Consider the following 109,032-nt stretch of genomic DNA (forward strand, 5'->3'; position numbering starts at 1 on the left):
TAAGCTGTGTTAGCCTGGAAGTATTTATTCTGACCTTGCCAATTAATGTAATTTGACCATTCCAGAAGCATTGTAGTTAACCCTCTAGTCCCTGCACCGCCCGAGTTTCTGAAAACCAATTTTTCAAGATTCTTGCAGTAAATAACTGGAATCGTAGTTCAATTTTTAAAAGATAGCTTAATATTTATGCACAATTTTTTACCCTTTCGGTAATGTTTGTATAAAAGTACAAGCTCCCATTGGGAACAATAATCGGCTCTCGAATATTTTTTGTAAGGATAAAATGGACACAATAGCTTTTCAAGGCTTAAATCTGACTCAATGCTCAAACTAATTAAATGCGAAGGCGTTAGTTTTCGACAATATCAATATTAATGATGAATAAATACAGTTTCCTTTGTGTTTACTAATTGGTATGAGCTAAATTATTTCATCATCATTAGCTTCGATGAAATAATTTAGCTCATACTAATTAGTAAGCACAAAGGAAACTGTATTTATTCATCATTAATGATTGATGATATTGTCGAAAACTAACGCCTTCGCATTTAATTAGTTTGAGCATTGAGCCAGATAAAAGCCTTGAAAAGCTATTGTGTCCATTTTATCCTTACAAAAAAATATTCGAGAGCTGATTATTGTTCCCAATGGGAGCTTGTACTTTTATACAAACATTACCAAAAGGGTAAAAAATTGTGCATAAATATTAAGCTATCTGTTAAAAATTGAACTACGATTCCAGTTGTTTACTGCAAGAATCTTGAAAAATTGGTTTTCAGAAACTCGGGTGGTGCAGTGAAAGTTCTTGCACAAAATGTTTGCAAATACGTATCAAAATCATAAGAGATGTGATAGTTGTGATAGTTTGGATTTATGGAACAACCTTACAGTTTAAATAGGAACTCAAAGGTCAAATTCAAATTTGTATTCAATACCCTTCCAGTTTTTGTCAAATTTGTCAAAATGTCAAATTCAACACCGTTTTGATTGCTTAGCGACAATGAGGATAAACCAATAATTCCCCATACAAATTGTTCAAACCCAAAATTGAATTTGACCTTGGAGTTCTTCTTTAAGCTGTGTTAGCCTGGAAGTATTTATTCTGACCTTGCCAATTAATGTAATTTGACCATTCCAGAAGCATTGTAGTTAAAGAAGTTCTTGCACAAATTGTTTGCAATAAAGTATCAAAATCATAAGAGATGTGATAGTTGTGATAGTTTTGATTTATGGAACAACCTTACAGTTTAAACTGTGTTAGCCTGGAAGTATTTATTCTGACCTTGCCAATTAGGTAGATTTTTTGTAATTTTTTAAATTCACTGAAATTGTTGACTGATTATGAAACATACAGAAAACCCCATTTTGCACATGTGATGTTTTGGATTGTTAATATTATTACCATTAAATTTTTATTAAAAAGTTGTTATCTTGAAATTCATGTTGTAGTCGCCAAGTCTCAGTATTTATGATGTGTCCATTTATTACAGCCCTAAACTCCATGAAATAACACTTTGCTAGTATTCAACACAAGCATTGTGTATATTATTACCAGTTTTAAAGGCACACAGTTTACATTAAAAATCGGTAAAATCTATACTTCAAATTGAGTAATTATTTTACATGAGTGGATTTATACCCAGCAATTCAGTAAAAAAAAATACCCAATATTGATGTAAAGTTTTACACAACTATTTACATTGTAAAGCGGTAAAGTCTTACGTCACAATTAAGTAATATTTTACATGAGTGGGTTTACCCAACAATTCAGTAAAGAAAACTACCCAATATTTATGTAAACTTTTACACAGCTATTAAGCAAGATATTACCCAACGCCTGTTGGGTAAAGTTTTACCTAATAGTTATGGTGTTCGCCCACTACATCTAAAACAGGTAATATTTTACACAAGTTGTGTAATCTTTCCTCTGTGTGTATACGTTCCACAGATTGTCTTTTTTTTGGGGGTTTTTCTCTGCCCTGGGTGGATATTATTTCCTCCGGATTTTCTAAAAAACGAGACCACCTTTTGAAATATGATTACAATAGACAAACTGTTCCAAAAACCAAAAGTAAACTTGCCTTTAAAAACGATCATAATGAATATTCTTTGTTCCGGAACTAAATGGATTCTACAACATTGGTTTGATAAGGTTTATTCCAAGAATATGGTTACAAGCACGTTAAACGATGTTGGTGTATTTGCTAACAATTTACTTATGGATGAGCCGTGAACCATTAGTTCCATATTACGCCGAGCATAAATCATTATTGGGTACGGGGAAATCGTACGAACCAACCATTATTGTTATATACCGGTTAATTTATTATTAATGAGTGGTTTATGATGAATAATACATATACATGTATATGGTAGTCTTACTAATGACACTTATATAGCCATAAGACGCACACTCTAAATTACATTATGCCGAACTTAGAGAATCATTTTGGGTGCGAGGAAATCGTACAAGCCAACCCAATAGACCTTTATCCCGGTGTGGCCATCTTGATTTTACTCCATTCCAGACGAAATAATAGTCTGGTTCCTACTTTGTCAAATGATCATAGCATCCACTATTGTTATTCGATACGAGGAACATGACCAAGATGGAGGAAGCATGATAAAGGTTTAATAGAAAGAAGGAAAGAAAGAAAGAAGAAAACACAACCATACAGCCATGGTACTTACCAATAAGCTGGTGATTACCATCATTGCAACTGCACGTGTACCTCTTGAAATCATCGAATCTCAGACCATACCTGCAATGAAATGAAGAGGGGGAAAATTGAAGTTAAACTCTCTGTAGGATATTAGATCGGTGTGGGCAACAGTTTGGAAAGGGATGGATTGATCAAAGAACACTAATAGTTTAACGTCCTCCAGCATACATATAAATGTATATTGGAGACAGGTTGTTGTAATGACTGCTGCGATGGGAAACTTTCGTCCGCACACTGCTTCCATAAAACAAATACACACATCGGTTCCGATAATCATCTTTTAATTTTCTATGGCACTGTTTTGAAAAGAAGAAATCAGATGATCAGCTGAAAAGTTGCATGTCTGATACTTCCTTCACCAGGTTAACTTAAAAAGTCAGATTTAGAAAAAAAGTATGAAACTTCTCATTCCTGAATAATCATGCTAATTGCTATATACAGCTATTAATTATTGACGGTCAACTCGACCTTTCCGAAAATGACTATAAAACCAGTACTCGGATCTGGAGCAAGATAACGCCTCTCTGTACAAAAAATAACCTAAATCATAAAAAGCATTTGGGTTCAATCTAGTTTAATTAATGGTGTCCATGGCGGCAAACGCTATTTGACAAGGCTCCACTTATTAATTGTTCCGGTTGGACAATGAGTCAGTCTCAATTAGGCAACCATTAACAGCAGCAATTAATTAAAGCAGACATGCGGGAAGGTGGCGTACCATGGAGACGACGACGCCAAAAGAGTACATACACCAACCAGGAATTACATAAAATAGTTTTTTAAAAACATACATTAGTTTAAAGGCACTGATGGACATTATTGGTTATAGGCAATCAAAACATTTTTAGCCAAAAAACCTACTTGGTAAAGAGCAATGGAGAGCTGTTGATAAAATAAAACATTGCGAGAAACAACTCCCTCTGAAGTGTCGTATAGCTTTTGAGAAAGAGGTATAATTCTCACTCAATAATAAAAGACTTCAGCTGTGAGCTTTTTATTATGCATCTTTAAGAACGTGCAACGAGGGTGTTTTTCTGTCATTATTCTCTTGCAACTTCGATGACCAATATTGAGCCCAACTTCTCACAGGTTTGTATACTCTATGCATATGTTGGGATACACCAAGTGAAAATATTGTTCAAAGATGTCCAGTGCCTTTAAGGGCGAGCAGCAGAGCGAATTAATGGTTACCGTTACTCCACGTACTTTGGCAACTCCAAACTGTACTATATTCAACGTGGGTCAATATTGAATGTTTGAAGTCAATTTACTAAGTAAGCATAGCAAATTATGCGCGTGTTTTGTATATACCAAGTATTAAATTAACGTGTATAATGCGAAAACCAGTTTAACTACATTTGTAAAGAAGTGTAATATGTAAGCAAACATCTTGTCCAATAGAAATTTTAAAAGGAATGACTAACTTATATGCATACGTGTTAATATTTCTTAAAATTAGTGGCAATACAAACTATTGGTTAGAAGCATACAACAGGTCTCTGAAGTATAATCATTTTGAGAAACATTTTACTTCAAAGTAATATTTAAAAAAAAAATAGAATCTGAGAAGCGTTGCTATCAGTTACGTTTCTCAGATTCGAACGGTTCCACAAACCGAAGGTTTACTTTGTCTTTAAAGGGAATTGGTACACGTTTGGTAATTACTCAAAACCAATATAAACTTAAAAACTGACTTGGTAACTAGCATTAAAACATTGTGGGAAACGAATCCCTCTGAAGTAACGTAGTTTTTGAGAAAGAGGTAATTTCTCACTAAGTTATTATAAGACTTCTGGCTAGAAGTCTTTTATTCTGAAAGCACAAAAACTCGTCCATTGAGGTTTTTTGTCTTTCCACATTTTTTCGCAACTTCGATGACCGATTGCCCGAAAATTTTCACAGGCTTGTTTTTTATGCTTATGATGGGATACACCAAGTGAGAACACTGGTCTTTGACAATTACCAAACGTGTATAGTGTCTTTAAGACAAATTTGGTGTCTTAATGGGTGTGGACTGGGGCTGATTTACGGAAGTTTCTTAACAAAAGTAAAAGTTTAATTAAAATTATACCAAAGTAATTATTTCCAGACAAGGTACGTCCGGTTAATCACACCGTATACTTTACCAGCCAATACAACCAGTGAGAATATTTATACGATCGACTATAGCCTGCCACATCGATGAACTCGCCCGGTCAATTTGTTATCCATTTTATTTAGTCTTTGCGGCCGCTACAAATCAAACACGATCACCCTAAAGTGCGAAACAAGCGTGTATATAAAATATTCACTTCCCCTGAGAAGAAACGGCCATGAATATGAACACTTGATTACGCTCAAGAAACTCAATGTGTGTTTAAACGATTAGCTTCTTATTAAAAAACGAATGTTAACAGACTTTCAGGGTATTCTAGGGATTTGCTTCTTTCTTTTTTTATTCCCTGGCAGATTTGTTTCAGTAGACTTGTTCTTCGAGAGACCAACCAAGCGTAGATTCTCTCTCCGCGTGGTTGAAAAAGAGATAGTGTTACATGTAAGATCGCGGTGAGTGTAAAAAAAGAAAAAGAAAACAACCTTTTTGTGGGTGTAGGCGTTTGTAGGAGGGACTCTAACCTTTTAAGTTAGCGATGTTCTTTTTCACGGCAACACAGCTAAAATCAACACATTATGAATTGATTCTATAAATAAATACTAGATAAATACAAGTTGGTTTGAACCTTTGCCTCAAGTTGTGTATCTACTTTCATCTGTACATCAATGTCAATTTAATGCAAATCCACATAATGCAACACCATAATCATACCGCAGCCTTTTCAACGTCGAATTTCACCTAGACATTGTTTCAATGGTCATATTACACAGGAAAGGCCTGTATTCAAAAAAACGCATGCCACTCCAATTATACTTAACAAAATAATAAGGTCGGGGAACCCCCCCCCCTACGCATATAAAATAAATATGAATAATTAATTATCCTCTCCCACACATGGTTTATATTTTGGAAAAAAGGTTTCATGTCCAATGCAAACTCTAAACTGCACACCCGGGTGTAAGATTGGACGAATGGGAACAATTCTAAGCAGATATAAGCAGGATACCAGTCACAACTTTATGTGACGGGATAGTTTGGCCAGTAACCTCATTCTGGTAAGCATAATGTGGTTATGCTTTGCTAGTTTTTATGCTGAACAAGGGTTAGTATCTCTATGAAATTGGGCCCTGATGGGCTAAAGAGCTGCCCCATGCAGTCCCATGACAAAGTTACTTCAGAAATGATTTCATGTTAAATTGAACAAAAATCTCGATATAACTTTGTTGCCGTTTGAATGCTCTTGCCAAACATTACGGAAGAAAAGTTCAAGCCAACTCAATTAAGTAGTCCCGAGGAAGAAGGGGAAGAAAACCTTAAAACCAGCTTGTGTTGATAATTTCTTCTCTGCTTTCACCACAAGAACATTCCGGTATATCAACCCAAACATTGAACTTTCCCGATGCCGTAAATATTGATAGGAAACCCCAACGCATCACTGGACCCGTCCACTACGATGCGAGTTGCCGACCCAGTCCAATTGTACGCGTATTATTATGAAAAACAAACAGACACGATGTGACGGGTATATATTGAGGGATACTATCTGTCATTGAACTGTGGAATACAATTAATTCCATCCAGGGTTTTCAAAACAAAAAAAAACAAACTGAAATTTTACAAAAAATATCCGGATATTATCAAATAAAAATTGAACAACCGTTCGCGTCGTGTCCGTGCAAAACGTCGTATGATCACACAGTCATCGTTTCTAAGCTGTTTATACTAGCAAAAAGTAGATAATATTAATTTGATTGGACGATTGTTGGTCACGGTGCGTTCTAAATTCAAATTCGTTAACTGGCCTAATTTAGAAACTGTGCATTGTTGGTACTATTCACTGTTCGTTTTGGGATTATTCACTCTGTACTTTTGGGTGCCTAATACATTAAACGTGCATTTTGGTACTATAACATGCACCCTGCATTTTCGCTACTCGCGCGTGCAAGCGCTAATCACAGCAGTCGAGATGGATGCCATAACAAAATATTTCACAATTTCTCAATTATTCTTTGCCAAATGACACAGATACTTAGATGTTATGCCAATGAATGCTTTCCATTCTGATCTTGCAATTGAAATAATTATTTCCATTTGTTGAAAGATTGATTGTAGTATCCAGCTCGGCTTTGCCTTTTTGAAGGGAGCATTCCATCTTGAACCTGATTACACTCATAAACATTCATTATTTTTATAATATTTATCACGTTGCTTTAACACAGCGTCACCTTGGAGCAGTACATAACACTCCGTATTTCATTTCAGTTCTCCCTCTATCCTCATCTTAACTTCTGGTGATTCTATAATTTGTTTTCTTTTATTAGAAGACGGCCGAACTCGGTGGAGTGTGAGGTAGCCCGCGGGAAGGGCCTTTAGACGGTCGATATAAGCAGAGACAATTTACGGTGGCTCGCCTTGTTAGTACTGTGTTAGTACTGTGTCTATTGTTTTTACTTCTTCCTTCTCTTTTTTTCTACACTCATTTTGCAGTTAGTTTTTTTCTTCATATATACACTTTTTAGTTAGACCTTCACTTTGAACTCATTTGATATGTGAGTAAGCTGCGGTTTTTAGGCTTTTAATAAAAACCGAAATTCGCGAAACGGAATAGATTTGGTCACTATTAAACGGCAGTAAATTAATTTTAGGGTGAATGAAACCTCGCAAGTTTCTAACAACTTCAAAACCTTACGCGAAAGATGGTTCAATTGAAAAAAAAATAAAAAAAATAAAAAATCAGCTAAACTATACTGATGCCCCAGATTGATGGATGGTTATTATCCATGAGGTGCTTATTTGGGTCTTTATATATACTTTAGTTGTTATCACAGCATTGTATACAATGCTTGCTACTGTGGGGTATTTTCGGTCTGTTATGTATGTTTGGTGTAACTTTTACTGACTGTTATTTGATGTAACTTATGGATTTTTGCTGTAATTTACGCATTCGATTGCTTTCAGATGGATTAATTTTCATTATTTTAATTTTCTTACTGGAGTGTTTTTGTCATGCGCTCTCGAACAGGCTGGTCCAGGAGAGAGCACAATATAAGTTCAATAAATTAACAATTAATTAATTAAAGAAAAGGTGTGTTCAATTTATAGAGTCTTTTTTTTAATCAACAGCGACTTCAAGTAGCCACAACAACATGTCAATCACATTTTATTTAAGAGTGTATTTGTCTCCAATAGTAATAGTCAAACGTTGATAACAACAATGTTGTACTTATCTTTATTCACTGTAGCTATTTTGTGTCATGCTTAACTAAAAATTGCTGACAACGGTTGGGTACGGTACTTATATTTAGAGGCTGCACTTCTGCCTGATAAAGCATCATATTGTATGCTTCATTTGGTTCGTTGAGATAGCACCAAACCCGCCCACTGTGGATCGTAAACCCTGCAAGTGGGTGGGATACACCATGCTGCCGGGACTGTATCAAGGTAAACCACAATTTATTAAATAGATTTTAAAGTTACGATTTATTATTTACTATTAATTATTTGTATATTTACCGTGTTTTTTTGTTTTGTTGGCCGGATACTTCACGGGGCAACGGAGGCGATTGACTCGATGCCCCCTGGTCATTGCCTTGGTGCCCTTAAAATGCTCCATTAGAAATTTACAATTTCCTCATGGGTGCCCTTTATACCAATGAGAAAATACCATGGTGCCCTTTGCCCTTTCAAACACAAAGCATACAACCATGTAGAATGATTTCCCCGCCAAGGGAACTCGGCAAACTTAAACAAGGGGATATAAATGCCAAGCTATAATAGCAACAGAATATCTGACAAACAGTTTTTGGTTGTTTTCTCAACAAGATCAACTATAGGTCCCTGTTATTGTATATTTCTTTGTAATGTTGCCTACTACGTCAGTATTACAGTGACACAAAACAACATATCACCCAAATTGTAATTCACAGTTACAGTTCCCATGGACAAGGCTTAAAGGCAGTGGACACTATTGGTAATTACTCCCAAAAAAATCATCATAAAACCGTTCTTGATTACAAGTAATGGGGAGAGGTTAGTAGTATAAAACATTGTGAGAAACAGCTCCCTCTGAAGTGACGTAGTTTTCAATAAAAAAATAATTTTCCATGAATTTGATTTCGAGACCTCATGTTTAGAATTTGAGGTCTCGAAATCAAGCATCAGAAAGCACACAACTTCGTGTGACAAGGGTATTTTTTCTTTCATTATTATCTCGCAACTTCGACGACCAATTGAGCTCAAATTTTCACAGGTTTGTTATTTTATGCATATGTTGAGATACACCAACTGTTAAGACTAATCTTTGACAATTACCAGTAGTGTCCACTGTCTTTAAGTATACCGAAGTTAATGTATATCTAACAATTACGGTTATTTTTCTGCAGTCCGGTACAGTCGCGTGAAAAGGAAATTGCTGGATACGGCAAGTTAATCAATGACATTAAACAAGTTTACTTTATAAGCAAACATTGATAAATTACATTTTGATACTTGATTGCACTCCGTCCTGGCCAGAAAGTACGCATCGATCAACCATGACGCTTATCCGCATGCACAGAATGTTTATTCTTTTAAAATTAGGGATTTGCTTATTTGTTTTTCTGTTATGAAAGCTTTACTAAATATGAAGTACAGAACAACTTTTCACACAGCCTCATTACTTCATAGTAAAAACGTTCTCAAGAGCGGTTGTACTTCTTACTGAGTAAGGTTGCTTTGTTATTATTCTTATGAGTGATAACCAAACAATAACATAGAAAATGAAACTAAAATATACAAACAACTATCACAAAACATAGGATTCGAACTGCCTCTAGCTGCCGGGCAACCTCGGTAGTCTAGTTGGTAAGACACTGCTCTAGAATTGCAAGGGTCGTGGGTTCGAATCCCACCCGCGTAACATGCCTGTGATATTTTTTTCACAGGACTCGGGAAAGTACTGAGTACACAGTGCTAACACACATCGGTGTATGGGTAAAACCAAAATTAATATAACTATCATAAGACTATCACCCAGAAACACATTTCACGAAGTGTGTTTCAAAAGTATCTCTTGGCCAATAGATGTTGCCATGAGAAAATTCCTCCTCGATTTTGTCACGGACTAAAATGGTTAGCATTGCATCTAGTTGCATTCTGAAATGCCAGTGCATTCTTGTTTTACATGCCGGGTAGCTCTGCTTAGCTTCAAAATATTTGCATTTCTTTCCTATTGATTGTTCAGGGTCAGCTTTAAAAGGCTTAATGCTGAGCTAAACATGAGTAATATACGTCCAAAGTCTGATCCATTGGTCTATATTCTCTTTGCCATTTTAAAAAAAAACTCTTAAAACTTAACCTGATATTTGTTTTAATAATCGCTCTGTGGGTTTCGTTGGCGTGCCAAAGTGAGTCTGTTTTGGTTGTTTTCTTATATGTTTATAATAACGTTTTTAACTTTTCTATTTATACATTTATTCATAGTTTTATCTTTTTTTTATTATGATACCTCTAAGTGGCGGCTATCCGCTGTTGGTTATCAATAATAAATAAATGAAATGAATTTATCAGATGTAGTATGGTGTAGCTTAGTTCCATTTGTTTTATATTTTCAGCGCTTTGATCTTGATGAAAACGTTGCTTTACAAATGCTCTCTTGTGTATGTATTGTATGAATATAATTATTGCAAATCTTTTTCGGTTAGTATCTGGTATTTCCGTTTGACGGAAATCTCAGGGTCATACATAAGTCGTTTGCTTTATCCGTAACAGTCTACTACACGAAGCAACATTGAGCTACGCGGGGATCATTTTCAGTTTCATTAAAAGAAAACATAGGGACATCATAAAACGTTCAAATGAAGATTCAAGATCTGAAAAGGTTTTTAAGGTTGAAAAGGTTTTTAAGGTTAAAAATGTGTAACATCTCTTGTATTTTTATCATTTTCTTTTAACTCAAATACGTATTTCCCTTCTCTAGTGGTATGGTCTATTCGGTAAGTCATAATTATTATTTGAGACAACATAACGTATGGGTCTCAAATAACAATATCACAAAATATGTATTCTGATTCGTATTGTGCGATACAAATGTCCATGATCAAGACCCCCGTTTAAAGATTATGCATACAGGCCAAAGTTTCCCGAAATGTAGATGAAAATAATTCACCCAGGTATATTAATATATGGATTATATCATCGCTTACTTTAAGCAGCTTAAAACATGTTTCCAAAAACACTCTTGTGGTCAGATTTGACCTGGATCAGGGTCCCGTGGAGACCGGAATCTGTGTCAAAATGACACAGAAATGGGTCAAACTGAAGCAGACCCAAGCTAAAATCTAATTTATCACATATGATCACATGTGAAAAAGGCTGCCGTAGACGGTGCGTACTATTTTCAGAAATTGAGATGAAAATACATTTCCTTGGCAACATTATCTGTTTTTTTTCCCCCCCATCTTAGTTATTAGCAGCTTAAAGGCAGTGGACACTATTGGTAAAAACTCAATATAGTTTATATAAAATACAACCTTTCTTGGTAACATGGGGAGAGATTTACCGAGTATAAAACATTGTGAGAAAGGACTCCCGGAAGTAATGTAGTTTTTGAGAAAGAAGTAATTTCCACGAATTTGATTTCGAGACCTCCGAATTAGATGTTGCGGTCTCGAAATCAAGCATATGAAAGGACACAACTTCGCGTAACGAAGTTTTTTTTCTTCCATTATTATCTCGCAACTTCGATGACCAATTGAGTTTAAATTTTCAAAGGTTATTTTGTGTTGAGATACACCAAGTGAGAAGACTGGTCTTTGACAATTACTAAAGGTGTCCAGTGTCTTTAACCATTTTGCTATCATTCATTCTATATAGGCCTATGCATTTAGGTATCTCTTCCTTATGTCTCTCCCCAAAATCAATTAAATATGACACAAACTATTAAACCCAATTGAATTACAATACTGAGTCTCAAACTAAATCCCGCATCCCGCGGCCTTGCTTTTTGTTGTATGCGACCTAAATGTATAATTTTCAAAGGGTAATATTGCGGCCGTTCTGAATAGAAATTTACTAAGAATTCATTCGCTTTTAAAAGGAGAAAAATCCATAATGGTGTCTTGTGAAGATGTAGATTGGATTCCGAAACTAGTAATATCATAAATAATAATAATAATGAAAACTTATAAGGCGCCGGTATCCGTCATGACTGACGCTCATGGCGCACTAACAAAAATAAAATAAAAGAACAACCAATTAATAACAAAAACGTGAGGAAAACAGGTGGGTTTTTAAGCAGGATTTAAATACAGTCAATGAAGAAGACTGACGAATTTAATTTTTGCATCGCATTCGATTTTGTGTCTTTTGGGTCTAAAAACCGATCGCGAACAAAAATGAAAGACCTATAAACACAGATAGACCTATAAACAACCAAAGATAACTGTGCCTTTAAAAGTGTCTAGTCGTATGGATAAATATCTAAAAACGAAAATTACACGAATCACAACACGCGACAGGTCGCGTGTTCACCTTGCTAACCAATTACTAGCCTCCACACTGTAGATGTGAAGAGCTGATTGGGTCAAATTGTCTTTGACAATCAATTAGCCTGATTAGGGTCACTGAACCCTGTGATTGTTTAATTAGCGGGCTGTGTTTAATTAAAGGCCCTTCTTTAGAAGCCGTCAGTGGTAATGTGTAGGCAATTAGTATTAACTATGAATGAAACAGTGTTTGCAAAATCCACCAGCATATCATCAGCGTTCCAGAGTGAGTGTGAAACAAAGAAATTAACACAAAAACAATTAGATGACAACACTACATAGTTGATTGTTGGAGTTTGGCTTAAGTTGTTGAGCAGTGTGTGCAGTGTGTGCTGCCTTGATCAATGGTTGATCAGGAAATGGCAGCACAAAGAGACAATGTGAAAGCAAATTTAATTAGAGCAAGCGTGATAATTGGTCCTTGGAATATTTCATCAAGTACAAGGGCTCACCTACTATATGCACATGGTGATAGATAGATAGATAGATAGATAGATGGATAGAGTGACGCTTAGAGTGTCATGGCCGAGTGGTTAAGAGCATCATATTCAAGTTCTGGTGCAGTCACCGGAGTATGGGTTCGAATCCCGGTCGTGACACTTGTGTCCTTGAGCAAGATACTTTACTATAATTGCCTCTCTTCACCCAGGGGAATAAATGGGTACCTGCGAGGGAAGAGGTGATATTGTGAATGAAAAAGCCTTTGGAGCGATATAAACTGTTGCCCAGGTTGTATACTCCCAAGGGAGCTGAGAAACATTAAAAGGGATGTTATTGGCCCTATGACCAGGGCACTAATGTAAAGCGCATTGATACGGTTATTGTGAAATGCGCTATATAAGAATTGGTTATTATTATTAGATAGATAGATAGATAGATATATAGATAGATAGATAAAATGGTTTATTAAACAACTGTCCCGCAGCACAAAGGCTGAATCACGACAATTTTACATTCGTTAAAAAATTTAAGTTAAATAGGAGGCAAATTGGTAATAGTTAAGCCACTCCCCTAAATTGACACATTGAAAATTGCACATTGATGAAATTGAATTAATATACACGGTTTGTATTCTACAACTTTCCACACAGCGCAACACAGAACATATCAACCACAGGACTAATTGTAACATCCAATATATTCGGATATTTTGGAGCTACACTTTCAGGGGTTATGATCGAGCAAGGGACAAAATGGCGCGGCGAGATCGATCACCCCTGGGAACGAGGTTGCTTTAGCTCACCTTCTATACGCCAATTTAACTAATTTCTGGGTAATGGTTGATACATATCCGGCCATCAAGTTCACCAAACTAATTTAGGATTAATCTTAGGATTTAGGACAGGTGTTGTTTCGTATCCATATAGGTAAGGACGCATTGAACCCATCCAAAGTTAGGACGAGTTTAATACTCGTCCCAACTCGGCTGCGAAATCGGCTGCTGTGGTCAATTTCACAAAGATTTAGGATTCGTCTTATCTTGAGATAGGACGAATAACTCGTCCTAACTTAGGACTAGCATTAAGTTTTCAATATATCCTAGGACTCGTCCTAAGTTAGGACTAGTCTTGAGGTCTTTGTGAAATTGACCCCAGGTCACACTGACCCAGGCACGGGTCAGGGTACATGTAATTTCTGACATGGGAGTTTTTACGATGGAAAGGGGCAGCTTACATTGTTCAAGTGACTTGTAAAGCAAAGGGATAAGTTTACAACATCATGAATTCATGAAAATACAAAATCTTGTGAACACATCACAGGCTTCCCGCCTTAGCACAAGGGCTTTTCTTGTCTATCAACCTTTCCAACGAAGATTAAATCTAACATTACGCAGAGTGCATTGGGCCACATTTTTGCAGTAATGACCTACAATATCCTGAAAAAATGAAGGCAATAACCAGAAATGTGTAATTAAGAAAGCAATTAATTGAATCATCCTGACCTAAAAAAAAAAACACCTTCGTGCATGAAAGTGAAATGACACGACCTACGGGCATCTGCTGACCAATGGAAGCGAAAGCCTGCAGAGCGTATATTCAAATTAAATTACACAATCTCTGTCACTTCTGATCGATTATCAATAATTTTTCTTAGAAAGCAGCAAGGGTGCTTGAAAAATGGCAACTGTTTGGTTTCCTGTCAAGTACCGTCAGTGTTTCCCTGGCCGTGTCATCGAACTACCAATCGGTGGGGCTGCGCTTTCGAACCCGTCATGCCCGCGGACAATCACGCGCTCATAACAGCACCCCAGGCCGTGCATTTGTCACTCACTACACACTGAATTGAGATGCTTTTTTATTGGAACGACAGATCACTTGCAGCCCGCATGTTCGTTTAGGGTTTGATTGCCTGGGCAATAATTGCCCCCGATTTATATACCATACCCTTCCAATTTCTAAGAATGGTATAAAGAGAATATAGATTGAGCAAAAGGGAATCTGTTGTAGTTGTATCTTAATTGGCTACAGCCTCGTTTTTCAATACACCTCGGTGAAAAGTTTGCTCGGACCAGTTTTCTGAAAACCTTACGCGCCTATTTTAAATTATAGGCCTATTAAACTTTCATAAACGGGTTCATATATTTAAAACTTTTCTAGACGGAAGTGCAAAGGGATGTCAATGCTTTCGACCCAGGCTATGTTTTCAACAAAACACATTCCATGCGATTCGCAAAAACATCTCGGATAGAAACGGCATATTCAGTGGACACAGGGATGAGAAATTTCAGATATTTTAAGTAAGCTGCTGGTCAACAAAATCAGCTGTTGTTTTTTCCAAAAGTTTGGCCTATTATAAAGAAATCATGTTCTTTGAACTACTTCTCTATGAGGCTACTATTACTAGAAGCTCCTTGAACTTATAAACCACGCACGAGGGTTATACAAAAGGTGGAGATGCTATTATTCCAACATACCAAAATTGGATCTTAGTTTCGGACTTTTTTTGTCAGCAATGACTCTCACCCCTGATGAAGAAATAAGATTTGTTTTCCTATCAAGTAAGTAGACAGATGTCATGTACTTATTCAATGAAATTGATTTACAGTACATTCAGTATGTTTATTGGGAAACAACAACAAATATCGGTCTTATACTCGTTATATGTAAAGAGTGAAAAACACCACTCTTTACATTTCGAGCTGTCCCTCATATATGGCTCTTCAAAAAGAGTGGCGGTTATTTCACTCTTTTAGAGTGGTTTCACTAAAATAACTCAAAAAGATGCAAACTTCAATCTAAAGGAGTGGAAGACCACTCGAAAAAGAGTTGTCCTCCCATATGGCTCTTCAAAGAGTGCCTTTTCACTCTTTTACATTAAGAGAGTACTTAGACGAATGCATATTAGACCCAAAAATGTTTCCCAATCATAAATTTGAAGTAGGTGAATAGGTTGTCTTCAATAGAAGCAAAACAAAAATGTCATCAAATAGTTTTCAAAATTTTTGCCGAAGTGTGACCAAACAAGTCAGAAATTGTTTTTACTGCCACAAGATAGGAGGGAGCAAATACACAAATCTCATCAAATGAACGTTGTTTTCGGTATAGTGTTGTGTACTTTTACTGAAATATGACCAAAGAAGACTTCGGATAACATTTTATCTGTCAAAAACCTCGTGCCTTTTAAATGGGTGTAGAACACGGCAGAGCAAATCTGAGGCAGCGAGTACGAGTAAATGACCCGGGGTGAAAACCAACGAACTGGGACGAAGATTACGAGACCACCGGCGCCGAGCATAAGCGCTGCTTCATCTTATATAGGGTGGGACTCGGGGAAGAGTCCCCCTAGGCGGCAGGGTTGTTCGTGCACCCACGAGGGTACCTTCTCATCGCTTGTTGTTGGTCTACTAGGATAGTACGAGATTCAAGGATGGTTATTCATCATAGCCATCAAGCAGAAGGAAAAAAACCTATTATATGTGAAAGGAGCGCCACTACATGTTTACAAGGGTTGGGGCGTCATTAGTGATATCGAGGAAGTGGGGGCGGAAGACGAGAAAAACAAGTGAGGCATGGGACCGGACTTTAAGGGAAGATGCCTCGTTGGTTTCGGATACCAGAACATGTCATTAAATAAGGGAATCAATGTGTGGTAAAGAGGTTTTCAACTAGTGGTTTAATCCCAACGAGGCCTGGTTCTTGATAATTTTACCGAGACGAAGTCGAGGTAAATTATAAAGAACCAGGCCTCGGCGGGTTTAAACCACTAGTTGAAAACCGATTCAACACACTTTGATTCCCATTCATAAATACCTTTTCGGTCAAAAACATCATCACTTTTTGGTCAAAAAGTAAAATAAATGCAAACATTATAATTGTTAAATGATTTCTTTCAACATAACACCCCTCCAGCTATGAAATGGTAAAGCCCTCCGCCGCCCTCGGGTAAACAACTCCTTATAAGGGAATGCTGTTTCAGCCGTTGCTCTCGACCAATAGGAATGAAGAAATTGTCTTAAAAGAACAGGTGCAAGGTCGGGTGTCACGCCCATGAATTAACACTCTTTACCGGTCATCAACAAAGGTTTATACACACCCACGTGACGAGCTCTCCACCAATAGGAATAGCGAGACTGTCTGAGGTATTTATGAATAAGATTTTATGTTTATAACAAATATTGGATAAAACCAGAAAACCTGGTTTATTTGGTAGGAATTTGTACATCAGTATCCTTATTTCAACCGCTGCCATTTAAACAACCCACAGTGTCCTAAAAAACTATTTTCATCCAACAGGATGGTTACAATTTGTGTGGTTTAGTTTTCAAATGAAGGAAAGCAAATACTAATTGAAGAGTTTATTTACTCACACATTTCAGTTAAAGCCTTAAACAGAACTGGGAAATTTTGATTGTACTCCTACATGTTAATAATTAAAAAAACAAATGTTATTGTGCTTTTGCATTTTGCATATCTTGTATGTTTATAATTGAAACAAGTTCCCCCAATTCTGGGTGAAAAAGTTTTGCCCAAGACCTTATAAAGCATAGCTCGTAAATTTCCAATTTGGTTTTAAATCTGCCCAGTTCCATGAAACGTTTCTGGTTTAAGGAAATAAACTACCACCGGCCATCAGCTTGTAGTAATGAAAATGTCCCACTTAACAAATCCAACAAAATCCAAAGTAGAATACAACCAAGCGGAAATTTAAGTGAAAGTAAATCAAAGAGAATCTGTTCCTTTCAAAGGATCAGAGAACAATAAATTACAAGCCAATGAAATTAATGGATATGCAAAGATGCATGATTTCCACATAATAATGCAGGCTGTATGTCTCACGTGAAACGACTCTTTGTATAATTGCGACAGATAAATGCCTATATAAGATATAGCGGGCGAGTCATAAAAAAACGCAATAATTGGAGGGGAACTATTACTTTAAAGACACTGGACACTATTTGGCAATCGTCAAAGACCAGTCTTCTCACTTGGGGTATCTCAACATTATGCACAAAATAATAAACCTGTGAAAATTTGAGCTCAATTGGTCGTCGAAGTTGCGAGATAACAATGAAAAAACACCCTTGCCACACGAAGTTGTCTGCTTTATATGCTTGACTTCGAGACCTAAATATCCAAATCTGAGTACTTGAAATCGAATTCGTGGAAAATTACTTCTTTCTCAAAAACTATGTTACTTCAGAGGGAGCCGTTTCTCACAATGTTTTGTAATCAACAGCTCTCCATTACTCGTTACCAGCAAGTAAGTTTTCATGCTAACAATTACTTTCAGTATTTACTGACATGGGAGTTTTTACGATGGAAAGGGGCAGCTTACATTGTTTAAGTGACTTGTAAAGCAAAGGGATAAGTTTACAACATCATGAATTCATGAAAATACAAAATCTTGTGAACACATCACAGGCTTCCCGCCTTAGCACAAGGGCTTTTCTTGTCTATCAACCTTTCAGTATTTTCAGTATTTACCAATAGTGTCCGGTGCCTTTAAGAACAAGCACAATCTTGAAATAAATAATGTCAATTTCTAAGTAGGCCATGGATTTATCTTTACAATGGTGAAAGAATGGGGATACTTGATGAAGGCGTTCCAGATATATGTTTATTTCAATTGGATGACATACAATAATTTTTGTCCAACTAAATTTGAAAACAAGAGCTCAGTGGTGCGCTAATCTTCAAGGAGGCCAGGTAGATGGAGGAGCTGGACTTCAGTGGGTTTAAGATTGTATCTTACATGATTTGCCCAACAAAACCACACGGCTCTTTTCAGGGCCAACAACAACCCATAGGCTCTTTTAAGAGCCAAAGAAACCCGTCGGCCTCAGGGCAACTTTTAAAAAAAAAATAGAAAAAAATAAAGACATTGTCCTCTTTAAATGAAACACATCATCAAAATTTAGTATAGCATCACCCAAAAAACTCCCATGTAAAAATTGTCCAACTTGACCCATTTCCAGGTCAGGCTGACACAGATTGTGGTTAGAGAATTAGATATTTAACTCGCATTAAACGTTATTTTGAAACATTTCTGTGTCAATTTCACACAAATTTCCGGATGACATAGGGATCCAGGTCAATTCTATGTTTGTTACATGGGCTTGTACATAAATTATTGAAGACCAGAACGCGTCTATGGTTAGCGCATGGTGGGAAGCGAGTTTCTCAAATGGCCTGTCTTGGTTGAAGACAGGCATACAGTTTTCTAACAACCTTATGGATCATTCATTAAATATTGCATGGATTAGAGCATTTAACGATAATTCAGTGTTTTTAACTTTGGAAGAAAGTGTCGAGATTAAAACTTGCTCATCTTTAAAGGCACAGGGGTCGATTTCACAAAGAGTTTTAGGACTAGTCTTATCTCGAGTTAGGACGAGTTACTCGTTCTAACTTGAGGACCACCCATACATTTTGTATATCACCTATGACTAGTCCTAAGTTAGGACTAGTCCTAATTCTTTGTGAAATCGACCCCTGGACACCTTTGGTAATTGTCAAAGACCAGTCTTCTCACTTGGTGTACCTCGTCGAAGTTGCGAGATAATAATGAAAGAAAAAACACCCTTGTCACACGAAGTTGTGTGTTTTCAGATGCTTGATTTCGAGACCTCAAATTCTAAGTCTCGGATTCTCGAAATCAAATTCGTGGAAAATTACATCTTTCTCAATACTACGTCACTTCAGAGGGAGCCGTTTCTCACAACGTTTATTACTATCAACCTCGCCCCGTTACTCGTCACCAAGTAAGGTGTTATGCTAATAAAAAATTGTGAGCAATTACCAATATTGTTCACTGCCTTAGATGTTATCTGTTTTATATCGTATAATTCCGTAAGTGCATGCCGTATACGATACAGTGGTTGTAATATTTGTTTTAAATGGCAAGTGAAATTGTAGTAGAAAGGCCTGCAGTTTTCAATTACAGTTTCTTGAAATCAAAACATTGTCAACTGACCGTACAAAAACACCGCTATGAAATCTTAATCTTTCGCGTCTGGATACTTGGGTGCAATTCCATTGAAACCGTTACCAGGGCAATACTATTAATTTATAGTGAGCGAAAAATTGAAAAAATTCATCCGCCCTACATTTTCTTTTTTCTCTCTGGACATGCATCAAATGTAATCTTGCAAGCCCGAGTGTCGGTCTCCGATTGCAAATTTGTCTTAAGTTGTCACGGAGGGGAGACGGAAATAAGACCCTCGGACCAATTAACCGTAACGGAGAGGGATCAGGATTTGCCGGGGGCCAGGCTGAGTTCGAATAAATTGGGCCAAAATCTTCATCATCTGTCTCCTGGTGCCCAGGAGCTTTTTTATATATACAAGAAAAAAGATGAATCATGCCCGCTGAAGCTTGAAGCTCATTTATTTGCTTTTTTTTGTTGCTTCTTCATTGAAAGAGTGGATGGGCAGTTTTCATTTTGGGATGCGCACGACTCTTATAATCTTTGGTGTTTGACCGATGAATCTGTATTATTGGAGAGTCTTACTGGGCCAGATTTCTCAACTAAGCGTAAATAACGTAAACAGTTTTCCAATCTGAAAGTGTAACTACCTTATTGTTACAGTGGAAGTGGGTCAAGTTGTTGGGTTCATTTTGGCTCATTGTGTGAGCTCATCCTTTTCGCGCGCACTACTTCTGCTCACACTCTGCACTATTTTGTTTGTTTTCTCGCGCGCAATATCAATCATGAATGATGCTCAATTCAGGAAAACCTAGGTCGGGGTATTTTCACCTTTAGCCGAAGTTTGTTTAGTACTTGGAAAAACAAGATGGGCTTAAAGGCACTGGACACTATTGGTAATTACTCAAAATAACTATATGCATACAAATTTACTTGGTAACGAGCATTAGAGCTGTTGATACAACAATATGAACGGCTACTTTGAAAGTAACGTAGTTTTTGAGAAAGAGGTAACTTTTCACTCAACTAATAAAATTTACTTCAGCTGAACCCTTTTATAAAGCATCTCAAAGCACACATACAGTAATGCATCAGTGTTTTTTTCTTTCTTTCTATCTCTTGCAACTTCTATCTCTCGATGACCAATTGAGCCCAAATGTTTACAGGTTTGTTATTTTTTGGCATATGTTGGGATACACCAAGGGTGAATACTGGTCTTTGACATTTACCAAAGGTGTTCAGTGCCTTTAACTGTGTGGCCAAGAAAAAATTGTACACTTCTTTGAAAGTGACGCCTACTGCACCGCCAATGTGACGGTCATTGTCGGGTAAGATAAGGTACCGGACCCTTTGCAGCATACTTTCATCGTTCTGTTTGCACTGTGGTGAATTTGATACCCGAAACGGATACAATGGGTTTTTGGGGAAAACAACTTTGACGAGTTATCTATCCATATAGGTATTCACTCCAATCTTAGACAGATTGTAAGCGCAGTAAAGTCAGTACGTTGATTGTAAAAATTAAAAATTTAAAAATTAAAAATGAAATCGGTTTAAGATTTAAATTTAGGTTTTGAAATATTAACCTTTGATGTATTGTTATCCAGCACCCAACGGTTAACGGTTATATGCACATGTGGAATAAATAATAAAACAAAGAATGACTTCGTATCCGTCACTAAGTGGCGCTAGAGGCGCTTTACTAACAGTATTTCCATGCAAGGTATGTGGGACTACCTTTGCATTATGAGATATCACAATGTAAAGGCTAAAACAAGGTTCTGTAGCAATATGCTGTCAATCAAACCATGAACACTCTATAGGGCGAACCCCTTCTCTTTTCGATAAATGCACTGTGTTATTTTACGTGCGTGTCACATCACACGGAACCAACGGCTTAACGTCCCATCCGAAGGACGAAGCATCATGGTCAATCGTCTAGCTTAATGACACAGGTGTCACGACTGGGACTTGCATCCACACTCTACTGCTTAGAAACACCAGAGCTTGAATCCGGTGCTTTTAACTGCTAGGTCATGACATGCCACAAGTAAAAGTACAAAATGTTCATCGTGAAAAGTGTCACGTCTGATGAACTTCTCTTGCTTAGAATCTTCACTGAGAAGAAAACAAACTTAGACGATTCGTGTTCGGGTGGTTCTCGAATACCTCAAGTTAATTGTTGACACCGATTGAATGTAATATTAATTTTTGGTTTTACCCATACACCGATGTGTGTAAGCATTGTATACTCAGTGCTTTCCCGAGTCCTGCAAAACAAAATCACAGGCATATAACTCGGGTGGGATTCGAACCAACGACCCATGCAATTCTAGAGCAGTGTCTTTACCAACTAGACTACCGAGATTGCCCGGTAGCTAGAGGCAGTTCGAATCCTATGCTTATGTAATGTTAATGCATATGTACTTACACAAGGGGAAACTGTTTACAGCAATGTTACCTTATATAGACCCTATATACAATGTGAATAATATTAAACATGCCCTCAGGACCTTTAGCCCAGGAGATTTCTCATATCCGGTCTCCCAAACAATGTAAAGAAGGTGCATGCTGTATACAGACAGAAGGAAAGATTCTTATAGCTGATAACTGGGGTCACTTCAGTGGAATTTCATTTAAACTTCCACGGGCGTGATCGCGAAGAAACACGGCGCAGGTGTTTGCTGCAAGAATTGCGGGGCATTCAAAATACACATCAAGAACACGCTGGAAAATACTTCGAAAGGGGTTTCCGCACGTACGATCTCCCTTATTTTACACAATTTTTGTTCAGCGGTGATAGAAACTTGGGAATGGTCGATACAAACTATTTTCAGAAGTCCCACAAGATCACGAATACGATACGTACGTTTTAAATAGATTTACGGTTGGGCCTTTACACAGATCGCTTCGTTATTGTATTGAAACCAAGCAAGTGTTTTTGGAAAAATACATTCATTCAAGATGATGATTTTCCCGGAAAGACAAGGGTAACCCAACCGACGTTTTAGAGAAACGTCGCAAAGTGTTTTCTTGCTTTTGTTGTTTTTGTTTTCTTATAAACACACATGTTGTCCCTTTTCACAGAAAAGCTCATTTCAAATATCAGTGTGGAAAATAATACAAAGTTGACTTGTACAATTTTGAAAGCCTAACAAATATCTCTCTTTGCGGATACAAAGTTGTCAGAATTCAAAGCCTATAACTTAATTGTTGTCGTTGGTGTTTTGTTTAACACTAAAACACTTTATTGATTATCAGGTAAAAGAAAAACAAATATCTCTCTGTGTGGAAAACAATACAAAGTTGTCTTTGCACAGTTTTGTATTGAGAATCCAAAGTCTAAAGTTTCATATTGTTTTGAACAGTAAAACACTCTCCACAGATTATGATGTAAAATAAAAATAAATCTATCTCTCTCTAATTAAGTCTTTGACAGGCTTGGACTATAGGTTTCTAAAGCTAAAACGAAATACAGCCGGCGGGAAGCCCACGGACATTAGCTTTTTATTTACTGTCAACGAGAGAGCGGGTGGGAAACGTCCCGTACAATGCAGAGAATAAGTAAAATACTTTTAAAGGCACTGGACATATTTGGAAATTGTCAAAGCCAGTATTCTCACTTGGTGTATCCCAAAATATGCATCAATCAAATAACAAATCTGTCAAAATTTGAACTCAAGTTGTCGTCGAAGTTGCAAGAGAATACCATTTGTGTGCTTACAGATGCCTAAATAAAAGGCCTCAGGCCTGTAGTCATTTATTATTTGAGTGAGAAATTACCTCTTTCTCAAAATCTACCTTACTTCAGAGGGAGCCGTTTCTCACAATATCAACAGCTCTCCACTGCTCGTTACCAAGTAAGAGTTTATGCTTACAATTATTTTAAGTATTTAACTAAAGTGTCCAGTGCCTTTAAGTCGGTCATCGTTCTCGCTCGACCGTCGTAATACAGCGGGCCCGATTTTCCCCTTCTTTATTTCATCCAATAATTGCTTGATAATGGTCCAATAATAAATCAGAAGTTGACCGGTAGCCTTCTACCGCGTCTGATTTTTCTCCCGGGGATGTAACATTATCTACGGCGACCTGCTGGGCAGACTGTAGATGCAGTCCCTTCCTATTATACACTACCTCTATGATTTAACTAACTGAAAGTAAAAAAAGAAAAAATATCCAGAAAACAACCTAGAACCCTATTTCGTTTGAAGGCCGATACACGCGCCAATTTCTTTGTATAGCTCTTGTTATTGTAAATTGTCGGTACACCGTATTACTCGTTGAGTATCCTATTGTTTAAGAACGCAAACCTAGACTCATTTGCCAAATTATAACAAATCAGCTATCATGGAAAACATCTTCGACGATTTCTCGATGTTTTCGAGAGGTCCATCACAAGGGTTTATACTAATTAATTTGTTTATTCATTCTTTATTCACACTGGGTGAAATTCAGCTCAGAAAGAAAGCTGCTTTCAACTGATGTCCAGTCGAACCACTAAACACATAGGCCTGTATAGCATACTTTACAATTATTTCCAGAGTACAACCAAACAATCAAATCAACAATAGGTGGAAAACAATGGACTTGGGGGTTTGCACATAATTAAAAGGGAGACAAATCTAATTACAAAAACGCCAGGTAGAGTCAATATTATCTTGACGGTATTTACGCTATTATTGGTACTTTTTATTCAGTAATTGAATTATTTTATGAATCATCTAAAAGCTTCAAACGCTGCTTCAAATGGGTCAGTAAATCTTTAGTTTGGCTGTGCTACAGCAAGAAGAAAAAATAGACATTGCAGGTGATGTTTAGGTAGGACCTACAACTGTACTTGTGGAGTGTTTTGATATTGTGGGGTGTTAACAGGAAAGCTAAAAGGAGATGGATCATGGACAACACTTGGGGAAACCCACAATGTTGCTCTACAATAATAATAATAATACAGTCTTATATAGCGCACGTATCTACCCAACAAAGTACTCAAGGCGCTGAGTATATACAAACTCTCAGAAAGATAGGTTATTGTAGTGATGAACTCTAAAACCCAACATCACCCACAGCCATGAACACCTGGGCGAACCCCTTCTCTTTTCGATAAGTGCACTGGATTATTTTACATGCGTTACACAACACATGGGACCAACGGCTTTACGTCCCATCCGAAGGACGAAGCAATGGTTAAGTGTCTTGCTCAATGACACATGTGTCACGGCGGTTAACACCCCCCCCCCCCCAACGACTCGGGCTTGGATTGGGGACTCGGGTTTGGATTGGGGAAGCGCGTTATCAGGGATTGGCAAATCAATGCAGACTCAATCTTCCAATGGGTTATTAGTACGGATTTGAACTGGTCACCGCTACACACACAGGAAATGCAAGTGCAATCACCCGATATGGAAATTATACCTTAGTATTTAAAAGCATGACAAGTGAGGTCACTTTACTCATGCTTGATGAAGGGTACGCATGCATGAAGTGATATAACTGATATGACAAATGGACGGACACAGATTTTATAATTAATGTATACATCAGCTTCAGTTCTAAGAGGGTTGGGGGGGGGGGGCTCTTTTACCACAAGTTATGAAAGTACGTTCATGTTGGAAGTTCTGGGCACTCAGCCTTGTATAAATCTACCATGGCACAATTTATGCAATATTTATTAAACAGCTGTCAATTTCCGAAATTAACAGTCAACATTTATAGTCGCTCTACGCACATGGTTCAGTTTGAGGAGTATATACAAAACTCCGAATGCCAGGAACTGTTTTCAACGGTTGGCGTGTTTCGGCTGGGGCAGATCATCGGGGTGGACGCGCTCGGAAGCGGCCTGTTCCAATCCCGATCGATCTGGAACCCGCTCCTCCGTGAAGGAAAGGAACGTTTAGAAAGCAAATAGCAGACATCAGGCGGTGTGGGTGTTATCAAAGAGGGGAAGAGCATTGGTGGATAAATACGAGATGACGGGGTCATCTCGTGGGTACAAGGAAATGTCAAGAAAACAATCAACGGTATTCAAAACAAATAAATGCACCGTTTAAGATACACAGGATGATGTGGCAAAGATTCAAGCTCTTTATGGGAAGGGGTTGATCCACAGAACAAAGATTCAACAATCTAAAGAGAAAGGAGATCCACAGAATGAAGATTCAAATTTCTTTAGGGAAGGGGTTGATGCACAGCAAGAGGATTCCAACTCATATGGAAAAAAAAGAGATCCACAGAATGAATCCACAGAAGGGGTTGATCCACAGAATGCTGTAGCGAATATTCAAATATCTTGGAGGTTGATCCACAGAATAAAGAAACAAGTATCTTATGAGAAGGAGGTTGATCCACAGAAAGATCCGAACTCTTCTGAGAAAGGGAATCCACATAATGTATAATTTCAACATCTTGTAAGAAAGGGGATCCACATAACGTATAATCATTCAACATCTTATGAGAAGGGGTTGATCCACGTAATGCTGTTGCGAAGATTCAAATATCCTATGAGGAGGTTGATCCGCAGAATAAAGAAACAAAAATCTTATGAAAAGGAGGTTGATCCACAGAATAAAGAATCAAGGAAGTATCTTATGAGAAAAAGGTTGATACACAGAAAGATTCAAACTTTTCTGAGAAAGGGGATCCACAGAATGTAAGACTCAAATATCTAATGAGTAGGGGGTTGATCCACAGAATTTATATTCAAATATCTTACGAGTAGGGGTTGATCCACATAATGTAAGATTCAAATATCTAATGAGTAGGGGTTGATCCACAGAATGCTGTGGCTAGACTCAAAGTCTAATAAGAAGGGGTTACACAAAATGTGGAGAGGTTGATCCACGGAATAAAAATTCAAATACGTTTATAAGAAGGGGTTGAAATAGGGCTTTTAATGAATAACAAGTTCCTAACAAGGACGATATTGAGTAATATCGTCTTTGATTGGGAAGGTGGATGATACCCATGCCTACATCCTTATGGACTGTGATGGGGATAACTGTTTCAGACCCAGGAGTCTTAGGTGGCTATGTGCCCCCTGGTGACAGCCTCTCCAAGGTGAGGGCTACAGTAAACTAATTCTGGTGGTTAACCTAACTAGTTGGTAGGGTTGACCGCCAAAATCAGTTTAGAACTCTTCTTGGAGCGGCTGAACAATTATAATTGATGTTGGTGTATCTCTAAACTCTCTTCACAAAGTTCTTAATTAAAAGGCTTGTCATTTAAAACAAAGAATCAAAGTTCTTCCCATGAAAGAACACAGGAAGGCTAATCTAAACGATGTACAGTTAATACTAATAAACGTAAATAACCTACAGTACATTAAAAACAGAGCTTTGATTTACAATACTTACGCATGCCACTAGACATTTAATTTCTACATTTTTACGCGCGCTGTTTTTCGAAGCGCAAACAGTTGGAGCCCATTATGTTTACATTGGAGGTTTAAGAAAATTGCCAATAAATTTAATGTCATCACGGTTGAGTCCAAGAGTATATGTTGGTTCAGTTAACGAGCACAGAACAGGCCGATGGTTTACGAGCACTTGTTTACCACTACGCATACTCACAACATAAGGGTATCGTGCATGCAGAACACGAAACAGTCGGTATCAAAATTAACCACGTACAATGTGTATAAACATTTTCATGATTATTAAAGGGAGGTATAGCTTTGGTAATTTCCCAAAGAAAAGAATCACCATAAAAACTTACTTGTAAGAAGCATACAGCTGCTGAGAATGTATAACATTTTGAGAAAGGGTTCCCTAATGAACAATGTGGTTTAGAGAATAGGTTGAGGGGATTCAAAAGTTTATCAATCTGAGAAACGCTTCATGCATGAAAGTTCTCTCAGATGTGTTCCAATTACGGTTTTCTTCCTGCGTGGACAAAAACTCCCCAGATTTTCGGCGATTTCTCAAAAAGACTATACCACCTTTTTGAAATGAAATTTGTACAGGTTACTTTTGTTGTCTATATTTGCATAGGAGTGAAACAATCGAACGGTTCCTGACACAAGAGTATGCTTTGCCTTTAACTTTAATTATGCTATTGCTAGACTAGTCAACAGCACTTAACACCGTGGTAGTTGCATTTGACTGATTTTAGTAAATGAAGCATTTAACAGGTTGTCACCTGCACCAGACTGGAATGATTCGGAAAATCTAAACACAACATTCATATCTAGTAGACGGATGATGGTGTTAATGGATATTTTTCGGGTAATTATTGTTGGGGCGCTGCAGCACCATAGCCTGTATGCACTTACTCTCAGTGAGCAGTCAACCATTGACACTGTTTAAAGGGCAAGGAACTCTAATGAGTATTAAAGGCACTGGACACTATTGGTAATTACTCAAAATAAGTGTTAGCATTGAGTAAAGGAGAGCTGTTGATAGTAATAAACATGGTGAGAAACGGCTCCCTCTTAAGTTTTTGAGAAAGATGTAATTTCTCACCCAAATATTCAAAGGGTACAGGCCTGAGGCCTTTTTTTGGCATCTGAAAGTACCAATTTGTGCAACAAGGGTGTTTTTTTATTTCAGTATTCTCTTGTAACTTTGATGACCAAAATGAGTCAAATTTTTCACAGTTTGTTATTTTATGCATATGTTGGGATACGATACACCAAGTGAGAATCCTGGTCTATGACAGTTAACAAATGTGTCCAGTGTCTTTAGATCAAAATACATTTTTTTTCCAACTCAGTTTCACATCATGGGGCAAGACCCAATGACTTTGTTTGTTTATTGCTAAGATGGTGTGATTTGTTACAATGACAATGTATTCCAAAATAATACATCAAACTAAATCAGATAAATAAATGAAACTTAAAACACAATCCATCAAATTAAAACAAACAAATAAATAAATGAAACTTATTACACAAGACACAAACTTAATGAAATATAAAGTAAGTAAGATGATAAAATAAATGAAAACAACAACATAACAAAATAATACATTGTATAACACTTTATGAAATTAATGAGAACATGCACAAAGATTGAGCAGTATACACTTACATACATTATCTTCAAGTTCTTGATTCAAATCTTCTCCCTTAGAAAATGAATAGTGAGTGAAATTGGTTAAGGACAAATAAAGACTACAGCTACAAAATTGACTTGCATGAAGACAACATTTATGCACTGTACAAACTTAGGCCCGACCCAATTGGGGGTCAGACTTGTCACAGAAACTGGTCAAAAATTGGGTTTTGCAGAACTGCCAATAGACCTTTTGCACATGACGTCATTTCAGTAGGGCGCCCTCACCTAGAGGTCAAAAGGAGGTTGTTAATTGGCCAATACTGTAAGCTGCTCGTACAAATCTATGCGTCTCGACTGTTTCGTCACCGTTTTTCCACTAAGATGGCGGCTGTATGACGTCAATGCACAAGGCCTATATGTGCAATCAGAGAGATATTGCACATCAATCAGGGAGGTAATTACAATAGACCCTTCCCATGAAATATGTAAATTGCACATAGCGCATGCGCACTAACGTTTTGGTTGGCAAAATGAGGGAACATCACGCTGTTTTGTACACGGCTAATGGGTGCGTGACGCAGACGCGATTGCGCGTCTGCTTAGTGCACAACTGTATGGCGTTTGCCAACCAACAGGGTCTGTACGCATGCGTAAATGTAATTAGCATATTTCATGGGAAGGGTCCATTACATTCAAAATAATAGGGACACAGGCTCTTTAATCAGGGAGAGTGTCAAATTTGGTCATCAGAACATAGAAAGATTGGATTATTCTCAAGGAACTTCCTGCAGGATCAGAGAGATGGCCGAGATTCTACTTCAGTTTGACCCATTTCTGTGTCATTCTACTTCAGTTTGACCCATTTCTGTGTCATTTTGACACTGATTCCCGATCATACTGACCCGGAAAAGAGTCAGGCCCCCACGGTACCAGGATCCTGGTCAATTCAGAACCAGACCTTTTTAGAGTGTATAAGTTAAAATAAATATACAATATTACTTGGTTGTTGAAGTTTCTTCATGACATAATATTTGGTCCTTGGTAAGCAAAGGTAGGACATTTTAAGACAAGGGCTGACCATGTGTACAAATGTACATAAAGGTCACAACCTTATTGTGTAGGCTAGAAAGGACTTTTCAGGGTTTTTAATCACAATTTTTGTTTGTATTAGCAAAGGCCAACAAAAAAAACTTGAAAATCTGGCTAGAGTAGGAAGAATAGCATGTCTGCTTCTGATCGGTGGTCAATTATAACTACAAATATTTTTTTCAAAGAGAGAACAATTACACAAAAAGATGACTCTGCGATTTTCAAAGATTATACATTCCTTCTGCCTATAATCAGCATTTGTGCATACTTCTGTAATCAGCAGAATCCTTTTCCATACAACGTATGTGTAGATGTTCTAGAAAGACCATAATCAACAGTCAAATTTACTAAATTTCTCTTGAGACCAAGCTTGATCACCGCCACTCAAACACTGGACTGGAAGATTAATTGAATTCTCCAACAAATTGCTCGTCTCTCTGACCGATATTAAAGATGAATGGAATTTTCGTGGGTATTTAGGCAGAGTTGCTAATCTTAAACTCCATACAAAGGTACAGCATTTAAGGTATTGCTGTAATAATACTTAAAACAAATCATTGCACTCCCGAGTCGCTTTGAATAAAAAATAAATAAAAACATTGACTAATAATTAATTAATAAGTTTTGCCGCTTCTTATCATTTGAGTGACAGTGGTACAGCATTTAGTACTAGTAATGTTGGATTAAACTTCAAATAATTTGCTTCGAATCTAAAATTACAAAACGGCTTTTCTTAAAATAATGCATTTAACTGAAATTACATTTCAGAATTGTTACCGAAAAACAAGGATATACAAAAGTAACTGAAACAATAACATATGGCCATCACACACACACAAATAAACAAATTAAAAACAACAAACAAACATAATTAAAAGCTCAAATAAACTTAAATACAATACTCTGGCTCAAGCAACTCATAGTTGTTATGGAATACAGACTTTGCAACCAAAAGGTTGCTTTAGCTTGAGTTGTTATGCAGCAACTATACATGTAGGCCTACACTGCAAACACTGGATGTCAAAAGTTACACCAGGGGTGTTGTCAAATTAATGTAGATAGCATGGAGAGAATTTAAAACTCGGTGTTAAAATATCTCCAATGTAATTGTCTTTGCAGAAATTTGTGTTTTTTTAACACCCCTTGGTGTAATATTTGATTCTTTTCTTGTATCTATACATGTATGTGACAACACGGTGCCACCCATGGTGTCAATTATTACATGTAGGATATTTTGATAGTGGACAGTGTAAGGTTATCAAGTGATGTGGTCTTTAATTATGATAGGATCAAATAATATTGGCCGATTTCATTTTGTATTTTAAATAGCAGCTTCTTATTCCAAAGGTTGTGGGTTCAAATCCCACCGAAATTTTTCTCAGAACTTGGGGAATACACGTATTTTGTGCATTTGTCCGTGGCACAATGCAAAAGTAGCTGGATGTTTTTTTATTTTGAAACAGCTTCATTTGTCAAGGCTTATTTTGACGAAAAGTTCAGGCAACTTGTGTTAAATCACTTTTTAATGACTTAAATAGTTCCGAAATCCGAGGTTACGAAATACATTTCCTGCTGTTTTTCTGAACATTTTATGCTCAATACAAATTTAAATGAGGCTGCACTTGAATGTCGTACTGTGAACAGAACAACAACCATTATCACTAACATGTGTGCAAAATGGCATTCACAGTAATATAGGAGGGGTAATGCCATTGAAATGTGGTAATCTATCAACATAGTTATGTCGTGTTCAATCAAGGTTGTCTTACAGCATTTAGCTAATCAAACATTGAAGTTATAAATGGATGAATGTGTGAGTTTTACAGTAAGGTAGCGTGTAGCGTGCTGGATACTAGGAAGTCAGTGACTTGAAAGGTGTCAGATGTCTCTGTTTACATATGTAGGTCAGGAAAATCCAACGGTGTTCCATATTTCCCGCGTCTTGATGCATTAAGCGTGGTGGGAATTACTTTAAAAAGGCAGTGGACACTATTGGTAATTGTCAAAGACTAGTCTTCACAGTTGGTGTATCTCAACATATGCATAAAGTAACAAACCTGTGAAAATTTGAGCTCAATCGGTCGTCGAAGTTAAGAGATAATAATGACAGAAAAAACACCCTTGTCACACAAGGTTGTGTGCTTTCTGATGCTTGATTTCGAGACCTCAAATTCTAAACTTGAGGTCTCAAAATCAAATTTGTAGAAAATTACATCTTTCTCGAAAACTACGTCACTTCAGAGGGAGCCGTTTCTCACAGTGGTTTATACTATCAACCTCTCCCCTACTCGTAATCGTGAAATGTTTTATGACAATAATTATTTTAGTAATTACCAATAGTGTCCACTGCCTTTAGGGAACACAGTCTGATAACACAACTTACTGTGTGGTTTATATTAACACAGGCCTGAAAATGCACAAAGGCCTCGGAGGCCATGGCGTTTGTTGCCCCTTGTCTTGGCCTTGGTGCCCCTTCATAAGTTCCCTACAGACTTGTAGTTCATAAACACGAGCCTGAAAATGCACAAAGGCCACGGAGGCCATGGTCTTGGTTGCCCCATGTCTTGGCCTTTGTTGCCCCTTGTCTTGGCATTGGTGCCCCTTCATAAGTTCCCTACAGACTTGTAGTTCATAAACACGAGCCTGAAAATGCACAAAGGCCACGGAGGCCATGGTCTTGGTTGCCCCATGTCTTGGCCTTTGTTGCCCCTTGTCTTGGCCTTGTTTCCCCTTCAAAAGTCCCCACAGACTTTAAGATAATCAATGAAAGTTTCCACTGAAAGGGACCTTTGCAAAATAAAAAATGGCCTTGCCCCATCCAAGATGAAACTCCAGGCTTGAATCCCAGCTTTGTGTTCTGCTAGGACCAATAGTCTCAAGTGAGAAGTAATTTACAAATAATGTTTAAGACATGTTATGAATAATGAAGTTTAACAGCGACTTGTTTACAATGCATTTACTTTGAATTTACCAGGAATAATTCTTGATCTTGCTGGTAATGGCTGCTCACTGAGAAGACTCCATGTTGCTCTTCAGTCTCAGGTACTGTCAAGAATCAACCAAAACAAAAACTGGTCAAATTGATTTCAAATTTATAATTTTCTTAACAGAGCAAAACAAAAATTGCCTTTTTGTTGATGGCAAAAGACAATCCTACATTCAAGGTAAAAGTATCAAATATAATAAACCACATGGGAAAATGACTGTTAAAATTTAAATGATTTGGGGTTAAACAAAGAAAACAATTACATTTTATTTGTTAAACCCCAATTCATGTGAAACTACAATGTACATATGTAAGTGCAAACTTCCAATTAACAAGTTCGGATTGAAATATTGTACAGTATGCAATGACTAACACCAGAATCAAGGGAACCTTTTGCAGACTAAAGCTGACAATTTCAAGGTACAATGCAATAGGTTTGGCCTGATACTTCAGAGGCAACGGACCCATGGTCAATGCCTTGGTGCCCCTTAAAAATGATCCAATAGAAACTAACAATTTCCTCATTAGAGGTGCATTTTACCAAATGAAGCATCGGGCCTGGTTAATTCTGCGAAAGTTACATGTACATTAGTTTGACTTTTATATTAATTATTAACCCTATTGTATGTCAGAAGTCTTCATAGATACTCACAATGGTTTGGTCTGATTTTTGAGGATGTGGTCTCTCATCACCAAACTACCAAATCTTTACCTGGGACCAGACCAAACAACTATCAGACACCAAGCATTTGGATGTTGATTTTCATAAAGTGGATTATAATTAAGGGAATAAAAGGGTAGCGATGAGTTCTTAAACTGCCGTATAAAACTGGCAGGGTCGTGGCCATGCGATAAAGGCCCGAGCCGAAGGCGCCAGGGCCTTTATCGCACGGCCACGACCCTGCAAAGTTTTAAACAGCAGTTTAAGAACGAGTCACTACTCTTTTACTCCCATTCATAAATGCCTTTTGGGTTAGGAGGCGTAATAAAGAAACTCTGACGTCCCTGAGCTCCATACGTGTGTTGCATTTTTAAGACGGAGACAGTTTTCGGATATGCATTCGTGCGCGTAGTATGCAACTAAACGTATTCGAAAACAACCGGTTATAAACAGCTCCAGCTGGTCATTATCAACTGTTTAAACACCCCCACATGATGCGCTCTCCACCAAAAGGAATAGCAAAACTGTCAGAGGTATTTATGAATGAGGGTTAAAGGTCTGTATCAAGAGATACTAAAATGGTTTGGAAGATGGACATAGTACGATTTAGTAGTTCGGGCTTGAACAAAGAACACTTGTCTATAACGGGGTTTGAACCAACGAACTTCTGTGCCAGTGCTGTACCAAACATGACCAACTGAGCTACACAATGTAATTAGCCCTTTGTTGACAGTCTCCCTATTTTGTCAATATCTTTGTTCAGGGGTCTATTTGATATGATACTGTTAAAACAGAAAGACCCAGGCCAGAAAGACCTAGGCCGTTTCAGGATGGCGCCGCTGCATTGCGACATGGCTTTGCGTGCTCTCATTTTAGACACGCAAAACCAAAATGCATTTCACTGTATACATTTTACATGTGACAATAAACTTTAATAATAATATAATAAATGATATGAACTTCTGGTCCAACTTGTTTATCTTCAGCAGAGAGTCATTTGCTGGGGGAAAAAGACATCTGGTTTATGAACTAAAAGCAAGAAGTGAATCCAACCAGTATTAGTGGATCAATATCTTCATCCCACTGTGTTTATAAATGAATGGAAATGCCATTAGCTTCAGATGCTTCAATTGAGTAACTTGATTTGTTTTCGTTTTCTCATTTTGACGGTTTGATGTCACTTGGTATCTACATGTAGGTCTCTTTTAAGTATGAAAAAGCAATCAAAGGCTGTATAAGACTATATTACTAACATACAGTGTAATTTCACAATGTACAATGTACAATGTACATGTATAATGATTAGTAGGCCTACGGTGCAAGAAATTCTTTTGCACAGAGTATACATTGTGTTTTTAAAATGCTTATGTGTTCTAATAAGGGAATCAATGTGTGCTGAAGAGGTTTTCAACTTGTGGCTTAAACCCGCCGAGGCCTCGTTCTTGATAATTCACCTTGACTTGGTCTTGGTAAAATTATCAAGAACCAGGCCTCAACGGGTTTAAACCACTAGTTGAAAAACTCTTCACCACACATTGATTCCCTTAATCAAAGGCTGTATAAAGCCCGGTTCATACTTCATGAGAATGCAAATGCAAAGCGAATTTGACGTCACAACCCTCCTTTCGCAGCGATATTCGCAAGTGAGTTGAGCAGAGTGGAACTGCTTGAAATTCGTTGTGAATTTGTGACGTCAACATTCGTATCGCATTCGCAGGAAGTACAATAACAACATGTGTATACAGTGTTTTTTTTTTAATGCTTGTATGTTCTAATGTCCATTTTTTATACAGGATTGCTCTTTTGGATGGTGATTTACATTGTAGTTCGCTTTTGGGCAATCCCTATGCTGCTGTTTGTTTTTGCATTTTTCCTATTTTTCTATTTATAAGAATAAATGGTCGAACTGTATAATGTATGTAAAGTTTGTCTAAAAACTCCAGAGTCAGAACCGACCCAATACAGGCCCCGCCCCCAACCCATGTCTGGGTCATGGTGATCCACATTCTGTGTCAAAATTACCCAGAAATTGGTCAAACTAATGCAGAATCAGTGCTAAAATTCCATTATCAACCATTTGCTTGGTCAGGTGACCCAGATATAATTCGGGCCCAGGAGTTTTTAAAGTACATGCAGGCACATTTCCTTTCAGAGGTAAATCACAACCTCTACAATTCTAATTTCCTTTTAATCAAAACCTCCAACACTTTCAAACTATGCCCCAGATACCTGTTTCTCAAATGAAGCAGACAGAACATAAAAACTAATATCTGCTAGGCATTGAAAGCACAAAACAGCAACTACATTTTAAAAGGTGGAAAATTCCACGCAAACTACAGTGTCTGTGATTAGCAAGATTTTATCAATTGATTTGATATGACAGTTATCTCCCCCGAGCTTTCTTCTGCAAGTGACATCACCGGATCCTTTTCAAGATTGATAGTATCAGTGTGCGCACAGCTAGCATGCGTATCAGATCTTACACTAAACTATAGTATGACTATCAGGGTTTCAGGCACTGACGTGATATTACATTTCAAAAGCAGCTTCTAAGTAAACGTATCTTAGGCGGTTTTGCTATACCATACCTCGGATTTCCCTAGGCTAGCATGCTACATGTTATGAGGGAAATGGAACAATGTCTATGACCACAAACAGTGTCACTCAGACCTTCTTAGCATTTAGTACATAAACTGCATTCCTACATTCATGTTCATGTTTGAACTGTTCATAATTAGACCTAATTGTTCTATGATTAGACATATCATACTTCCACATGAAAAAGGGGAACTTAAAATTTCTAGGAAACACATAAAATTTTAGGAAATTAATTTACATGTATTTTTGTTTTCTTTTTTTCAAACAAAGAAGGAGGGAAACTGGCTGGGTAATTGAGCTACCTAGCCCTATATTGGTGGTCTCCCTATTTTTTTAATATCGTTGTTTTGGGTGCCAGTCAGAAGCCATACCACCTGAACCACTGCCTGCCATCTAGCCAGTAACCACACCCAATTGAGGAAGCCAAGGAATCACCTTAAGGGGTTGCAACTTTTTTGTTTTAAATGTAAAGTAATAAACCACAAGGGAAACTGACTGCGTAAATTTGTTTTTGGCTATACTACCACCAATAAATGTTCTGCTTAATGAAACCTAAAATAATTACCTGACAACCCTGTCAACAAGCGGTTATTGGGTTATCCATTAGGGCACCAGGCCTGTTTGCTTTAACAGAGGCAGCGAGGGCAATAACCTCCATGCCCAGGTCATTGCCTTCGTTCCCCTTGAAATGTTCCAGTACTAAATTACCTAAAGGTGCCCTTCACCAAGGAAATCAAATGTCTTGCCTCCACAAGACCGAAGAATCAGACCATACTTCTTATCACTCTAAACAACTTTTGAGTCAGAATATACCCGGATCCGGGTCATGTGGGGTCACGACCCATTTCTGGGTCAGTATGACCCGTACTCTGTGTCGAAATGGCCCAGACATGATTCAAACCAATGCAGAATCCAAGATCAAATTCCTAATTTTTAACCACTTTCCTGGTCAGCCTGATAAAATGATATGAAAACTGATTTTGTTTAACTACACCGGATGCATCAACTGTTTATATTGAACATCTGAACAAAATAGGGCAAAATTTCACGGGTTGATAGACTTCATTACATTGATTAGAGTTTGATTTACTATTGTACAAGTGTTGATTGACGCTTAACCACGTTAAAGTTTAGCCAGGTGTAAAATGAAAGTGACATCTGTGTGATGGACACTGTGGATGGTAGAGGACAGTCCCTGGTATTTCACTTGAATTCCCTGACAATATTTTTAAAGTTCAACACAGAGCTGCCAACATTACATGTAGCACCCTACAATATAAGGGAGATTTTGTACAACAGTCAGGGTGATATTTGAAATAAGGGAATAAAAGGGTAGTGACGAGTTCTTTAACGGCCGTTTAAAACCGACAGGGTCGTTGCCATGTGATAAAGGCCCGAGCCGAAGGCGAGGCCCTTTATCGCACGGCAACAATCCTGCAAAGTTTTAAAAGGATGTTTACGAACAAGTCACTACTATTTTATTCCCATTCATAAATGCCCTTTTGTTAAAAAACTTTTTAAAAATACAATTAGAGACACTTTGACAATTGAAAATTCAAGGTTTAGAGTATTTTTTTCAAAAACTTTGTGAAGGATCTGTTTGATGCGCGGTGGTTGTGTGTACGCACGCACGCTTAGAAATAGATAACGCGCATGCGCTTAGAAATAGATTACGCGCTGTTACTAATAGCTATGAAGTGCGCGTTGCGCATGATAATTGGCGTTCGCCAGCCAACACGAGGAAGCCAGCCGGTTATAAACAACTCCAGCTAATCAATATCAATCGTTTAAACACCCCCACGTGGCACGCTCTCCACCAATAGGAGTAGCAAAACTGTCTGGGGTATTTATGAATTACATTTAGTTGAAAAAAAACCATAATGTCTGGGAAAAGGTTCCCTCGACTCAATCAGGGAATGTGTTCATCAGAGGTAATTTCTAACTAAAATATTTTATTCTAAGAAAAACTTTGAGCCAGAAGCAAATTTGTGCAGTAAGCTTTTTTCTTGCAATTGAGCCAACATTTGTACATATTTGTTATTCTGTTGGGACACACCAAGTGAGAATACTGGTCTTTGACAATTACCAAATATGTCCAGTGCCTTTAAGCACAGTTCTCTGCTTATGCAGCTCTGTAAAATTGGGCCCTAAATTGTGTCTTGAACAGCAAATGACAGCAAGGTAAATGTCCGTGCGAAATGATCACTCCCATATCAAATTCTCAGTCCCTCTAAATGTGATAGTGATATCACAAATCCTGTCAGTGATACTGGAATCAGCATCTCACTCAGCAATAGTGATCCTGATATCTGAAGATCAATTTTAATTGCATTCTTGTCAAACAAAAAGCTGATATGAAATGCTGTCTTAAAGGAAGGTATCAGGAACAATGTTCAGCAAACTTTAGGGATAACCTCTTGATAAATTTACCTTACGCCTGTGACGGTTAAACGTTTCAACGGTTAAGAGTTTACACAATCACTCTTCGTTAAACCATTATACACTTTTGGTAAACAGTATTGTCCATGTCCCACACTTCGTGTATCACAACTTATAATATATAAAATAACAAACCTGTGAAAATTTAGGCTCAATCGGTCATCAGAGTCCGGAGAAAATAACAGGAAAACCCACTCTTGTTTCCGCACGTTTCGCCGTGTCATGACATGTGTTTAAAATAAATCTGTAATTCTCGCTATCAAGAGTTTATATTGTTTTAATGTTTTCTCAAAAAGTAAAGCATTTCATGGAATAATATTTCAGGAGAAGTCTTTCACCATTACCTTCTGTAAACCCTGTAAATTATTTGTAAATCTGTGAACCTTTTTTTTTTCTGTACCGAAAGTGTATTTGGCTTTAAGTACTTTACTAACCCTTTAAACGAAAAGATTTTGTTTGTGTGGCTTTCTAACTTCATTTCTTTGTGTAATACAATCAGCACTTCATACAACTGTATGAAATTTGAAAGGCCTAAACATGACAAATAATCATCTGTGCCATGTTTAATTAAGATCCAACCAGGGAGACTCTGCTACAGTCAAACCCAAATGTGAGGCCATTAACTATTTTTGCCATTCAGGGAACGATTTCATCAGGCAATTTTGCTTAGCAAAGTATTTCAACTCAACATATTTTGTGCACAGTGAACGCCAATATCGAGTAGCAAATGATATATTTTGAGTAGCAGCTGACACATTTTGCGTAGTATTTTGCTCTGCTATGTGTTGTATACAAGGGAAATGTTTCACGGCCATTTAAACTATATGGTTCTTTTAATAAAATTGCAAGCAGTTTGCATTAGCTACATGTTCGGGTATACTCTAGAGGAGGTTTCTTCACAGTATAGGAAGATGATGATGTTATTCTATTTTCTCCATATCGTAAGTACTCAACAGAACTCTATGTCTCTAGACAACACTCAAGGGACTTACATTTTTCCTACTGCTGATGGCTTGTTGAACCCATAGGAGCTCCAGGGCTGTGGTGTTTCTCATCTGCTTTAGCTCTTCCAGATCACTTGGGTAATCAGTCAAATCTGAACAATTCAACAAAGAATGAAAACCTTATCAAAGAACAGCCATTCAACGTGTGTACAGATGTTAAACTTGTATCAAGGATGGTAAAGGATATTCAGGCCATGAACTTTGCTCTTGAAGGGGTACAGTGATTCCCCTGATGCAAGGGGCACTTTTAAGAGGAAAATGTAAATTTGCATTGAAACCTTGCAGAGGGCACCACAGCAAAAGCACAGCACAGAGTAATTGCTGTGGGTGCCGTGGGTTAATTTGAGGCATGGATATTAAATGGTTTCACCCACACACCCGTATGTAAGCACTTGTGTTAAAGCACATTATAAATGCATTTAAGTTAAGTTAAGTTAAGTACTTGGTACTTTTCCCCAAAATCCACAGGCATGTTACTTGGGTGAGATTGTGTGTACGACTTTCTTCAACAGACTGACAGATGTACATATGAAGTAAGAGACATGTCGTCACGTCAGTACAACCAAAGAGTAAGGAAGAGCAATATGGTTGTAACTTGGGTCTCATATTTCAAAATGTAGCCTCTGCATACCTTACAATGAAATTACTGAATGCTGAAGCGACATGAGCATTACCGGTGTGGCGGTTTCAGTCTTCCGCCATGTTCAGTTTTCCGGGTGAAGTAGCCGGACATTTCAGCCTGTTGTTCGAACGGTTTTAGCTTTCCGGCGTGTTCAGTTTTCCGGGTGACGTAGCGAGACAAAAATACCGCCGTGAGTACACTGGCGAGTACTGTAGTTCTCTCAGTGACCCCAAATTATTTCTATTTCGATTCTTTTCTGTTTAGTCATATTCTCTTGCGCCCCATCTTTACACGTATTCCCCCCGTACAACTTAAAGCAGGTCACACTCTTGTGCCACAAATACAGGGAGGATAATTTGCTCGGTCTTCACACCTAAATCTCTCATACGATCCATCCACGTGTTCGCCGATCGTTGTACTCGTGGACGCCGCCATGACAGCTACCGGAGAGTAACACGGATGACTCAATACGGCACTAAAAATTGACTACTTTTGCTTGCTGTGCGCAGGCATCGCATGACGTATTGTTACCGTATTTGGTCATTCGGAAATTTGAACACAGCGGAAAGTTGAAACCGCCACACCGGGTGACGGATTTGAGCTATTATAAGAAGCCACTATAATTGTTACAAAATTGATGGAACTGGGGCAATACTCTGCTGCATCATCCACCAAGTAAAACAACACCTCAAAGCTTTTTCAGTGCCAAACTTAGACAACATCAAGTTTCACGTGTTGTCATGTGACAACAAGGCTCTCTCTAAGGTAAACCTCAACTAAAATTTGTTAAGCCCATACGTGTAAATGTAGCCAAATCAAAACAACCATCATTCATCTTCACTGACGTGTGACGACAAACCTTACTTACAGGAGTTATGTCAACCGTTTGTAACAAGCACGCATGCACAGACAGGATCTTGGTTTAACATCCTGCAAGTTTGTTAGAAACTTGCGTCCTACATCTATGTTGTGAGTGCTGGAGTCATCGTCACACCACACAAAATTTTGCCAATCACTTTATTCCTGTGGCCAATCACATGCAAAACAGGATAACAGTATTTGAGGACACAACCTTGATTGAAACATAACCCTCTCGATCCTCCTGCCAAGTACCAGTCACATGTTCATCAGCACCCTCCGACAACCACACCAATCCTAAATGTCTTATTTGATTCAATATGAACCAGGCACTTCAGTTTCAGAACCTCATGTTGCTACTGGTACCTAATTGCCGGGTGTCATGATAGAGTCTTCCTCGCATCATGCTTGCATGAAGCAAGAAGCCACCCCTCTTGCTGTGCTCCCTGTTAAATGCGTACCACTAAGGCATTCGTCTTGTCTGCACCCACATCGGTGGTGCCCTGCGCTTTTGCTGTGGTGCATTTTGCTCATGAAGAAGTGCCCCTTATTAGAGGGAAATTGCTGTGCCCCTTGAAATTCAAAGCCGGATGGAGCACATCTACCGGTAGAACAAAAGTTAATTTTGTTAAGCTCTTGTTTTGATTTGATCATCCTTGAGCACTGGTCTGACATTAGGGAATGCTGAAAATACAACATAAAGATTCCCACACAATTGTCACACTTGCTTTGTTTTCATCCTTATTTTCAGGAGCTGAGAATCTGAATAACCAAGTACGCAGCTACAATGGACCCTTCCCATGAAATATGCTAATTACATTCACGCATGCGTACAGACCCTGTTGGTTGGCAAACACCATAGAGTTGTGCACTAAGCAGACGCGCAATCGCGTGTGCGTCAAGCACCCATTAGCCGTGTACAAAACAGCGCGATTTTCCCTCATTTTGCCAACAAAACGTTAGTGCGCACGCGCTATGTGCAATTTACATATTTCATGGGAAGGGTCTATTAAGACAACTTGTTCGAGCCACAGGCATGCAAGGGCACCTTTGGCAACCAGCCACATGGACCTGGATGACCATGGAGCACAGCCTGATCCAAAGTGTTTGATGCTTAAGGAGGGAGCAAAACCAGAGGGTCCAAACAAGAGAAAAACCTGTGTGGCATACGATAGCCCCACAAACACAAACCTACTCTACAAATGTATGGCCTTAGACGGGAATTGAACCAGAGCCACAGTGGTGGTGAGAGGTGAGCGCTTTAGGCACAAGCCAATCATGCCTCCCTTCATCATGATCATTACATTAGTAAAGAATAACAAATAAATCTACAAACCAACTCAAAGTAATTCCAAACTGCACTCATGCCTGTCACAAATGTATCAGACTTCCTTTTGAGGTAATGAGAAATAAAATGAACACGACACAGTGAACTTTTAATCAAACTTACGCCAAAATACACTTGAGCGTACGTGGTCGCACTACACGTAATGTACACTTCATCCATGTGTAAACAAATGTGATATAGAGTGGCAGAACTGTACATTTGTAGTGTAGAACATGATCAGTTGATCAATCAATATTTTATCAACGATAATTGGCTGTATGGGATAGCCACAGACAGTGTAGCCACATGGACAGTGTTAAAAGCAATCAGCATTAGGCATTAGGGGCCTAATGCTTTTTCCCAGACCGCTTGAAGTTCATAATGTAGTAGGTAACACCTCCCCGGAGGCTGTTTGCAGTAATCAATGAATAAATCATGTTGCACAAGAGAACATTAGTTAGACAGGGCCTAAAACTGGTTTGTCTGATCACAAGTCCTTGCTTTATGGTTCACCAGTGTGTAGTGTATCTAAGTTAAATTTGGTTCCATTCTTGGTTTGTGTTTGTTGAAGTGTTTTTATTGTTCATTCTACAATATGTACACAACATATCGTCATGTCAGTGCCAAAACGTCATTCCTAAGTAGCACTTATAACGCTATGCACGAGTTTCAAATTGGTAAATCACAAAAAAGTAATACACGCAAAACAAGTACGCGCCAATAGACAATGTTTTTGGAAGGATCATTTTCGTGCGACATCCAATGTTTTTGCAAAGTTAGGATAGAACGTTTTGAGCCACAGGCCCTGTTGTCTTGTGGATCCCCCTCCCCTGATTGGAGCCCTGCCAAAAGGCTTAAACATGCTCAAAAATGTGCCGAAAATATATTTAGGTTTAAAGGGAAGGTACACAACTGGTAATTGTCAAAGACCAGTCTTCTCACTTGGTGTATCCCAACATATAAGCATAAAATAACAAGCCTGTGAAAATTTGAGTTAAATTGGTCATCGAAGTTGCGAGAAAATGATAAGAGAAAAAAACACCATGTTGGACGAATTTGTGGGTTTTAGATAGGAATAAAAGACTTCTGGCTAGAAGTCTTTTATTATATTTGTGAGAAACTACCTCTTTCTCAAAATCTATGCTACATGTACTTCAGAGAGAGCCGTTTCTCACAATGTTTTATACTATCAACAGCTCTCCAATGCTCGTTACCAAGTCAGTTTTTAAGTTCATATTTGTTTTAAGTAATAACCTAACGTGTACCTTCCCTTTAACTTTTCACTTGTTTGCATTGAGTTAAAGCAGAAGAGGAGAAACAGATGAGGGAAAAAATGATTAATTGGCCAGATGAGAGACTATAATCTTTAATTATAAGACGAACATGTGCGCATGCTTTCTTAAAGGGCTGGCTCATTGGTTTGTTCAAGTTTTTATGCATTTACCACCAACAGTATGTAACGTCAGCATCCAATAATGAGTTTACTGCTCCGACACCTACATGTAAATGTGTACCAAAACTACTGTGCAGTGTTAAGTTCAAGCCCAGATATAAACATCAATGTTTGTACCTAATTTTAACATTCAAAGTACAGTACATACATCATGTACACTGCATGTATTTGTGTACACACCCTGTACCAGGCCTGATACTTCACGGAGGCAACAAAGGCAATTGCCTCCATGTCTTCTGGTCATAGCCTTGGTGCCCGTGAAATGCTCCATAATAGAGATTTACAACTTCCTCATAGGGTGCCTTCTACCAAGGAGAACATGCCTTGGTGCCCTTTCCTTTTCAAAAACGAAGCATACAGGCCTGCTGTACAGTTTCTTGCACATGAAGATTGGGTTTGTTGTGGTTACGATTGGAATGTTGCTTTAAGAGTAAGATTTAGTGCCACTGCTAGGGAGAACAGCTGGTCTGCTCGTAATAAGATGATGAACAAACGAATATGAAAAGTAAATTTATAAAATAGAGGTGAGGAGATGTTGACAAGACTTTGAATGTCTTGATGTACAGTATGAAAGTGAAGGAAACAAAATTCCAACTTGAATTTTGAACGCTGGCCTATTCCAATTTGATCAGGCCAAAGACTTCACAAACTGAACAAGTCTGGTAACCTTTTTGTGATCGAACAAACAGAAGCATTTTTCTGACAGGTTTTTAAAATTTTATGTAGGGCTCACCTTACAAGAGTTTACAAAGTGCTGGGTGCATTCAGCAGCCACTGCAAAAACATTGGGGCAAACCTTTCTTTTAGGTCTGGGTTCTTTTACATTGCATACCACAACACACAGGACCTACAAATGTACAGCTAACGTTATTGGTACACTGTACATGTACATTTTCCATCCAAAGAACAGAGCAACTATGGTAAACAGGTAAAGAGAGTATCTTGCTCAAGGGGGACTGGGGACTTGAACCCACAATATGCTGATCAGAAATTCTAGGAGCTCGAGTCCAGTGTTCTTAGACAAGGGTATCATCCACTAGGATGCCTGTGGTAGAGCAGAATGCACTACCTTCCCAACTTTTCACGAACCATTGTTACTTTATCAGTACTTTGTAAAACAAGACAAAACTTTTAAACTTGGAGGTACATATTTCTAGCATACTGTAATTAATACAGTTTTTTATGTACAGAAGTTCTTTAAACAGTGTTTCATTTTTGTATGTGCAGTGACTTAAAAATGCACCGTTTCGATTAAATGTAACACAGGTGACAAACTTGGCCTGTCAAAATTTCCAGATTGGGTCCCTTTAAAACCTCTGGCTGAAACCAGCTGCCAAGAACAGAGAGTTGACATGCTCAAAGACACGCTTAGAAAACATTCTGAGCGTGTGTGTGTCTGCATGGTTGAAAAGACAAATGATACAAATAGTTTGTCCCCAAACACAGACGGTTTTGAAAACAAACCAACTGTCTTTTAGAAATGTGTGAAGCCAATGTAGTCGTAGGTGGCCATTCTGGGGGAAAGATTTACTGTGGGGAATTGAGATGCGGTAAAACACAAAGGAAGATCAGATTGAATGGTGAAGTGTATTCTGACATGCATGACAGTAAAACATCCTGATTATCTGTCTAACTGATAGTAAAAAAACACCACCAAATTATATGGTACACTGTACAAACTATGTAACGGTTTACACTACATGTATGGATGTACATGCAGTCCCTACATGTACATTGTACATAACAAACTTAGCCATTTGTTTTATTCATTATGTTGAGCATCCTGTCAAGGGACCTGGGATAACTCACACAAGGGAATATAAACACAAATCTGGCAACATCCAATCTCTCTCATATACAAGCATTGGTTTAACAGCTTCAATTATGAATGGCACAAATCAAGAAATCTTTTGCAGGAACTTAGATGACAATACTTAAATTCTATAGTCACTGTGAAATCAGTGGTTAACTTGGGGGATTCGATCCCACAATCTTAAAATTGTAAGTCCCACAGTCTAACCACTGAAAGATGGTTATGGGCTTGGACATTTCAGAAAACCACATTTCTTTAACTTAGTTTCGCCAATCAATTCTTTAACCTCCTGGCACAGACTGTGTTGAATCTGTTTAAAGGTATTGGGAAATTTTAAATACAATCCCACTTTATATGTATGCAGGTTCAAACATGGTTTAATGGCAAAATTATCAAGAAAGATACAATACAAGTCACATACATGTATGTAGGGGTGAATGTTTCAGCAGAATACAGTGTCTAACAACTGTCATGGTATTTTCACAAGGGCTCGGGAAAGTACCGAGTATATAGTGCTAACACACATCACTCGATGGGTGGGGACCAACATTTATTTAACATCAAACTCATTCACGTTTAGCGAGGTGATAGCGTGACAGCATCTCTGAAATCTGACAAACATTTCATAAATTGTGTCTCAACATCAAGTGTTTTTCTTGATTTCTAAACAATAGGGGCATTTTGGACAAAATAATTGTTTTTAAAAGATACTAATTACTAACAAGGGGTCATTACCAACACATGACCCTAATTTTAAAACAAAGGAAAACAATGATCACCTCCCACATTTATTTGCACTACAAATTTGTTTACACATTAGTGTGTGTAGGTGACAAAGATACCCCAACCAATTTACAAACAATTGACGGAAGTACATCCATGTACCTTGAAAATGTTCTGCAAAATATTATAACTGCTCTGCACTTATAAATGAAAGTGAACATTCCTTATTGTTTTTCATCATAGCCTGGCACCTAATTCATAAATCTGTTTTTCCCCTGGTGGAGGGTGAGGAAATGGTGCTTTTAACCTCTGATCAAAGACCCAGTATTCACTTGACTCCAGACCAGACCAATCTTTTTGACAGCGTGTGTTAAAGACCTAAATAAGTGTGAAAAGGAATGTCACTTCACTTTTATGGCCAACTGTCATAATGTGCCAACAGATGCCAGAATGTCTTTGGCAAAATGGCCCGTCTTGTACAAACGTAAACGCGGATGGTGATAAATTCTCCTGACATCAACAATGAAATTACTGTATTTCCATGTCTTAAATGTCAAACATAGACCAAACTGTGGTTAACTTCAGATGGACTGGATTAGCTTCAAAGGACTTTCTTCATGAATCTGGTCATAAAGATTTATTTTTGTCATCTGATTTTGAATGTTTATTTTCCAAATGTTACTGGTCGCCGTGATACCAACACGGCAGCAGTTGTTGCATATTTCTCATGACTTGTTTATTTTAAGAAAGTGTTTGATGAGCATGAAAGTTATTTTTAATCTTTCAATTAACTTTTTCTAGGGAGGGAAGTTGAACCAACAGTCCAACGAGGCAAAAACATTTCAGGATGACCGAAATAAAAATACTTGTTAATGTACATTGCACATTTCCAGCTTACAAAGTAAAGGTCAAACTTACTGGAAGTTTTTGAAGCTATTTTGACTCTATTTTTTTATATTGTTTTTTTTGTTTGAAATGCTCACATGAGCAAAACTTAATATTAGTGCTACAATAGCTACATGTTTGTTTTTTTAGGTTATAAAAGTTACAATTCATTGAAAGTGATTAAAGAATGTTAAATTGCCAATGTAGTGTTGTAATCATGAAAGGTACATGTATTGAGGAGAACTCAATTTAAAATATTTGTGTATTTTTTTATTGATGCTCACTGGGCGAAAATTTTCATGTTATAACGTGATGTTTATAATAAGTTGAATTGAATTGGATTGTAAAACACACACTTTGAAAATGGGGAACGGGGTAACAACAGCACCCCCAAGGTCTAGATAAATGTAGCTCAGTTAGTAGAGCACCCGCACATAAATTCGGAGGTTGCAGGTTAAGTCCGACTATGTAAATTTTCCCTTGTTCAACTCAAAATTAATACAAATTACTGTCCCACTTTTCCCCCTAATTTGACAATTTGGGGAAAGGTGCAACAATAGAAAGTCAGTTTCCCGTGTGGTTTATTACTTGATAATGAAAAATATTGTTACACCCTTTCCCCATTTCCAAAGTGAATACAGACTGACTTCACCATAAAACATGATCACTATAACATGGGGCAAATTTCATAGAGCTGCTTGAGCACAAAGAGTAGCTTAGCACAACAAAAATATGCTTACCAGAATAGGGCTAACAGCCAAACTACCTTGTCATATGTTCAATTTGTGGCTGGTATCCTGCTCATTTCTGTTTAGCAGACAATTGTTAAGCAATATTCTCTGCTTAAGCAGCTCTATGAAATTGGGCCATGGTCATAGCCAGCCCTATAAGCGTTAGATACCATGACAGGTAATGTACAAATTTACCTCCTACACATGAACCTACCTGTAAATGAATTTTCATTACTCCAAACTGATGTCATATCGGCAACAATGGACGACTCCAGCTCTCCTCCCGTTCTCCCTGAGATGACTGACTTGCACTTTTCTCCGCCCTCCTCCTCCCCAAGGGATAAGCCATTTCCCACATCCTCCCTCTCATCTCCATCCTTGTCCTGCATCTTTACATCCCTCTGGTTGTTATCAGTAACATGTGAAAGATGAGACAGACTTAGCGTGGTATCAGTTACAGATTCTCTGTCGGACAGATCAGTTAATTTCTCCCCAGCGGTGGCCCCATTTGGAACCCTACTATGGACGTCTCCTGTTACATCATTCCTTATTGAATCTTTAGTGCCATTATCAGTTTTTAATGCTTGTGAATCGAGTGGTGCATGGAGGACTTCAGTACCAAATCCAGTTTTAAATCTTTCAGAATCTGTGAGAGAACCTGTGGAATTTGATTCTAACTCACTTCCAGGTCTGATTGTGTCTTCAGCACCTCCGGCTTTTGAATCAGTCAGTGATACATCATCTACGGACTTTCTAATCAGAATGTGATTTACTGTTCTAAGGTCACCTTCTGTAATGTCTGTCTCAGAAGCTACGGGAATTTTTTGATCTATTAAACATGTTTGCTTTAGATGTACATTTTCTGTCACCTCCGTAATAGTAGACACGGTTTCCTCTATGGAAGATTGGGCAGTTGGTGATGTCCCATTATCGGCTATCAACCCCTCACTGTCTGATTTCTCAGCAATGGAATCAGAGGCTTGCGAAGCTGTTGTGGTTGTGTAGGATTCAAAATCTGAAGTGTAATTGTCAATGGGACTTGGGAAGCCAGTTTCCATTCTTCCAACGTCTCCAGCAAGTTGGAGATCTTCTTGGTCGCAGGGCAAGGTTTCCAATACCAATTCGCGACTGTCTGGATTTGCTTTTTGGTTCTCATTTTGATGATTTTGCATGGAACTTGCCTGTTGATCCTCGGCATTGTGCGCCAAATCTCTGTCATTGAAATCTTTCAGATTTGAGTCATTGTCATGTTCCTGTTGGGGCGTTCCATCTTGACCTTTGACACCAGCATTCGTGTGAGACTCGATGTCAATAGTTTGGTTACCAGTTCCATGTACCTGGTAATCGGTATCCTGGGATGGCGTGGAGTCCGGTCGAGGCTGCTGATGACTTTCGTTTGGGCTTCCTGATCTGACTTCTTTAACAGCAACAGCATGTGTCTTATAGGACTGTAAATCACACAAAATTTAGGTTTGTTAATGAATGGACAAAACATCCTGAACACAAACTTGTACTTTAAATTTAAAAACTTAGGGGCCCAATTTCAAGGCTCTGCCTACCACATAAATATGTGCTTGCTGCCCAACATGTGCTTTTTAGAGGTTGACATAAGCCGTGAGTTCAGACTTCCCGTTAAGCAGCGCCATGAAATCGGGCCCTTGTGCATTGACTTGATTGATCATGTGAATTACTGACTAAGTCATTGTATCATACAATGTACACACAACAGAGTGAGTGATTTGGTGTTTAAATCACAGTTACAGTTACAGGCTCAAAACTGAAAGGCATCTGCTGTACATGTATAGCCGCATAAAACATAAAATTTGTACATGTAGCATCATGATATTCATGTGTTTTCTTGGACCAGCTATTGTTAGTTATTATAATATTACCAAGACTAATCAAATTTCAGAAATTTCAAAATATATAAAAGGTTTAGTTTTCTTTGCTGCAGATTGTGGCAAGCAAAGATTACAGAGCACGAGATGGGCAACTCAGGCTGAAATGTGAAATGTGCACTGGCTATTTCGGCAATAGATCAGTGCAGACAATGAGCCATTGCTATCATTGATATAACAAAACATTTGCTTGCTGAAATGGCCCCCATGCATATTTCAGGGTTCAACAATAGAGCTCTACATGTAGTTCTAAACCTTGCACCTTTGGCACTCCATAATCTTCGGTGGCAAGTTTCGACAAGATCGAGGCTGTTATTAAAAGTCACAATAAGCTGCCTGTGTGCTCAGTCGAACTGGCAACACACCTGGAAAGATAACCAAAACAGCGCACTGGATTTTCCAGCTCACTTAAGCTGACCTGGTGTATTTTCCCTGGGCAAAATTTGGTTGGTTAGCCATGTGCATCTTGGGTAAGTTAAGCGAGATGAAACTTTCCTTGAAACTTGGTTTATCAGCTCTCAGAAAGTTTTAACCCCCAAAATCCATTGTGTGCACTGCTCATTATGTTCATTTCAAGTGTTTATTACTGATGAATTTCTACATCATCAACATAAATATTTCAAGTTCCTGGAATTTGAATTTTCATCAAAAGAAATGTTAAGTCAAAACATACAGTCATGGCATGCACTATACTCAATCTCGTACTTTGTGTAAAAACATGCTGTGAGAGACTCAAAGCAAAATTCCAAGAAAATTTGCATGATGCTCAGGTGGGATTCAAACCCACAACCTTTGCCACTCTAGAGCAGATGTCTTAATAATAATATAATAATAATATCAAAGTCTTATATAGCGCACGTATCTACCAAACAAGGTACTCAAGGGGCTCAGTATATATACAAACTTTCAGAAAGATAGGTTATTGCAGTGATGAATTCTGAGACCCAATTATTATGCACCTTATAAGGGTTTACAAGGTGCTACGGCGCATTAAGCAGCCACAACCAGGAACACCGGGGTGAACCCCTTCTCTTTTCGATAAGTGCACTGGGTTCTTTTACATGCGTTACACAACACATGGGACCAACGGCTTTACGTCCCATCCGAAGGACGAAGCAATGGTTAAGTGTCTTGCTCAAGGACACAGTGTCACGGCTGGGGATTCGAACCCACACTCTGCTGATCAGAAACACCAGAGTTTGAATTCGGTGCTCTTAACCGCTCGGCCACGCCACGACACTTACCAAATAGATCACTAAGATTGCCCAGTAAATAGAGCCAGTTCGAATCCTAGACATCTGCTTTAGGATGGCAAAGGTCATGGGTTCAAATCGCACCCGAGTAATAGGCATATGCAGGTTGATTTTTTGGGCAAGTTGTACACAGTGCTTTCACACATCAGTGTATGTGAAAACCAAATAGATTTATAACAAATTGAAACTAACTTTTGGAAGGACACATGGCTTGCTCATTGCAGGTTCTCTCCACTGGATTGAGCATGTTTTACCATCAGGGCAGACGTCCGTCTCAATGTCACTGAAAATGTCCTCATACTGTTTCCTCACTTGTTTGAGTTTTTTGCGGATGATGAAAGCTCTTATGATTGCCTGAAAATGCACACAAAAACAGTTCATTAAAAGTTTATTTTAACTGATGTTTTTATTTGGGGCTAAACCAAGGACCTCCGGTTTAACAGGCGGGCGCTCTACCAACTGAGCTACACGCATTGCATAGTATAGCTCTATGTTGGCGGTCTCCCAAATTTTTTCTATATTTTTGTTTGGGTACATGCCATACAACAGTTAACTGCTGTGTCGCCAGGGATCACCTGATGGGATGCGACTTTATATTTACGAATATGCTTTTTAATAGCTTTTTTTCGCGTTTAAATTTCAAGTTCGAATTTTAATGGTGAAATTTTAAATATGAAAGTCAGCAAATTTATTTATGTTTTGCAATGCATTACAACTGGAAACAAAAAGTCAAGTCTTCATTCTCAGCTGGTTTTCTTGTAAATTTATTTTACATTCATATGCATGTACTTCATGGCTAAATTTCAGATTATATCATTTTTTGAGAGCCATAAACTACATGAAGTCTGAACTAAGTGAACTTAAAAGTTAAAGTATTATAAATTATTTAAAAACAGGATTGTGCCCAAGGAAAGTTTACTCAAAAAGTTGGCATGGTCGAATGGTTAAGCGCACTGCACTGACTAGCCTACCGCACCCACATGTATATTTACCGGGGCTAAAGACAGAGTGTTAGTTTGAGTCCCGGGAATCATCCTAAAAAGTGTCCACTGCTAAATAGTTGCCGCTCATTGGCATATTGCGATCTGATTGGTCATGCGTCTACATGACGTCATATTGTTTGCTAAATAGTATCTGCGGTAAGCATGCAACAGCATTGCATGTCTTGCTTCTCACCTGACAAGGCATCGTACAGATAAGATAATTTTTTTCCCTCTGACTTTGCCTTATATAATTTTGTTTGAACGCTTTCTTTGTTGTATTTGATAACAAATCAAACAACATTGTTAATAGGCAATTAAATTCAGATGAAAAAATAATCCTATAAATCCATCCCGCGGAGCTCGCAAAATAATGTCCATTCCCCACCAAGACGAACTGTCGACTGAACAGACTTAAAAAAACTGGCCGCAATTTTTGCCAAATACTTTCTGTTATCTGCCAAATACTGTCTGCGTGGGCATGCATACATGATACCGTCGCACCTATATTCCGACACCACCATGTTCCGACTAGAAATTTGTAATTTGTTGTATAATAGGTCTAAGCAAGATGTAGCCATGGTACAAAAATGGAGACTTGATAGACTTTAAAGGCAGTGGCCACTATTGGTAATTGTCAAAGACTAGCCTTCACAGTTGGTGTATCTCAACAAATGCATAAAACAACTAACCTGTGAAAATTTCAGCTCAATCGGTCATCGAGGTTGCGAGATAATAATGAAAGAAAAAAACACCCTTGTCACACAAAGTTGTGTGCGTTTAGATGGTTGATTTCGAGACCTCAAGTTCTAAACCTGAGGTCTCGAAATCAAATTCGTGGAAAATTATTTCTTTTTTGAAAACTATGGCACTTCAGAGGAAGCCGTTTCTCACAATGTTTTATACCATCAACCTCTCCCCATTACTCGTCACCAAGAAAGGTTTTATGCCGATAATTATTTTGAGCAATTACCAATAGTGTCCACTGCCTTTAATGTTATTAATATTGGAGACCACACACAGAGCTGTGATAAGCAGCTAAAAGTGTAACAAAACTAACCATGGAATTGCCCATCTACTTGTTATTGCTTGGTCCTTCGAGTGGCACACGAAACTTACTTCCTGACACTGACAGAGGATTACGATTTTGCAACTATTCAAACTGGGACAAGACAAGACAAACTCACACCAACTTGGTTGCAGTCTAGGCCTACCTACATGTATTTGCCACATTTCATTGACATTGTTTCTATTTTATTTTTTGATTTTTGATTTTATTCCTTCCACAATTGACATTTCTTTCTTGATTTGGATCACTTTCCGTATGGCGCCACCACTTTTTCACAAATTTTTACAAAAAGGGATATCTCATTGAGGTAAATTATTAGAATTAGATACATTATTTCATATCGAATGAAAAAGTGGTGGCGCCATGCCCATATGGAAACTTTTCCCTTGATTCTTCTGTCACTGTTTTAATTTATTTAGTTCAGAAGTTTCAAAAATTTCAGTAGGCTGATATCACTTTCATTTCAACTTACAACTTGGTGTATGGTGGAGCAAACTTCCTCCTCCATGAGCAAGTACAATATAAGCAGACCTTTGCTAAGAAAATTAAAGTTTGTGCCGCAAAATTAACAATTTGCGCAACATGGTACAAAGAGTGCTCAAATAAAGAAATTGCGCATCATGTGTACAGTTATAATTAAAATGCGCGCACAATTTAAAAATAGTTTCACGTTTCCTTCATTTTGCGCAAGCTCAAAATAATTGTGATTCTCGTCTGCCAAAACTAGTTTCAGAATTGTAAGACATAAAGCATGAAACAAATACATTTTATACCTATAAAGTCTATAATGATGTATTGGAGTCACGGCGGATATTTCTAATTACCTGTAAACGGCAAATAACTTTTTCATCCAAAGAATTTCCATCATTGTCGTCTGCGCTGAAACAGACAGCTCCGTTTGTGTAGGCCGCCATCTTTAATGGTTCTTAAACTCGCGCTCTGATTGGTCAATATATTCTCGGCCACAAAATTGGCAAAAACTATCGTCATTTACATGATTTTATGGTTGGAAAAAAAGAACAACAAAAGCAATGAGTCAAAATTTGTTGAGCAAATTTTAATGATACAAATTTTGAACGCAACATTTTCGGAATACAATAGTGCTAAGTGCCAAAAAAGGTAATAACTACATTAAAATTATTTATCTGCAATTTTTCAACATCCCAACTCTTGAGGGCGGTATGCACGATAAACAGTAAAGCTGCTGCACACGGGAAAACAGACGACAAGAAACGAACTGCTCTGTAAAAGTAGTCTGTATTTCTAAAATTCTACCTCCATGGTCAGAATAATTAACTTTTTGTGAAATTGTGAACCGTGCAGTATTACTTAGGACTGAGCATCGCAATCTCCAAGCGGCAGACATGGCAGAGATCTCAATCTACACACAGACAGTGAATTAGTTATTTCTTCTTATTATGTGTTGACTATTTATTATGACATAACACTAAACAACAGGTTGTTGCTTTGTTGAAACTTTGTAATTGTTTTACGATATATGACTAAGGCATTAGTAAGTACAGCAGCTGACAGCTGTTCGTTATCCACCACTGCACACCAGACTGTAATGATGATGATGATGTTGCTTTTAAAGTTTTGGTAACTCATCATGCTCATATTAAATATTAATAGGATTTTTAAGACGTAGATGAGTTTGCAGAGTACGAGTCAGTGACTATTTACATGTACATCATTGTTGTACACCGAACATGCCTTACAAATTGTGTGGTAAAGAAGGTACCATTAAATAATGGCAATGCACTGCATGAAACAGTGAGTGGACAAACATCTATCCATGGTTTGGATACGTTCAACAAATTAGAAATGGAGGAGTCATCAACTATTATTTCTCATCAAACAAAAAAAGGAGACGATGTCAATGGTCGACCTCTGCATCAACCAGGAAAAAACTGTATTACATCACCACGTGATGTTTCCATCAGTAACAAGGGAGGACACAAAAACATCAAGCCGGAGGAGGTCTCGCAAGCTGTATGCATTATGGAGGAGATCATGAACCCATGTCAAAGTTCATGTGTCAAAACTGAGACCTTACCATTGGTTGAACATTCAACCAATCAGGAGACAAGGATAACAGAGGTCAGCCCGTTGCCATGGTTTACAAACTACGACAAAGTGGAGGAGGCGGTACAAGATTACGAGATTGAAACAACTTCTAAGTTTTTGATTGGAAATCCAGACAGAGACTTTGGGAAGTCTTTTGGTACGAATATTTTTTCGAAAATTTGGTTGATCATTATTCTCAATTTCTTGTGTTGTGGTGCGGGCAATTTCATTAAACAACATTTAAATCATGAATACTGAAACATGTTGGTAAATTACAAATGTCACAATTTAACTAAACTGCTCACAAAAAGTAAGGAAACTTTTTCAAATCCAGTATATTTGTTATTATTTAATACTCTCTTTGTATATGGTATATCAATGCAAACCTGAACTGTTCCTCTTTAAAATGATACCACATTTGGAATGATTACATGTTGCTGAACTTGGCTACACGAATAACAATGAGGCAAAGTCACAAATCAAATGTGCCAAAATTACCATTGTCTGTGAATGGTCGATAGGTAATGATCAACAATCAAACTGATCAAGCTTTTCAGAACCATTAATGGTTTACACAATGATTTGCACCAGTGAGCTGTTTAACCCTCATTTCATGAAAAACACCTTGTTTGATGGGTATTTGCAAGACGATATTCTACAGCCGAATGCAGTCCCATACTTGCAGACTCTTGGACCAAAATGCCATCTTTCAAAATGACAACGCTCGCCCCCATCGAGCCCTACTGGTGACTGACTACCTGAAAAATGTTGGGGTGCACCGGATGGATTGGCCCGCAAACAGTCCAGACCTGAATCCCATGGAACATCTGTGGGACCAGCTGTCCGCGCCAGAACCACTAACACATCAACTGTGGCTGACCTAACCAGTTTCCTTAATAAAGAATGGAACGCCATCCCTCATCATCAGCGCATCAAGACTTGTGTGCAGCATGAGAAGAAGGTGCCAGGCTGTCATCAACGCCTTCGGATCATCCACTCGTTACTGAACTTTTTGTATAAATAAAGTGTATTAAGATCAGTAAGTTGTCTTACTCTATACCAAACTTCTTGTCTCAACAAAGTGGATTAAGATCAGTAAGTTATCTTGCTTGTTTGAATTACAGTGTCAATTTGATTGTTCACACAGTAACACAAAATTGCTAATTTTGGCACATTTGATTTGTGACTTTGTCTCATTCTCATTAACGTGGTCAAGTCCAGCAACATGTAATCATTGCAATTGTGGTATCATTTTAAAGAGGAACAGTTCAGCTTTGCAATGATATATACCATATACAAAGAGAGTATTAAATAATAACAAAAATACTGGATTGAAAAAAGTTTCCTTACTTTTTGTGAGCAGTTTAGTTGCGATAGAGGGTTACGTTATCGCAACTACAATTTAACAACCTAAAAAACCTTTTTTTCAAAATCCACTCCATTTGTAGAAATTTTGGCTTCCCAAAGCTAACATATTGATTATTTAGTTTATCTTTACTTTCAGATGAAATAAAGCACTCCCATCACATTCATTTAAATGGCGGTGGATTCGACAATGAAATTTCTCCCAAACTCTTGTTGGATGGGATTCCATACATCATGATGGGTAACAAGAAACTCGCATGTCACCACGGAAAGCCTCATCCCAACTCTGTCAAGAAGGTATAAAGTGTTGGTTCCAGTCCCGGTGTTGACACCCAGTGTCCATAAGCAAGATACTTTACCATAATAGATGGATCGCAGTAAGCGTCATCGACTGCTTTTGATGTATTAACAAGGGAAAAGTGCATGCGCAGCACGTACACGCATGCACTTTCCCTTGTTAATCCATGTACATCAAAGATGGCAGTCGATGACGCATACTGCAATCCATCTATTGCTCTGTCCTTCGGTAGGACTGGTGGTTCACGTAATTGAACATATAACACTTCTGGTGTTAGAGGAGGGGTTAACCTTGGTGATTCTGGTTCACAGACATGTAGCAAGCATACTTGTTTATATAGGTTTCCTTACAGTTTGCTAGCTACAATGATGAAGTTTACTTTTGAGGCATCCTTGGTTTAAATACCAAACTACAAAGTACTAACAATAATAATATAACATAATGGTGGCTAGATCAAGGTACTTTACCAAATAACTGAGCACCTCTAAGACAATTCCCCTCACTTTCTCAACTCCCATGGTGGCATACAACTCCAAGCCGATTAAATTAACACATACAGGAGTTATAAATTCAACACAATACCCTCTCAGCCCTCTTAGGTTCCAATAAATTATACACCTGGGCTGAGAGAAGCAATTATGCCTAGTCATGGAGACTGCTTGGCCACCACACACCACAATTACTCTAGCCCTGACCCCTTACCTTCACAACTACGTAGCCCAAATGTCTGGAGGCTGTTTTAAAACAATTGAGATAAACAATTTTTTTACATTGTGATAACAATTGTTGGTACTGATGAAACAAAATAATTTTTTGCTCATTTTGCTGCATGATCATTATTTAAACAAACTTGTGTATACAAATGTAGCTGAAAAAGATTCCTGTTATTTACAAGTGAATATTTATTTACAGACCAAAAGCAAGCGACGCCTTTGCACACAGGCTTCAAAGAAAGTTGGATGCCCTTGTCACATCACGATCCGACATGTCATGCTGCTGCCAGACTTCAAAGTAAGAACTTATTAAAAAAAGTTGAACTTGCAAGTTTGATTTTGAATAATGTCCGGTTCAATAACTCATGCTTACAATAATTCACGAAATAATTAAAAGATCAGGTCACAAAATGAGCGCTCAAACTGAAAGACGGCGCAGCTATAGACCTTTATCATGGCGCAGCCATCTTGTTTTTTTCCCATCGATATATCAAACCAAGGCTGGAAGGACAAAATAGTCCGGTTCCTATTTGCAAAATGATTATTAGCATTCATTATTGTTATTCGATACAGGGAACATGACCAAGAAGGTGGCAGCGTGATATACATGTAGGTCTACACAGAGTTAGGCCTTCACACTCTGATTAGCATAAGATCTTGAGTCTGATGCGCTAGGCTGCTCCGCCACATTATCTTTGCTGCAAGATAATGCAATATTTGTTATTGAATTGTGGACCTTCTACCACTTCTATTAGTTTGTTGCAAAGTGGTACATTACCATGCAATCTCAGTGGTCTAGTTGGTAAGACACTGCTCTAGAATTGCAAAGGTCGTGGGTTAGAATAGAATCCCACCCGTGTAATATGCTTGTTATTTTTTTCACAGAGCTTGGGAAAAAATTCCGAGTATACAGTGCTAAAACAAATCAGTGTAATGGGTAAACCAAAATTAAAATTCTGTACCCCCATGCCAAATTCCATTTATTGGTACATTATTTGTCTCTTACTGAAATAGTTTGATGTGAGCAAATTGACCGAGCACAGACGGAGGGAACTCTCAAAGCATATCAAGTCAACTCTGAAGGAAAAGGGAGTGACGAACGAGTCTCGATTCTATATAGAGTTTCCTGACGTTGACAGCCACAGAAATCATCCTCTGGGAGAGGTACTGTTATCATCTGTAAAATGTCACTCTTCGTGAACGCATTTGTTTGGTCTGTTTATTTTATCTAGTACATTATCTGCTCAGAATATGAGTCCGTATGTACCAATGTAATGTGGTGTGAACACGTTGCACACAATTTTTGATTTGCCTTTCAAATGCTAAGTATGTCTTTTGGGTTGTTTGAACCGTTTGATTATTTTACTTCTATAAACAATACATTACACAATAAAAATTAATCTCTGAAAATTTAATTTCAAAAGGGGGTTACGTTTTCAAGATATTGCTGAAATTATGTCTCTGCAGGAAGAATACTATGTACATGGATACACAATCTGAGAGATGTTACTTATCAATTTCAAATTATGGGGGATAAAACTGATATATAATAATTACATTACTTAAAATGTAAAATGTTTCTCAAAATGCTTCAATTCTTTCAAAAGCTGCTTTACTTCTAACCAAGTAAGTTTTTTTGCCATTAACTTTAAGTGTGATTACCAAACTTATACCTTCCCTTTAAGTTGAGGTAAAAATGTCAAAACTTTTTATTTTTCACAGGCTGCTGGCGTCAAACAACCAATAGACAAACGGGTCAACGAAAAAATGCTGCAGCTCATCAGTAATGGAATGAAGTCCATTCCACTGATCGAGCAATCCATCAAAGAATTTGTCAAGGAGGAGCTATTTCAGGATTCTCCATGCCCACCACATTCAAACCGCCGCTTCTTCCCTACACAAAAGGACATCGCAAACCGCATCTTCAAGGTGTCTGCGAGTTCAATCTCATCCAAATTGAAGATAGACAAGCTGGAGGAGCTGGTGTATGGCTTGCTGGAGGAGCGAGCCAATAATGGATTCGTTTTCTTTAGGAGTTCTGTTGGTACTGACGATTCAACGTTGGAGTGTTCTGACAAAACACAAGAGTGTAGCACAATCAATCAAAAACATCACAAAATTAATACGGATTCCACCAAAAACCAGAGATTTGACTCATCGACTGAAGGCTTACTCTTTGTGTATCAGACCCATTTTCAAAGACAGCTCTTGGCTCGTTATGGTTCAGAGCTAACCTTCTTGGACGCAGCGCATAGAGCAGCTGACTATGCGGTACCGATGTACTTCCTGCTCGTGCATACAAATTGTGACTACCAAATAGCGGCGATGATTGTTATGGAGAGAGAATCGGCGAGTGATCTGGGGGAGGCGTTAGCGGTCATCAAGAAAAACAACCCTAGCTGGAGACCTCAGCAGTTTGTTGTAGATGCTTCTCATGAGGAGATTCAAACAGTGGAGAAAGTGTTTCCAGGTTAAATACAATGCATGCAATGTTTGAGAACTTCATCGTGTTGGTGCAACAAGGTTTTAACTCGGCCAAAAAGCTCTCTCAAACACTCTAGTTATTTTAAACATGATACAACCTGTCATGCTAAAACTTCAATTTCATGAAAACGTTATTATAAGGAGCTATGTTGCACCAACCGGATGATTTATCCTAATTTAAGGAAATTTGTTTAACGTCTTGTTTGTCTCTCTTTTCCTTCAGTAGATAAAGTAGTCTGCTGACTTTGTGTACAAATCTCCATCATTTCATTTCGGTGACACTGCAAAGTTTTACTGCACTGAATTTGTCTCGTTCCAGCTTTCAAGATCTTTGTTTATCAGTATGTAGAATATCCATACTGTCAAACATCATTGTCATCATTCAATTTCTTTACTTATACATCTGCAACGTTTTTTAGAGTGTCGAGTTTTCATCTCTGACATCCGACGTGAGCAAGCCTGGGAGCGCTGGCTATCCAACCCAAAGCATGGAATACTCAACTATCAGCAATTGCTCTGTAAGATGACGGCGGTTGCAACGGCTCGTACTATAGATAGCTACCAGGAAGCCATGGACAAACTGAAGGAGGTATCAAGCAAGGCTAAGTTAAAGCTAATGCGAGCTTGGTTCCGGGAAAAGTGGCTTTCAAACATACAGGTACATGTGCAGGCTTTGTAATAACCCATGGCACCCACAGCAATTGCCGTGGTGCACTGTGCTGTGGTGCCCTTTGCAAAGTTTCAAAAGAAATTTACATTTTCCTCATTGAGTGCCTCTTACAAGAGGACAATTTCCAAGAGGACAATGCCCCATCAAGAGCGAAGTTCAAGGCCTGCATGTCTTTCTTGTAAGTTAAAGCTAATGCGAGCTTGGTTTCGGGAGAAGTGGCTTTCAAACATACAGGTATGTGAAGGCCTCGTAATAACCCATGGCAATTGCCGTGCTGACTGGGCAGCACTGTGGTTTTGCGTAGGAGACAGTCGCTGAGGTGAAACAATAGAAATGTGCAAGTGTGTACGCACCAAGTACAACTCTCAGCCAATGATACGTCTTCCTTTGACCTCTGTGAGGGTGCTGATTATTTTTGTGATGTCATACACAATGGTTCTTTAAAAAAGACATCTTTCACAATGTTACTGTGGAGGCTAACTCCAGCCTGCCTGACGGGACAACTTTAGGTGAATTTACTTTGTGAAAAGCCGGCAGAAAAAAATTGCAGCTACAAAAAGTAATACTTTAAGTCAAACAGAATAGCTCATATTTCAGTTATAAAAACGCGTGTTGAAACCAAATGGTTTAATGGCTGTATGTTTAATTACAGAGATGGGCTTACGTTTTCCGGCAACAACGGCAGATGCTTCCACTAATCATGAACAATGGTATCGAGGACCAGCGTGAAGCAATGAGTTATAACTTCATCACCAGTAATCGCAACTACCCACTTCACAATTTGCTGAGCCTACTGGTTAACACCATACTGCCTGATTTATATGCAAGGTAAAGAGTCAGATAGGTCACTTATAATTACAGTGCGGATTCATTTGTAAATATTATCATATATTCTTTTAATGAAACCAAGGATGCCTCATAAGTGAACTTAATCACTGCAGCTCACAAGCCTGAGGAAACATGGAAACGGGTGCTTACTATTAAACCAGAAACACCAAAGTTAACACTTACTATCGTACAATAAGTGTTCTTGGTTATCAAATGTGCACTACTAACCCTAGTTATTATTATACAATAATGGTTATGAAACAAACGCTGCCTCAATAAGTAAACTTTATCACTGTTGTTCCCAAGGCTGAGCAATCCGTGAACCAAACACTTGGGTTAACCCCTACTCTTCCACAGTAAGTGTTATGGGTTCTTTTACGCTCAAAACAAATGGTAGTACACGGGGAACTACAGCTTAATGTCCCATCTGAAGGGCGAAGCAATTATGGTATAGCTCAAGGACACAAGTGGTATGACCGGGTCTTGAACCGACACTCCGCTGATCAGAAACACTAGGGTTTTCAACCACCCTGCCATCCATGCAACGATAATGCAATGTACCATGATGCAATTAAGCCTTCAAGCCGATTTCCGTAATTTATATTTACCATTTTAACAGATATGTGGAGGTGAACACAGAATGGAGCACCAGCACCAACACCGGTGTACCCCCACTTCTCTACAACCGCCCCAAGCCCTTTATCGACCACTGCCAACAACGTATAAAGGCCAAGACACTGACAAAACAACAGTCCCCCAGCGAGCTTTTCCACAGCCCCGATCATCCCAACGATGGCAACCTGGTAGACCTCAGCATTCCATCCTGCTCCTGCCAGGACTTCACAAGGTCTGGTTATCTTTGTGAGCACCTTCTGGAGTGTATCACCAACAAGAATGAGATGCTCTGGGAGAGGTTGCCGTCATCTTACCTCTTCAGCCCCTTCCTGACAGTGGACGAGGGGGCAGTGGTTGGGGGTGGAGAGCAGGTCTTTGGTGCAGTTGATAATGACGAGGAAGAGGAGTGTGATAATACTACCTCTGGGCTGTCCCCTGAAGAGGAAGCTACCTCCAATTTAGAAGGTAATGAAGAAAGTCCCATCGGGTCTGGACATAACAATTATTCAGTACAGTTCATTCAGATTTGTGCACAAATGAATATTGAACGTCCAACTAGAAACCAACTGTGCAATTGCCCAAAGCAGAATCTATTTGCCATTGTGGTGAACTATAACACCGTTTGAAGAAAGGACCATCGGGTCTGAACATATGACAAATTATTAAAATCAGTTCATTAGGATTTGTGTGCAAATGAATGTTGAATGTCAAACGAGAAATGGTCCTTGTTTGACATTCTCATGTTGAATATCAATGTCAAACGAGAAACGAACGTCAAATGAGAAAACAAACTGCAATTGCCCACAGCAGAAATCATTTGCCATTGTAGCAAACTGCAACACCTTTTCCTATGGATGCAATACATTACTCGATCAATTTGTGACCAATCACTGCATTTTATATGGCATGCAAGGCTTCATAGACTGTACAATAGTTTAAAAGGCTTTGAGGGGTATAAGAGAGTCATCAAAACACTCCATGGTCCAGTGGTTAGACAGTATGACTTGCAATCACTCGGACCCCCCAAGCTAACCACTGATTGCAAAGCGTCTAGAATAAGTATTGTTGTCTAGTTACTGAATCACAACTTCTTGATTTGTACAGTTTATAATCATACATGTAGATGTTAAACCATTCGTTGTATGAGAGAGATTGGCGGTCGTCTACTTGGCATTTATATCCCCTTTAGTGGGAGTTTGCCAAGTTCCTTGACATGAAGATCATCCCAACAAACAAAAAACATACCCCTCATTCCAAGATTAATAACAGTATTTGTTTTGTATACAGCAATCCTTGCAGCCGTTGAAGCCCAAACATCATGTACATCACATTATGATCCTCCACTACAAGCATCCACCACCTCAACCATTGATGAAGACACATCCTACAACCAGGAAGCAGCACGATGCCAACTCATCGCTAAACAACTCCTAGACCTCACACAAACCATAACAGACAGGGAGGTACTTTCAGCAGCACTGATACACATGGAGGCATCACTAGCAACCCTTAACCAAGCCATTCCACCGGGTAAACTAAACATGACCGACCGACACGCAAGTACAAACTTACCAATACACGTCAACAGAGGGCGACACAACGATGATGAGTACGAGTCTCCTCTGAAGAAGCCCCATCTTTTAGACTGTGCTGTTGAGCATGATGAGTTGGTGTTGTTAGGAAATCAGGTGGTGGATTCGGAAATCAGCATTTGTGGTAATGAGATTGTAGAGGGTTATGAAGTCTGTTCGGAGAGCTTGGATATTCAGGAAAGCATCGTGACAGAAACAATTGATCTCCAACACGGAGCTGTGTTCATCTTAGATCCATCAGGTGTTATGAGGAATTTGAAACTACCTGCTAAGAATACATAATAATAATAATAGTTAAACCTTTTATAGAGCGCATAACACAGAGCATTACTGCATGACTCTATGCGCTTTTACAGAACAGAACACAAGAGAAACAAGTAATGGTGCACTTGGTCCATAGTAAAATAAAGTTTTACCAAATGCTAAACAGGTGTCCACATGAGACGGAAGGATTCAAAATGATTGCATGGAAGGGTCCATTTTGTCAAATCAACCACATAGATTTAAAAGTGTGTGCAGAAAAGATTGTAAATTATTTAAGGTATCCTTTCTTGTACAATTGATAACTACAAATTTGCTACTTGAAAAAGGGTCATATAACACCATTGGTTTCTACACCGTAGCATTTAAACAAGGGTACTGTACAATCCTGTTGCAGTTGGAAAACAAAAACAAAAAATTGCAACGACATGTAGGTCTTGTGCCAAGACTAAAAATACACCAGCTAACTTGTGAAAATAGTTAAGGCTTTTTAATAGTACAAACAAGTTGAACAACCCACCGTTCCAACTAAAAATTGGCACATTTAAAATTCTCTCAGTTTCGGATGTTTGTGCAGAGGTTTGATCAAATATTTGTTTGATAATAAAGCCTTTGTATCGTGCCTTTTTTTTATAACAAGTTTAATACAAATTGAGAACTTGTAAGAACAATTTTGGTAAAAGCAGCAGCACTACAAACACTGTGGCAAAGCCAGTAACAGGGTTAAGTGCCACAGAAAAAACAAAAACAATTGTTGTTACACTCCGTAGGCCTACTTGCTTTGTACAACGATCTCCTTCTCATTATTCTATAATTCATGTGTAATTTTAAGGTCTATGTACTTTTTGTACACAATGTGCACAGATTTACACTAAACTGACACAGTTTGAAGATAATGATAGTTGAAAGCTTCCATGAAAAATATTACTTGCTGAGGTGCTGTAGTTTTTAAGAAATGAGTAAAACAACGTCATGAAAATAATTTTTTGTCTCAGTGATCATGAGACGAAAATTGTTTTAGCAAAATTGTTTTAAAAACGTATTTTCATGACATTTTTTACTGATTTCTCAAAAACTACAGCATCTCAGCACCTAATATTTTAATGTACGCTTTCTACTATCATTATCTTCAACATTGGACATTATGTTTTGTGTTGCAAAAAGTACCCAAATCCTTTAAGCTTGTTTTTTTATTCTGAACATTAAAATGGCACAAAAAATAGTATTTGCCCCCATCCCCAAAACCATGCCCACCACCAGAAAGCTGGCTACGCGCCTGAATAAATACACCAAATATACTGTTAGTGTTATGAACGTATTTAAAACAAATAATGACAAGTGTGAAAGACAAAGACATAAAACTGACATTTTATTAAAATAGCAAAAATAAAAACGAAAATACATTGAGGAGAATTGTGTATTTATTACATTTAGGCCTACACCATTTTTGCCAAAATAAAAAATATTTCAAAGTTTATTATTTTGTTTCAGCTGATCCTGATCATATTTAACTACTATACAGAACTTGGGTTTGGGTACTTTTTGTAACACAATGTTACAAAAAGATTTGCAAGAAAGGCAATGGACACTATTGGTAATTACTCACAAGTAATTTTTGTCTCAGTGAGACGGAAATTGTTTTAGCATTTAAAACGTATTTTCGTGACTTTTGTTTTACTCATTTCTCAAAAACTACAGCACCTCAGCAAGTCATATTTTTTAGGGAAGCCTTCTGCTATCATTATCTTCAAACTGTGTAAGTTTAATGTAAATCTGTCGACATTGTGTTTTGTGTCCTACAAAAAGTAGCCAGACCCTTCAAAACAAATAATGACAAAGAATGAAAGACAAAGACATAAAAATGTATTACATTACACTTGAATCGACGGCCTCCGGAAACAGGCTGGCAGTCTACTATCTGAGCTATCTAGCCCTATATTGGCGGTGTCGTATTTTGTCAATACGTTTCTTTATATACAACAAAACAAGATAAAAAAATATATATGAAAAGATTTTTTAAAGTTATTTAGTACCTGTTTTTATCATAATGTTCTAGGTAGTTACATATAGGCCTCGCCATTTAAAAAATAAAAAAATGGAGAGCTTGAGATTAATAAAGTTTATTATTTTGTTATAGCTTTCTTTCCCTTACTTATTTTGATTTCCTCCCATTTCTTAAACAGTAAGCCATAGTACTGACTCGAGTCACGAGATGTTTATCATCCACAATAAATCTTGGTTTTAACGCCATCTTAGAAATCAGATTCCCTACATGCGGTTGAGTTTGCGAGTTTAGGCAGCACGCGCATAGATACACCAACACCTTATTTACATTTATTTACAGGCTTTCAGGAATTTCGCTCTTGAAGCGACACAGTAGATCCCTCTGGCAAGGGGAACTTTTATGAGGAAACTAATAAATTTGTATTGGTACTTTGCAAAGGGCACAGAGCAAAAGCACAGAGCACCATGGCAGTTGCTCTGGGTGCCGTTAATTTGAGGCCTTCATTTGGATTTCCAAAAATGGAGGATCATGAGCAAAATGCAGCAGCACGTGATGCCGGAGCGAGGGCGCTATTTAGACCGCGTATTCCAACCATACCATGGTGTGACCATCTTGTTTCTTTGAACTGTCATGGACCAACCATGGGCAGCACACCGTTATGAAACCTCTCATCACTAACCCCTGGAAGGGATGTACTGAAAAACAACGCTGATTGGCTCATGAAATTAGTTATGCATTAGATCTAACCTGCGCATGCAAGTAGTTCTAAGATATTTGCATGTTGATTATGCCCGCGCTTTAATGGCACGAACACATTTTTTTTTTTTTAACAAAAACAAAAACATTCTTTAAGACGAAAGACATGCGTGCGCTCGTAGAAAGGATTGATTACAGGAAACCATTAAATTGTGCTGGATTCTAGCACATTTTAATGAACAAATTCAAGGGGTTATGAACGAGCACGGCATGCTTGGAAAAAATGGCGCGTCGAGATGAGATGTGTGTACTGACTTTTATTTAGATTTTTGCCAAAGTCTTAAAATATGTTCTCATTTGGTCTTAAACAAATATAATTCTTTCTCAGTCACAGACTGTAAGGTCTTGGCCTCATTCTCATGTCTCAAACACAGCTCTTTTTGGTCTCAGTCTCGGGCTATTAAGGTCTGGTCTCAGTCGCGAATTCAGTCTCAGACTTGGTCTTGGTCAAGTTCTCAGTCTCTCTCTTAATTTTGACAACGCGACCAAGCTGCTTGGAGTCCTTAAAAGAAAATGGTCTGCTCTAAATGTAATTCTCTTTCTTTGCCGTTTTCATATATATCGCATGAAGATGAATGACAGAAAGCCCTCGTTTATTCTGGTCAAAAAAGAAATAAATCATTATTTTGTTAAGAAAAAATGATCCTTTTTAAGAATAACAACTTAGACAAGTTCAATACCAAATGGGAGCCTTTTTTATTGCTTTGTACTAACTAAATGCCATGCATATCATCAAATTTCCAGCTTTTGCCATCTGCCTTTTCTATTTTCGTAGTTGATTTACCAGTATTTTGTGTAACTTTGTACATTGAAGTAACTTGAAAAAAATTCCCCCTCAAGGAAAGGAAAAAAAGTTCTCAGTCTTGGACTGGAAGGTCTGGTCCTGTCTTGATCTAAAAAAAAATGTCTTAGTCTCAGAATGTTGGGTCTTGGTCAAGTTCTCAGTCTTGGACTGTAAGGTCTCTCGGGCTTCAGTCTCGGTTTCAGACTGTGAGGCTTTTTTCTCAGTCTCGAACATTGAGGTCTCAGTCTCGGTCTCCGGCTGTAAGGTCTAGGTCTCAGAAGATGAGGTATTGGAAGATAAGGTTTCGGAAGATGAGGTCTCGGTTTTGGTCTCGGACTCTGAGGTCTTGACTCCAATACTGGCATGAGGTCAGTTCAAATCCAAGAACATGATTACCTTTAACATAAAGCAAGGACCTACTTTACCTTTACACTACTCTGGGGCAGCAGACAAAGACATAGACATTTCATACTGCGCAGTGCTATTAGCACTAGTTGGGGAGTTGAGTCCAGTAGACGAGGTAACCCCTTCCATCTTGTGCGTCTTATCAGAATGGAATGCAGGCAGTTTGCAGGTTCGGCCGCAGCAGATACGCCGCCAGCAGGGTTCCATGGCAGTGCGTACCTCCTCTCGTCTGAAGCAGAACATGATGCAGATAACCACACCCTACGCGCATGTAAAGGAAGTATGAAAAAATAAGTCAGCATTTCCAAATAGCCAAATTAACTTTTTCTCTCCGTCCGGAAAAACTAAATCAGCAACTGCAAACAGCCGCAAAATTTGACCTACTTATGCTCAAACAAGAGGTCTCTGCATTGCTATTGTCTAATGTTTCCCTAACAAAGAATTTACATTCCAAACAAACCCACATACTTTATTAACAAACCCACATTTTCTGTTTCTTATTCATTTTCCTGGCATTTTCCCTGATAACAGCCGATGGAAATGAAAACAAATTTAATATGGGCGTGGTGATGGTTGTACAGAATGGTCTCTCTACAGAGTTGAATTAGGCCTTATCAAGAGTTTATGACACTTTGAGGTTAGGATATACATGTTTTGCATGAAATCAAATTCTTATTATTTCAAAAACAGTCCGCAAGGATGAATTCTTTCCCTTCATTTTAAAGACACTGGACACTATTGGTAAATTGTCAAACACCAGTCTTCTCACTTGCTGTGTCTCAACATATGCATACAAATAACAAACCTGTGAAAATTTGAGCTCAATCGGTCATCAAAGTTGCGAGATAATAATGAAAGAAAAAACACCCTTGTCACACAAAGTTGTGTGCTTTCAGATGCTTGATTTCGAGACCTCAAATTCTAAATCTGAGGTATCGGAATCAAATTCGTGGAAAATCACTTCTTTCTCGAAAACTACTCCACTTCAGAGGGAGCCATTTCTCACAATGTTTTATACTACCAACCTCTCCCCATTACTCGTGACTAAGTAAGGTTTTATGCTAATCATTATTTTGAGTAATTACCAACAGTGTCCACTGCCTTTAAGCATCTTCAATTTTTTACCTGCAAGGAGTTGGCCAGGCAGAAGATGAGCTGGAAGGCAAACCTAGCAAGGTAGGTCCCGATGGCCAGGAACCCAAAGACCCAAGTCAAGCCCATCAGAGCCGAGATACCGATGGCATTCTGGAGACGTTTGGAGATCTGCTGAGAGCGGGATGCTTCTTTGATCTTAAGAAGGCTGCGCATGACCAAGATGAAGGTGATGATGTTGTGAAGGAGGATGAGGGCAATTGGAACGAGGAGACCAAGGGTCAATGCCAGACCAGTTTTAAGAAAACAACTGTTGATGAAAAGAAAACACAGACCCACAACAACAGTTTTGAGACAAAATTTTAATCAACTAGGTAACAATAAAACTGATTAAAAACAAAATGACTGTCCTTACCTTAAAGCCATTGGACCCTTTCGGTTCAGAAAAAAAACAAAAAGTTCACAGATTTACAAATAACTTACAGGGTTTACAGAAGGTAGTGGTGAAAGACTTCTCTTGAAATATTATTCCATGAAATGCTTTACTTTTTGAGAAAACAGCAAAACGATATCAATTCTCGTTAACGAGAATTACGGATTTATTTTAAACACATGTCATGACACGGCGAAACGCGCGGAAACAATGGTGGGTGTTCCCGTTATTTTCTCCCGACTCCGATGACCGATTGAGCCTAAATTTTCACAGGTTTGTTATTTGATATAGAAGTTGTGGTACACTAAGTGTGGGCCTTGGACAATACTGTTTACCGAAAGGGTCCAATGGCTTTAAGGTTTACGTTTGGTTATCACTATTAAAATTAGTGGCAATAAAAATTGTTGGTTATTGAAGCTTACATCATACTTTCGATAAACCATTTTGAGAAACATTTCACTTAAAAATAATGTGGTTATAAACAAAAATGTTATGCCCAAGCAGTCGAATCTAAGCACCAATACTGTCAGTTTAGTTTCTCAGATTGTGTATTTTTATTGTCCCTGCGTAACATATCCGCTCCAGATTTTTGGCGATATCTTAAAAATGCGTCCACATTTTCATTTGAAATTTACAGTATACATCTCAATTACATAAGATTAAAAAGATCGAACAGTTAAAAAAACTAAAGGTATAGTTTGCCTTTAAAGAATTTATTAATAGACTAAACAAAACATGAACAAGTTTAACCCCCTAAAGATTTGAAAATAAGTTTTCCATTGATTGTTTAAATAACATCCACGCAGACAAAATAATTCAACTACGGGCGCCAATAGGCTGACTATGGTAGAGAAGAAATTGCCCTTTTTTTGTTGAGTCACAGCACCATGGTGTAAGCATGGAGTTTTTTCTGATGGTGTCACGCCAGATTAAACAAATACTAGTCTTTTCGTCATGCTGATGTGGGAACAAATACAGTTTTACTCACTTGTGTTCGCTGCCATAAAATTGTGTAGCTGATGCTAACGTTATTGTCACAACTATCAGTGGAGACCCTGAGGAGAAATTAAAGAACAACAAATAAATTATTTCATTAATTTCTTCTGGTTGTGAGAACTCTCATAAAAACCCAATGGAGAGAAGACAAGGACATAAGTTACAAATCCATAGAAAGATATTTTAATAGGTTCTTATTACAGGAAAGTGCAATTAAAGACAGACCCCACAGGATAATACATTCATTTTGTCTTTACCAAATCACACCTATAGGATTTGAGGAATTGCATGGTGAGGTATCAATGTATATTTGGTTTGCGGTAACACCATGTGTGTATCTACTTGCCAGGTAGAGTTGTTCTTAGGGAACTGTCTTGCTTTATTCTACTGCCGTGGAGTAGATAATCGGAGGTTCGGGAGACTTTTCAGTTCTGAAAAGAACTGTCCTGCTTTTTAACTATTACTATTTTTAACTTTTTAACTATTACGTCAGGAGACACACGATGACTAGAGCAACCTAGTCGAAACGTTGAGACCAATTTCAGAACTGACTCTGCGGCAGTACAGTTAATTACGATCCTATAAGCTAAAGTAGTAGTCCAGTCTAATTTCTATACCATCCGCCTTGGTAATAGTTAAAAAGCAGGACAGTTCTTTTCAGAACTGAGAAGTCTCCCGAACCTCCAATTATCTACTCCACGGCAGTAGAATAAAGCACGACAGTTCCCTAAGAACAACTCTACCTGGCAAGTAGATACACACATGATACTTATAACTGGATCAAGAAAAAACATGTACTCTCTTAATGTGAAAGAGTGAAAAAGCACTCTATGGAGAGCCATATGACGGATTACTCTTTTTCGAGTGGTCTTCCACTCTTTTAGATTGAAGCTTGCATCTTTTTGAGTGAATTTTCACTCTATCCTGGAGTGAAACTCCTCTAGAAGAGTGAAATAACCACCACTCTTTTAAAGTGCTATTTGAGGGACAACTCGAAATGTAAAGAGTGGTGTTTTTCACATTTAGATAGTAGTGCAGAGTGCATTGAAATATAACAGACACTGAATAATTACCTACTGGCACTGCCTACTGATAGAATATTCATGAGGTACAGTAAACTTTTATTAAAATCACAACTACTGAAGAGGGAAATACTAAATTCACATGTTTCCATGAGGTTAAATTCTGACACATAAAAAGGATGTTTCTGATTTTTTGTGGCCAATCTAGGAAATCCCTCAAAGCTTTCCTGTAATGAATACGTTCTGAAGTTACTCACCCCAAGCAACAAGACAAGCTTTGAGTATATATCTTGATGTGTCTTCAGGGAAGACCTTGACAGTGCTGACATACATGTTCCTGGCCTCCACAGCCATCCACATCATTGTGGTCAGGGCCAAGTAGTGAAGCAATGCTGCTACAAATGCACAAGCACCTTCCGAACCCTGTCAACAAAATTAGGCAACACAGAGTAAGGATCAAACAGTATCTTCTCACAGTCTTGCTCTAGAGATGTAGAGCAAAGAGCCATTTTGATAGCTTTATTTCTCTTTGGAACCCCCTGCCTGGTGCATGTTTCCCTCCATCCTATACAATCTATACTGTTTTAAGAGGATATCAATTCCTACCTTCACCTCCTCCGAGTTATTTTCATGTGAAATATTTGTGTTGTTGTTTTTTCTTTGTTTCATTTTCCATTGATCTAGCTGCTGCAAAAAGGGGTTTAAAGTCAAGTTGTTTATTGAATTTACATCAACACACTTCCTTCAGTGCTGTGATTTACCCCTCTCTGATGTTATTTATCAGGAAGGAAGTTTCCAACATGAAAGTAAGATAAATGTAAGCATTTTAATTTACAAAAAAAAACATATTGTTGAAAATGTCACCCCTGTTGGCCTGTTTTGGCTTGCTTCTCCATAATAGTATTTCCGACAAATGACTCATTGAGCTTGATTGGATCACACATTTTGTCCAAGAGCTCCTCAAAATTGATTGTGAGTTGTTTGGAAATTCACATCATTGCTTACTTACCCTAGCACTGTCAATTCCAGCGATGAACACGATATACAACAGCAACAAGGACACACAAAAGTGGATGAAAATCTGGCGTGATAAACCAGTCCGCAATTTTCTAGGTTCAAAAACAATTTTTATTAAACAATCTAGTAATCAAAAAGACAGACCTTCTGCTTGTAGTAGTTATACATTGAGGAATTATAATATTTATTAAATATCCACTGCGTAAAAAAAAAACTGAGTGGAGCGTAATGTGAAATGACAATATAACATAGCGCTCATTTGCGTTGTCCAGTGATGTGATAGCCGTTGAAAAAAAACCTGCACTGTAAGCGAAAAGCATCAAAGCTTGCGAGCACGACGAAGTCTGCTATATACATTTATCTTTGGTTTCAAAAGCCCTACTCTTTAATCTGTGGCATTCTATTTAAAGCCATTGTCAGATGGCCCCAAATATTAAAAAATAGATTTTTTTTAGTGAATGGTATTTCAAAGAGTATTACTCACTCTAACGAAAAAAAGTTTAACTTTTACTTTTAATGGTCAGGAACCATGACAAAAATTTGGTCATGTGATATATTGTCGGGATCCCGACCAAAAACTAATTTTGAGCACTTTATTTCACTGCTACTAATAATTGGCGGACTTTTTTGAGCAATGGCTCAAATGAAAACTTGTAACTTTCTTGACCCCCATCAAAATACCTATTGAATTTTAAATCAAAATTTGTGGGTCAAATTTGGCAAAAAATCTGACATAGCATTTTTAATACATGGTTTTGTTTGAAAGTTGTTCAAATATTGCCGCCGTTTTCAGCCCCAATGGACATTTTGGTACAAGGCATTTGCGGCCACTATGGTCCCTCTAAAGAAATAATGAAGGAGAAACAATCCAAGTAAAAGAACAAAATAATCTTACTTTATTGAGAGGTAGATGATCAAAGTTGCACCCAGAGCAATGATTGACAAGACAATACCAATCTGGCTGATAACATCAAGAGCGAGCTCAAATTTATCGTCTGTTTTTGTTTGTCCATGCACATCCTGTAAATGAACAGATTTCACAAATTCAGAGATTAAAACAATTTTAATGGTTATTAATGGCTTCTGACTGGGACCCCCAGACAAAGATTTTGACTAATAGGGAGACTGTCTACATAAGGCTCAATAGCTCAGTTGGTAGAGCACTCGTACTTTAATCCGGTCGTTGGTTCAAGTCCCACTCCAGTAATTTGTTTCTGTTTTTAAACACGACTATTTATAAACTTACCCACCAGTCATTCAGTTGTGGTTAATTACTGACCACGAAAATGAAATTTGGCATACAGATTTGTGACAAAGTTTGGTTCATTATTTTTTGTCATTCAAAAAGTACAGAGGGACATAACAGCATTGTTTAAAAGTCTGCATACTTTACAAAGTCAAGTCTTTTTAAAGACTTGTTAAGACCACTTTAGTGCTACCCTTAAAGGCAGTGGTCACTATTAGTAATTGTCAAAGACCAGTCTTCTCACTTGGTGTATCTCAACTTCTGCATAAAATAACCAACCTGTGAAAATTTGAGCTCAACTGGTCGTCGAAGTCGCGAGATTACTATGAAAGGAAAAAACTACCCTTGTCACACTAAGTTGTGTGCTTTCAGATGCTTGATTTCGAGACCTCAAGTTCTAAATCTGGGTCTCGAAATCAAATTCGTGGAAAGTTACTTCTTTCTCGAAAACTGCATCACTTCAGAGGGAGCCGTTTCTCACAATGTTTTATACTATCCCCATTACTCGTTACCAAATAAAGTTTTATGCTAATAACTATTTTAAGTAATAACCAACAGTGTCCACTGCCTTTAACAAAAATTCAGGACCAAAAATAAGCGAATAAAGCCAGGGAAACACCCCTTATGTTACTGTTTTACACACAGCGTAATTTGGTTCTTCACAGGCTGATTTGGAAATTCATTATATATGCTCCATCCATTTTTAAGACTTCTAATAACAGACTTTATTACTTGTGTTTTTAATAAGAGAATCAATGTGTGGTGAAGAGGTTCTCAGCTAGTGGTTTAATCCCAACAAGGCCTGGTTCTTGACAATTTTACCGAGACGAAGTCAAAAACATCATCACTCTTTGGTCAAAAAGTAAAATAAATGCAAAAATTATAATTGTTTAATGATTTCTTTCAACACAACACCCCTCCAGCTATGAAATGGTAAAGCCCTCCGCCGCCCTCGGGTAAACAACTCCTTATAAGGGAATGCTGTGCGCGTCGCGCGTATCGCGTGATGTGGCACAACTGTTTCAGCCGTTGCTCTCGACCAATAGGAACGAAGAAACTCTTTTAAGAACAGGTGCAAGGTCGCGTGTCACGCCCATGAATTAACACTTTTTAACGGTCATAAACAAAGGTTTATACACACCCACGTGACGCGCTCCCCACCAATAGGAATAGCGAAACTGTCTGAGGTATTTATGAATGCTTCTTATATAGGCAAAGTACACCTTTGGTTTCTTAATGTAAATTAATTAATGTATGTGATACAATAAAAATTAACCTGTGAAAATTTAAACAAAAGCCATGATGACAATAATTTTAATTGTTTTCTCATCCCAGTGCTCTATACTGAGGCAAATATGCTAGCGAGTGTGCTTTCGAATGGAAACATTTAACAATGGCTCAAACTTTGCAAGCGTTGGTAACAAATTTTGAACGTTCACAAGTCATTCTGTTGCGTAAGCATTGGTTATAGGCATTGCGGGTAACTTTGATAAACCATTGGCAACGTTCCTAAAGGCATTGGCAAGCATTGGCAAGAGTTGGTAAGCATTCATAATATATTCATAGGGTATTGGTAAGGAGAGGGCCGACCGAGGACGACCGAGGGGTGAGACCAAGATGAAAGTATTCACTATTCAATCGCAATTTTTGGGAGAGTTCACCGCAAAATTCAAATATTCATATTCGCAAGAAATTTCGCCACAGTATGAGAAACCGTAAAAAACACAGTATATCAGGCATGTGAATTTTAAACTTTGAATTGTTTGTTTTTAATTCTAGAAATATGAACTTTTCTGAACTTTTGCGTACCACAAGGATTGCGAAGTTGGTGGCATGGCTGCAGTTACAAGATACTGTATTGTCCGTTTGTCTTGCAAGAACACACCCAGCTGTTGACCAATCACCAACTCCATCTGCTTTGGTAAAATCCCAGAACACGCATCTGAAACTTGTGTTGTCATGAGTACTTGCATTGTTTGACACCTGGAAGTATAAAAATGTTGAAAGAAAAATATGAGATCAGTTTAGCAAAATTTAAGTGAAATTCATCTCTAAAAGATAGGGCCATAGATTGGCTCCAAAATAAACGACCTTAAAAACATACTTGGTGAGAAGCTGTTCACCAAGAAATATTTGAATCTAAAAAATGATTCCATGCATGAATGTTTTTTTAGATTTCTGACGGTTGATGTCCGTTTCGTGAATGCCGCAGCCAGAGATGCGGTTGGTATATTCGCTGTCACCTCGCTATGTGGGATCGTTTTGACATACCCGTGAAAATACAGCTTTGAGTCTGATAAAATACCTTTCAATTCTAATGACATAATGAAGAATACTTAAAGACAATGGACACCTTTGGTAACTGTCAATGACCAGTCTTTTCACTTGGTGTATATCTTAACATACGCACAAAATAAGAAATGAGATAAAAGAAAATAAAGAAGTTGCGAGATAATAATAGAAGAAAAAACACCCTTGTCACACAAAGTTGTGTGCTTTGATGCTTGATTTCGGGACCTCAAAATCTAATTCTGAGGTCTCAAAAACAAATTCAAACATTCAACAGGGAAAATTGATTCTTTTATTTGAAAACTCTGTTACTTCAGAGGGACCCGTTTCTCACAAGGTTTTATACTATCAACAGCTCTTGGTTGATTGTTATCAAGTAAGTTTTTATGCTCACAATTATTTTGAGAAATTACCAAGTCAGTGTCCAGTGCATTTTTAATACCATGGGGACAAATGAAATCAATTTTCTCTATTAATGCTTTTTCAACTAAAAAAAGTTAAGTTAAACAAGGGAATCAATGTGTGGTGAAAAGGTTTTCAACCAGTGGTTTAATCCCAACAAGGCCGAGTGGTTCTATATAATTTTACCGAGACGAAGTCGAGGTAAATTATAAAGAACCAGGCCTCGGCGGATTTAAACCACTAGTTGAAAACCGATTCAACATACTATGATTTCCATTCATAAATTAACACTTTTTAGTCAAAAAGTAAAATAAATGCAAAAATTATAATTGTTCAATGATTTCTTTCAACACGACACCCCTCCAGCTATGAAATGGTAAAGCCCTCTGCCGCCCTCGGGTAAACAACTCCTTATAAGGGAATGCTGTGCGAGTCGCACGTATCACGTGATGTGGCACAACTGTTTCAGCCGTTGCTCTCGCCCAACAGGAATGAAGAAACTGTCTTATAGGAACAGGTGCAAGCTCGGGTGTCACGCCCATGTTTCATAACTTTTTACTGGTCATAAACAAAGGTTTATACACACCCACGTGACGCGCTCTCCACCAATAGGAATAGCGAAACTGTCTGAGGTATTTATGAATGCATGTTAAAAACTGGGTCAGGCAATTTTTTTCTTATTTTGATCCTGGTCTTGTAAAAAGATTTCTGGGGTGGATTTCACAAAGGTAGTCCTAACTTAGGACTAGTCCTAAGCAATGCTAAGAGATAGGACTGGTCCTAAGTTAGGACCAGTAACTCATCCTAACTTAGGACTGGTCCTATCTCTTAGCATTGCCTAGGACTAGTCATAAGTTAGGACTACCTTTGTGAAATCCAGCCCTGGGGTCGATTTCACAAAGAGTTAGGACTAGTCCTAAGAGATATAAGAAACATATGGCTAGTCCTAAGTTAGGGCAAGTAATTCGTCCTAACTCAAGATAAGACTAGTCTTAACTCTTTGTGAAATCCACCCCTGGTCCAGTAAACACTTTGAGCTACAAAGCCCTGCGGTCTTGTGAGGTTATCATTGTATTTGGTTTGCGGTACATCACCATGTGTATATACTTGCCAGGTAGAGTTTGTTCTTTGAGAACCGTCTTGCTTTATATTCTACTACCATGGAGTAGTTTTTCCGACTTCCGGTGCTGACCTAATCATACCTGTATTTCAATGACCAATGGTTCAGTAAGATTCACTAGGTCAAGTCCTTCTACTGTCAGAGAGACAACAGGTCCAGCAACCTCAATGCTGGAGTTATTATCTCGGATCAAGGAGGACTGGAACAAGTCATCACTAGCATACACAATGAAACTGGCTTGCAGTCGGCTGGAGTTTTCACCTGTTGTACCAGAAATATATTCCATTAATTGCATGGCCAAACTGCCCAATGGGAAATTAACCACCAGAGGACCTGTAAACACTTCTTTCCAAGTAAAGTCTGGCAGGCTTTCCAAAGCTCTCTCAACACAGTGTCCTCACCTGTTTTCATGTGTACATGTATATTTAAGTCCCAGACATGTAGATGGCAGTGATGCAAGGAATTGCATTAAAGTATGACTATAGTCATGCTAGAGTAGTATTGGTGGTAATATTTGAGTGTTATATAGCATAGAAACAGACTTTTTTAAGACAGATTTTGAAGTTTATGAATTATGAGACTTATATGTAGCACCTTAGGGTTTACAAGGTGCTGTGACACATTCAGCAGCCATGCCACTGGCAGAAACACCGAGGCAAACTCCCTTTTCTTAGCGATAAGTGCACTGGGTTCTTTTACGTGCACTACACAACACACAGGACCTTCGAATTTATATCCCATCTGAAGGATGAAGCAATAGTGGTTTTAAAAGTGTCTTGCTCAATTACACAAGTGTCCTGACCAGGACTCGTACCCCCACTCTGCTGATCAGAAACAATAACAGAGCTTGAGTCAAGTGTGTTTGACCACTCAGCTCTAATTACACGTAACCGAAATCATTGAAAAGGTTTCAACCATCCTTAAACAGTGTAACCATCCTCTTAATAATTTAGGAGGCTAATTATCTTAGCTTGCAGCTGAGAAGCTGAAGGATGCAGCTACAACATGTTTGAGCCGCATAGTCTATATGTGACCCACTCTGTGAAAATGAGTCAGATGTCGCCCATTGCATTATTAAGTTATGGACAGTCTAATGTGGAAAATGTAAAAAGATCTGTAGTTGCATGGTTAACCTTTAGAACACTGACTTTTAGGCAATAAAGCTATGAATACAACAATTTTGTGGTCATACTTATGTCTAATTTGTATCCTTATGCACGAAATGGTAGTTTAAAATATAGTTTTACTTGTAATTTGTTTTTCACCAAAAAATGGTATAGTGTCTTATTTCAAACGGGAGTAACTCAGCAACGCGATACACCCCAAAGCTTAGACATATACCAAATTACTGCTGCTGATATGTTCTTTCCAGCCATGCATATAACTCAATTCTTGAAATTGCCTACATCTGACTCATTTTCACAGAGCGGGTCACATATATGCACACCGAGCACAGCCAGAGATCCAAAGTGTGAAAGAACCTGGAAGGGCCCCAAAAAACACACCTGTGGCATACATTAGCAGAGAATCAATGCACAACTCTACTTATAAATGGCCTTAGCCGGGATTTGAACCAGGTCCAGCAGGGCCACATTGGTGAGAAGCGAGTGCTTTATGCACTTGCAAGCCCCCAACCCCCACCTGCTCTCAACTCTAAGTAGTACTTTCCAACATTTGATGTGCGTATCGTATCAATGTTTTAAACTGACGAAAGCTATATTATGGGGAGTTATTTGATAGTTTCAAAGAAACAAAACTATTTCCAGGAAAATGTTCAACAAGAATAATCAAAATTAATAAACGTACCAGTCACAGATCGTACTATTTCTCCAATATTTTGAGGCAGCTGAGCGGATGCGACGACCTCAATATCAGGGGGTATCTCACTGGTGTTAAAGGTCTTCACTTCTGTTCCTTCTAGTGTGCCGATTTCCTGCGGCCCTCCGGGTTGTTGAACCGACACAAAGCTGAATCCACCATTGGCCTCCATTGGGTCTAGACTTACCCCTTCAACATGGAGGCTCGGTTGCTGTATGCTAACCATGCCCTCCTGCTGAAGAGTAGAACTGATCTGAGCCTCAACTGACTGAACGATCCCTGATGAGCTGACTCCGTTGTCGTTAGCAAGATCATCGTTGGTGTTCTGATTCACAAGGATGTTATTGACCGTCTCTACTACAGCTACTGCGACCTGTCGGGTCATAATATTAATTGTTAAGTAGTTGCTAAAGTAGCATCGAGAAGTAAGAATATTACCCATAAAAGAATTTCACCCATACATTGATGTTAGCAGTGTATACTCAGTTACTTCCCCGAGTCCTGTTTAAAATAGACACAGGCATATCACTGGGGTGGGATTAGAACCCCTTAACCTTTGCCAGTTCTAAAGCAGACGTTTTAATACCACTAGACCTCCGAGATTGCCCTGTACCTGGAGGCCCGTAGGCCCACCTTTGATCCATACGTTTTAGCAGCAGACACAGCAAGAATTAAAAAGAAGCATCGAGGATGAAGATTAATTGGTCTTACTTGTAGAAATCAGGAAAGGGCCGAGTGTAACAGTGTCCTTTTTCCCATTCTGAAACTTTGTGGTTCTGCAATCTTAATTTTTTTTCTTTTACAACTATTTTTCTAAAGAAGTTTAAATCTTAGGGACCGGCCGATGCATAAATGGAGTTAAAGACACTGGACACTATTGGTAATTGTCAAAGACTAGTCTTCTCACTTGGTGTATCAACACATACATAAAATAACAAACCTGTGAAAATTTGAGCTCAATTGGTCATCGAAAGTTGCCACACGAAGTTGTGTGCTTTCAGATGCTTGATTTCGAGACCTCAAGTTCTAAATCTGAGGTCTCAAAATCAAATTCGTGGAAAATTACTTCTTTCTCGCAAACTATGGCACTTCAGAGGGAGCCGTTTCTCACAATGTTTTATACCATCAACCTCTCCCCATTACTCGTTACCAAGTGAGGTTTTATGCTAATAATTAGTTTGAGTAATTGTCCACTGCCTTTAATAGACCTTTTTCAGGTTATTTCACTGTAACCTTACTGGTTTCCTTAGGAAAAAAATACTTAGAGCGAAAACCAGCAGACAAAATCATGCCTGTTCAATGATTAATTAAAAAGATTACCAAAACTCTACCTCAGGATTACCAGATCCAGCATCCGCAATTTTGATCAAGATATCAGCCACATCTTCTACCTCTACCTCTTCGTCACCAACGGCGCTGTTGTCTTGTGTCCGATTTTTGAGAAAAATAGCAACTTCCTCAGCATTACCTTCAGTCACCTCAACCTGTGCATTCAATAAATAAATAATTATTGGTTGATTAAATAAAGACAATTCAATTGGCATAAAAGAAAAGGTCATGTACCCTATTGACATTACCCAATGTTTCCCATGTTAACAAACATTCTACAGCTCTATAACAAAAACCCAGACATTTCTGTTTCTTAATAATTTTCCCGACTTTTTTAAGTAAAAAAACCCCCAAAAACCAGCAATGAACGTTGCTGTTGTTTTTTTCTTTGTTTTTTTTCGGGGGGGTGGGGATCTTTGTTTGTTTGTTTGTTACGCAAGATTTGACCCACTTCCACTCACATAAATACTTAAAAGTATACTTTTCTAAAACTCATGTCCAAATACCAAAAGTGTCCTTTATGTCAACAGAGCACTCCATTTCTAAAATTAGAACACAATTTCTGTTTCAAGTTATATTTATTGAAATTTTTACTGAAAAAGTTTGATTAAATAAATGAACATTATTAGTGATATCTCGTCTTTTTGTGATGATTATTCAGAAGCGACTGGTCTCTTAAGGGAGAGTGCATTGAAAAAGATGTGCTTCTGTAATGGTGTCCATTGCATTGTACACTTAACAATTTCCAGTTGACTTTTACCATGCTTTTGTAATCTTAAATATATACCGCAATAACACTTCATCACTTACATGTATGTAGACTTAGACAAATAAATTGTATTTACCCGATCAGCAACATCTTCGATGGTGAGTTTGATGGCTTCACCGCAGTCGAGAAGCGTGTAGTTTGCCTCCCACTCAAAGTAAAGAGGTGGGTCAACCACCAGACAGTCCCGTACGGCTATTGGCTCACCAGCTGAAGGAATAATTATTCAAAATGAACCCTTTAGATTAAATCAATGCATATAGAAAGTAACTGCCGTAAAGTAGACATGATATTTGGTCCTTTGAAAAAGTAAGAAAAAGAAGTAAAGAGCTCACATACATGTACATAATTCTTGGGCATTGCACAGTTTTCATGCTATTTAAAAACTATTTTCCTGACCTGAAAGTGCTAAAAGAAATCGGATATCCGACCTAAGTAGGAAGAATGTCTTGCCTGGTTTTTGAACGAAGAGTGTACTTTTTTGTAATTACTCCAAAAATTAACGTCCATAAAAACTTGTTTGGTTAAAAACAATGAGGGGCTGTTGATGTTATACAAAATTGTTTGAAGTGACCCACTTTGAAGTAATTACTTCGCACAATAATGAGGTTTTTAGAGAACGAGCTAAGTTTGTACCCCATTTTAATCTGAAAGGGCCTTTCTCAGGCATCTGAAAGCACACGATTCCATGAAACAAGGGTCTGTTTTTCTGTCATTATTTTCTTACAGCTTCAACGACCAATTGAGCATACTGGTCTTTGACAATTTCCAAACAGACACCCTGTCCTTTAAAGAATAATGTGCAAAACTTTTTGATTGTTAAATAAATAAATTGAAAAGGTCTTAAAATTAAAAGTAGGGTCAAAACTTTGGCATTGCACCCAAACCCCCTTAACTTTTGTTTAAAACCTACTTGTTATAAAGATGGTAAAAGTAAGCATCCTGCAAAATTGTTGCTTAAAAATGCCCCAATTTATTAGAATTAATAAAAACATTTGAATCTGATGAGAAATGGTACATTCATGCAAGACCCTTGGATATCTGAGGATTGGTGTCTGTACCGCTAATGCTGCGGACAGAGATGTGGTTTATTACCCACTGTCACCTTGCTAAATGTTCTTATGAAATTATCATGACAGTTTTGTTTTGCAATTTTCTCAACAAGTACACACCGTCAGCTGAAACTTTCACAGGTGTCAGTTCATTGACTCTTTCGGGATAATTTTGCAAAACGTTTTCTCGAAAATTTTGCAAAATAAATCAGCATAGGCCCTACACTGACAAAAATTAATCTAGTATAAACTGACCTTTAAAAGCCATTACATCCATATTGAGTTGGTTAATTGATTGACTGATTGACTGATTGACTGATTGATTGATTGATTGATTGATTGATTGATTGATTGATTGATCGATTGATTGATAGACAACTTACCATTGGTTGTGTTAAGTGTACATCTCTGAAAGGATTTTGCAGTTTGTCCTGCCTCGGTGGGCTGCCATTTAATAGTACGGTCAAGAGTTGAATCATGTGAACTGATGACGTCACATTGACCTGAAAATGAGTAGAAATATCTGATCAGTAAAGTGTCCCTGACCGAGCTACTTCACTATACTTGCTTTGTCTTTTAGATGGGCATAGGTCCTGTGCTCTAGGGTTAGTAATAATAATAATAATTTGGGGCGCTAATCGTCCTTACTCACAGCTAGAGCTGAATTGCGAAGGACGCGGCTACACTGTGTTCGAGAAGCAGGCATGCAAGGGCGCATTCAGCTGCCAGCCACATCAACCCATTATGACCACGGAGCACAGCCAAGATCGAAAGTGTTTGATTTTTTCCTGACGGAGGAAAACCCGGATAGTCTTGAAAACCCTTGTGGCACAGCAGAGAACCAACGCACAACTCAACTCACATATGGCCCCGACCGGGAATCGACCCGGGGTCACCTTGGTGAGAGGCGAGCGCTTTACACACAGGCCAACCATGCCACCCCAAAGTAGTGCACCTAAAAGAACCCAAAACACTTACTGTGGAAGAGTATTTCTGTTTCACATAATTTATGTGCGGGTAGGACAGTAAGCGATTAGTATTGCATACTAGGATTGGTTGTGCGTATTATAACAGCCCTTACAAATATTCTGCCTTTTCATTGGTTTAGAGCGCATCACATGATATGTCTTAGTCCGGCGGCCGTGTAATAGTGCATCGTTTGCCGTCACACGGCGTGCAGTACCCAGCCGTCTTTTTAACCGCCTCAAACCCAATCAGTTGTGCATCTGTGTATCTGTAAGGTGCGTACAAACGTTACGTGTTTGAGGATAATAAATAGTCTGTTGTGGTGTTATAAAACAAATATTGACTGCATTTACTCGTGCTATGGTTAAAACTCAGACTCCCTCAGTGATCCCCAAACCGTTCCATTTTCCTGAGGCGCAGTCGAGAGAAAATAGAACGCTCCAGGGATAACCTCGAGAGTCGTAGTTTTAACCATAGCACTCGAAGCAGTCAATATTTGTATACTAGAATTGGTAAACCCAAAACACTTATTGTGGAAGAGTAGGGGTTAACCCAAGTGTTTTTGTGTACTAAGATTGGTAGTGCATGAGTAGTGCTGCCTTCAAGACCTGATGCCAGCAAACGAGAAGGCTGTGAGATATATGTGCCCAATCCTGACAATTTTTTTTTAATTAGAGTTGGTGATGGACTCGAAAGAAGAAGTGCCTATAGCAAGTAACTAACCCAAAAACTTATAGGGTACAGAGTTGGGAATTGGAAGTGTGCGGTGTTAGGCCACACAATATTTATTAAGTTGTAATTATTTTTGTTTGTTAATACACAATTGTTTATTGTTGTTGTTTTTTCCTCCTATTGCAAGATCTCCCAGCCACTCAGCTCTGGGTATTACAATTCCAATTCAATGCACATGGATTTTGCATGTTGACAATGGCAATTAAATATACAGTGGAAACAAACAACACGGAGTATAATTATGAAGAGATGGATGCTACATAATTCAACAATAAAATGTATAGCAGTGTTACTAACATGCCAACAAACATGCAGGGACAAAAAGTTAAGTAATGCTGACTATCTATTTCCTGACACTGTTAAAGACACTTGACACCTTTGGTAATTGTCAAAGACCAGTCTTCTCACTTGGTGTATCTCAACATATGCACAAAACAACAAACCTGTGAAAATTTGAACTCAATTGGTTGTCGAAGTTGCGAGATAACAATGAAAGAAAAAACACCCTTGTCACACGGAGTTGTGTGCTTTCAGATGCTTGAATTCAGGACCTCAAAATCTAATTCTGAGGTCTCGTAATCAAATTCAAATGTTTAAGTGGAAAATTACTTCTTTCTCGAAAACTACGTTACTTCAGAGGGAGCCGCTTCTCACAATGTTTTATAATATCAACCTCTTCCCATTACTCATTACCAAATAAGGTTTTATGTTTACAATTATTTTAAGTAATTACTTATTTTGAGTAATTGCTTACAATTATTTTGAGTAATAGTGTCCACTGCCTTTAAGAGAAGTTTGTACTCACCTCCAACCGATATGAAGAAAGAACACTCCAAAACCACCATATACTGTTGTTCAAAACGTTGAGTGTAGTCCACTTTGTGAATTCCTATGAGGAATGTACCGGGCGGTAGAGATGATGTCAAACTTGTTTGGCCGTTCCATCCGGTTACAACCGGTTCATTCCAGTCCACACTGGAACTATTGTCACCGGGTTCAGCAATAACACTCAAGTTCATTGGACAGATGATATCCACCACTACAAATATCAAAGCACAAATAAATGAAACTTTATTTCCAATTTTGCCTCATTTATCATCTTTTCATTTTAGTATTTATTTTCCAGACCTGGAAGAATGGTCATGTTTTTGTGACCATTGACCAAAAAAGTTATAAGGATTGTTTAACTATGCTGGGAATATGAGTTTTTTTATTTTTAATCCCAGCTATTTCACTTCTTAGTTTTTTCCTTTTAATGAGCAATACAATAACATTGCACCCTGAAATCGTCGTCACACTAAATTTTGCAAGGAGAAAGGTACAGGTTTGGTAATCACTCTTCACATTAATGGGAACAAAACATTAGGCCTACTTGGCTAGAAGTACAGCATCTCCCAATATAGCCCTATATAGGACTCTTTCTCTGTACACAGGAACAGAGTCCTAGCTATTGAGGCCCGTTTCTGGGGCGGAAAAATTTCACAGCTTCATAACTTGAATCTTACCTGCAACAAGCCACTAATTTCAACCGATTCACATTCCATGGCGGCATACATTTTTCTGCGGTGGGTTTTGGTCCTCATATTTTCCTCACAAATCCGTCATGTTCGTGAAATAATGCAGCTTCCAACGTAAAAAATTCCAGTTTCGATCGTTTTCTCACAGTGTTGTCTGTTGTCGTGCGTACACGTATACATTCGCGTGCAAGACGCATGATGCAAGCTTAGACGCATGAATTCTTGGTCACCGTATCTTGACTGCACAGCGGTACCAACACAATTCAAAATTTGGGCGTCGTGCGTCTTGCGTACACACGGCAGACTGTGAGAGTACGAACAAAAAAGGGAATTCCTTTATTGTTGCGAGCTGCATTATTTAATGAAAATGACGGAAGTGTGAAGAATAACTTACGATTAAAACCCACCGCAGAAAAACATATGCTGCCATGGAATGTGAATCTGTTGAAATTGGTGCTTTCTTGCAGGTAAGATTTGAGTTATGAAGCTGTGAAAATTTTCCGCCCCCAGAAATGTACCCTGATGTCCAGGACGTCACTGTAGTACAAAACGAAAGTGTAAGGCCGCCAGGGCTACTTCCAATAGTATAAAGCATTTTGAAAACCATTTCACTTCTAATTATTTTTATTCACAAAAATTTTAATCTGAGAAAAGTTTCTGTCGGACACATTTCTCAGTTTGTATATTCCAATTACGGATTATTCTTCCTGCATGGACTTAAACACTCCAGATTGTTTTCATAATTAAAAAAAAAAATGCAACAATGAAATTTTTACAAGTTAGTTTAATAAATGTAGATATCTTCATTAATATAGGATTCAAACAATAGAATGGTTCCAAAAACCAAAGGTATAGTTTACCTTAAAATCCTCCTAAATTTATATCGAATTAAGGCTCTAAAAAATAAACGGTTCAATCCCATTAAATCCAAGTCAAAATTTTAAGTATTGTTATTTTGTTTCATCAAAACTACTGTTACAATTGTTTAATGCATCTGCAACAAAGAAACAATTCCATGCATTTAATGTTTTTAGAACTCAAAACGGGAAAAACCTTACAAACCTGTAACTGTGACAATGAAAGAGCATTCTGCCTTATTCCCTGCTCCGTCGGTGGCATTAAACATCACTTCGGTCTTACCAACACTAAAGTTACCCGAGCTAAACATATGACAATAGTAGTAACCAGTCGATGAGCAGCCAAAGCTTACAAAGGGAGTGCCGGAGTTGTCTGTGAACACTGGTGGATTCCAGCTGTGAGTCACTTGACTTGACTGCATGGTGACAGGGATAGTGGTGTCATTGGGACAACCAGTAACCATTGGTGGTTCAATATCTGCAAGGAAAAAAGGCATAAATACAAAGCCATTCAAGTTATAGGAACTGGACAACTTTGGTAATTGTAATAAGACCAGTGTTCTCACTTTGTGTATCCAAACATCATCATCATCAATCATCATAGGCTGTTGCCCGTTGGCGCAGCAACCGCCCACTTCTCCTTGGTTGTGTGGCTGGTGCAGGAGTGTTATGCCTCGCTGTAAGGTCGCCGATCAATATGCATAAAATAACAAACCTGTGAAATTTTGTCTTAAAGGCAGTGGACACTATTGGTGTTGGTGTATCTCAACATAAGCATAAAATAACAAACCTGTGAAAATTTGAGCTCAATCTGTCATCGAATTTGCGAGATAATAATGAAAGAAAAAAACACCCTTGTCACACGAAGTTGTGTGCATTTAGATGGTTGATTTTGAGACCTCAAGTTCTAAATGTGAGGTATCGAAATCAAATTCGTGGAAAATTACGTCGTTCTCTAAAACTATGGCACTTCAGAGGGAGCCGTTTCTCACAATCTTTTATACCATCAACCTCTCCCCATCACTTGTCACCAAGTAAGGTTTTATGCTAATAATTATTTTGAGTAGTTACCAATAGTGTCCACTGCCTTTAATTGATCATCGAAGTTGCAAGAGAACAATAAAAGAAAAAACACACCCTTGTTCCACAAATTTGTTTGCTTTCAGATGCATAATGAAAGGCTTCAGGCCTGAAGTCTTTTATTACTTTAGTGAGAAATAACCTCTTTCTCAATAACTGCGCTAATTCAGAGGGAGCCGTTTGTCACAATGTTTTATACTATCAACAGCTCTTCCTTGCTCATTACCAAGTAAGTTTTTATGTTAATTTTGTTTTGAGTAATTACCAACAGAGTCCAGTGCTTTTAAAGGCAGGGTACACTTTTGGCAATTATACTCTACAAGTTAATGACTGTAAAAAAAATCACTTGAAAATTAGCACTGAAAAGCTGTTGATACTACACAACATTGTGAGAAGCAACTCCCTTTGAAGTAGTGCAGCTTTAGAGAATAGTCTGCGATCAGATGCCTGTGCAAGGCTTTATGCCTGGGGCCTTTTTAGATTCATGTTTTCATGTGTGAAAATTAAACAAGGGCGTTTATTTCATTATTTCTTGCAACTTGGAGGTTTATTTGAGCCAATATTGTCACAGGTTTGTTTTTTTATGCAAATGTTGGCATATCATCTCAGCAATTAGAAGAAGTACTATAGGATTCGCTAAAGGGCATTGTTTAAAAAAATGTTCAGCAAAATCAGAGACAATGCCTGCCAATCCATTAGTTGAGTTGATATGGAATGACCTATTGGTTTTGGTTCAAGTGGCAAAAAAGGCCTTCTCAATGATCCTCCTATAGAAATATATGAAACATAAAATACGAAACATACCATAATCACATCTGGCTCCGTTGAACCCAGGACGACATGTGCATGTGAAGTTGTTTAAACCATATTCACAATCTCCCCCATCCGAACATATTGCTTGGCACTGAACCAAATCTGAAATTATGGAATTGAAGTGTTACTGAATTTCTTTCTACTACTATATGAACTGTAAAACTTTTGATATTTCAAACTAATTTTTGTCATTTAGCATGAACAAAGAAAATTAACTATGGTGGAACTTGAACCTCTGACATACAGGTGCGCTCTACCAAGACCAACTGAGCTATATTGCCCTACCCTATGTTAGTGATCTCCCTTTTTATCATTATCTTTGTTTAAAGACACTGGACACCTTTGGTAATTGCCAAAGACCAGTCTTCTTACTTGGTGTATCTCAATATTATGCACAAAATAACAAACCTGTGAAAATTTGAACTCAATTGGTCGTCAAAGTTGCGAGATAATAATGGAAGAAAAAACACCCTTGTCACACAAAGGTCTCAAAATCAAATTTTAATATTTTAGTGGCAAATTACTTCTTTCTCAAAAACTCTGTTAACTTCAGAGGACCTGTTTCTCACAATGTTTTATACAATCAACAGCTATCCATTGCTTGTTACCAAGAAATGCTAACAATTATTTTGAGAAATTACCAATAGTGTCCAGGCCTTTAAGGATGCAACCCATACAACTGCCGAATAGCCAGGCGGGATGGCACCAAATTTTTGTAAAAAACTTTTGGAAATTTTCATAAAATTCAACCATTTAAAAAAATTATATTTAGTCAGTTTCCCTTGTAGTTAGTACTTTATGAAATGAAAAAGTTGCATCCCCATCGTAAACTTGAGTGTGGTCCATGCATCATTGCAGAATGGCTTGTGACCACCAAAATAGGGCTGTATATAACTCATTTTGTAGAACTCCTTAATTCAGAGGTCGCTGGTTCAAGTCATGCTCTTTTAAATAGTCTTTGTTCAACCCAAAAGAAATGTGAAGTTAATTAGTAAAGGTAAGGTAAGGTTCCTTTTATTTGCAACCACATCCTTTTATTTGCAACCACATACATGTTAAAAAAAACATTAAAACTTACAAAACACATTACCAAAACTTTAAAATCATTTACCAGATGAAAGTTCAAAATGTAAATGTAAGAGTAAAAATATTGTTACCTTTGTGGTTTATTACATGTACTTGAAAAAATAACTTCATTTCATTTATTCTGATTGTGAAGCAAAGCACTCGCAGAAAAGTTAACTTTTAATCACTGTACTGACCAATAACCCAACGGAGAGATGAGGGAGGGACTATTTTCAGTAGGAAATCCCCAAAGACTTATATTCCAGTGAGAAACCATGCACCCAATACAGGTAGGGACTAACAACCCAATTCACATATTGCCCAGGCAGTATTCGAACCAGGGTCCTCGAGGTGCAAGGTGAGGAATATACCGATATACCAGTCTGACCACATTATGACAGTTCCTGAAATGCTAATAATAGGAAACAATCTACATGTACAAAAATATAATGTTGAAGACAAACTTACCTATTTCGCATCTACTTCCACTGTATCCAGCAAGACAGTTACAGGTATAGCCATTTAAAGAATTCACACAAATTCCCTCATTAAGACAAGGCGCTGACTCACAACCCTTGGGAACTGGAAACAAAATACAAAATAATATTAATAGTAACTAGTTCTTATATATAAAGGGTATTTTACAATAACCAAATCAACGCGCTTTACATTAGCGCCCTGGAGTGGATTTCACAAAGAGTTAAAGGAACATGTTGCCTTGGATCAGTCGAGTTGGTCTTTGAAAAGCATTTGTAACTGTTTGTTATAAAATGCATATGGGTAGAAAGATGTTGTAAAAGTAGAATATAATGATCCACACAAACATGCCTCAAAATTGCACGGTTTTCCTTTTACCTCGTCGACTAACACGGTCAGCCATTTATGGGAGTCAAATTTTTGACTCCCTTAAATGGCCGACCGTGTTAGTTCGCACGGTAAAAGGAAAACCACGAAATTTTGAGGCAAATTTGTGTGGATCATTGTATTCTACTTTCAAAACATCTTTCCAACCATATGCATTTTATAACAAACGTTTACAACGCTTTTTATAGACCAACTCGTCCGATCCAAGGCAACGTGTTCCTTTAAGACAAGTCTTATCTCAAATTAGGACAAGTTACTCGTCCTTACTTGGGACTAGTCGTACGTTTTTATTATCTCCTAGGACTAGTCCTAAGTTTAGGAATAGTCCTAACTCTTTGTGGAAACGACCCCTGGTCATTGGGCCAATACAATTCCTTAAATCTTTCTCAGCTCCCTGATGAGGAGTAAAAGCCCTGGGCTGTTGTGGCGCTCCAAAAGTTTTTTTCAAAAATTAACCATGTCTAACATCACACTCACAGATGGGTGAAGAGAAACGATTATAGTAAAGCATCTTGCTCAAGCCTATGCCCGCTACACAATAGAAGGCCTAGATGAATAAAAACATCAGCGAAAAATTTAGCACATCCCAAAGTTGTTCAAGGCATTAACAAAATTGTCTGCAGTAAGCCTGTTCAAATAAGCGTTTTCGTTAAAACACGTCATCCAGAAAGAAGTGGCTAAACTTCTTTGTTTAGTACATCCATCGACCCATATAAGTATCCTCCTGTGAACGTGCATATTTAAGTGAGTGCATACAATGTACCTTCATAAATGTGCAGACCACCAGCATCCACAACCTCTGTTGTTCCATAGTGCTCTATAGCGATGTTCTGTAAGTTTGACCGTATAATACCAAACCTCTTATCAGTCAAGTAGACAAAACCATCGTACACAGCGATGTCAAATGGCCGGATGTCGTCTAAGCTAAAATCTCCAATTATTCTACGATCCTGTCCATTGAGATCTGAGGATTCTACTTTGTCTGTTGTAGCATCACACCAGTAGAGTCGATCACCTTTGAGAAGCAATAATAGTAATAAGGAATAATAATAATAAGGAATAATAATAATAATAAAGACTTGTAATGTGCATGTGTCCGTCCTGATGGGTGTTCAAGGCACAGTAAAACCAAAAACAAAACGAAAACAGACACAACAAAATTAGTCCATGAAAACATGTTTCATACATGTATGTCATACCCCGAGTCTTTCCCTAACCCCACCCGTGACCTTCGATAGTTGTTGTGACAGACAGAATTGAATGGCAAAGGAAACAAGTTCATATTTACAAGAAAATGTACAACATATTTACAATTTTGTGCAAAATTTAGACATGACAACTCTTTTTTCAAGTTTTTTCAGTGGCACCCAATGGGGATCAAATGGCACATCGCATTTGATAGCATTTCAAACAAGCAAAACCCCTACTGTTAAAAACCACCAATCAGCGCGACTTTTAAACATGGTAGGGCTTGGACTTGGGTTTAGTTTTAAGATTAAACGAAAATTATTGATAGGGACTCACAGAGTTCCTTTCGCCAGAACCACCAGGTAAGGTTTTTTTGCTGCGAAAAACAGTTCTCACACAAACAAAAGTAAGGTAGTTGACGTTGGTTTATTCAAGACCCCCAGTTGTTAATGTTTCGTTTGAAAACAATCTTTGGGCAATAGCCGAAGAAGATAAAATTATCTTCCTTTTAAAACTTCAACGAAATTCGCAGGGCAATGGGTTGAAGAGTTATGATTGAAAATGCTTACAAAAGTATGTTTTCAGGCCGGTTTTTTGTATTGTAAGTTCCACGCACTGGTGGTTCACTTAAGTTGCAGTAAGGAATTCATATGTGCCTATAAGCAGCCCATTGTTGCATTGGCGTTACAGCTTATTCTCACCTTGAGAGTCCATAGCCAGGCCATTTGGCCAGCCCAGACCCGTATCGACCAATATCATACGATCAGATCCATCTGTGTTGGCGCGCTCAATCTTTGGTGCAGTACCCCAATCCGTCCAGAACAGATAGCTGTTTTTACAATAATAAAGGAATATTACAGAATTGGTTTTTGCTAACAAAACAGTTGCTGGCAGTGTACATGTATAAGCACTTTATGTAATCCACCATATACATTAACTGACAAACCTGTAGAAGTTTGAGATCGATCCGCCATCTGGTGGGTCATGAGAGAATAGTGAAAAAACTTTAACAAATTTTGCATTGCATTGATGCCCAAAAAAAATTAATAAAACGCTCACTGAGCGTAAACTCCAAACGCGAAGTTAGATTATTTATTTCTCATCAAATATGACATTTCAGACAGAAATATTTCTAGGGATGTTTTCAACTATCATCATCATCATTAGACCGTGTAAGTTTGATGTAAATCTGTGATCTTCACGATTTTTGTTTCTTACCAATTCTGTAGCGTTCCTTTAAAATAATTATATTCAATATTAGTTTTGTTCATACAATTTTACAAGAAAAAAATTGTTTACAAAATCGACAACGTATTGCTTCCCTTTCAAACTGAGTTAAAGGGAAGGTATATGATTGGTAATCATAAAGTTTGTGGCATTAACAACTTTTGGTAAAAAGAAGCCTACAGCAGCTTTTGATAGTATAAAGCATTTAAGTAATGTGGTTCTTAAATAAAAGATAACACTTTTTATGCCCCAAAAATTTGAATCTGAGAAGCGTTACCTCGTAATGCTTATCAGATTTTGTATCCCTATTAGGGATTATTCTTCCTGCGTGAAAATACTTGGATTTTGTTCAGAATTTTCTTCAGACCACCTTTTGAAATGTTCAGATATTAGTTCATTGAAACAATCAAACGGCTAAAAAAAAGGTATACTTTCCCTTGAAAGACCCTGGACGCTATTGGTCATTGTCAAAGACTAGTCTTCACAGTGGGTGTATCTCAACATATGCATAAAATAACAAACCTGTAAAGTTTGAGCTCGATTGGTCGTCAAAGTTGCGAGATAACTATGGAAAAAAACACATCCCCGTTACACGAAGTTGTGTGCTTTCAGATGCATGATTTTGAGACCTCAAATTCTAAACTTGATGTCTCGAAATCAAATTCGTGGAAAATTACTTCTTTATCGAAAACTACGTAACACATCAGAGGGAGCTGTTCCTCACAATGTTTAACACTATCAACCTCTCCCCATTACTCGTAATCAAGAAAGGTTTTATGCTAATAATTATTTTGAGTAATTACCAATAGTGTCCACTGCCTTTAAAGAACCCCAAAATAAACCAACCTGTTGCTGGTGTCCAGAATGATAGCTCTTGGTTTAACTTCTGTTGTACCTAAAGAGTCTGTGAGACTAACAACCACCATTCTGTTGTTTCCATCCATCGTAGCTTTCTCTATCAAGTCCTTTCCGGCATCGGTCCAGTACATTAGACGGTTCTCAATATCAAGGGTCAAACCATCTACCTCTGATGAGGAAATAATTTGGGGGAAAAGGGTTAAGGAAAAAGCAGAGAGTCATTATGTTGAAAATACTAATTTTAAGAGCTTCTGGCGGACAACCGAATCGCGGCAGGAGGAAAATGAGCTACACAGACACCAAACCAGACCCAACAACGCAAAGCAACCTGGCACTATTTCATCAAAGCTGCTTCTACTATTCCGTCCAAGGACGAAGGATGATGATGAAGAGCTGAACCATTACAAAATTGAAAGCCAGTTCTCCATTATCAGAGAAAACATTTGGCTGAAACATGTGAGTAAAATAGCATTTTAAGACCCCTTACCATGGCTTGTTCTTAAGTTAAGTTGGCAACCATTGGTTCTTTTCAGAACCAACACGACTCAAAAGAGATTTACACATGGTGCTACCACAAACCTAACCTAAATATACCATGCAAAGTTTCAAAGCCTCCTTGTAGCATTGTTTCTCAAATTCAAAATTTTGGGGGATAAAACTGATATCTTTTTACACTTTATAACCACATTATTAATTTGAAGTGATGTTTCTCAAAATGTTTTACACTATTGAAGGCTGCTGTACTTCTAACCAAGTAGGTTTTAATTGCCATTATTTTAAAAAATCCTATCTTTCCCTTTAATAGTTGATCACTTCACTCTTTAAAAAAGTTTAGTTTTGGTGTTTTCATGAACTGAGTCACACACAGAGCGACATTTCTCATTGATTGACATTGCTGAACTGCCATTGTTGTCAGTTTATAGAACTATGACAAAATGCCTGGAAGCTGTGTATCTGGCATGGCTGTTGACATTGGAAGGGAAATGTAATTTATAGGGACTTCCCCTTCCTTTCATAAACATAGGAGCATGGTACAGTCCCAAATTCATGGGAATTGTTTGACAAACAGTTTACTCTCAGGAAACAAACTATTTTGACTGTTATCACCTTCAAGGACACAAATAATGTACGCTGTGCTTCAAGTTAAAGGGCAAGGCTCGTATATTATTAAAGAACTGAACTGAACTGAACTGAATCTTTCTAAGCTCCATGGGGAGTATACAACTTGGGCAACCGTAGCAATCCAATGGCTTTTTCATACACATTATCAATGTCAACCCTCGCAGGTACCCAGTTATACCCCTGTGTGAAGAAAAGCAATCATAAGTAAAGTATCTTGCTCAAGGACAAAAGACCGGGACCCGAACCCACACTTCGATGACTAAAGGACCAGTCACACTGCAGCGATAATGAAAACGATAAAGACAACAACACAAAGAGAACGCATTCTACTGGTTGAATTGCTTCGCCCAGAATACGTGCACGCTTACTCAACCAATCAAGGACGAGCATTGTAAATGTTCTCGTTCTCGTTGCCCAGAATACGCGCACAATTACTCAACCAATCAAGGACGAGCATTGTAAATGTTCTCGTTTTCGTTGTCGTTATCGATGCATGCCCGTTTGAGTGGGCCTTTAAAGGCAGTGGACACTATTGGTAATTACTCAAAATAATTATCAGAGTAAACCTTTCTTGGTGACGAGTAATGGGGAGAGGTTGATGGTTTAAAACATTGTGACAAACGGCTCCCTCTGAAATGCCATAGTTTGCGAGAAAGAAGTATAAATTTTCCACGAATTTGATTTTGAGACCTCAAGTTTAGAACGCACACAACAGGGGTTGCCCTTAACTTTTTTTCAACTGGCCAGCAGGACCAGTTGGCTTGATTTTCACTGGTCTGCCAGTTTTTTGACTGGTCCGTCAATTTTTTTATTTTATTTTTAAACTAATGTTATACTGTTGTATACCAACTGCTTGATTTCCGATCGTCGCTATTAAAAAATTCAACATGAATTGCAACGTCAACTTAACTGCACTGGAAGCCATACTATATTTATGTGTACCAAGTTATTGTGTTCGTAAGGGGGCTTATTAATTTTAGAGCATTTTTTCTTTAAAAATGTAATAACATTAATATTATAATTAATTTAAAAACAGGTCAAATTATTTGTCAGAGCAAATTGGAAAATTTAATATGAACTTTATTTAGGTAGTTTTTTTAGTCCACGGTTTATTGCAAGCACTCGACATCGAAGTATTTCTAAGTAAGAAGAACTTTTTTATGAAAACAGATTAGTGTTTTACTAAACAAAACAAAAAAACTTTAATACCGACTGTTAAAATATCATTAACTTTTTATGTATTGCCTTCAAATCTACGGTGGGGAGGGTTACGTGCGATCGCTCAAGTTATTTTATCATGTATAAACATTGCCTATTATTTTAGTTTTAAGAAGTATTGATAAACATAATACATCGTTCAAAATCTTCCCACTTTCGTCCAGAAAACCCCCAACAAATTTTCACAGATTTGATATTTTAAGCACATGTTGAGATACACCACTTGTGAAGGTTCGTCTTTGACAATATTACCAATAGTGTCCACTGCCTTTAACCACCAGAACTTTAATTGGATGCTCTGTACTCCTATGCCATGACTCCCTATAGTTTTAAATACATTGTTTTCAATTAACACACCAACCACAAAAACCAGTGGAACTTACCGTCAATATTGCTGACAAGAACTTCCAAGCCAGTGCCATTCAAAAAGACACGTTGAATGCTGGAAATACCAAAGTCTGTCCAGTAGACCTGTCTACTTACAGGATCATAGTCAACAGCAAGAGGATTAAAGGAAGGGTCTGAAGTACCAGGGATGACGGTGAAATTGAAGGTATCTGCCTGAGCTACGTAGATCCCTGGAGGGAATTGGTTGGCCACAAATACAAGATTGGAGGCACCTATTGTTTAAAGATAAAAATAATTCAGAATTATTAAGTCTAAAAGGATACACACACCAAAGTTACCAATGATCAGCACTAAAATACCATCCAAAAGCAGGTATTAGAGAGAGAGAGAGCTAGCAAAATAGCTATTAAAGACACTGGACACTATTAGTAATTGTCAAAGACTAGTCTTCTCACTTGGTGTATCTCAATACATACATAAAACAACAAACCTGTGAAAATTGGAGCTCAATTGGTCGTTGAAGTTGCCACAGGAAGTTGTGTGCTTTCAGATGCTTGATTTTGAGACCTCAAATTCTAAATATGAGGTCTCGAAATCAAATTTGTGGAAAACTACTTCTTTCTCGAAAACTATGTTACTTCAGAGGGAGCCGTTTTTCACAATCTCGGTTTTCCGATTTAAATCGGAAAAGTTGCATCTCTGAATTACTATCAACAGCTCCCCATTACTTGTTACCAAGTAAGGTTTTATGCTAACAATTGTTTTGAGTAATTACCAATAGTGTCCACTGCCTTTAAAATAAAATAACAACTGAATTTTGATTTAATTTGTTTGTTTAAAAATTGTCTTTTTCAAATTAAATTTTGGGTTGAAACATATAACCTGTAACTGCCGTAACCAGGGACCACACCCAAGTTTACAATACAACATGAGAAACGGCAGGCAAGGGATCACTAAGGAGAAATGTTATTTTTGTTTCAAATACCAAGTAATAAACTGTAAACGAAACTAACTTAGTAATTTTTTTACTTGTGTTTCAAATTTAATTAGTTGAGGTTTGTGGTGGCATTGAGTGTAAATCCCTTTTGAGTAGTAGTGTTGGTTCTGAAAAGAACCGGTGGTTGACAACTCAATGTTTGATCAGTATGCTCTGATAAGCGCCAGTCACACTGCAAAGATAACGAAAACAATAAGAGGAGAACACATTCTATTGGTTGCATTCCTCCGCGCAGAATACGCGCACGCCTGTTCAATCAATCGAGGGCGTGCATTGTTAACGTGATCGTTATCGTTTTCAGTAATCGTTGCAGTGTGACAGGCCCTATATAGTATTCAGGATGAAATAAATAACAAAAAGTGCTTGTTTTGCCCCCAAATCTGTCTCAAAGACGCTCAGGAGCACAATGATTGAATTGAGTTGAGTTGAAACTATTCTTTTCAGAACCAACACTACTCAAAAGAGATTCACACATGGTGCTACCACACACCTCATCCGATTATACTCCCACTATGCAAAGTTTCAAATCCTACTTTTTAAATTAACACAAAATTATTAACAAGAAGGGGACAAATTACCTCGACCGTTCACTGGATGATGGCAACAAACCAACAAAATGGCAAGCAATGCAGTCCACTTGCCAACAAGCATCATGATGCACTAGCTCTCACTCCCAACTTTTAATGAAAAAGTACTCTTGGATGATTGTGTTAGGAAGGTCTCAAGCAGGATCTGCCTGAACATGCACACAATTACTGCTACCAGTTCACTGAAAAATAGAAGGAAGTGAAACCTTTTTATGTTTTTTGTTTTCAGAGCCGTCAGAATAAACCACTTTTCTTGGGGGGTGTCCATAGGTTTTGAGTGACATTTTGCTGAATGTTTTACATCCGAAAATGTTAGGATCCATTTTTAACATACACCAATTACTAAAAGGAATGTTCTTAAATCCTGGGGCATAAGCCAACAAATAAAAGAACACATTCTAAAGCTTTGACCTTGTACACATGTAGCTTGAAACTTAATGCATTGGGGCATGGCGTGCATTATTAACTGTAAATGGTGAAAACCAAAACAAACTAATAGGCCCATTGAAAAGCAGATTAAAGTCACCTGGAAATAGAATTTTTTTTCTTTCAAACATAAGAGTATATGCTTACGAACAATAAAACAATTTTTTTAGTAATTGTTTGTCACGATTTATATGTTAAAAAAATATATAGAGTTGTTTGGGGGGCTGACTCATTTACCCCTTTTGTGTGGTCAATCGAGGCAGACTATTGCTATCAACCTGTTTTTTAAATGGCCCTAATTGCCCAAGAAATTGTACAATCTTTGAGAACCCCCCCCCCCCCCGACTTAATAGATATCTACTGGGAACAACAACAGACTTTGACAAGTCACCGGAAATAAAGGCCAGCCACTTTGATATCAAGTCTTATGTCATCTTTCTTCCGAGAACAAAAAATATTTTACCATCATATAAAATTTAGAATGATAGAAAAGGGCGAGCCAAGAAAAGGGACAATACTGTTGGAGATTTTAAAACAAGGCACCGGGAGAAATTTTCTTTTGATTAGTTTGATAAAAGGAATTCCCTGAACACAATGGATGAGATTTAAATAACAATTAATGCTATATGTCAAATTTGCACTCAAAGAAAAAGTGAAACACAAAGGCTGATTAAACCCTCACTCCACAAAAATTAAACCTTTAGATTTAAGAATTAATTTCTGTATGCGCTGAAGACCTAAAACATAGTGCAGCAATCTATAATCTGTTTTATCACATCATTTGTTAAAAATATAATTACTGAAAATGTGTCTAACTTTTGTTTTAACTGTTTATTATGGAACCATAACAGACTCTCACAAAGAGAAAGCTTAAGATTGATATTGTGTGAGAGTGCTGCTCTATAAAATAAATTGACAGACAGACCCATGGCAATTCCCCCGAAAAAAAACACACTCCAAAACCCCCAAAACAAGACCCAAATCTAAACAATCAAATGAACACACAAACTATTCACTTACAAAGAAATTTACAATTCTTTGAAAACATAAGTTGTAATCACACATCTTGACAATATCTTGTTTGCAATGTACAATGTACATGTACAACACTCTTTGACCATCACCTACATAAAACCAAGCAATAGTTCTGCCACAAACTTTCCTGGGCTGGTCAGAAACCCCTCTACACTCTATTTCAGATGAAACATGGAATCCAAATTCTGGCTGTGTCTTCCTTCCAGGTAAAGTTTGCAATAATTGTCACTGTGACATTTCAAGTCCACCTTAATTCCCCCTTGAGCTAAGACAAGGGCTAACTTATTGACATTAACCACCAAGGGCATTCCAATGCCTGTACAAAAATGGAGGGCATTATTGTTCCCTATAGATCTGAGGAAGACCGCCAGATAGAACTACAAAAAAAAAAGTCTCTTTTAATTCCTTTTGTGAGTGTGTGATTTAAAGTCACGTTCATAGTAGTGTTTATGGGAGTCTCGGATATTTTGAACAATTGAATGTGCCAATTTGTGGCTCTGGAGGATTAAAGTCAACTGGTAACTGGATAACCTTGACAACTACATATTCAGCAATACTTTTTCAACAGGAAAAGAAACTTGAAGAAAAGTCTACCCTTTTTTATTGAACGCTCTTTGAAGAAAAATTGGAAGCCTTGATAAATGTATAAAAGCAGGTAAGAATGCACACGTCTCCAGTCTAGAGTCATGGCAGAACAGAATCTACCTCTCTTGATTTTCCAGACCATCGTGGGATGCCTAGGCATCTGTGGTAATGGTTTAGTGTGTATTGTGATCATCAAAGTCCATTTCATGCACACTATCACCAATGCTTTCATCTTCAACCAAGCCCTGATTGATTTCCTTGGATCCCTTGTGCTTCTTCTAAGCAGTGTAATACCCATCCCAGATCCATTCCCTCCTGGGGCTGGAGGGGCACTCATCTGTAGGTTATGGGTGTCAGAGTTCTTTCTTTGGGGATTTTTTGTCACCTCTACATTTAACCTGATGGCAGTCACTCTTGAAAGATACCTAGCTATAGTGTTCCCCTTCAAATACCAACAGCTTGCAACTCGTAGGAATGTCATTCTGACTATTGCTTGTGTTTGGATCTCTGGATTTCTGTTTGCTTTGCAACCCATGTTTAGAGTACAAATTAAGAATGGTGAATGCAAGCAAAAGATGATTCAATACTCTGAGATTTTTGGCATTGCTATTGCAATCGCCTCATACTTTCTGCCATACACTGTCATGCTGGTTGTCTACATCCACATCACACTTGTCTTGAAGAAAGGAGCAGCAAGACTTGGTCCTGCACCAGCAGTTCAGCCATCTGGGAGTGGAGGTGGAGCTGTCAATGACCAGAGAGAGTCCTTAATGAGAGCTAGACGTAACACCTTCAAGACCCTTCTGATTGTCTTTATCGTCTTCACTGTTTGCTGGACACCAAACACAGTCATCTTTTTCCTCTTCAATCTGGGTGTGAACATTAACTTGAATTCACCAGTGCATACGATCACAGTTGCAATGGTTGCCGCAAATGGGTGTCTCAATCCATTCATTTATGCCATTAAGTACAAACAGTTCAGAAAGGCACTCAAGACATTGTTTGGCCGACAAAACCAGATTCCTGAGAACTCACTTGCAACACTTACTACCAATCCTGGATAAGGAACTCTAAAAGTCTTGGGTAAGTTTCTCAAAAGAGATTCAGAATTTCATTAAAAAACAATCAGTTGGCGTTTTATTTTCTGTAGTTTTTAGATTTGTTGCTCACCAGTTGTAGTCAACCCTAAAGAGTCCAAGATTTAAAGGAAAAACAAACCCACAAATTGAATTATTATTCAGGGGTCGTTCCCCAGCAAAGGGATTCATACACTATCCCCATTCAATGTTAAGTTCCATCAATCCAGCCAACCCTACTATAGAAATATTTCATCAGTCTATCTCAGCCTCCAAAAGTCAAATCAATTAAGTATTTCACCCCATCCCTTCACCTATTAAAGTCATCCTAGTCTAGTCTAGTCTGGTTCTATCTTCTAATTTACTTTCCCCATTTAATTTTGTCATTTTGCCCTCGTACCATTGAGTGTGTTTTTTGTATTCATTTGTGTTTGATTGTTCAAGTATAAAATCTTTGATCCATCTTTTAATTGGAGCTTGCGCTTTCAATGACATTCCAAGTCCCTACCAACTTGAATTAAAACAAGATTATGGCCAACTCGTCGACTTAACAATAAAAAAGTGCATTCTTATCCTCTTTACATCTGAGCAAGATTGCCAGGTTGAACTACAAAAAGGAAAAAAAGGAACTAAATTAGTGTAAGATTAAAACCTACACTACCTCTCTCAGAGGACTAAAGTCAACTGGTAATTGGAGAAACCTAGACAATTACATCTTCTAAGATGATTCTAAAAATAGAACAAAAACATGGAAATTTTCTACTTAATTTTCCTGAGAGCCTTTTTAACAAAAACTTAAAGCCTTGAGAAATGTATAAAAAGGAGCATTGAGTGGTTTATGTCTTCAGTGTAGAGTCATGGCAGAACAGCTACCACTCTTGATTTTCCAGACCATCGTGGGATGCCTAGGCATCTGTGGCAACTGTTTAGTGTGTGTTGTGATCATCAAAGTCCATTTCATGCACACTATCACCAACGCTTTCATCTTCAACCAAGCCCTGATTGATTTCCTTGGATCCCTTGTGCTTTTTCTAAGCAGTGTGATACCCATCCCGGACCTACTCCCTCCTGGGGCTGGAGGAGTAATTCTCTGTAGACTATGGGTGTCAGGTTTCTTCTTATGGGGTCTGTTCTGTGCATCAACCTATAATCTTTTAGCCCTTACCCTTGAGAGGTACCTAGCCATTGTGTTCCCCTTCAAATACCAAAGATTTGCAACTCTTACGAATGTCATTCTGACTGTAATGTGTGTTTGGATCTGTGGTTTTGTGTTTAATTTGTACGCTGTGTTTATCAATTACTATGAAAATTTGGAGTGCAAACGAAAATCACTGAAGCATCCAGAGATTTTGGTTATTTCAATGAACTTTATCGTTTACTTCATACCAATGACTGTCATGCTGGTTGTCTACATCCACATTACACTCGTCTTGAAGAAAGGAGCTGCAAGACTTGGTCCTGCACCAGCAGTTCAGCCATCTTGGAGTGGAGGTGGAGCTATCAATGACCAGAGAGAGTCCTTGATGAGAGCTAGACGTAACACCTTCAAGACCCTTCTGATTGTGTTTATTGCCTTCACTGTTTGCTGGACACCAAATGTTGTAATTTATTCACTCTTCTACCTTGGAGTGGCTGTTGACTTTTCATCTGCTATTTACCTCATCACAGTTGCCATGGTTGCTGCAAACGGTTGTCTGAATCCATTCATTTATGCCATTAAGTACAAACAGTTTAGAAAGGCACTCAAGACATTGTTTGGCCGACAAAACCAGATTCCTGAGAACTCACTTGCAACACCTACCAATCCCGGCTAGTCAGTAAACTTCTTTTGGGTAAGTTTGCAGGGCCTCTGATGTTCTTAAGTTTATCCCTTTACTTAAAGTTGCAGTCAAAACAGCTTTGATAGCTTTAAATTTCTTGCAGCTTTGCCTGAATTGCAATAGACTGTGAAGTCTTGCGCATATCGGAACGAGAAAGCACATCAACGCAAAACTTTATTCATTCTGAAATGAAATATTTGCCTTGAATTAAATTTGATAACAAAATCTGAACGACAAACCTACTCATTACAACTTGTATAATCTTGTATGTAGCTTTTATAAGCAGTACCCGCTGCTAAAAATAGGATTCAAACTGCCTCTAGCCACCAGACAATCTCTGGGGTCTACTTGGTATGTCACTGCTCTGCAAAGGTCATGGGTTTGAATCCAACCAAGTAATATGCCTGTGATTTTTGTTTATATGCCTGTGAATATACAGTGCTAAACACACATGGGTAAAAATTTAATATTCTTTATCCTGATGCAAATTTAACATCTACTATAGCTTTTATAAGAAATACACACAAAATGGTTTTATATTATAAAAATAAAAGTAAAGCTATGAGACAAGTATGTTTCTCTGATCATAAAACAAGTCCAGTCTATATCTTGACCAAAATTCATTTTGGAGACCTATCCCCTTCATGGTTTGCCAACATTTTGAAATTGGGGGATATTTCTCACTTTCTATTGCCACAGCAATGCATAAGTACAATGTGTATAGGCATGTATTGTGAACTTTTGATCTGTAATATTTGTTAGCGCCACTCAAATCCCATTTGGTTTTTGCTTTTTATGTGTTGCTGAGAATCTTTATAATCATAAAACGCAGACAACTTAATGGGATCATATTGGCGCGTGGATTTCTAGACGACGCAAAATCGACCGAAATAGGCAGTAGTGTAATTTCATATGACCTTTGACCTTTGTTATATTGGTGGGCCAACATGATCCCAATTATTTTTCAATTGAAATCTGTTTAGGTACACTCAACTTAACCAAATACAAGAAAACATTGATGGGATCTTGTTGGCATAGATACTTACAGTGATGAAAAAAGTGAATGTTGTGCCAATTTAGGCCAAAATGTGTGGAATGACAATACTTTAGAAAATTTTCAAAAAATCTTTTGACATGCAGAGTTGCAGAGATCCCAAGATTCTTTTTTCATTTGTCATTAGATGAAAACTGTTCCAATACCCAGTTGCCATAAAAACAATTTTTTTATGTCGGCGCGCGAAGTTACAGAGGTGCGAAAACGCAATATATTGGTAAAATTTGAACTTTGACCTCTATTATCTCTCTGCGCCAACGAGATCCCACGCACTTTGCACTTAAATTTGTTTTAGGGATGCAAGCTCTTTCATTTGAACTTGTTTAATTCATGGGATCTTATAGGCACGCTGAGTTATGAGGCGTTGAAAATGGCACGAAGGCACTGTTCGTCAAACGTTCAGGTGGGCGTAACATGATGCGCCAACGAGATCCCAATTTTGTTTGTTTACTTTTGTTATAAGCCCAACTGGAGGCTTAAAAAAATGTTTTACTTTTTGTTGGGATGACCTTGGCGCACATTTTTGTGTTTACAGGGAATGTACTATTCATTTCTCGAGGGCTTTTAGGCCGAAACTTTGATAACTGGTAACTCCAAAACCGAAAGCGTCAGTAAACTAAAATTTTTGATTTATTCGTTTGGATATATAGAAGCCATGAATCACCACTTGGTACACTCTTACAGGCAGGGACTCTGAAACAGATACAGATGGACATGCACAGGAATCTAACCCATAACCCCTAGACATTAAGATACACCACATAGTCTGAGATTTCCAGCTCATCAGTGGACCCTGTTTCGACTCAAGCCTCTGACTAATACAACGCAGGCCTGGAATTTCAATAGTGAGGGGGCAAGGCCATTTTCATTTTGCGAACAGGCACTTCTACTTGTTCTAATGGAATCTCAAAGGATATAGGATACACTTGATGAAAGGGCACTCAAGGCAAAAATCAGGGCAAGAGAGACATGGCCCCCTGACTTCAGACTAATTCCAGGGCTCAATTTCATAGAGCTGCTTACGCAGAAAATACCTCTAAGCAATAATGAGCAGGTTGCCAGTCACAAATTGTACTTGCGACATAGTATTTTGGTTGGTAACCCCATTCTGGTCAGCATAATTTTTGTTTGCTTAGCTTATTTTCGTGCTTCAGCAGTTCTATGAAATTGGGCCCTGGACTGGTGTACACTACGGAATAAGGCCTTAGACTAACATTAAATAAATACTTTGCTTTCTGTTTTCTTTGTTCTTACCTCAGATTGGAATCTACACTCTGCCCAGCCATTGATGGAAACATTGCTTGCATGCTTGAGTCAACTGCAGAGGGTAGCCTTTATAGCAGCTCGAATCATCTCTTGTATAATGTCTACACCTGTTGTGCATTCAGTGATGATGTGTTCCACTTCCACCTGTTAAATAAATGCACCACTATCATGTTGCCTTTTTTGAATATTGATCTATCTTCATAGATACTTGTCAGATAATTGACTTTAACTTCAGCCGGTGATAAGTTTTCAATTAACCCAGAAGCAATATTTATTGCTTAAAGACACTGGACATCACTATTGGTAATTGTCAAAGATAAGTCTTCTCAGATGGTGTAAGCTCAACGTATGCACAAATTAATGTTACAAACCTGTTAAATTTTGAACTCAATTGGTCGTTGAAGTTGCGAGATAAAAATAGACGGAAAAAACACCCTTGTCACACGAAGTTGTGTGCTTTCAGATGATTTCAAGACCTCAAAATCTAATTCTGAGGTCTCAAAATCAAATTTAAATATTTTAGTGGAAAATTACTTCTTTCTCCACAACTACGTTAATTCAGAGGGAGTTGTTCTCAGCATGTTTTATACTCGTATGACATCGTCTCGACGTATGTTGACTTATTTTAAAACTTACAAGTAACGTGTGTAAACGTGTTTCAACGATCGTATAACTATACCTACAACTGATGCGGAACTTATGAGCCAAACAGTGGCATACGTTGATTTTTGGGCATGCAAAACATTTCTTGACGATCGACCTTGCCTTACAATGACGTATATCAGCATGTTTCAGCGTGCTCTTAACTTATTAAAAATTTACCCATATAACTAATTGGACGTACACCAGCGTATTTGCCAAATTGTCATGTCGTCGGCATACACTGGCTTAAACGTCATGGTGTGACAGGGCCTTTAGCAATTAAGACCATTTCACAGATAAGATCAATCTTAGCTCTTTATGATATCTAGTCAGGTATTGTTTCATACTGTTGTCAAGACAAGGTTTAATAAAGGGTTTAGGTATACTTTTTGAAAGTCACAAAACATTAACGTTCAAAGATTTGATTTAAACTTACACTGTTTTAAAGGCAGTGGACACTATTGGTAATTATCAAGATAATTATTAGCATACACCTTACTTGGTAACAAGTAATGGCCAGTAGTCGTAGTAAGATTGCGTACACTTTCTAGCTGGCTGCCAAAACACAAAGGTTTTGCCCGGCGGTATGCGCGCGAATCATGTTATGGTTTTCGTGTGACGTCAGAGGTCACATCGTCTATACTAGTGTTTACTACACATTGGTGTCTTAATAGACTTCTTTCAAGAAATCTTTCAAATCCAAACAACATTCATTAGACAATTGTTCCAACTGAAGTGGGCTTTGGGTTGTTGGCTGAGTACTTTAATTCAACTTTTTAAAGAATTTAATAATACATCGAACATGTAAGTTTGAAAAAGTCTGTGGCATTTATGAGAAACATTCACAACACATCTAACCAGCTTAAAATGTTTCACTTGTATTTGTGTATATATTTAATTTATTGACAGATTGAACACTTTGGTAGCATTAAATTATTAGTTCCTCCACATTTTCAATCTTTTATCATCCAATTTGTATTTATCAATTGCCTCTATTCATGAAATTCGAAGTGCATTTTAAGGGGCATCAAGGCAATGACCAGGGGCAAAGGAGGTAACTGCCTTTGTGAAGCATCGAGTCTGCATGGCAATGGGGCACCAATGTGATGAAGGGGCACTTATGCAATTTCCTCAAATGCCTCTATTTTAATTGTCTATAAAATAATAATACTAATAATAATGTTGCCATCCTTTTGGTAGGTACTTGTTCTTGTGTTACGTAGAACGTATTGATATAAGTATAGTAACCACCACGGTTGCATGTTTTTTTTGATAACTTTCCGTATGGCGCCACCACTTTTTCACTCATTTTTACAAAAAGGGATATATCATTGAGGTAAATTAGATACTATATTATTTCATATCGAATGAAAAAGTGGTGGCGCCATACGGAAACTTTTCCTGTTTTTTTGTGAGGTGAGGGCCAAATTGTATAGAGCTGTTGTTTGAGCAGAAAAATGCTGCTGAACATTTTTCTGCAGAGCTAAGGGATTATTTTTTCGCACCTGGCCCCCAATTTATCCACCCTAAACTAGCTCAAATTACACAGAATTGTTGTCTTACCTAAGATTAGAAGAAGGGTTGACCGAATAATTCAGGCACACGACGTAACATTTCCAAAGGTAAGAATAAGATATCTTTTTCAGGTGGCAAAATTACCGACTGTCATGACTGTTGTTGTGAGTCTGTCTTCAACCATGGGAGGTTCAACACACGTGCGTAGATAAAATGACTATCCGGTACGGTACTCAAACGTCCTTTAAAAATGGGGGATATGCAAATGGAAATAACACTGGCTTACCTGGGCTTTTCTGCTGTGTATATTGGATCCAGGGGATAAAACGGGATGTATTAAGTCCCACAGAGTGCAATAGGTTGTCCAGAAGCAGGCTTCAAGAAGAGGCAGTGCCAGAAGCTTTTCCAGTCAACCAATTCTGCGAGTGTGAGCCATTTTGTTTTTCCTGTGAGCATAGGATCGTCTGCTGGGTAACTGGGCCCAGAGGAGAACTACCGGCATGTATAAAGCTCCACATAGTGCAGCAGGTTGTCCTTGGAGGCTTAGAGAAGAGTCTTTTTCAGCCCAAACACAACTTTTGTTGAGAGTAGCGAACATTTTGAGCTATTTTATCCCACACGGTTTTGGAGCTCCTGGTAATGTCGTCTGCTTTGGTCGGTGTTCTGCCGAAAAGTGACCGCTGTCACTATATTATACTGTGATCCGATTGGTCAATCGTTTCTGACGTCACTGTTTAAAGAGCCTTGCTATTGCTACAAGAAATAATGTGACCGCGCGGCATGAACCCTGTTATGTTTACTTTTTTTTTAATTGACAACACTTTAATTTAATTGTATTAGCTTTAAAAACACTAACTTATTTATTTACTTGTTACTTTATTTATTTATTTGTTTGATTGTTTGTTTTTTGTTTATTTGTTTTACTGACTAACTGTTTTTTTGTGTATGGTTAATGGCCAAACAAAGACAAGAATTAGACTTTGTAACATTTCATCATGGAGCACATCGGCTTCATTAGATATTTTTGTACAAAATAGATCAAAATATGTCTTCTCTAAAACGAACCAAAAAGAAACCATCAAATTAGAACAATTTCAAGACATTTTTTTCAATATTTTTGTTTGTTTTTATATCACAATACTATTTGAGCCAGATTCTGGGTTCCAATTATTCCATCTGATCTGCGGATAGAGTGTTACTTCCAGCCGAAAAAAAGTTTATTATGTCACCAATATTTAACCCATAATTTGTTTTATTTAATCATTTGTATGAGAAACTTTGATAAGAAAGTCTCTGTAATGAGGATTATATAAAAGAACAAAAGTTATTTGGAAAATCAAACATAGATTTCAATTGAGAGAGTCCGGACGTTGGTATTTATTTCTTTTTTACCATGGGGAAACCTCTCAGTAAAACACTGTTTTTCAGAGGTGCCCAGCAACTACATACACATTAAAAGTTAAAGGACAGAGAGGGGTTTGCCAATACCCTGTGCTGTACAACAGTTATATTATTCTTGTTCCTTGGGCAACCTTTCAGACAATCCCTTTAACTCACTCGGGCACATAGAACCAAAAGCTGCTTAAATTAGTGCTTAGAGGTTAATCCAAGACAGTACAGTCTTAGCCCACTCAGGTTCACATTTGTACATCTGGGTTAAGAGAAGT

The 109,032-nt window shown here is 38.0% G+C and overlaps 5 protein-coding genes across 6 annotated transcripts; 3 read left to right on the forward strand and 2 right to left on the reverse strand.

The window, feature by feature from the left end:
• Positions 1 to 28,409: 28,409 nt before the first annotated feature.
• LOC117301013 lies at positions 28,410 to 52,221 on the reverse strand. The gene is made up of 6 exons (XM_033784893.1): positions 52,210 to 52,221; positions 51,226 to 51,387; positions 48,097 to 49,330; positions 39,459 to 39,562; positions 32,754 to 32,827; positions 28,410 to 28,763 (listed from the first exon to the last, which is right to left on the reverse strand). Exons 1-5 carry the CDS (start codon positions 52,219 to 52,221, stop codon positions 32,789 to 32,791), a joined length of 1,551 nt encoding a protein of 516 aa, XP_033640784.1. The 3' UTR covers positions 28,410 to 28,763; positions 32,754 to 32,788.
• A 1,979-nt stretch (positions 52,222 to 54,200) lies between these two features.
• Positions 54,201 to 64,870, forward strand: LOC117300657. 2 transcript variants are annotated; one of them, XM_033784352.1, is made up of 9 exons: positions 54,201 to 55,306; positions 56,654 to 56,811; positions 57,725 to 57,823; positions 58,540 to 58,689; positions 59,248 to 59,995; positions 60,429 to 60,667; positions 61,332 to 61,507; positions 62,127 to 62,587; positions 63,410 to 64,870. In XM_033784352.1, exons 1-9 carry the CDS (start codon positions 54,766 to 54,768, stop codon positions 63,994 to 63,996), a joined length of 3,159 nt encoding a protein of 1,052 aa, XP_033640243.1. In that variant the 5' UTR covers positions 54,201 to 54,765; the 3' UTR covers positions 63,997 to 64,870. The 2 variants fall into 2 exon arrangements, with proteins under 2 accessions (XP_033640243.1, XP_033640244.1); XM_033784353.1 differs by having other exon boundaries at positions 60,429 to 60,598.
• Positions 64,871 to 66,214: 1,344 nt separating this feature from the next.
• Positions 66,215 to 107,777, reverse strand: LOC117300656. Its single transcript, XM_033784351.1, has 23 exons — positions 107,652 to 107,777; positions 105,197 to 105,352; positions 97,938 to 98,128; positions 96,398 to 96,634; positions 93,663 to 93,843; positions 92,291 to 92,418; positions 91,165 to 91,416; positions 90,006 to 90,119; positions 88,464 to 88,574; positions 86,785 to 87,057; positions 85,011 to 85,244; positions 82,891 to 83,010; positions 81,535 to 81,665; positions 80,692 to 80,844; positions 79,349 to 79,733; positions 77,625 to 77,803; positions 75,541 to 75,714; positions 73,381 to 73,505; positions 72,478 to 72,577; positions 71,726 to 71,891; positions 70,439 to 70,505; positions 69,051 to 69,327; positions 66,215 to 68,186 (listed from the first exon to the last, which is right to left on the reverse strand). Exons 3-23 carry the CDS (start codon positions 98,011 to 98,013, stop codon positions 67,953 to 67,955), a joined length of 3,717 nt encoding a protein of 1,238 aa, XP_033640242.1. The 5' UTR covers positions 98,014 to 98,128; positions 105,197 to 105,352; positions 107,652 to 107,777; the 3' UTR covers positions 66,215 to 67,952.
• Positions 100,094 to 101,056, forward strand: LOC117301014 (melanopsin-like). Its single transcript, XM_033784894.1, has one exon. It carries the CDS (start codon positions 100,094 to 100,096, stop codon positions 101,054 to 101,056), a length of 963 nt encoding a protein of 320 aa, XP_033640785.1.
• On the forward strand, positions 101,926 to 102,882 carry LOC117301015 (melanopsin-like). The gene has a single exon (XM_033784895.1). The coding sequence runs from the start codon at positions 101,926 to 101,928 to the stop codon at positions 102,880 to 102,882; it is 957 nt and encodes a 318-aa protein (XP_033640786.1).
• Positions 107,778 to 109,032: the final 1,255 nt, after the last annotated feature.

This window comes from Asterias rubens, chromosome 16 (assembly GCF_902459465.1).
Source record: "Asterias rubens chromosome 16, eAstRub1.3, whole genome shotgun sequence".
In the NCBI taxonomy this organism is placed as follows: domain Eukaryota; kingdom Metazoa; phylum Echinodermata; class Asteroidea; order Forcipulatida; family Asteriidae; genus Asterias; species Asterias rubens.

Bases quoted from the DNA above. Each gene is read 5' to 3' on its own strand.
- LOC117300656 (XM_033784351.1), bottom strand. From the start codon at position 98,013: ATGATGCTTGTTGGCAAGTGGACTGCATTGCTTGCCATTTTGTTGGTT. The intron at 90,120-91,164 runs GTACATTGTATG...TTTTGTTTCCAG, and splicing joins TGGTCTGCACATTTATGAAG to TTCCCAAGGGTTGTGAGTCA. The intron at 81,666-82,890 runs GTAAGTTGTCTA...TTATTCCTTCAG, and splicing joins TACACTTAACACAACCAATG to CTGGTGAGCCAATAGCCGTA.
- LOC117301013 (XM_033784893.1), bottom strand. The intron at 49,331-51,225 runs GTTAGTTTCAAT...TGTGATTTACAG, and splicing joins AGCCATGTGTCCTTCCAAAA to TCCTATAAGACACATGCTGT. The intron at 39,563-48,096 runs GTAGGTTCATGT...TGAATTGTTCAG, and splicing joins TAATGAAAATTCATTTACAG to ATTTGACTGATTACCCAAGT.
- LOC117301015 (XM_033784895.1), top strand. From the start codon at position 101,926: ATGGCAGAACAGCTACCACTCTTGATTTTCCAGACCATCGTGGGATGC.
- LOC117300657 (XM_033784352.1), top strand. From the start codon at position 54,766: ATGTACATCATTGTTGTACACCGAACATGCCTTACAAATTGTGTGGTA. The intron at 55,307-56,653 runs GTACGAATATTT...CTTTACTTTCAG, and splicing joins AGACTTTGGGAAGTCTTTTG to ATGAAATAAAGCACTCCCAT. The intron at 58,690-59,247 runs GTACTGTTATCA...TATTTTTCACAG, and splicing joins GAAATCATCCTCTGGGAGAG to GCTGCTGGCGTCAAACAACC.
- LOC117301014 (XM_033784894.1), top strand. From the start codon at position 100,094: ATGGCAGAACAGAATCTACCTCTCTTGATTTTCCAGACCATCGTGGGA.